The sequence below is a fragment of the Erpetoichthys calabaricus genome, chromosome 2, assembly GCF_900747795.2.
Source record: "Erpetoichthys calabaricus chromosome 2, fErpCal1.3, whole genome shotgun sequence".
NCBI lineage: Eukaryota > Metazoa > Chordata > Cladistia > Polypteriformes > Polypteridae > Erpetoichthys > Erpetoichthys calabaricus.
Window position 1 is genome coordinate 32,286,366 of NC_041395.2, and position 125,595 is coordinate 32,411,960.

At 40.2% G+C, this 125,595-nt stretch overlaps 1 protein-coding gene across 1 annotated transcript; it reads left to right on the forward strand.

The window, feature by feature from the left end:
• Nucleotides 1–13,389: 13,389 nt before the first annotated feature.
• On the forward strand, nt 13,390–75,153 carry LOC114645736 (FH1/FH2 domain-containing protein 3-like). The gene is made up of 9 exons (XM_028793562.2): nt 13,390–14,358; nt 26,562–26,720; nt 40,933–41,115; nt 41,614–41,733; nt 50,549–50,710; nt 54,904–55,094; nt 64,114–64,270; nt 68,095–68,245; nt 74,643–75,153. Exons 1-9 carry the CDS (start codon nt 13,846–13,848, stop codon nt 74,675–74,677), a joined length of 1,671 nt encoding a protein of 556 aa, XP_028649395.2. The 5' UTR covers nt 13,390–13,845; the 3' UTR covers nt 74,678–75,153.
• Nucleotides 75,154–125,595: the final 50,442 nt, after the last annotated feature.

Below are 125,595 nucleotides of genomic sequence, written 5' to 3' on the forward strand. Positions count from 1 at the left end.
AGACTGATATGTGAACAGAATACGTGCTTTAGGTTTTCATTGTTGTAAAGGTGTTGAATTCGATGAAGATTAAGTAGAAAAATGCATGATGACAAAATTGTGTGGCAAAACTTAGTGGACAACCATTATATGATGAACAAAGTGAAAACATGTGAGTTCATGAACAAAAAGACAGTAAAAAAACAGATGGCAATATGTCAATGTGTCACCATAAAATGGTATCACAGATGGTTTTACTCACAATGGACCAACTACTCCATAAGAAATCCATCTGAGCAGGTGGAAATGACACTAACGTCATACAGAAGGAGCTGTGCTCCAAGTGAAATGAGGAGGTGGTGCAACCTGCTGTAACACTGTGGCTGTCCAAAGTTGCCTTATTGGACTACTGCTACCTGACAGCTGGGTTCAGCTCATAGTCACTAAAGGAAAATCACATGAATGAAGAGAGAACAAGCAAGGTCTTCAAAAGAAACAAGACCAAGTGATCAAACAGGGGCCCAGGTGCTATGTGTGGACACTACCTGCTGCCTGCTGTACCATTACCAACTCTGAATTGTCTTACAAATGATCTTAGTCATAATGTAGTATTACTAAACATTGCAATCAACAGTACAACATGTCTTTAAGAAGAATCCATAGTTTCTAGAGAAACATCTCATGAACAAAGGCAGAACATGCAAATTCCAGCAACAAACAACAACAACATTTATTTCTATAGCACATTTTCATACAGATTATGTAGCTCAAAGTGCTTTACAAGATGAAGAAAGAAAAAAAAATAGAAAAATAAGATTAGGCAATACTAAGTAACAAAAAATAAAGTAAGGTCTGATGGCCAGAAGGACAGAAGAAACAAAAAAAAAAAAACTCCAGAGGGCTGGAGAAAAAAAAAAAACAAAATTTGCAGGGGTTCCAAGGCCATGAGACCACCCAGCCTCCACTGGGACAAAGAAGACCTTGCATTCGAATAACAGTTCATGTGTTACAAGAGGGTGCTGCTACCTGCTAGGCCAAGGAGCCATGTCATTTTCTAACCTACTTAAGCCAAACCAGGGTCGGGGGGTGTGGGGGGGGGGGGGGGAATTTGTCATCCCGTATGTGAAAGAAAAATTAACTGCTTGCAAGCTACTTAGGGTTAATAGCTGACAAAGCTGTTATGCTATAACAGTAGGTTCACTGGTCAACAAGCATTTTGCTACTGGGATTCTTTCATCTGTACTTTAACAAATTTCACTTGCTGACTCCAAACCGTTTTCGTCCAGCACGTCCCATTTTTTAGTTATGATGTTCCAGGTCTTGGACAACTAGGGTGACTGGACAGTAAAGGTGATGCATTTCAGCATTTAAGAAATAAGTTTGGTCTCAAGAAAAGTGAAGCCAAAATTAAGGAAGGTGTTTTTGTTGGCCCTGAAATCTGTGAACTGATACTTGACAAGGAGTTCAAAAGGAAACTGAAGCCAACTGAATCAGCACCCTCATTCGTGCGGGTTCTCCAGAATTTTCTTCACAGTCACAAAGCAGAGAATTATACTGAGCTTGTGGAGAACCTGCTGAAAGTATACGGGAGCCAGAATGTCACTGAAGGTGCATTTTTTTCATTCTCATCTCGACTTTTTTCCATCAAATCTAAGCGATGTCAGAGATGAGTATGGGGAAAGATTTCATCAAAATATAAAGGTGATGGAAAACTGATATCGGGAAAAATTCACTCCGAGCATGATGGGTGACTACTGTTGGTTCTTGCAAAGAGAGACGGATGTGCAGTACAAGCGCAAAACCGAGTGCCTCCAACATTTTTGGGCAAGCTGACCTCACTTTTATATTGAGGTAAATTGACATAAATATGCTTTAACGTGTCTCTGGTATCGTCTTCTGGTTTGTTTTCAGAATAAACACATCAAAACAATATTGGTGGGACATAGTCCAAACTCCAGATATCATGTTGATATATTATATTCAAGTGTCAAAACGTCAATGATGTGGATTTCAAAAACATGACATGTTGGGTTAATTCTGATTTCGTATATGAAGTCAGTGTAAAAAACTTAATAAAGAGATGCTCTGAAGTTCCCAGAAGCAAACAAAAAATATTTTTTTGTAGACTAGTGAGTATTGTCATAAGACGGTGCAGTAAGCTGACCCAAGGACAATTTCCAGTTTCTTTAAGAATGCGTCTGTTAGACACAGGAAAGATGATCTTTCCTTCTTTAGGAAAAAAAATAAGAACAGATGGCCCATTAGTGTAATAAAATAAAATGTTTAAGTAAATGATATTATGTTTTTTGATAAATAAGGGGAAGGGGGGAGGAAGAAGAAATTATAAAAAGCCAATTGAAAAATGGAACTTTGCTCTTCTGCCTTGCAACGTAGAATCCATGTACTCATCTGTGACTGAATAAGAATCTAATTGATTGAACTATTCCTCTCTTCCTCAGGGGGTTTCTTCCACAGTGTGGCATGCCGCTGGGGGTGGTACCCAGCCGGGACGCCCGAGAGGACAGGAGGAGGGCTTGCGTCTCCTCCAGACCATGAGGGGGCGACCACCCTGGTTGTTTTGGGGACTACGGGTGCAGGGCTTGGAAGCCCAACCCTGTAGGGGCCCATGGTCACCGCCAGGGGGCGCCCCAGTGCCTGGAGAGCCCTGGACCTCAGCACTTCTGCCATACCAGGAAGTGCTGGGGGGAAAAGGAGCAGGGACACCCGGATTGCTTCCGGGGACACAGCTGGCACTTCCACCACATTGGGATGTGTCGGTGGAAGATTGCCGGAGCACACCTGGAGCACATCCGGGGGAAGATAAAAGGGGCTGCCTCCCTTCATTCAGGGCTGGAGTCGGGTGGAAGAGGATGAGGTCTGGAAGGAGAGAGAAGGAGGCGGTCTGAAGGAAAGACATTTGTTGAGGGCCTGGACTGTGGTGATTGGTGGTGCAGCGCTGGGTTTTGTCCACTTTCATTTTGTAAATAAACGTGTGTTGGACTTTTAAAAGATGTCCGTCTGTCTGTGTTCAGGCTGCTTCCCACACACAGGTACAAGGCAGGAACAAACCCCGGACAGGGTGGCAGGCTATTGCAGGGTGAATACACACATGCACACACCCTCACACCCCAAGCACACATTTATCATTGCTAATTCACTTAACCTGCATGTCTTTGGACAGTGGGAGGAAACTGGAGCACCCGACAGAAACACACCGTGGCCTGCACACCTGGCTCCTGCTGCCCAAACCTGACACAGACAGACGCAGGTCACAAGTTCAACACATGTGTTTTTATTTATTTATTTTTTCTTTTTCCTCGTAGGAAACGCATTCCCCCTGTTTACCACCTGTACATCACAGTTCACAGCACCCAAAACACTGCACAAACACTCTTTTATTCTTTCTTTGTCTTCTCTCTCTTCACCTCCACTTCTCCTCCAGCAAGCTTTGTCCACCTCCTCCCGGCTCTGGCTCCTGGAGTAGTGGTGGCTGGCTCTTTTTATAGGGCACCCAGAAGTGCTCCAGGTGCTTGACGGCTTTCTTCCGGCAGCACTCCCACGTGTAGCGGAAGTTCTGCCACACAGTTCAATGGTACCTGCAGCACCTCCTGGTGGTGCCCACGGAACACAACATGGGTGCACCAAACTCCCATGAAGCCCTGTTGGAGTCTGAGACACTGCTGCAACCCAGGGTGGCTGCCATCTACGTATCGCTCCAGGGGAGTTAATGCTCTGAATTTGTTCTGTATATCGGTCCTTCCAGGTAAGGGCCCGCCACAACACTCAGACATGGAGAGAACCCAGGACACAAACCCTGGTTTCCTTACTGTGAGACAGCACTGCTACCAGTGTTGTGCATGAACAAGTTCAAAAGAGCGTGTTCAATGAACAAGCTCATTTTTCTAAGAACGGTGAACTTAATACAACATATTTGAACGTGAGCTAGTTCAGTTTTCTGTGACATTCTGGATCTGGTTTAGGTCCACAGTAAACGTTTTGCCTTACCATGTAATGTAAGGGTGGAGCCGAATCTGAATACGGTATTCAGATAAGCACAAATAGTGGATTTTTACGAATATTTATTTTATATGAATTTTCTGTCATTTATTTGTATTCGGGAAAAATAACGTAAAATCAAATAGGCACAGTCTGTGTCTGCCTGCTTGTGCTTGTGCTCGGTGACACAAGGATGCAGTGAAGCTCCGCTTTCGCTTTTAGGAAAACGTTGTACTTTGTGAGGCCACTTTATATGTTTCCTCATTGGACATGCAATATGTGGCGCAAATTTTGACCGGCAGCATAATAAGTTAGTTCCCACAGTCACCATTTGTGTCACACGGTTGGAAATAGAGCGGTAATTTATATGTATACTTCCATCTATTTAATTTCTTTTTTGACTGGGAGGATATTAGCAGGTGGCGCAATTGTAGCGCTGCTGCCTCGCAGTTAGGAGACCTGGGTTCACTTCCCGGGTCCTCCCTGCGTGGAGTTTGCATGTTCTCCCCGTGTCTGCGTGGGTTTCCTCCAAGCGCTCCGGTTTCCTGCCACAGTCCAAAGACATGCAGGTTAGGTGGATTGGCGATTCTAAATTGGCCCTAGTGTGTGCTTGGTGTGTGGGTGTGTTTGTGTGTGTCCTGCAGTGGGTTGGCACCCTGCCAGGATTGTTTCCTGCCTTGTGCCCTGTGTTGGCTGGGATTGGCTCCCGTGACCCTGTGTTCGGATTCAGCGAGTTAGAAAATGGATGGATGGAAGGATATTAGCATATATAGTTAAACGTGTTTGTTCCTCAGTATAACTCAATAAAATGTATTGTAAAAAAAATTTTTCATAATTATTGTATTTTATTCAAAAACACTGTCATTGCCTAATATAAGGCGTGCAAAATTGAAAAAATTAAATTCATGGATCATTTATTCTCACTCCTTTAAAAAATACAAAATGAACTGAACGTGAAGTGGTTCCAAATTGAAATGGTGAAGTATGAATGTGAATTTATTCATTTTAATCTGTGTGAACCGAACTTTGAGCTCGTTCTTGTGAAGTGTGAACTTGCACAACACAGACCGCTACTACTACCCCATTGTGCCGCCCAGCCCATATGCTAATCGAGAATTATTTCATAAATGATCTTATTCTCAAAGGATTACGTTGGTATTGACAGTCAACATGACAGCACCATGTGTTTAGACTGTGAGGAGCGTCCAGAGTCTCCAGAGGAAACCCATGTCAGTATAAGGTGATCATGCAAACGCCATACATTCATCCCAAACTGAATGGGGCCCAAGTTGTACAAGGCGACAATGTACTCTTGTTGTCTTAACACATTCTTTGTTTTATATAGTGCTTTTCCATAGTGAACAACATTCCATTGAAATTTACAAGTAAAGATTCATAGGATCAGTGTCTACAATTGATGTACAGGCATTTTTAGTGACTGACTCAGAGCCACTCAGTGGTTCAGAGGTGGCTGTTAAAACCTAAAACCTTAAAAATATCAAACTTCTGTCCAGTGTGGACCACCGGGGCGCGTACAGCCACCCTAACCCAACACAGACAGACGCAGCACACAATGCACTTTATTTCAATGGTTAAGCACATTTTCTTTGCTCCCACAGTACAGAACAACAAAGCACAGCACAGACAGTCCTTTCTGTCTTCTTCTTCTTCTTCCTGCTCTTCCTCCTCCTCCTCTCTTTCTATACTGCCTCCACTCCTGTCTCAGCAAGCTTTGTCCTCCACCTCCTGACTCTGGCTCCTCAAAAGGAGTGAGGCAGCTCCTTTTATTCAGTTGCCGGGAGTGCTCATTAGTATTACCTGGAATCACTCAGAGGTGTGGTGGAAGTCCACTGTACGGGTCTGCAGCTCCCCCTGGAGGCCCCCATTGAACTCGACAGGGCTGTACCAAACTTCAAGTTCCATCATGCCTTGCGGGAATCTGTGGTGTCACAGCCACCCAGGAGGGCTGCCCTCTAGCCCACTCTCACTCTCACCTAGGAGTATTGCACCCTCCACACATCCTTCTGCTGATACCAGCATAGGAAAGACATCCCCACCCATAATTACAACAGCACAAGTGAGCAGAGAGCTGAGGAGACTTCGTGCCAGCAAAGCAGCAGGTCCAGATGGAGTATCGCCACGACTGCTGAAGGTCTGTGCATCGGAGCTGGGGAGTCCTCTACAGCGCATCTTCAACCTGAGCCTGGAACAGGGGAGAGTCCCGAGGCTTTGGAAAACATCTTGTATCACCCCAGTCCCAAAGGTATCACATCCTAGTGAGCTGAATGACTTTCGGCCTGTTGTAATGAAGACCATGGAGAGGCTGCTGCTTCACCACCTTAGGCCACAGGTTTAACACACCCTTGACCCTCTGCAGTTTGCATATCAGGACAAGGTGGGAGCGGAGGATGCCATCATCTATATGCTACACCGATCCCTCTCTCACTTGGACAGAGGCAGTGGTGCTGTAAGAATTATGTTTCTAGACTTCTCTAGCGCCTTCAACACAATCCAACCTCTGCTCCTTAGGGTCAAGCTGACAGAGATGGGATTAGATTCATACCTAGTGGCATGGATCGTGGACTATCTTAAAGACAGACCTCAGTATGTGCGTCTTGGGAACTGCACGTCTGACATTGTGGTCAGCAACACAGGAGCGCCACAGGGGACTGTACTTTCTCCGGTCCTGTTCAGCCTATATACATCGGACTTCCAATACAACTCGGAGTCCTGCCATGTGCAAAAGTTCGTTGATGACACTGCTATCATGGGCTGCATCAGGAATAGGCTGGAGGAGGAGTATAGGGACCTAATCAATGACTTTGTTAATTGGTGAGACTCAAACCACCTACACCTGAACACCAGCAAAACCAAGGAGCTGGTGGTGGATTTTAGGAGGCCCAGACCCCTCATAGACCCAGTGATCATCAAAGGTGACTGTGTGCAGATGGTGCAGACCTATAAATATCTGGGAGTGCAGCTGGATGATAAATTAGACTGGACTGCCAATACTGATGCGCTGTGCAAGAAAGGACAGAGCCGGTTATACTTCCTTAGAAGGCTGGCATCCTTCAACATCTGTAATAAGATGCTGCAGATGTTCTATCAGACGGTTGTGGCGAGCGCCCTCTTCTACGCAGTGGTGTGCTGGGGAGGCAGCATTAAGAGGAAAGACGCCTCACGCCTGGACAAACTGGTGAGGAAGGCAGGCTCTATTGTTTGCATGGAGCTGGACAGTTTAACATCTGTGGCAGAGCGAAGAGCGCTCAGCAGGCTCCTATCAATTATGGAGAATCCACTGCATCCACTTAATAGTATCATCTCCAGACAGAAGAGCAGCTTCAGCGACAGACTGCTGTCACTGTCCTGCTCCACTGACAGATTGAGGAGATCGTTCCTCCCCCAAACTATGCGACTCTTTAATTCCACCCAGGGGGGTAAACGTTAACATTTAACATTATACATAGTTATTGTCTGTTTTTCACCTGCATTATTATCATTCTTTAATTTAATATTATTTATTGTATCAGTATGCTGCTGCTGGAGAATGTGAATTTCCCATTGGGATTAATAAAGTATCTATCTATCTATCTATCTATCTATCTATCTATCTATCTATCTATCTATCTATCTATCTATCTATCTATCTATCTATCTATCTATCTATCTATCTATCTATCTATCTATCTAGTGTCCCAGGGGAGGTAGTGCCTTGGAGATGCTCTTGAAAAAAGAACAAAAATGACATAAACCAGCTTAGAACAGGATAAGAAGATTGAGAACACCTGTGTCCAAGGATAGGACGCTAAAGGAACGATACCACAAAGAAAAGATGGCTCTGGTAGGCATGTAAAGAAACCAGCTGGACTGATGAATCAGCAGAAAGGCAACAAAAGGCTTTTGCTGTAAGCAAGGTCACACTGATGTAATGCGTGAAAGAAACATTAGCAAATTCAGACATTAGCAATAAATATAGAAGAATATATTAGAAATTAACTTTAGCATAGAAATTAAGGCAAACCAAGCATGCCAAGCCAATGATTAAATAAAGGCACATGCTATATTTCTTTTAAATCAAAGCTTAAGCTTCAGGCCACCATTATAAAAAGTTTGAAAGGAAATGACATAAGAAAGCCCAAAGATGGCAAGAGGAAGCCATCTGCCCAGCCTTAGACCAATCAAAAATAAGCAAAACAGAAACTAGAGAAACAATGGACAGTAAAACCAGGTGCAGAATGAGCTAATTGAACGAGGTCAAAGTGATAAGAAAATTATATATAAGTTTTGGGTTTTGAACTGTTCAGGGCTCAGCTCAATTTGGCCGTATTGGGTTGAGTCCTTGTTATTATTATGGTTATTTTATTGCAATAAAACTATAGACTCTGTATGCCTATCCTGAGACTCCTAATAGCCTTTATTTCAGATAAAAAGCCTTCTGATGATAATTTTTTTCGCCATGATACTCCTTCCATCCTGCTGGCATCCCAGCCAGCTAATGGTCGAGGCTGCCTGTCACACCAGTTAAACGTTATCAATAAATATAGCAGTGTAAGAGGAAATTAGAGAGCAGAGTGGAAACCCTTATAAAGAAAGGGAGATCATGCCAACTCCATACAGAAAGATTTCTTAAAAACTGAACTGAATTCAAGTTGCGCATAGTGGCAACTCTACCTGCTGTGCCATCCCAGAGTTATCAGATATGCCAATGGTGTGTCTTTGGAAGAAAATTGAGATCAGGAAGGCACAGCAGGAGTGGGCAGAATTCAAATTAGTGCACTCAGGTAGCATTTCTATTGTATCTGTAGCAATGATTCTGATATACAATATTAGATTTTAAAAACTCTTGCTGATGGGCTGGCACCGTGTCCATTGCTGTTTCATGACTTGTTCCCAATGCTGCAGGCTTCAGCCCCCCAATAACCCTGAGCTGGATTAAGCAGGCTTGAGAATGTCATACTAAAAATTATTGGAATCTTATCTTTTATTTCTGCTGGTGCAATCTCTTCATGCCTTTTAAAACAACACTATACAGAGTAATATTTGTATTTGCAGGCTATAAATTGAATCCACTAATTCCAGAATAAATTAATTGTATTTTGTCCCAGAACCTGGGCCATGCTTTACTTTGCTTACAGTGAAAATCTCTGAAATTACCTCAAGTCACTTCCTATTACCTCCCCAGGGTTCCCTCAGACAAGTCAAATTGCCAGTAGTTTTCCAATTTGCCATTTCCGCTCAGTAAGATCTAAGATATGGCGGCCCTGTGTGCTCATTACAGCCACACCTTTCCTCTGCACGTCTCCGTTTAGTTTAGCACGAGCTCCGTCCAGACTGTACTGTGTGAGTATTAAGGCCCAGGGTTTCCCTAAATTCATGTTGCCTGGATGGACAACTAGGCTCCACATCCCTAATAGATGAAGCATACATACTCTACATAACAACCTGAAACTCAATTAATCCAGTTTGGGGGTCTAATTCAGCTGGCCTCAAGGGAGGAAGTCCCCCAATCGAGGTGCCAGGGCCCCACACTTGATTTAGTTTAGAGTCACCAGTGTTCCCAAACCACATGTTTTGAGTGATGTGGGAGAAAACCCACCCGGGTAGATACACCCGCAACACAGACAACGACCAGAGTTGTGATTTGAACCCTCAAGATATGAATTAGCAGGATGAGTCCCCGACATATTATATAGCACACACACACTAAAGATTTTAATGAACGTGGCCATCTATCACAGGGCCCACTCATGCATGTACCCTCACACACTCAGTGCAGGGTCTGTTTAGTGTCACTACTTAAAATGTGATTTTCACGGAGTCATCATAACCCTTGATGTAGCCAGCAGCCATAACACCTGCACTTCAGAAGATGTCATCCACCTGAAACTAAGCATGTTCAGGCCCAGCCAGTACTTGGATGGGAGACCAACCAGGACAAAGTTTAGGTTGCTGCCGGAAGAGGTGTTGGTGAGGCCTGCAGGGGGCGCTTACCCTGTGGTCTCAATGTGGATCTCAGTGCAGTGATGGGAACACTGTGCTGTAAAAATGGGGCTGTCCTTCAGATGAAACATAAAACTGAAGTCTTGACTCTCTATGGTCACAAAAGATCTCTGGGTATCCTTCGTAAAGAGTAAGGTGTATCCTTATGTCCTTACTCAATTGCCCACCTTAGCCTGGTCATTCAGGGCCCATAAACATCCCATGTCTCTAATCGTCTCTCTCTCTCTCTTAGTCCTTCACCCACCTAACAGCTACAGTACATGGTGAGCATACTGGCACCAAAATGGCTGCCACATTAGTGGTGGTTGAAGTTGCTCCCCACTTACTGCATAAAGCGCTTTGAGTAGCTTGAAAAGCACTGTATACTGTAAATGTAAAGAATTATTATTATTCACAAATACACTGGACCTTATAAATCCAGTTTGCCACCTCGAGAAATGCCTACAGTGAAGATTTGCTCCTGTTCTTGCTCCACTTTGTACAATGATGGCAGCTGTGTGAACACGTCATTGACGGTGTGTGATCTTGACAAAAAATAATATTTCAATATTTTCAGGGATTTTGTCAAAAACAATGATATTCTGCATCCTTCAAAATTGTGTTTGTAAATGTCTTACATTGTACAGCTATGGGTTGCTCTTTTAAATAGGATATTAACTGTTGCTTATTAATGATATTAATAGAAACAACATACAGTATTTAGAGGAAGATTTTTTTAAATGATACTTACCTCATCCAGTCTGCAGTGGTGGCCGAGAAAAAATGATAATGTCATGTTTTTATGAAGAAATTAGATAGATAGATAGATAGATAGATAGATAGATAGATAGATAGATAGATAGATAGATAGATAGATAGATAGATAGATAGATAGATAGATAGATAGATAGATAGATAGATAGATAGATAGATAGATAGATAGATACTTTATTAATCCCAAGGGGAAATTCATACTCCAGCAGCAGCATACTGATAAAAAACAATATTAAATTAAAGAGTAATAAAAATGCAGGTATAACAGACAATAACTTTGAATAATGTTAACGTGAAACGTGTGAAAGGGTCTGGAGAAGCTGTGGAAAACGTTATGCTGCCTGTAACTTTGTTCAGCATGACCGATTTGGTGGTGGGTCAGTGTAGGTGTGGGGAGGCATATCAATGGAAGGACGCACAGGCCACCTCTACAGGCTAGACAACAGCACCTTAACTGCCATTAGGTATCAGGATGAAGTCCTTGGACCCATTGTCAACTTTTATGCTGGTGCAGTGGGTCCTGGGTTCCTCCTGGTGCAGGATAATGCCTGGTCTCATGTGTAGAGAGTATGCAGGCAGTTCAAAGAGGATGAAGGAATTGATAACCCTGACTGGCCCCCACGCTCGTCTGACCTAAATCCAATACAACACCTCTGGGACTTTATGTTTTGGTCCATCCGACGCCGCCAGGTTGCACCTCAGACTGTCCAGGAGCTCAGCGATGCCCTGGTCCAGATCTGGGAGGAGATCCCCCAGGACACCATTTGTCGTCTCATTAGGACGTTGCCAGGCATGCATACAAGCACATGGCACACCATACAAACTACTGACTACAATTTGGAGCTGCTGCAATGAAATTTCGGCAAAATGGACTAGCCTGCCTACCGCATCATTTTTTCACTTTGATTTTCAGGGTGTCTTTGAATTCAGCCCTCTATAGGTTGATAATTTTCATTTCCATCAAATGATGTGGCATCCTTTCATTCCTAACACATTACCTAGTCCATATCATTAGAGATATTGATATAGATGTTGTTGGTTAATGTGTTGTTAGATTAAGATTAATTGCTTTACCAATTGCAAAATATGATTGAAAACAGGCGGCACGGTGGCGCAGTGGGTAGCACTGCTGCCTCACAGTCGGGAGACCTGGGGACCTGGGTTCACTTCCCGGGTCCTCCCTGCGTGGAGTTTGCATGTTCTCTCCGTGTCTGCGTGGGTTTCCTCCAGGCGCTCCGGTTTCCTCCCACAGTCCAAAGACGTGCAGGTTAGGTGGCTTGACGATTCTAAATTGGCCCTAATGTGTGCTTGGTGTGTTTGTGTGTGTCCTGCGGTGGGTTGGCACCCTGCCTGGGATTGGTTCCTGCCTTGTGCCCTGTGTTGGCGGGGATTGGCTCCAGCAGACCCCCGTGACCCTGTGTTCGGATTCAGCGGGTTGGAAAATGGATGGATGGTCGATTGAAAATGTATTAGTTATTACAATTTTTCACTTGTGGCAATCGACTTTTGTCACCTATCCTACTACCCTTGCTGAATAAACAGACCTTTACCTGATGTTACTCGATTATGTGTACCTCTGTTGTAAGTCACTTTTGATAAAAGTGTCTGCCAAGAAAATATATGTATATGTAAACGTAAATATACAGAGTACAGTGTTATATTGAATATTAAATGAAGTTTACAGCTGTCTACACACCCTGAGTAGAATCATTCAATGACATAGACAGAACAGATATAATAAGATGCTGCAGATGTTCTATCAGACGGTTGTGGCTAGTGCCCTCTTCTACGTGGTTGTGTGCTGGGGAGGCAGCATAAAGAAGAGGGACGCCTCACGCCTGGACAAACTGGTGAGGAAGGCAGGCTTCATTGTAGGCACGGAGCTGGACAGTTTGACATCCGTGGCAGAGCAATGGTCGCTGAGCAGGCTCCTGTCAATCATGGAGAATCCACTTCATCCACTAAACAGTATCATCTCCAGACAGAGGAGTAGCTTCAGCGACAGACTGCTGTCACTGTCCTGCTCCACTGACAGACTCAGGAGATCATTCCTCCACCACACTATGCGACTCTTCAGTTCCACCCGGTGGGGTAAACATTAACATTTTACAAAGATATTGTCAGTTATACCTGCATTGTTATCGCTCTTTAATTTAATATTGTTCTTTATCAGTATGCTGCTGCTGGAGTATTTGAATTTCCCCTTGGGATTAATAAAGTATCTATCTATCTATCTATCTATCTATCTATCTATCTATCTATCTATCTATCTATCTATCTATCTATCTATCTATCTATCTATCTATCTATCTATATGGTAACTGGGCCTTAGAACTTTGAAGCCCAGAGACCACGATGCTAACCAATGCACAACACACAGTTGTAAGTTCAAGGTGAAGTCAATCTGAAAACAAAAGCCTAGAGGTGCATTTTTATAAGAGCTTCACCCACAGACCCAGTAGACATCCAAAGGATAGGAGCCATGCAGTTAACACATTCATGGAAATGGCCTCAGTACAGTGCAAGCAGTGAGATGAGACAACTTAATCTTTGCATCAAGTTTAAAGTGCCTCCTGGGACAGCATACTTAATGCGCCTGAGCGAGCAGAAAGAGATCGAGAGAGAGATAGGCCATCTGTGTCTGTGCCATGCCAAACACTTTCAGTTAGTAGCTGGGAAAGGGCAAAGCAGGACAAGACAGAGTGAGCTAAGATGAAGAGAAAGAAGTCCATTCTTCAAAGAGCATTCAAGAGAGCAGAGCAGGACTAAATGGGCAATGTGAGGTCCAGCCACCACCTCAGAGTTGTGGTAAACAATTTTCATTGATTGTCTTTACCCACTCAGACTTATTGAGCCAGAGGCTGAAGTTGGCAGGGAGTTTGGTTTCAATGGGATACCAGTTTGGAGAAGAAAAGAAAAGATAAGCTTTGATCTTTATTCATTTTATTTCACCTCTGTTAGCCAGAAGAGTGTATTATTACCTGATAAATTGTTGTACTAAGACTAAGTAAACAAAAATCTTTTTGTGCTCCACTGAGTGCACTTCCTTCTTGTTTGAAATAAAGTGAATAACGGGGAGATTGTTTTGGACTTTGTTCTGAAGTGCAGAGATAAGCAATGAAGCAAGGTGTTTGGAGACAACTGCGTTTAAGAAGGTTCGATTTCAGCACCTTGGACCACAGGGCTGATCTGGACCAGGCCTGGGATCTGCTTTTAAAAAACGTCCCCCAGCTTCAACTAAATGCCCTCGACTTCTCAGACCTTTGGGAAGATGAAAGTGTGGAGGTTGAGTCTGATGAAAGAAGCCTGGTGGGTTCCGCAGGGTGTGAAAAGCTGGAAGAGGTCGATGCTTCAACTCCACCATCTCCTCCTCCTCCTCCACCTCCTCCTCCACCTCTACCTGAGTCAGGAGCCTGTCCACTTCCAGGTCTTGACAACTGCACAGGACTTTCCACAAAGCAGTCAACGATCCGTCTTCACTGGAATGAACTCCTTTCTCTGCCATTGCTGCCCACAGTCAGCCACTTTGGGCAGCAGACAATCTGGGCCAGGTTGGAGCCAGTTAATGTAGACGCACACAAACTGGAATATTTCTTTAAGTCCAAACCGGGAGGACTTGGTGCCTTCAAGGTGAGTAGAAATTAATAGGCAGCTGAAGCGGACATTTTAATGTCCCCGTTGACACCCAATCTGGTTTACTCTGTGCAGTGCCTTGTGAACGTCCATATGGTCATTCATATTTTTACAAACCTGATTCATTAATTCAGTGCTATCAGGGTAGAGACTTTCACAGCAACATTGAGAACAAGGCTGATATGGTGCCAGTCCACTGCAAGCATTGTAATGGTGTATGCTGTAAATGGCACTGTATAAATGACTGATTAAATGATTGATTGATTGTTATGTGATAGATGGGCACCCATCTCACAACCCTGTACCTGAATTAGCAGGTTTTAAAAATGGATAGATAGATAGATAGATAGATAGATAGATAGATAGATAGATAGATAGATAGATAGATAGATAGATAGATAGATAGATAGATAGATAGATAGATAGATAGATAGATAGATAGATAGATAGATAGATGTTTAATTGAATGGCATTTTAGCACCTGACCTTGTATTGTAGTAGCCAGATCTATACAATGGAAAGGTGGGTTGATTGATTGATTGATTGATTGATTGATTGATTGATTGATTGATTGATTGATTGATTGATTGATTATTCCCCGGTTGTCTAACCCTGTGTTGGAATAGGTAAGTTTACAAAACTAAAAGAGTTGTGAATGGATGATGGATTGTTCAACTGATAGATTATTTGACTGGATGAAAAGATTTGTCTTTCTGCGAAGATTTATTTAATTAGTATATAACAGTACAAAATTTGTATGTGAGCGTCAGTAGGCTTTCCACCCTAGGAACCAAGTTACCTGAACTATTCAATAACATTTCAGTAATTATTTATCGCTTTGACGCTGATCTTTCTGATCATAAAATAGGTCATTAAGATAGCAATTGACAAGAAGAACTCATAATTAATTGCAGAATTACAATATTTGAGGGTTCCTCTAGAGTGCCTCTTTCTCTTGCTTGATTTGGCTCAAAAACTAATTAGCACATCATCATCTCATAACAGACTTAAGTTTCATGACTGTGACACACATCCATCGTTGAGATATCAGTGTTTTTGGTATCAAGGGACCCTAATATGTTGAGGTCCGTCGAAAACTGGAGATCAAAATTTTTGACGACTCTAATGCTTTCGCTCCTCCCCCATAGACGATAGGTTATGATGGTGGAGGGCATAAAGCAAAAATGTCCTGACGTATTCATTCACTAGGTACATTACCTACAGGTAACAGAATACATTTAAAATATTTGATATCTCTTGTCCTATGCATACCCTGAGCATTCTTCTTATTCTCAGTATCCTTGTGTCGGTCTTCTCCTGGCACTCTCTCTGTTGAGCACATTAACATAAAGCCTTCTTCTCAAACTCTGTCATTTTGGCGCCTTGCACGCTCCCTGTTTCCTTTTATATGTATTTGATATACAGTCATATGAAAAAGTTTGAGAACCCCTTTTAATTCTTTGGATTTTTGTTAATCATTGGCTGAGCTTTCAAAGTAGCAACTTCCTTTTGTATATGTATATGACATGCCTTATGGAAACAGTAGGATTCAGCAGTGACATAACATTTATTGGATTAACAGAAAATATGCAATATGCATCATAACAAAATTAGACAGGTGCATAAATGTGGGCACCCCAACAGAGATATGACATCAATACTTAGTTGATCCTCCTTTTGAAAATCTAACAGCCTCTAGACGCTGTCCTCCTATAGCCTTTGATGAGTGTCTGGATTCTGGATGGAGGTATTTTTGACCATTCCTCCATACAAAATCTCTCCAGTTCAGTTAAATTTGATGGCTGCTCAGCATGGACAGCCTGCTTTAAATCATCCCACAGATTTTCGATGATATTCAAGTCAGGGGACTGTGACGGCCATTCCGGAACATTGTACTTCTCCCTCTGCATGAATGCCTTTGTAGATTTCAAACTGTGTTTTGGGTCATTGTCTTGTTGGAATATCCAACCCCTGCGTAACTTCAACTTTGTGACTGTTGCTTGAACATTATCCTGAAGAATTTGTTGATACTGGGTTGAATTCATCTGACCCTCGACTTTAACAAGGGCCCCAGTACCTGAACTAGTCACACAGCCCCACAGCATGATGGAACCTCCACCACATTTGACAGTAGGTAGCAGGTATTTTTCTTGGAATGCGGTGTTCTTCTTCCGCCATGTAAAGCGCTTTTTGTTATGACCAAATAACTCAATTTTTGTCTCATCGGTCCAAAGCACTTTGTTCCAGAATGAATCTGGCTTGTCTAAATGAGCATTTGCATACAACAAGCAACTCTGTTTGTGGTATGAGTGCAGAAAGGGCTTCTTTCTCATCACCCTGCCATACAGATGTTCTTTGTGCAAATTGCGCTGAATTGTAGAACGATGTACAGATACACCATCTGCAGCAAGATGTTCTTGCAGGTCTTTGGAGGTGATCTGTGGGTTGTCTGTAACCATTCTCACAATCCTGCACATATGCTGCTCCTGTATTTTTCTTGGCCTGCCAGACCTGCTGGGTTTAATAGCAACTGTGCCTGTGGCCTTCCATTTCCTGATTCCATTCCTTACAGTTGAAACTGACAGTTTAAACCTCTGAGATAGCTTTTTTGTAGCCTTCCCCTAAACAATGAGACTGAACAATCTTTGTTTTCAGATCTTTTGAGAGTTGCTTTGAGGATCCCATGCTGTCACTGTTCAGATGAGAATTAAAGGGAAGCACAACTTACAATTGACCATCTTAAATACCTTTATATCTCATGATTGGACACACCTGTCTATGAAGTTCAAGGCGTAACGAGCTCATCCAACCAATTTGGTGTTGCAAGTAATCAGCATTGAGCAGTTACAGGCATTCAAATCAGCAAAATTACAAGGGGACCCACATTTGTGCACAGCCAGTTTTTCACATTTGATTTAATTTCATACAACTAAATACTGCTTCACTAAAAATCTTTGTTCAGAAAACACCCCAGTACTCAGATGTTCCTAGGAAATGAAAGACATATCACTGTTATCTTTTTTGTTGAAAGGAGAGTCAATTATTATGCAGGCTGAGAGGAGTTCCCAAACTTTTTCATATGACTGTATATACTGTACACTGATCAAAAAAACATAAAGGAACACTTAATCACCCCATTTTAACACCAAGTCAACTAAGCTTCAGGGATACCATTCTGTCCAGTTAGGAAGCATAAGCGACTGTGAATCAACTTCACCTGCTTTGGTGCAAATGAAAGAGACAACAGGTGTCCCGGAGAGGCAACAGCAAGACAACCCCCAGAAAGGGATGGTTTTGCAGATGGTGGGCATAGACAATTCCTCTCTCCTCTCTCTGGTGTGCATATTTCTGAGGTTGGCATGAGGGCCCAATGTCACTTAGTGGGACCTGTGCTCATAGCCCATCACTGTGCAGCACAAATGGTATTTGCTGCTCCGCCATTGGTGCCCCGTTCTCTTCACTGATGAGAGCAGGTACACACTGAGCACATGTGACAGATGTCAAAGAGTCTGGAGATATATTTTATGCAGTCTGCAGAATCATCTATCTACACCAGTTTGGTGGTGGGTCAGTGATATTCCGGGGAGGCCCACCTTGGAGGGTCGCACAGACCTCCACCTGCTAGGCAACAGTACCCTGACTGCTGTTAAATACTGAGAGAGCCCTCAGAGCCTTTGTCTGACCTTATGCTGGTGCAGTGGGCCCTGAGTTTCTCCTGGTGTAGGACAATGCCTGGCCTCATGAGGCCAGAGTGTGTAGGCAGTTCATGAATGACAAAGGCTTTGATGCCACTGACTGGCCCACACATTTTTCTGTACTCTGCACCTAACAATTTTGACCCTATAAACTTATAATCAACACACAATATGTTGCTGATATTGAGTGCAATGATTAGAAAAATTCAGTGCCTCAGCAAAACACTGAGGGAGACACTGAGCTTTAAATAGCAGTCCTCACATGGCTGTAATTAGCAGCCCACCTAAGCTTTGGTAACTACTGGGGGCCCATCCCGTTTGGAGATATTCTCAGGGGAAAAGACAGAAAAACAATCAACAAATGAAAAGGGGTGTTAGGAGAAAGGCAGCAGAATAGACAGAGCGAGGAGCTGAGCCCCAGCAGATGAGAACTGCGTATTAAAACACTTCTTACACAAGTGATTTATGTGTATTTTAGGGTCTGGGGCCATATGAGTCAATTTATGGAGATTATTTGTCATTTTGACATTTGACAAAGCTTATTTTTAGCACAGTTTTGTTTACACAATGTCACAGATATGACAATATAAAAGGGTGACAGCTTTATTGTGCCTTAGCCCTCAATGGATACACTCCTAAGGACACTTGGCTTATTTTTCAAGTAGACCCTAGCATTAGGTTTGTTTTCTGATTTCTGATATGTTTTACCCTCATCTTCTGATTAATGTCTTGAGTTTTGTGTTATGAAAATACTCATTTGTAAGGTTTTTCTGTGATGGTTTTCAGGAATATTTTGTATCTATCTGGGAGTTTCAAGTATAAGAAATTCAAATATGACCCCAATAAGTATTCAAAGCTGTTAAAATTATTTTGCACTGTTTCTGATGCCATTTTGTTTTAGTATAAGACATGGCTATTTTGTGAGTCCTGCTCTTAGGCCATTGGACATCCTTTCCTTATCTGAGTTTGTAGAGCTCATGACTTTTTTGCTTACAAAATTCTGGTTTTAGGTTTATGATCTATTTGCTCGTTTTTTTTTTTTTCATTTTTTTTTTACTAGGGGCCTTCTCCCCTCCCCCGGCCCGTGCTATGCCCCAGTCACTTTACGTCTCTGCCACTCGTTTTGTGAAGAGGGGGACTGCACGCACCCCAAGGAGACGCAATCGCTCTTTCAAAACTCCCTCTTAAACGGTGATACAATAGGAAACAAATACATTTTTTTTTATACCTCCTCTTTGCTCGATCAGCTGCTGCCATTCCGCATGATCTACATCTTGCGCGGTGCACTTCTGTCATATCACCTATGTCCATATATTCGATCTCTTTTGCTTTTACAGTTTCATCCGTATCGCATTGAATTTTGATTCCGTGTCTGGAATTACATTGTGACAGCGCAATGTATGAGTGAATATCGTTTCTTTCTCTCTACAAGAAATGTGTCTGACAATAGCATTCACAAAAATGAGAAATGATTTCTCTCGCAGGATTTCACTTTCACCAAACAACAAATCTTTTAATTTGCCTCTTCATTGATGGCAACACAAATTAGACAATCTACAAGTCTCCAACTTATAGATAGATAGATAGATAGATAGATAGATAGATAGATAGATAGATAGATAGATAGATAGATAGATAGATAGATAGATAGATAGATAGATAGATAGATAGATAGATAGATAGATAGTTTAAATCCAAACAATATATTCAATCTCTTTTCGCTGTTCCGTTTTTTTCACCAAGTAATAATTTCCGTTTGTTTGCGCTAATGCGATCTTTACTATCTTTTTTTGAGACTTTCGAATTTTCGTACTTCCATTATCTCAAACCTGTTCTGCATGTGTACTGTGCCAATGTTTTTGAATTCTTTACGACGTTCTACTTTGTCATCTACTGTTTGTTTTATTTCCGGCCCTTAGCGTGGTTAAATCTCTTGGCACAAAGACTTGTCTCGCGGGACACAAAACTGTCTCTCTGAGAAAGTCACGTCTTGTCTCCTTCCAACCTTCCAAGATTTTTTTTTATAATAGAGAGACTATAATTCTCACTAAATATTTTGGCTTAGATTAATGTTCTTTTTGATTTTCCAGCTTTGGTTATAAAGTCTCTTGTTCTGGTCCTTCTCCTACTAAAATTCTATCTGTAGCATAACACATTGCTTCTTGATAGCCTGATGAATTTTCAGTCCCTCAGTTTTGACCTTTTTCTGTTTCTGACTTGATTGGCTAAGAAATTACCTCTTAGTTTTCCTTTCTAGTGCCTCATAATAAACCTAGACACTCAACATGTCTCTTAACAAGCCTGAAAATGATCTGATCTCTTTGCTTGCCTGACAGAGTCCCATGATGCACTCATATGTGAAGTAATACTTATTAGTCTCCGCCCTAAGCTCCACCCCTTGTCCCACGTTTTAAATGAAGGCTGCATGTGCTCTCACCTTTATTTTTATGTTGTTCAATAGCAATGAATAAAAGCAGTCACTTCATAGAGGTTATGTCCTGATATTAAAGGCAAGCCACAGGAGCTAAAATGTTAGAGAAGACTGAATTAGGGAATTATGAGCTTTCTTCAAGGGCTTTCCAAACGCAGTGTCAGTAAGCAGGTTCAGATTAGCGCCGTAATTAGAATATGAGAACTGGGTGACAAAATGCAAAACAAGAGGTAAAAATCATAGTCAGAAAGCAAAACACGAAGTTTGAACTTCATCTTATATTCTTCACTATATATCTGTAGTCACAGTGAACGTTTTTAGAAGACACTTTGGTAGCATCATACACCCATATCCAACCTGACTTCCCACAGGTCCACCAGTAGCCATTGTTCCTGTAAATAACATAGACTGTCAGTGTCTACATCTTACAAACTGGTGGTGCTCATGAAAATAAAATGGTTTAGTAGCAAAAAAAAAAAAAAAATCAAAACAATAAAAAGTATGCCTGAAAATGTTCTTTAATTAATAAATGACTTAACTTGGCTGTGCAGTATTGACAATAGAAAGGGGTAGAGATCACGTCAATATGGTGCTGCTGGGCTCTGTCCTAGGCTTTGTTCCTGTCCCCATCCTTTCACTTGCTGCCTTCTTGTGTTCTGTCCCAGGGAAAAGGCAGCAAGGAAGAAACGCTTCAGACTAAGGGTGAAAGACTGAGAAAGAGGCAGACATTGACTATACTGTAACTAAGTAAAGGTCTGAGCAAAACCACTAACCAAACTTTGGTTACTGCTGGAAGAGGTGTTGGTGAGGCCAGCAAGAAACTATTTCTGAAGTGGTTGGAGCAAGTGATGAGGCTCCACCAGTTTCCCAGAAGGCAAATGTGAAAACACAGGGTGAGCTGAAGATGATGGATTCAGTTCAACTCTAATGGGCGAGTAGCTTTGGAAAGTCAGCCCCAATCATTTTAAAAGCTGTACAGACAGTCCTTTGGAGGAGTTTGCGATCCTGGCAAGTCAGTTTAGCAAACCACACCGTGATGTATCTGGTCATGATGCTTTCAATAGTGCAGTGGTAAAACTTCACTAATGTTTTGAATCATCCATCCATCCATTTTCCAACCCGCTGAATCCAAACACAGGGTCACGGGGGTCTGCTGGAGCCAATCCCAGCCAACACAGGGCAGGAACCAATCCCGGGCAGGGTGCCAAACCACCGCAGGACACACACAAACACCAAGCACATACTAGGGCCAATTTAGAATTGCCAATCCACCTAACCTGCATGTCTTTGGACTGTGGGAGGAAACCCATGCAGACACGGGGAGAACATGCAAACTCCACGCAGGGAGGACCCAGGAATTGAACCCGGGTCTCCTAACTGCGAGGCAGCAGCGCTACCACTGCGCCACTGTGCCGCCCTATGTTTTGATTCCTACTCTGAAATTCTTTAGCCTCCTAAGGAAACCGAGCCTTTACAGAGCATTTTTGAGAATGTTGGTGGTGTTAACAGACCACATAAGGCAGCTGGTGATCGAGACACACAGGAGCCTGAAGCTGCTAACTGTCTGGACAGGGGAGCCATTGATGTGGCGTAGAGTGCGACTTCATTTGTTCCTTCTGAAGTCACAACACATAACGTTTCAGTTTTGCAAAGTATTCACAAACTTGGACATCAAGGTCACCATGCCTCTATCCTAAATAGGGGCACAGTGATGATATCAGATGTACCATGGAATAGTGTCAGCAACCTACAAAACACTCATAGAAATAAACTAATCCTACACAAACAAGGAAACATGACCAAAAACTGTAAACTAAGTGGTGTGGTTGTGATTTAGTGAAATATTTTTATTTAAAAATCAGAAAATATTCAAAAGACTAAAAATTGTCCATCATGTGTGGTGGGCAGCCAGGGCCCTGGGAGAGACTGTGCACAGGACATTATCTCCTCCAGATCACTAAATGGCAGCCACCCTGGGTTGCTACAGCACCACGGTTTCCTACAAGGCTTCTTGGGAGATTGAATTCTATAACTTATCCTTATTGGATCTCGTGGGACCCACCGGGGATGCTGCAGGGACTGCAGAGTCCTGCTTCATTGGACTTCTGCCTCACCCAGAAGTGCTTCTGGACCATGCTAACGGACCACTGAAAGTACTCCAGGGTGCAGGATAAAAGAAGCCAGCTGTTTTCAATCCAGGAGCCAGAGTCGGGAGGGAGAAGATGAAGCTTGCCGGAGATGGAGGCAGAGAGAGATACAGAAGAGAGAAACAAAGAAGGCGCAAGAGTTGTATTGGTGCTTTATTTGTCCTTGTCTCTGTGGTGGGAAACACTTGCTGAGAAAGCATTTTACACAAAATAAAAGCTTTTATTTGTGCTGCATCTGTGTGTGTTAGGTGTTCAGGGAGCTGGAGCGCCCCCTTCAAGCCACATCTGTTACATTAATAACTTTTGAACAGTTAAGTGACTGGAGGAGATGGGTTAGTAAAAGTGAAATCTTGCCTTGAATTGTGATATAGTTTTGTACCTTTCTGCCTCTTCTATAGCAAGTGCCAGCTGGAACTTTTCTCACTCATCTAACAATACTTCACTACTTCTCCCGTGTTATCGTTTCCTGCCAAGAGAACTCTTGTGCACCAGTCAACCAACCAACTAACCACATAGATAGATAGATAGATAGATAGATAGATAGATAGATAGATAGATAGATAGATAGATAGATAGATAGATAGATAGATAGATAGATAGATAGATAGATAGATAGATAGATAGATAGATAGATAGATAGATATTGTCACAATACAGGGATGAGGCGTTTTTTTAATGAGAATGGTTCAAAGCCTATCCGTGTTCATTGATAAAAGTCAATCAGAATGTATTAAGTGTTGACCTTCATGCTGATTTAATGATGACTTCACAAATCGTGACCTGTTAAACTGCATCAACTAACAAAGTGCCACTACACAATGAAGTCACAAAATAGGAGCGTCTATGAGAAAACAAAATGGTTTCTGGGAAGATGCAAAATATTTTAACACCTTCAAATAATTGATTTAGGGTAAAAATGATTGCCAAAGTCAAGTTCTGCATGCTTCAAAACACCAGATGGACAAGAAACAGACAAGAAAATAAAAGCATAAAATGTAATAACAAAAATTTTAAAACAAGACAAGACTATGAAGAAATATGTCAGACAAAATTAAATAAATACACATATGAATAAAAGTACTGTGAAATGTGACAATAAATAAACAATAGCATCATGAAATTTAAGTATAATGTGTCACAACATATTTTTTGTTGCTTATTTCTTTATGTCTTGTGGCCAGCAGGCAGCATAGCAGCACCCCAAACCCCAGACACGATTGCACAACACCAAGGTGTAAATAATATTAATAAGGAATAAGTTTATTAATAAGGAAATGCCTCTTAACAAGCTTCTCTTCACAATATACCGTAGAACAGTCCACAATTTCTCTTCCATGTGTATTTCCCTCTTCCTTCCACTCTTCTCAACAAGCCTTGTCCTCCTCATCCCGACTCCAAAATATTAGGCCAAGTGAAGGGTTCTCTTTTACCTCCAGACCCAGGAGTACTTCTGGAGCTTAATCTATTGCATCCAGAGAGCACTTCCTGGCCAGGCAGGACCACCAGAGTCCTTGTGCCATCAGTATCTGATAGCTTCCTCTGGCGGCCCCCATAGAGTCCTGGCAGGGAAGGACTCCATGTTTCCTTGCAGGTGTCCATACTGGGGATCACCAGATAGAATGCTGCTACCCAGTGGGCAGGGGGATTCTCTACTCACCCACTGTCCTGACGTTCCAGGTACCCAAGCCCAGCCAGAGTATCCCTCCATGGTTGCTGGTTGCTGGGACACAAGCCCCGATGTGGCTGCGGCTACAGCGTCTTTCTGTGTCTATGTCTTGGCATAGAAGTGGAAGATCAATCCTCCTGAGCTGACCTTCCATTCCCATGGCCTCCTGGACATGCAAGGGAGTTGGGTCCATCCCGGCTGGGATGCCAGTTGGGCCCTCGCAGTATTTATTTAACTATTTCTTAATTGATTTATTTCAATGACACCACACAACATCAAATAAAGTAATAACATCAAACAAAGTTAACTCTGCAGACGATGTGGATGAAGACATCAGACAAGACAGCAGGTGTGGTCATATAGCAGCTTTATTTTCTCATCGTCACAGTGAGCAGAGTTTCAGAAAAGCAGGCAATCAATATTACTTGACAGCGTCAGGGCTCTTCTGAACCTCGTCTGTTGGGTGGGGCAAGTTTTTATACCCCTAGAATGCGTGATTTAATATCATTATGAAATGCAACAGTCGACACTTTATTATACATAATCCTTGAGCCCCTTCAACGCCCCTTGTGCAACTTGATTTCTTGGCCCCTTTGTTATGGCGTTCAAATGTAAACTAAGTGAAAACGTGATAAGACAGTCTCATGTGCGGAATGCTTAGACCTTGAGTCCTTTGGACAAATATTTTTCTGTTTGCTTAGCAAAGCATGTTTTTTTAAAGCTTACTTCTGCTTAACTTCTTAGACAAGGATTAGTACAAGGGAACGAAGAGAACATTCATCTTTCACAACGATTCACCAATAAAAACAGAGTACTTGCTAGAGCCCACCCTCTTAAGTCTGATGATTGACAGTTTTCATTTCAGTCATGTTGCTTGTGGTGTCACTTAAATAAACCAATTAAGGAATAATTAAATAAATTTCTCTAATATAATAAAAAAAACTTGGGTCGAGACGCGATCTTCTCGGAAAGACACTGACGTCCCATGAGACTAGACTTTACAACCTTTGGAAGCAAGGCCCGTGAGACGGTGACTTTTGCACGTCATGCCCTACTTACAAATAATTTAAAACAAGATCACAGACATCTAACCTCTCAGCTGTTGGAATGCTTTTGGCAGACAAACTTCATGTGCTCCCAGTGCTTAAAAATGTTTATACATTCTAGATGGCACATCAACGACTAAGCAAAGAAGAAAGAGCAGCGCGTCAAAAAGAGACACAAAAGTGCTGGAGAGAAAAGAAGGCAAAAAAGAATGCACAAAACAACAATAATAATCTATGTGCAAATTCAGAAAATAAGGAATGTAATAATCAGTCCGGACCAATTAGAATTGAAAACCTCATAGGTCCAATCAGGGTCAGAAATAAAAGACTTCATAAAGACGTTCAAAAATGTTGGAGCGATACACATGCAGAGCAGGTTAAAGATTATGAAAGTAGCAAAATTCGAAAGTATCAAAAAAAACGAAAGTAAAGATTGCATTAGCACAAACAAACGGAAATGATTACTCAATGTAATAACAGAACAGCAAAAAGAGATCGAATATATGGACATAGGTGATTTGTATGTCGATATTGTAAGGCTTTAAAGTTTAAGTCGGAGACTTGTAGATTGTCTAATTCGTGTTGCCATCAGGGAAAAGTAGTGTTGCCTCACAATGAAGAGGCGTATCCACGAGAATTAAAAGATTTGTTGTTTGGTGAAAGTGAAATCCACAAACACTACAGGCAAAATATCCGAATCTACAATAAACTTTTCACGATCACATCATTCAATGCTCAAAACGTAGATTAACACAATAATGGACCATACGCTATGAGGATCTGTGATCCCGCAACAACTAAAGCTAAGACAAGTTTAATTTCGAAGAAACCATAATTCAGTCAGGTGTATATTTATGATCCCGGAGAATCGATGCAGCATAGAAATGAAAGAGTATGTAACAATTTCCATGAAAATAACAATCTCTTTAAATTGCATATCCGGTTAAACAAACTCGGGGGTGGGCGAGTGAAGCGAGCAGGGGGCAGAGTCCCCTAGCAGATTAAGAAATAATCCTCAAAAAATATATTTTATAACACATTTAATTATTTATGTATTGTTCCATTTTTATTTATTTGTGTATTTATTTAATAATGTTGTCAAAAATATTCCTCCTTTGAAGACCATCAGTTCATTTTGTAGGTGGTTTATAAAATATATTTTTCTTATTTTCTTTGTGGATGTAAAATTGTTGATTTTTTTTTTTTTTTGAACAGAGCAAAGGTGGTGGTGGTGCACAGATGTTCCTGAATGTTTTGGACCTCAGAAGAAGCAATATCATCAACATCGCCCTGAGTTCATTACCAGCACCTCACATAATCCGAGAAGCTGTCCTTAAAATGGACGAGTGTGTTCTGGATAGAGAAGATATCCAGGTAAGCATTTTGATGCATAAACTGCTTTGAATGCCAAGTCAGTGCCCAGCAGCAAGTCTACCAGAAGGTGTTATACTTCTTAGTTTTTGCATTTACTCTTTTCATTTCTTATGAATTCTCTGTTATGTATTTTATTATTCTGTATATATTCTATTCTATTTTTTATTATTATGTCCTGGTCCCCATGTTTGCCTTTGCTCTTTCTGGTGTCCCAGCATTTTCTCCATGTGACCATTGATGACATGTTGTGTGAAGTCATCAGATATCCGCTATAAAATATTGGTGCCCAGAATCTCAGGTATCCCTCTTCAGATCAAAGAAATGTTAAGAAAATAATTCTTTACTTTTTCATTTTTTCCTTGTTCCAAATCTATGCATTACAGAAGATGTTTTATAATATGACCATCAAACATAAGTTTCAGTAAAATAAAAATAAAAGGTTTAAAATACAATCAATCCTGTCTCTCTCTCTCTCAATGGTCTGGAGCAAAAAAATGTCACATATCAAGCATTTGTTTCTTTATAAACAACATTTTTTTGGTGTAGTTTGTGGAGTATTTATAAGCTATTTAATGCCACTTTTTAGCAAGCAATATAAAACTGGCCATGAGAGAAGCAATCTGCTCTTAAACTAATGCCTGTAATTTTCAGCATCTGCCCTTGTAATTTGTTTCATAGCAAAGTAGACTCAAATAGGAAATTATTGGGAATCTGAGATGTTCTTGGGATAAAAACGATTTGACCTGTTCCGTAACCTGTTAATATTTCAGCCTGTATTACATGGCTGTGCAGAGCTGTAACTTTTAATGAACCATGTTCTGGGTTTTTAGAAATCCACCTCAGACACCTTCTCCAAACATCAGCAGATTTTAGATTTAAATTAGTTTTCTTTTTAGGAGGCATATTATTTGAAAATAAATTAAAAATGAAAATAGAAGTAGCAAAAAAACCCAGAATATGAATCGCTAGATCCAACAGGGTGTTCCCTCAATGAAAATGTTTAATTGTCGAAGTCCATGAGGGTGGCCCCGGGAGCAGGACAGAGGTGATGTATCCACTGCTTTTTAAGTGAGTCTATCTTTAGTTCCTCCCTAAACCTTCATGACAATCTGTTTGTAAATGTCCAAGATTTGAGACTGAAAATGTAGGAAAACAATGTGTAACGTAACAAGATTTCTCAAAGAAGCCAACCTTGAGCAGTAGACTGGGAGCAAAATCAAAGCAACCTAAACTGTGGCATTGACCAATAAATACAAATTTCAAGTAAATCAGTGGAACCATTCTCAAGTGATGCCCGGACATACAGACAGATATTCTTAACTTTATCTATATGGATTATCTACATATGATGTGTTTTCTGACGTTCCTTGTATTTTGTCTGTGGAACCTCAAGAGGTGGGACCGCCCTTAAAACACTGCTAAAGGACCACCCTCAGTCTTTAAATTCAGGCTGGGTTCAAGTCCTTTAGTGATTCTATCATTGTTGTTAGCGTTGTAAGAATTGCTTTTTTTGATTATTCTGGTTTATGGATTTCTTGTTTCTCTTTTTGGGATTACTGATTACTGGATTAGGTTGTGTTTCAACCATGGTTGGGGTTCAAATGTTTCTTTTATGTCTGTTGTGTTAGTTTCTGTATGTCAGAGCATCTTCTTTTATACAATACAATACAATTTATTTTTGTTTAGCTCAAAATCACACAAGAAGTGCCGCAATGAGCTTTAAGAGGGCCTGCCTCTTGACAGCCCCCCAGCCTTGACTCTCTAAGAAGACAAGGAAAAACTCCCAAAAAATACCTTGTAGGGAAAAAATGGAAGAAACCTCGGGAAAGGCAGTTCAAAGAGAGACCCCTTTCCAGGTAGGTTGGGTGTCAAAAAGAAGGGGGTCAATATAATACAATACACAGAACAGAATACAAGTAATCCTCAATACAGTATTAAAATAAAAATTTTACAAGTATGGACCAGAATTTAGCAGTAGATGATATCACATAATATGATTTGGATTTGTTTAGAGTCATGGAGACTCCAAACCATGCATTTTGTTTGTGGTCCACCTGCCCATCACCATAAAGGACAGCCTTCAGCCCTATTACGGCTGAGGAAAACCCACAATTCCTTGCAGTTCATTGAATACACTTGGTGGGTTGGTGATTTAGTGGCTTATTGTGCTTTTGTGTATTTCCTAGGATTTTTGACCATTTTCCATAGTGTCTGTGACCGCCATACTGGACTGTGTTTTGTGACTTTTTTTTCCTTGGATTGCCTTGTTAATTTGCGACAACTCCTACTTTGCCTTTTGTGCACTTCTGTACTTCATTGTTAAAGAGCATTTTCTGTAAAAATAAATCTTTTATTTATAAAGATTCAATGATTGCCCTTGTTGTGACTACCCGGGGTTTGACTGTTTTCCCCTCCTCTAGTGGAATTTTTTAAAGATTTTCTTTGGATCTATTGTACTTAGAAACTCTTTAATTCATAGTACAATATGGATTGCACTTGTTTACTTTGGATTACTTTTGTAAGCAAATCCTTTTGCTTTAATTTGCATTTTGCTAATTTGTGTTAGTTTTTGTGATTTTCAAATACATATCTTTATTTATCTTTGATCATATTTTCATTACAAGACAGAGTCTTTATATACTTATATACTTGTGAGACATTTTTGAGATGTCTTGGACTCTCTTGCTATTCTTGAATTTAAAAGCTAGTATCCCTATTGTGGGGCCTGTTGAGGATAAAACCTGCAGCTAGTAGTTAGGGGCTGGCTGGTTTGAGGTGAGGGTTTTTTTGGACAGGTCTGGCCGACCTTTGTAGCACTTTTTGAAGGCCTCAACCACTTTTTGTTATGGTGCTGACTCCCGTTAAGGACAAGAATTAAATATGTCTTCCTCTGGGCTCAAGACATTCAAGGGGGGACCCAAAAATAATGAGAAATTGTGTGATGCAATGCGGAGAAAACAACCCAAATTGTAGTGATCGGGAAAGTGGCTTCTGCATCACAACAACTCTCCCACCCACACTGCCTTGAGTGTGTGGCAGTTTCTCACGAAAAACGGGATGACAACAGTTTCCCACCCCCTCACTCCCTGGACCTTGCACCCTGCAATTTTTTTCTTATTTCCAAGAATGAAGAGGGACCTTAAAGGAAAGCATTTTCAGGATGTAGAGGAGGTCAAGAAGCACTGAAGGCTTTGCAAGATTTTCAGAACAGTTTTGAACGATGGAAAAAGCAATGGCCCAAGTGTATTGTGTCTCAGGGAGAGTACTTTGAGGGTGATTAAATTTTGGAACTGTTCTGAGAAATATACAATTTAAAAAAAAATTCTTGATATTTTTAGGTAACCCCTCATACACTAGACTTCATAGTTTTATATTATGGCAATAAATGTCTCCAAAATACTCAGCTGTTTCTGTGGTAACATACCAGTCATCCATTCAATCATTCATTAGTCCAGTTTCTTGACCTGGCCGGTACATACAGCCAAAGCTTACAATAGCAGAAATCGTTCTATTAAAGTCCTTGTGGCACTGCATGCTGTTAATGCTGTCATGTGCCAAAAAATTAGTAAATGGCTGTAAGGAAAGAATCAGCCCTCTCTTCAATTTCAGTTCATAACAAGAGGTGCTCTCTCATAAATGAATGATTTATAGTCACCCATCAACCTGTGACTGTGGCAAAACGCCAATGTAGAACGTTTGTATGAAAATGAGGAGACTACACAAAGTAGGCAGCCTAGCCAGGAATCTGACCGATGATCAAGTGCCATAAGCTGGCAAGATACTCTCCATGCCACTATGCTTACCTCTTAAAGTATGTCCTGAAATAAAATATGAAAATCCTTTGATGTATGAAACAGACTTAATAAAATACCACGTCCTAATAACCGTTGACAGGAGTAGATGATTATCTAACAGAAGAAAAAAGTAAGTAATAGGAAAGGCATACCATAGCAGAAATATATTCCAACTTTATGTGCAAAATTTAGCTTAATTAAATGAATGAATGCCAAAATTAAAGTGAAAGTATAACTGCAAATAAATCTGGCTATTTAAATGGGACATTCTTTTTCATAGGTATATTTTTGTCTGTAACACAGAAGTTTCAGTCTGATGCTGTAATGAAGTAAAAAATATGAACATATCTAGCACTTAGTATATGAGAAGATGCTAAAGTAAAGCTAAATTAAACTCAAACAGTGAAAAGCACTTTCATTTTTTTCTCTGGCGGCATGGTGGTGCAGTGGGTAGCGCTGCTGCCTCACAGTTAGGAGACCCAGGTTCGCTTCCCGGGTCGTCCCTGCGTGGAGTTTGCATGTTCTCCCCATGTCTGTGTGGGTTTCCTCCTGGTACTCTGGTTTCCTCCCACAGTCCAAAGACATGCAGGTTAGGTGCATTGGCGATCCTAAATTGTCCCTAGTGTGTGGATGTGTGTGCCCTGCGGTGGGCTGGTGCCCTGCCCAGGGTTTGTTTCCTGCCTTGCGCCCTGTGTTGGCTGGGATTGGCTCCAGCAGACCCCTGTGACCCTGTGTTAAGATATAGCAGGTTGGATGGATTTTTTTCTCTGAAAACTAGAAAACAATTTACAGTACAATTTAAGACACAGTAAAGCACTTCTTAAATTTCTATTTAATTAATTAACATTGATGACTAGATTAAATGAAGGCTCTAATAAGTTATGAAAGGCCTATATAAAATATATATTGTGGGTCATGATATCGTTCATGTCTTCTACAACTCTGTGATGGCCAGTGCAATTTTCTACACTGTAATGTGCTGGTTTGGTAACATCACTTCAAGGAAGCCCCACCAAATCAACAAGCTAATTAAAAGGGCAGGCTCAGGTATGGGACACACTCTGGACCCCCTGGAGGTCGTAGCAAAGTAGATAATTAAAACAAAACTGAGTATCATTATCAGCAATGCCACACATCCTCTTTCTGAAACTCTAACACTGACAACTTTCAACCAACAAAATTATTCAGCAAAAGTGTGTCAAGAAATGCTATGGGGGCTCCTTCATACCTATAGCAGTACTTCTACATAATGCATCACTGTGACTGTGACAGCCAAGTCAGAACTTTTTTTTTCTTTCTTTTTAATTTCTTTCTTTTTAAGTCATTCTGGTGTATGTTCAGAACATAGACACACTATCTATCTATCTATCTAAAGCACTATAAAAGAATTGTTAGAATGGAGAATGGACTGATTTGTCCATCAATAAAAGATGGATCACATTTATCCTTTGCTGTGCTATTATAATTTAATCTTATCAGTTACATCAGGCATGTCAAACACGCGGCCCGCAACAGAAATCTGTGCGGCCCGCATTACAGATCCTAGTTAGCACTGAACTTGTACAAAATGATTACTATCATCTGTGATTGAATCATTCTACATCTTCGGTCTTACTTATTGACTTTTCTTACTTCTGCCTTCTGACAAAAGCGTGTTTTCCCGTGGCATTACGGTACCGGAAACGTCATCTGCTGGTATAGCCACGAGCCTTGACCAAAGTTAATGAGCTGCAACGTCACAACTGAAGTGCAAGGTTGCAGCAGCGGGCAGCAGGGACGGCCTTAGGCATGTGCAAACTGTGCACCTGCACAGTGCCACCAAATCCCAGGTGCCGCCATGTCAATATATATCTATAATAATAAAAGGCAAAGCCCTCACTGACTGACTGACTCACTCACTCACTCACTAACTGACTCACTCATCACTAATTCTCCAACTTCCCGTGTAGGTGGAAGGCTGAAATTTGGCAGGCTCATTCCTTACAGCTTACTTACAAAAGTTAGGCAGGTTTCATTTCGAAATTCAAAGCGTAATGGTCATAACTGGAACATATTTTTTGTCCATACACTGTAATGGAGGAGGCGGAGTCACGTATCGCGTCATCACGCCTCCTACGTAATCACGTGAACTAAAAACAAGGAAGAGATTTACAGCACGAGTCACACGCGGGAACGAAGGTAAATGACGTTAATTTTTGACTGTCTTTTAATACTGTGTAAGCATACATATTAACACATGTGCAATTAAACGTGTGCATTTACGGGGTGATTTCTCAGGCTTAAAAGCTCACCTTTTATCAAACGCGGGAACAAAGGTAACTGACGTTGTTCACTGTCTTTTAATACTGTGTAACCATACATATTAACACATGTCCAATTAAACGTCTGCATTTACGGGGTGATTTCTCAGGCTTAAAAGCTCGCCTTTTACTAAAAAGGTAAATACAAAACTATTTTCAATCACTTTATTGAAACGCTCCCGTTAAGGATTGCAATAACATATTCGCAAGATAAAAGAACGAAGTAGGGGGAAATGGAGGAACAGCCGCAAACAGCGAAGAGCAAAAAATTAATTAAACAATTGAGAACGGAGCGAGTTAAGCATACAAGCATGTTCATAAGGGAAACAAAGCACGGTGTAAAATGTAAGTTTAAATTAAGTTTATAGAAACGCTCCCGCTGCAGATTGCAATAACATATTCGCGAGATAAAAGTTTAATGAGAAGACACGAGGTATAAACGAACCACACGCCGTGGCGCAACGTTAGGGGCAACAGTTTCAACCATTCTATGATCTGCTTCTCGCCACTGAAAGACGGCACATGGCGGATGTTAGCCGACTTGCTGACCGCAACGTTAGGGGCTTCAACTATGGCGCTGACGCCACATCTCAGTGCCAACACTTTGCAGACTGTACTTAAAAGACACGCCCTCCTCACTGGACAGTTAAAAACACCAATCAAACTAACGATGACATCAAGTATTACCCAATCAAAACTAGGAAAGGAGGCATCTTCATAAAATGCGTGTGGGATGATTTGCATGAGACGCTGCTTTAAAAAAAAAATGATAAAAAAATTACGGGATAAATCCCGTCCAGTATTGATTCAAAACGGGATGCGCAATTTCATTCTCAAACGCGGCACGATTCCGTATTTTAAAGGACGGGTGGCAACCCTACAGTGCCAGGTAACCACCCATACAATCAGATTGTGATTCAGACTAGGAATGCAATGAATGTAATTACCCCGATCTACATACAAGGCGAAAGTCTTGCAACATTCAAAGATGATGGTTTGGGATAAGTACACCATACAACATAAAAGAGCTTATGAAGCCTTGAACCGAAAAAAGCAAGATCTCAGAGATCGTAAAAAAAAAATAGGAGGTAATGTCGTTTTACTCGCTGTAGATTTTAGTCAAACATTACCAGTTATTCCACGAGGGAGACCAGCAGATGAACTCAACGCGTGTTTAAAATCCATGCTTCTCCCACGCTCTGTTATATGTCGCGTGTTCTCGGGTAGGTGCACCAAAAAATTTATACATTTAAGCATGTAATGGGCAAACAAAAAATGAGGTATACCCGAAGGCACTGCAGTAGTACTTAATGTAACTTTACTTCTTAAATGTTAATGTTTTACTGTTTAATAATTTATACGCTTCTTAAATGTTGTTCAAATTCTTTTATCAAAATACCACTGACAGCGCAATGCACGATAACATGGAGTGAATACACCATACGCATCCGCCCACGGCTGCCCTGCTGTGCGCAGATAGGAGTTGATTCTACAATAAAATAAAATAAAGATAAAAAGAGTAAAACAATCATCACCCATAAAGCGTGTGTGTGTGTATATATGTGTATATATATATGTTGATATGTGGATGTGTATATGTATATATATGTTTATATGTGTGTGTGTGTATTTTATATATATAAAACACAGCAAAACTCATAACAATGACAACACAATTACATTGACAATTATGTTACGTTATTTTTAAAATGTTTCCTTTTTTTTTCATAACCTCTTTAACACACTACTTCTCCGCTGCGAAGCGCGGGTATTTTGCTAGTTGAATATAAAACAGAAAGAGAAAATAATGACACAGCTGACGGCAATGTGGCTGAAAAACATTGTGTTTCTTGTTAATTAGTACGATGTATTTACAAATGTCACTAGAGTCGGAGCAGTAAGCTATATGTAGTATTATAATGTTCTGCCGTAATGAGAATATCATGGGCCGTCACTTGGTTTTCAAGTTACGGACACGCATATATAGTAGCGTGTCATGAGCACGAGGCGGCTATGCAGTGTCCGCAATGGATGTGGCCATCCGCCATGCATAAGATACCGTATTGACATTGCTAGGCGAAGGGGCCACCGATTCTTTCTCTGCCCAGAGCCGCCACGAGTCTAGAGCCACCCCTGCTAAGGCTACACTACTGACTGGGCTGCTGAGACTGGCCACTGGGCAGAACTGACCATCATGAGTTGTTTATTAACATATTTTTATGATTTAGAGTTTGTAAAATTATTGTAGGTCAGGTGGCTTTTTGCATATCGGCTTATTTTACAATATAAACTTTGAAGTAAACTTAGTAAAGTAAAATTTGATGTTTCGAGGATTTGTTTTCCAACTTGAATTACTGAGCAATGAATTCAGTGAGTATTTTCGTGATTTCAGATCACACAAATAGGGCATTGCGCTGTTCTCTTACAATGTTGAGAATGCGCCTGAGAAAATCCAAATGGAATTGATTGAAGTGCAGTCAGATTCTATTCTGAAGGCAAAATACAACGAAGTTGGTGTGCCAGGCTTGTATGCTTACCTGCCACCCTCGTATGTGCAGATCCGTAAGTTGGCATCGAGAGTACTGTCAATGTTCCGAAGCATTTACCTTTATGAACAATTGTTTTCATTAATGAAAGCTACCAAAACCCCACATTGCTCAAGACTTACCGTCAAGCACCTTTCATCCCTCATAAAAGTTGCAGCTGCACAAGATTTCAAGCCTGATATTGAAGAACTGGTTACTAACAAGAGATGTCAAGTGTCGGGACAAAAGAAATAAATCTCACACTGTAAGGCTCCTATATAAGCAATGAATATAATATAAAAAGGACCTAGCTAAGAGGCTAAGACTCTAATTCTACACTGTTGTATGGAGACTGTATGGAAATAAATTGCTTTTCTTTAAACTTTAAACTTTAAGCGTTACATTTTTTTAAGTTTTCAGTATTGGAAAGAAAGCTACAGTAACTTTGTATAATAGTATAATAGTATTTGTTACAGTGCCAGTCGAAGCGGCCCACCAATGCTAGTGAGTTTGACATGCCTGAGTTACATGACCAATGTGTATTGTGAATGTGTGAAAATGCAACAGTCATGATATTATTTTACTTTTAATACAAAGCTACAGTTAATGTGAGTGGGAGTCCGATTGGAAATAACTCACAATCGTATCATATTAATTAATTCTTTCTACCCCAATAACCATAAGTGCCAACAAAACAATAAGCTTAACTCCTGGCAATAATACGAAATCTAGGTCTAAGCTATCATATGTAACAATGCACCACCTTAACTTAAAACTACAAAATATCAACAAAGGTTCAGAAGAGATATTTTTATGACCAAACAGTGAACATTATGAGCTGGAATGTCAAAGGTCTCAATCACGAATTAAAGACAAAGAACATATTCTCTCATTTAACAGATTTACATGCCAAGACAGTATTTGTACAGAGACTCACTTAATAAGTAAGGATCAGTTTCGGTTGCAAAGGGAGTGGATTGGCCAAATTTTTCACTCCAGCTATACAAAGAAAACTAGGAATGTGGGAATCTTAATACACAGAAGTATTCCATTTGTAGCATCAGACGTAATATCTGATCCTGAAGGCAATATGTCATGATGTTGGGCAATTTATTTAATACTAAAGTGATTCTGATAAATATCTATGCACAATGATGGAGATTTAATCCAAAATGTATTTGCATCTATTCCTAATGTTAACATTCATAAAATTATAATGCCCAGAGACTTTAATTGTGTTTTAAATCCACACGTTGATAGTTCTTCAGCTACAGCAGAGATAACATCTGCAAAATGCTGTAAAATACTGCACAAATAATTGCACAATTTGTAAAGGATCAGAATTTATCAGACCCACGGAGGTTTTAAAATCCTAACTGAAGAGCATATGCTTTCTTCTCACAAGTTCCTCCAGAACTGATTATTTCTTCATAGCCAATCATTTTTTGCCCATTATAAAATATTGTAAGTATGACATTATTGTTATCTCCGACCGCAATCCTCTGATCATGGAGCTCAAATCACTATGTCCTACACACTCATCTCATAGCTGGCATCTTAACCACCTGTCATTAGCAGATCTACACAGAATTCATATCCAAGCAAACTAATTATTACCTGGAGACAAATGCATTCTTAGAGGCCTCAGCAGGAATACTATGAGAATCTCTGCAGGTATTTTTAAGAGGACAAATTATTTCATATCTCCTTCAAAAAACTAAATTGGAAACCAAGAAGGCATCAGAGTTAATCAGCAAAATTACTGGAATAGATCTAGAATACAGCAGGTCACCAAATGAGACACTTTATAGGAAAAGATGGGTTTTGCAATTAGAATGTAACCTCTTAATTACTAAAAAAAAATGCAACAGCTCATCCTTGAATTGTGACACCATAACTATGAACACAGAGAGAAGGCCAATAAGATTTTAGCTTAACAAATCCACAAGCTGGAAGAACACAATGCAATAACAGTAATTACCAACACATATGGAGATAAAGTCACAAAAATATAACCCACATATTTAGCGAGTACTGTAAGTCCTAATATTCGACTCAATTTAAAGAAGATAAGGCACAATCTAATAAGTTCTTTGACTCATTACAGATACCACAGCTAGATACTCTTAGTAATGTGGACCTGGATAAACTTCTGAGACTCTCAGAATTACTAGACGCTATATACTCAGTGCAAAGTGGGAAATAGCCAGCCCAGATGGCTATCCAGTGGAATTTTATACAAAATTTTCAAATGAGTTAGCTTCACTATCGTTAGCAAAATTTACAGAAGCTAAAGACAACAAAATTCAACATTAAACAAACAAATTTTGCCACGCATTAATTTCCATCCTTCCTAAGAAAAATAATAAGAAAAATAAGGACTTACTACAATGTGCATCATACAGACCAATCTCATTTCTGAATAATGATGTTAAGTTACTCTCCAGAGTTCTAGCTAGAAGGACTGAGAAAGTGCTTCCTTCTGTAATATCACAAGACCAAATCAGATTTATTAAAGGCAGGCACTTAGCTTCTAATTGTTTAATATAATATATTTAGCCATTAAATCTAAAACACCAGATATCTTATTATCTTTGGATGCAGAAAAAACTATTTGACATGGTTGAATTGAACTACCTTTTCACCACATTGTACAAATTTGGGTTTGACCCAAACATATGCGCCTGGATCAAACTACTTTATACTATATGTGGTAGACAGTAAGACTTTAGGGACTTTCAAAACTCGACTTGATGTTTTTTTGGAAGAAATAAGTGGATAGGACTGGCAAGCTTTGTTGGGATGAAAGGCCTGTTCTCGTCTAGATTGTTCTAATGTATTAGTCCAGAAGCCTCAGTTCACATTAACAACATTATTTTGGACTACTAGAATCTAGAACGTGGTACTTAAAAAGGATGCCCCCTGTCACCATTGCTCTTTGCAATCACCATTGAACCATTAGCTGTTTACTTTTGAAAAATGCATCAATGCATTGAGGTAAAGGGGACTTTTAGAGAAAGACTTGAACAGAAAACATCACTATATGCAGATGATATGGTACCGTATATATATCTGACCCACAAAATACTGTGCCAGCAGTCCTAAAAGCATGAGCAGATTTTCAAAACATATTTGGATCAAATTCAACGTCAATGTCAATTTATTTACAGTGCATCCAGAAAGTATTCACAGCGTATCACTTTTTCCACATTTTGTTATGTTACAGCCTTATTCCAAAATGGATTAAATTCATTTTTTTCCTCAGACTTCTGCACACAACACCCCATAATGACAACGTGAAAAAAGTTTACTTGAGGTTTTTGCAAATTTATTAAAAATAAAAAAACTGAGAAATCACATGTACATAAGTATTCATAGCCTTTGCTCAATACTTTGTCGATGCACCTTTGGCAGAAATTACAGCCTCAAGTCTTGTTGAATATGATGCCACAAGCTTGGCACACCTATCCTTGGCCAGTTTCGCCCATTCCTCTTTGCAGCACCTCTCAAGCTCCATCAGGTTGGATGGGAAGCGTCGGTGCACAGCCATTTTAAGATCTCTCCAGAGATGTTCAATCGGATTCAAGTCTGGGCTCTGGCTGGGCCACTCAAGGACATTTATAGAGTTGTCCTGAAACCACTCCTTTGATATCTTAGCTATGTGCTTAGGGTCGTTGTCCTGCTGAAAGATGAACCGTCGCCCCAGTCTGAGGTCAAGAACGCTCTGGAGCAGGTTTTCATCCAAGATGTCTCTGTACATTGCTGCAGTCATCTTTCCCTTTATCCTGACTAGTCTCCCAGTTCCTGCCGCTGAAAAACATCCCCTCAGCATGATACTGCCACCACCATGCTTCACTGTAGGGATGGTATTGGCCTGGTGATGAGCGGTGCCTGGTTTCCTCCAAACGTGTCGCCTGGCATTCACACCAAAGTATTCAATCTTTGTCTCATCAGACCAGAGAATTTTCTTTCTCATGGTTTGAGAGTCCTTCAGGTGCGTGTTGGCAAACTCCAGGTGGGCTGCCATATGCCTTTTACTAAGGATTGGCTTCCGTCTGGCCACTCTACCATACAGGCCTGATTGGTGGATTGCTGCAGAGATGGTTGTCCTTTTGGAAGGTTCTCCTCTCTCCACAGAGGACCTCTGGAGCTCTGACAGACTGACCATCGGGTTCTTGGTCACCTCCCTGACTAAGGCCCTTCTCCCCCGATCGCTCAGTTTAGATGGCCGGCCAGCTCTAGGAAGAGTCCTGGTGGTTTCGAACTTCTTCCACTTACGGATGATGGAGGCCACTGTGCTCATTGGGACCTTCAAAGCAGCAGAAATTTTTCTGTAACCTTCCCCAGACTTGTGCCTCGAGACAATCCTGTCTTGGAGGTCTACAGACAATTCCTTTGACTTAATGCTTGGTTTGTGTTCTGACATGAACTGTCAACTGTGGGACCTTTATAGGCAGGTGTGTGCCTTTCCAAATCATGTCCAACCAACTGAATTTACCATAGGTGGACTCCAATGAAGCTGCAGAAACATCTGAAGGATGATCAGGGGAAACAGGATGCACCTGAGCTCAATTTTGAGCTTCATGGCGAAGGCTGTGAATACTTATGTACATGTACTTTTTTTAAATACAGCAGGTTCTAATCAATAACATTTTAGAATAAACTTTGTAGCAGATAGAGGCTTTGTCCACCTCTTGAACCCTCAGGTACCACTCTGAACACCAGGTAAAAGTATAAATAGTATTTATTTTACTATTACGTGCACAAAGCACTCTCCACACCACACTACTCATATACTACAACAATTCTCTTTACAATAAACCAATCCTCCTCGCCCAGACACTTTGCCACCCTACCTCCCAGCTCAGCTCAGTGTACTGGGCTTCCCACAGTCCTTTTATATCCCCTGACCCGGAAGTGGTTCCTGGCCAAACCCACAGTTCCTTTTTCCTTCCGGGTCAGGGTAAACAGTCCTTTCTTCAGCCCGGGAGCACGTCGTTCCTTCCTTTCACGTGATGATGACGCACTCCCGGGTTATAGGGCATATAAGAGCCCACTAGCCCCCCTACAGCGACTCCCGGCGGCCCCCAAGGTATCCAGCAGGGCTGTTTATACAAACTACAAAGTCCATGAGGCCCTGCTGGAACTTGGGGCACCATCATGCTGTCCAGAGGGCTCCTCCTAGTGGCCTGGGGGTGGCGACCGGAGTCTGTAGCCGGTCGTCCATCACAACTTTTATATTTCGGGGAAAAGGATACTCGTCCTTCGTTGCTGCTTTTAAAGATTTGCTTTGTTGGTTGACTCTCCTCCTTTCTTTTGGGTGGTGGTTGAACTTTGTTTTATTAAGTCTGATTTGATTGTATGGATTGTTATTTGCTTTTTTTTTATAATACAAAAATCTATCTATCTATCTATCTATCTATCTATCTATCTATCTATCTATCTATCTATCTATCTATCTATCTATCTATCTATCTATCTATCTACATTCATTGTTCAACTCACAATGTAGAATTATTATATTAAGTTGCTATTCATTTTGAATACAATACTGAATTACAAATTGTTAAAAAATTGTTTCCTGTTCTTACAGAGAATGATGGTGCTCATACCCTCTGAAGAAGAGATGTCCTTGATCAAAGAGGCAAAGAAAAAGAATCCCAGCTTGCCCCTGGGCTCTGCTGAGCATTGTCTTCTAACCATGGGGTCTGTGCCTGACCTGCAGGAAAGACTTGATCTATGGACTTTCAAAATGGATTATGACAGCCTGGAGAGGGTGAGCCCACTTGACATACTTTCCATTTCTATCAATCTAATATATAGTGCCTTTCATATTGATCTATGTATATTATCTGTTTATTGTATATAACAGATAACATCAAATCAGCTGCAGGGAAATGTCAGTGCAAATAAAACAGTTTTATCTGAGTGGCATAGAAAGGCTTAGTGAACAGTAGGACAAGTGTTTAAATGCTCTTGGGAATTACACGGAAAAATAAAACTTGTTGGGTTTTAATTGTGATTCTCTTAACTAAGGAGAAATAGTTTTCACTAATGAATCAATCTCCTGGCCCTGACACCCACAAGAATCCTCACCAAAAAAGTGAATTTAATTGTGAAAAAGAATCTGACAATATTATCATGATGCTTTTATATATATATAGTACTTTAATTACTTTATTTTAAATTAAAGTCTATCTAAAAAGGGTCTGAGCAAAGGGTCTAAGCCATTTAGAATATTTCTAAAGATCATCTTATGTGTAATTTATTACAGGAGATAGCAGAGTCTTTGTTCAACCTTAAAATAGCCATGGAGCAGCTGGCAAGCAACAAGACTTTCCGGTTTATCTTAGCTACTGTTCTTGCAATAGGAAACTTTCTTAATGGCTGCAAGGTAAGTCTGTATTAGACTGCTGTCATCTGCCTTATCTTTGTGAATCCTTTTGTTCATTTTCTACAGGTCTATATATCTTAGCAATATGAGGCACAAGAAAGTGTTTAACCCCTTGCAGGACACTTTCATACACACAGCTTATCTGTTTAGAGGCAATTCAGTCAATCACATCTTTAATCTTTGGAGGTGAGAGGGCCAGAATGTCCAATGAAAATCTACACAGACACCGAAAGAACCTTCCAGATCCACCTATGCAATGAACTGAGCCATGTTTATGGAGTGGTGAGATCACATTGTTAATCAAGCTTTCCTCTAAAAGTGTAGTGTTAAAAATCTCTATGTCAACTATTTTAATATCTTTTCAATCAGATTGCAACATCAGTCATATTTGATAGGTCCCTAACAAACATTTTCAAACATGCAAAGTAAATAAGTATAAATAAAAATCAAAAGATAGATAATAAAATGAGTATCAAGAAAGAAAATAAAAAATCAGAAGTGGTCTCCCCTAGTCTTTCTCATATACTCAGGTATGGGGATAGATATTTGAGGAGTAAACCGCAAGACAGTGATTATATTTTTATATTATGTACATTAAAGAACCATCAACAACAAATCAAATTAAATTAATAATATATTGAACAATTATTATAAAAGTAAAGTTGAATAAATTGGACTCTGTAGCTGCTTGAATAAAAGGTAAAGTACTACTGTACTTCTGGTTAGCAGAAATAGCCCAAACGTTGATAGAAATCTACGTTTTGTACTTAATATTTGTATGCAAAATGTGGTTGACCTAAGTGAAAGCGTTATCGTGTTACATGCACACATACACAAAGTTATTGTGTTTACATATGTACACACACACAGACACACAGACTCAGGGATGTCTAAAACATCGAGATTCACCAAAATCTCGAAATCAAATTTTTGGAGGATTCCAATACTTTCCCTACACTTCATATATGAGAAAGTCAGGGAGGTCTAAAATGTCAAGATTCATCAAAATCTCGATATTTAATTTTTGGAGATTTCCAATACTTTCCCTATACTTTGTATACAAGAAAATAAAAATAAATGTTATTTAAAAATTAGGATAAAATAATCAACACAAACTAATTTGTTAAAAGAAAACAAAACAAATTACAAGGAAAAAGAAAACAGAACGAAAACAATTTACCTAACTAACATCGTGGATGGAGCCCTAGTACACTTTTCTAAATTTCAGATCAGATAAAATAATTCAGTTATTAATAGAAAACCTCTAAAAGAGATTCAGGGGTTTATGTTGACACAACTTTCTCATGATCTAAGCAATGAGGAGAATCAATTAAAAAAGACAAATATACAGTAAATGTGATGTTATATCATAAAAACTGGTGAGTATACAGTAAACTGAAGGACATTACGCTTAGACTACTGTATATAATGCACTAGTGAGATCTGGAGTACCGGATGAAAAATAGACATAGCAGCACCAGAAGCTGTGCAGAGGAGAGGAACCAAGTGCATACTAGGACTTCAGGACATGCCATATTTGTACAGAGTTAGAGACGTCAACCAGTTTAGAGCAGAGGTGACTGTGTGGGGAACACACAAATCTTGTACATGAAGACACCAGTGAAAATTAATGGGGAGAGCATTTAGGACTGAAACCAGGAAGCACTCTTTATGCAGAGAGTTGTGGGAATCTGGAACAACCTACAGAGTCATGTAGTAGAAGTAGAAACCTTGATGACCTTTAAGAAGAATTTGGATGAGATATTGGAACAGCTTAGCAATTAGTAAAACTAACGGGCTTGATGGACTGAATGGCCTCCTCTCATTTGTTAAATTCCTTATGTTCTTATTTGCCGTTAAATACTGCATGTTGTAATGATGATAATGATGATAATGATTATTATTATTATTAATTAATTATTCAGTAGAATAATGTGAAGCTGCAAGCATTAAAAGCAAAAGAAAACAAGATAAAAAAACAAATAAGAGGGAGTTGTACTGCTACTGTATAATTTAATCCTATGCTAGAATGAGATAAACCACAGTGTCCTGAAATCTTGGTTTGTAAAACAGCTGCTATTCTGCAGAAGAGACACTAAGCAGTTCCAAAGCAGGTAATGTTAAGGTGCATTTTCAAAAGACGCCTAAATGTGAGTAAATTGGGTGCAGTTAACACAAAAAAGGGAGATCATTCCACAGCTTTGGAGCAAGAACACAAAAGCACTATGGTCAGGCAGAGTCAGAATGGAGACTTCTCGAAAGGACATATGGAGAGTCTAAAGTCTGGAGATATTGAGGAGCAGAACCATCCAGAGAACTGTAGGTCAAGACAAGAGTTTTGAAATGGTGTCTCGCAGCAACAGATAGCTAGTGGGGAAACCGAAGCTGAGGAGTAGTAGGAATGAAATGAGGAACAAAGAACACCAGAGGAGCAGCTGGGAAGATTTGTGTAGCAGTAACAGATAGAGTACCCTGTGCTTACTGTTGCACTGTACTATTGTTAGTGTACACTGTATTACTTTTAAAAAGTTATTTTATTGATTTTATTAAAATCAAATAGCATTCCATACAAATAACTCAAGTTTTACAAATAAAAGATTCAAAACAAACACTGCTGCCTCACAATAAGGAGATCATGGGTTTGCTTCCCTGGACCTCCCTGAATAGAACGTGTTATATAAATATAAATTATTATTATTATGACCATAGCAGTAAGATAAATTCCAACAGAGGTCAGGCCAGTCAAAGAAGTTTTATAACTTCATTCATTTATAACTTCATTCATTTATTCATTCAATGAAAATGTTTGAACTTAACACTAATCATTCCCTTCTGGTGTTTTTCTTCTAAAGAGTTAAAAAAGTGCAGTTCATAGTAATCTTTTTCTTCTATATTTTAACTAAGAATGCTAAAGTGCTACATGCCTAAAGTGACATATGTAGCTTAAAGTCAAACTGCTGGATGGCAGGCACAATTTACCTAGAGCTAAATTTATCCAAGGTATGTGACATCTCGCAAAATGTGACTAAGCGTTTTTTGCGCCCACACATAGTTATAGACACACAGTCATACTGTCCAAAAACTGCCTACTTTCCTACTTCAAGGCTTATTACAGGATGATTCATTTTTTATTACACATTTTCATTTTCCTTCCTGCATTCCTAAAGATGTCCAAGTTAGTCTAGTGCTAAGCTGACCCCATTTGATTGTGAGTGTGGGTGTTTGACCTCTGACAGATAAGCATTCTGTCCAGAGCTGGTTCCAATATTCACCCGGGAGTATTAGCTCCACAAATGGACCAAGTTTAGACTGTGGAAGTGTCATTCCAATAACGATGCCGTCTCAAAGACAAAAGGGTGACAAAAGTAAACACAACAGCAACACACATCAAGACCGACACAAATGATAAGTTTATGCTTAGCTCGCATTAAAGGATTATTTTCTTCAGCATACAATCCAGGTTAATCACTGATGGGATAAAGTCTGCTTGACTATCAGCAGGATGGACGTTCATGTAGCCAGGTTAGGACGCTGTCTCCCTCTCACTCTCAGCTGAGGTGCTCTCAATACACAGGCCAGTGCAGTTAGAGCATACAGAAAAAGTCTGGTGGGCAGAATTACAATACAATACAATACAATTTATTTTTGTATAGCCCAAAATCACACAAGAAGTTACGCAATGGGCTTTAACAGGCCCTGCCTTTTGACAGCCCCCAAGCCTTGACTCTCTAAGAAGACAAGGAAAAACTCCCAAAAAAACCTTGTAGGGAACTAATGGAAGAAACCTTGGGAAAGGCAGTTCAAAGAGAGACCCCTTTCCCAGCTGCTCCAGTATATCTGGGGTCTAGTAGGAGTGAGGCTTAGGATAGAATTGTTATATAAAAAAAATAAAAAAATTTCAAACTAGGAAACTAGTCAGCCATAGAAATGCTTTCTCACAGATTTAAGCAGCACATGAATGAAAGCAAAGGAAAGCAATGCATAGCAAAATAAAGAAAATGAAAAGCAAACACTGTAACATCTCTCTATTATATTAAAAAATTCTGCAATGCAACAAGATCTTTTAGAAGATTTTTTCAAGTCCCGCGAGTTGAGACATTGGCCATGAGATTTTTTCGAGTCCCGCACTCCTCTCATCCATGTTCAGCCACACCCACAGTACTCTCACCTCTCGTTCCTGTGAATGCTTTTGACAGACACAGTTCTGCTCTCTCAGCTCTTATAAATTTTAACATTTTCCTCACTTTAAGTTCCCAATTAAAGAAGACATATTATATCCAAATCTTATTGAAGAATTTCACCACCAAGGGTTATCAACAGAAAAAATGAGTACACGGGCAATCCTAGCACCAAGAATCAATGAAGTCAAACGAATTAACACCAAAAATGTCAATTGGTTAAACAGCAAATTGTTTAAATGCATATCAATAGACTACGTTGAAACAATTGTTGGTGATCGTGCGGAAGATCGTGCAGAACTTACAATATCATGAAGAATATCTACAACCATTAAATACGTCCCGTCTTCCACCGCACGAATTACTGTAGAAAGAAGAATGTATCCAAGAAAGGTAATGTAGTACATCTTCCGCGGATAACATTACACAACAAAGGAGATCTTGATATGCCATTCATAATAAAATGTTAACAGTTTCCCATTAGAATAGCTTTTGCAAATACAATTAACAAACCTCAGAGCCAAAACACTCAAAAAATCATTTTATTTAATAGAGAGAAAGAAACGAAATTCAATCACGGGCAGTCATACATTGCCTTGTCACGATGAAAGTCCAAACACAGAATCAAAATTCAATGCGATATTGACGAAAATTTAATTCAAAAAATTGTTTTTACTGAAGTTGAAGTGTAAGTTTAAAAAATATTTGCATGTTAATTTCAAAGCCAAACAGAACAAAATCGTATTATGCAACAAAAAACTCTAACACAACATGAAACATAATTTACTTTCAAATTATTACGTTTTACTTTTTTTTAATATGGTTAATTACTTGCTGTAATGTAAAATAGTTCTATTATTCATATGTAACAATTCCCATGAAAATGAAAATCTGTTTAAATTGTACAACCGCATCCCCATATGCGAGAGGCAGAACCACAAAGAAGCTAGTGTGTAGAATAGGCAAGGGGGGTTGGCAAGCGAAGTGAGCAGGGGGCAAAGCCCCCTAGTGATATTAAAAATAATGAGCAGAAATAAAAAAGATATACAGTGCATTCATGAAATTTTTCAGCCTCTTTACTTTTTTTCACATTTTGTTATGTTGCAGCAATAAGCTAAAATAATTTAAATATTTAAATAATTATTTACGTGGTCAAGCAACATTCAACAACCCAGAATGACAAAGCAAAAAAAAGGATTTTAGACAATTTCACAAATTTATCCATAACTAGTTGTGATACCCATTTTTGATGGGTTGACAACTTAAATATTCAACTCACTCCAGTGTTAAAGTTTGCAGTGCACCATCTATTGGAATGTATTTTTTTATAATACATGTCCTAATAAAATACATTGCATTTTTCATTTCAACAGATGGCACATCACTATCATTTGTTATAATAAATTGCATCACTACTAATGTTTGTGGTACGCCATCTGCTGGAATGACAAATTTCTGTTATATGTCATTTGGTATCGGATTTGAAAAAGCAATGTTAATGTTTGTGAAGCACCACCTGTTGGAAAGACAGAAACATAGCAAACAGATGGACACACAGACATTTATCCTTTTATTAATGGAGACAAAAACTGAAATATAACATTCCCTCAAGTATTCATACCCTTAGCTGTGTCCCATTCTCTTGATCATCATTGAGATGTTTCTACACCTTGTTTGGTGTCCACCTGTGGTCAATTCAATTGATTCAACATGATTAAGAAAGGCACACACCAGTCCATGGAAAGTTTCACAGCCTTTTATGTGTTTCAGAACAAACACCAAGCCATGAGGTCAACAGAATGGCCCACAGAACTTAGACACAATTTTGTGTAGAGGCACAGATATTGGGAAGGCTGGATAAAATTTCCTGTAGCACTGAAAGTTCCCAATAGTAGAGCTGACTTCATCATTCTTAAATGGAAGAAGTTTGGAGCAACCCCAACCCTTCCTAGAGCTGGCCACCCAGCCAAACTGAGCAGATGTGGGAGAAGGGCTATGACAAGGGAGGTGACCAACAATGTGATGGTCACTTTAGCTGAGCTACAGAGAACCTGTGTGGAGATGGGAGAAGCTTTCAGAAGGACAGCCACCGCTGCAACACTCCACTGAGTGGTCAGACAAAAGCCTCTCCTCAGTAAAAGACAAGTAGAAGCCCACTTGGAGTTTTCAAAATGGAACCTAAAGCATGCTCAGACTGTGAGAAATAAAATTCTCTGGTGAAATGAAAACAAGATTAATGTTGTGTCTGGAGAAACACAGGCACTGCTCATCACATGGTGCAACACCATTGCGATGGTGAAACATGGTGGTGGCAGCATCATGCAGTGGTGTTGTTTTTCTGCAGCAGGGACTGAGAGACTAAACTGGGTTGAGTTAAAGCTGAACGGAGCAAAGTTGAGAGATATCTTTAATGAAAACCTGTTCCAAAGCGCTCTAGACCTCAGAATGAACCAAAGCTTCACCTTCCAACAGCACAATGACCCTAAGCACAAAGCAAAGACAACACACGACAGACTTAGGGACAATGCTGTGAATGTCCTTGAGTGGTCAAACCAGAGGTCAGACTTGAACCCAATCACACATTTCCGTAGACATCAGAAAACAGCTGTCCACTGGTGGTCTCCATCTGGCCTAACAGAATTTGAAAGAAGAATAGTAGAAAATCCGCAAATGCAGGTGTATGAGGCTTGCCGCATCAGACCCAAAAAGACCCAGGCCATAGTCACTGCCAGAGAGGCATCATCTAAGTAAAGGGTTTTGAGTACCTAAGTCAATGTGATATTTCAGTTGTTTATCTTAAACGTCTATGCATGGAAGTTTGTGTGTCTGTCCGGAAGTGAGAGGTGGAGTCGGGGTAAGGGCTCCACCTCCAAGGATACAGAAGCGAGGCGAGCACGTCAGCAAAATGAAACCTCTGAAGAAAGAGTCACTCACTTAGCGGCTGATACAAAAGCGAGGTGAGCACATTGGCAAAATGGTATCCCTTTTACTTTTCCTCCCGCTGCTAATAACCAAGCGATGCGAGCACGTCGGCAAAACGAAACCTCCGAAGAAAGACAACGTCGCTTAGCAGCTAATACACAAGCGAGGCGAGCACGTCGGTAAAACAAATCCTCCTAGGAGAGAGACGCCCAGAGTAGTTCCTTTCAATTAACTGACATCTCTACATTTCAATTTTTTTTCTGACAGTTTCAATAGTTTCTAGGACCCCAGGCTTTTTACAGCACGGGCTTACACAGCTAGTTTTTAATAAATACGGAAAAAGTTCTAAAACCTTGTTTTCGCTTTGTCATTCTGGGTTATCAAGTGTTGCTTGATAAGGGAAAAAATTAATTTAAATGACTTTAGCACACGGTTGCAATATAAGAAAATGTGAAAAAAGTAAAGGGGTCTGAAAACATCCTGAATCAGCTGTATATGGAGGAATTACATTTCATAAGCAGGTTATTTATATGAGTGCAAAGCTTATGTAAATGCCAAGATGAAAGTGACACACTGGATTTTAGTAAACTTTACTGCTGCCTACAGTTTCTGCTCTGCCCCAGACGCTGCTGGGAAAGTCTAAAGTACCCAGCAATCCTAAGCTGAGTTAAGGTGGTTGGAGAATGTTTTGTTATGTTACTTACAGTCTGTGTTACACACTGTATTATGTGTTAAGGTATGCATTATATGATGTGCTGTGGTATCTGATATGTGTTATGTGTTATGTATGTACTATTTTATGTGTTAAATATGTTATGTTATGGAAAAAGTGCTAAAGGTTATTTTCATACTGAAAAAAAGGAAGGTAGGTTAAAGACAAAGTTTCAACTGGTTAGCCTTCATCAAGTGTGCAACTGAAAAGGAAAGAGCAGGTAACAAACGTAGGAGGGGAGGAAGGAACTAAGTAGGTCAGATGAAAGGAGAAGATGAGCAGAGCGATTCAAAAGTTAGTTGGTCTGTAAGACCTGGAGAAATATGTGATCTCAGGCTGAGAATGACTTTACAGAAGCTTCTTCTATTTTTCTTTGAAAAGAGTCTTTAAAGCCATGAGAAAGAACACAAACAGAGAGATCAGTGTGTCTATGGTCAAGAGATGAGAAGAGTTTTGCAATAGACTTTGTAAGGTCTTTGATTTTAAATGCTCCCTGAAAACAGTCTGCTGGTCGGTCGTCTTCCAGTTTCACTTGTGTAGATGGCTGCACGCTTCCTTTAAGAAATGCAGTGAATAAGGTTTTTAGACTGGCAAGTGGCCCGTTGTTTAATATTGAATTTACTCAAAGGGATTAGATACAAGGGCGTAGTTAGTGACATATTTGCAAGTGCCCGATGAAGAATGTGGCTCTCCTCTGTTTAGTGAGCTGCAGACATAAAGTTTGTGTGGTTTAGGTGATTGATGATCCACTGTGGCAACCCCTAATGGGAGCAGCCGAAAGAAGAAGAAGAAAGTGATTGATGGAAGTAAATCTTGAGGGAGTTAGCAAAAAAAGACTCCTGCGGAAGCCTGAGTCTGACAAATTTGGAAATTTTGTTTGATGACCTGTGGAAATGATAAAGTAGATCAGTGGGATTTGGACACACTGATGCAGCCCTACTCTAACTCAATATGCTATGTTAGGTTAATGTATCTTGCATTCTATTATGATTATATTTTTCAGGCCAAAGGCTTTGAACTTGGCTACCTAGCTAAGCTTCCTCAGGTTCGAGACACGGTACACAGAAAGACTCTTCTCCACCACACCTGCTCCATTTTGCTGGATTTGTTCCCTCAGAGTACAGACCTTCATTCAGAGGTCACAGCGGTTACTAAATGTGCAAAGGTACAGTGTGGTCTTTCATGGCTTATGTGTATCCCTTTAGATAGGATTTTGCCAAATTATATTTTACTAGTAATTACTTGTATATTTTTGCTTAGGAGGAGGATGTTAAAAGCATGCACTGATACAGCACGTTACTGCACCCACCACATGACAAATAACTTAAGGGGATGACTGCATGTTTATTAGGGATTAATCTCTTCACTATACTGTACAAGCATACAGTATATCAATTTACTGAACCCATGTACCGTATATACTCATGGATAAGTTCTCCCATGGATAAGTCAGGACTTGATTTTATCGTATAATTTCTGGTATTTTATAATGTCGGTCGTATAAGTTGAATGCGGAAAACTCACTATTGCTATTGCTCTAAACATTATGATATGCTAACGCCCACCTGAGAGAGTAACCACGGAGCACACTGCCTTTTTTTCTATGTATTGTGCCTACGTGGCTACACGGTAATACCCAAACTACTCCGGGTAAACACTATGTGTTTTTTGTATCTCACACCCTCATACACCTTTATCACAAGAGCATCCCTTATCTACAATGGAGTGTTTGATCAGAAGAAAATATGAAGCTGGTTTTAAATTAAACATCATTGAAGCAGCGAAAGAAACTGGTAACTGCGTTGCTGCAACAAAATTCGATGTGTCTGAGAAACTGGTGTGAGATCGGAGAAGGCAAGAAGATGTAAAAAAAAAAAAAAAAGCGTTGCATTTTTGAACAGGCGTATAAGTCGGGTCTGATTTAATGATCGATTTTTTGGGTTTCAAGACCCAACTTATACATGAGTATATACTGTAATTCAAGTTTTTAGTTGCAGATGGAAGGTAAAATCGGGTGCCAGGCAGAAGCCAACCCTGGACAATATGCCAGAATGTTCCAAGGCACATCCACATTCACTCACACAGTGCTGGGTTAGACTCGACAATTATTTTTTTACTAGAGATCTTTATTTAAATACTAAATGAGAGTCAGACACCTGCAGAATTAATGAATTTATATTCTTCCACACAGGATCCAAACACCTTTTTTGTCAACAAAACACCTGAACAACTAAGCACCTTGCGTCAATGGCGACAGTTTTGTTGGAAAAGAAGGGCAATTTGCTTCACAGATTTTTTTACTATTCTGAGTTTTAATGCAAAATCAATTTACAGCAAATCATTTCACTTATTTCTACAAGTCCTGTATATCTCTATGTGATTTAGAACCACATATGAAAGTGGTCAATATCTTATTTGAAACGTTTTGATTCCATATGTTTTTTTTTTTTGCTGTTCACCCTTCCCTAAAAAGATCTGTGACAGATCAGGTCAGGTCAGGTCAGGCTGGGGAGCATGCACTGGTACAGTGCGCTGCCGTACCCACCACATGACAAAACAGTTTGGGATCTCTTTTACATAATCTGAATAGTGAGCCACGGTGACATTTCTCTGTACGTCATACGTGTGTGACTGTGTATGTAACTGTAGTGAAGTGAAATTTTGCATACAAGTTGATAAATATTTTGTATGTCTTTATTTGTAACTTAGACAAAGCAATGTAATATTAGTGTTACATTAGTGAGAAGCATTCATGTCGTCCCCCACCCCCAAACCCAACCCCCCCCCCCCCCCCCCCCATCCAGGGGGATTAAGTCAGGAAAGTGAATTTTACAACAGAGTTGGGGGAAATACCTCAAACAAGTTTGGTAAGTGTTTCCCTGAAGTCTGTCAACCCCACAGGAAAGTCAGGCTGCCCAACTGCCAAGCTTTACCTTAACATATGGTTTGGAGGGCAGGTGTGAAGATGTTCTATCCCCCCATTGGTCTGAAGTATGGCTGTTTGGAATTGGCTTGTATCAAAAGCCTTTAAGTATTATGACGCCCTATTGGCTGTAGGGGTTGGACAGAAAACCTATAGATTTGCTTGCTTTACCTCACCCTCTCTCTCTCTCTTACCAAACTGATGAAAGACCATCTCACACACCATCAAACTGAAAAGGACCAGACAATGAAGAGCACAGCTCGGCAGCCATATTCAGACAGGCAATGCGGCCTGTTCTGAAGAAAGCTGACCACAAATGATGCCTTAACTAGAGACATTTTAAGTAACTAACAAGTCTGTGTGCCGCCTGAAACTACACATCACCATTTATGTATGGTTGCCGATATTCAAATGTACTTTGCATATTGTTATTATTTATGAATACTAGAGGGCTTTGCCCCCTGCTTGCTTTGCTCGCCAACCCCCATTTTTGTTTTTCCGGATACACACTTTTAAGATTTTTTTTTTCTTTGAATTGTTGCTATTTCATTAGTTTCACTTTTATTTCAGAACTTCTGTAAAAACAATATTTGGACTCTTTCAAGTCCCAACGTGCTGAATCTTTTTAATGAGGTCAGTGAGACGTGTGTTTAATGACTTTGTACCATAATTCAGGATAGGTTTCAGCGCAGACAAAGCGATTGACATCATCAGCAGTTAATCATTTTTTTGCAAAGTAACCAATAAATGCATGTGAGGTAAAACACGTTTTTGAAATTCTCTGACTTAAACTTCAAAGCCTTACAATATTTACATACTTCTGACATATCACCTGTGTCCATATATTCGATCTCTATTCGCCTTTTCGTTATTTCTCTGAGTAATAATTTCTTTTTTTTGGCGCTAATGCGATGTTTACTTTCTTTGTTTTGACACTGTCGTTTTTTCTGCTTTCACATTCTGTATCTTGCTCTGCAAGTGTTTCGCTCGTTTTTTTTTTTGTGAGTCTTTTGAATTCCAGTTTTCATTATCTCTAACCTGCTCTGCATGTGTTTGGCCCCATTGTTTTTTAACCTTTTTATGACGTTTTACTTTGTTTTCTACTCTGTCTTTTATTTCTGACCTTGCTTTATCCTGCTTTTTTTTTTAATGACACCTTTATCGAGTAATAATTTCTGTTTGTTTGCGCTCCTGCAATATTTACTTTCTTTAGTTATACTTTCTAATTTTCCTACTTTCATATTCTTTAACTTTCTCCACATGTGTATTGCGCCAACTATTTTTTTTTTGAGCATTTCGAATTCCACTGCTTTCATAATCTCTAACCTGCTCTGCATGCGTATAGCGCCAATGTCCCAATTGGACATGCTTTTTTTTCAGTTCCACTTGTTCCGAGCTGATAATTACTTTCCTTATTTTCTGAATTTGCACCTAGATTATTCTTTTTCTTTTTTGTCTCTCCAACGATTTTGAGTCTCTTTTCTCCACGCTACTTTCTTCTTCGCTTTGTCGTCTACGTTTCATTTATAATGTATTGTCCTTATACGCTTTATATGCGCTGAGAGCCCAGGATCTGTGTGTGCTCAAAGCCAAAACACGAGTGAGTGTGTTGCTGGCTGCCCTTGCTCTTATTTGTTTGTAAGTAGGGCGTGTCTTGCAAGAATCTCATGTTCTATGTCATTGCGAGACGGTCAAGGGTCAATCTCTTGGCACAAAGTCTCATGTTTAAGGTCCCCGCGAGACACTCCATGGCCAATCTCTCTAGTCTCGCAGGTCTTTTAAGTGTCTTCCATGATTTTAACGTGAAGATCTTGTCTCATAGCCGTACTGTTTCTCTACGGAATTTTTTTTATAATAGAGAGATTATCAATAATACATTATTTAAAGTGTAACTTAACTCTTGCTTGTCTTTTACTACACCTAATTGCCTGAGGTTGTAGATGTAGAAGGGAATGTGGGGAGAAGTTATATGGTACAACACCTTATAAACAGTGGTAAGTCTGTGAGATTTAAAGCATTCTGACAAAGGCTACATAATAATAATACAAAAGGGGAAAGTAGAGTAAAATATTACTCTACCAAGACAAAACAGTAACAAATAAAGAAATCTTGACTCTTGGTGAATTTAGTGCTTATTGACTTAATCCACCCGATTACAGTTTTGGGATGCCCCTTGAAAGCCTTTCGCCATTTTGAAATAAATAAATAAATGCAATAAACATTTAGCTAAGCATGACACTGTCTATTTCTCATTCTTTTTAGTGGTACTAACTCTGTGTCCATCCTTATGCTGGTACTTGTAAAAATTAGACCCCTAATTTTTATTGTCACACATTGGATTATTTAATAAGATTTATTTCTTCATTAAACAGGAGTTCAAAGTTACTGGCAATATTGGAGAGTCAGTACAACTCTAAATGTAATTTCCGTTTCAGGTGGATTTTTCCCAGGTGTTGACAAACTTAGAGCAGTTAGAAGCTCGCTGCAAGGCTTCTGCTGGACAGCTAAAAGTTATCAGCAAAAGAGAAATGGAGTCAGCATTAAAGTGCAGACTGAAGAGCTTCATAAAAGACTCAGCACACCGAGTGAACATCCTGAGAGCTGTCTATCGTCGAGTCACCAACAGGTAAGTCATGTCAGACCATTCTTCGTCTAACCATTCCTTCTGCCTTCAAGCTCCAATGTAGGAGTGAAAAATTCAAGCTGCACATGAAAACAGCTGAGCAGAGGTCTGCCAAGTAAGCACTGAGGTGTCAAAGGGCCTGACCAAACAACCCGAAATCAGACTAGCAGTGCCAAACTCACACAAAAAAATATTAGTTGCAGATATTACAGAAAATTGGAAAAATATAATTATAACAAAGTTGAGTTTCCTATAAGTATTTTAACCATATGTTATGTGTGATACTGCCCAGTAAGTTTTGCACAATATCACCATCTGCTGAGGAATGGAGCACAGTGATCCACATGCCTTTAATTAATTAATTAATCTCATTTTTATAAGCACCTTTCTAGTATCTCAAAAAGCTGTACAAGGAGAGTTGGGAGCCACTTCATTCACCACCAATGTGTAGCTTGCACTTGGATTATGCTACTGCAACCATACTTACACAAGTACACTCAACACACATTAGCTATTAGGTGATGAAGGGGTAGGAGAAATAGCTAGCCAGTTAGGGACAGGGGATAATTTTTGGGCCAGAATGGACAAGGCTGTGGTGAGTAACTTTGCCAGGACATTGGGGTACATGCTACTGTATTCAAAAGATGCCCTGAGATCTTTAATGACCACAGAGAGTCAGGACCTCAGTAGTTTATTTTTTTCACTCTTCATTTGGCTTTATTGTCTTGTTTATAAGCTAAATAAGAATACATATACAGTGGAACCTCGGTTTGTGAGCATAATTCGTTCCGGAAACGTGCTCGTAGTCCAAAGCACTGATATATCAAAGCGAATTTCCCCATAAGAAATAATGGAAACTCAGATGATTCGTTCCACAACCCAAAACTATTCATATAAAAATGACTAATACAAAATATAAAGTAAAAATACATAAAACAAATTAACCTGCACTTACCTTTGAAAAGAATCATGGCTGGTGTGAGTGAGTTTCTAAACTCTTGTGGGATTCCACCCAACGGGACAACACGCGGAAGAGCGTCCCAAAGCAATCGCAGTCTCCCAGAGCTGTAGCAGTTCGCCGTAAAAGCGAATCCGAAAAGATTGTGGACATGCTATAAGCGCCTGCCATCAATGGGTGATACAAGGAGCAAGAAACATTATAAATGTGCAGGGCACAGTACTACTTGGCCATGACCCTGCCTGACTGCTGTGTCTGTGTATAAGAGAGTGGCAGATCCTGCTACAATAAATAACCGCGCTGTTGCAGTTTCAAGCTGAATAAAGCTGGTGTTACTAAAGTACTGAGACTCAGCTTCGTTTTTTGGGGTGCAAGACGGTGACTCGCACGTCACAGCACACACACACGCACACAGTCACAATGCTGTAGTAAACAGTATACGCTTGTACGGATGTTGACTATATGAATGAGGCACGCCGGCTCAGGCAGAGAATAGGAGACGATTGCGAGACAGAGAGAGAAAAACCATCAGCTCAGTTGTGATCACATGACACTCAGCAGACAAAGCGTATACATACTACTCGTACTGCAAGACCTCGCTCGTTTATCAAGTCAAAATTTATTAAAAATTTTAGCTTGTCTTGCAAAACACTCGTAAACCAAGTTACTCGCAAACCGAGGTTCAACTGTATATATATATATATGTATATATTGTGGTACCCAGAGGGGGGTGGTACCCAGCCAGGACGCCCGAGAAGACCGGAGGAGGGCTTGTGCCTCCTCCAGACCTCGAGGGGGCGACCACCCTGGGGGCCGCGGGTACAGAGCTGGGAAGCTCAACCCTGTAGGGGCCCGTGGTCACCGCTAGGGGGACCCCAATACCTGGAGGACCCTAGACCTCAGCACTTCCGCCACACCAGGAAGTGCTGGTGGGAAGAGGAACAGGGACACCCGGAGTGCTTCCGGGGAGACAGCCAGCACTTCCGCCACACTGGGGCGTGTCGGTGGGAGATTGCGGGGAACACACCTGGAGCACATCCGGGTGCTTATTTAAAGGGGCTGCCTCCCTTCAGAGGGGGACTTGAGTCGGGTGGAAGAGAGGACAAGGTCTCTGGAGGAGAGAAGGAGAGAAGGAGGTGGTCTGAAGACAGAAGGCATTGTGATAAGGCCGGGACTGTGGGGTATTGGGGCTTGTGAGCAGCTTTGTTTATAATGGAGCACCAAAATAAATGTGTGTGGGGTAAATCTAACATGTCTGCCTGTGTGTGTCCGGGTTGAGTTCCACAATATATATATATATATATATATATATATATATATATATATATATATATATATATATATATATATATATATATATATATATACTAATAAAAGGCAAAGCCCTCACTGACTCACTCATCACTAATTCTCCAACTTCCCATGTAGGTAGAAGGCTGAAATTTGGCAAGCTCATTCCTTACAGCTTACTTACAAAAGTTAAGCAGGTTTCATTTTGAAATTCTACGTGTAACGGTCATAACAGTCGATAACATCCGCCATGTTAAATAATAAAAGGCAAAGCCCTCACTGACTCACTCATCACTAACTCTCCAACTTCCCGTGTAGGTAGAAGGCTGAAATTTGGCAGACTCATTCCTTACTGCTTACTTACAAAAGTTAAGCAGGTTTCATTTTGAAATTCTACGCATAACGGTCATAACGATCGACAACGTCTGCCATGTTAAACTTTCATATTTATGGCCCCATCTTCACGAAATTTGGTAGGCGGCTTCCCTGCGCTAACCAAAACCAATGTACGTACTTATTTCAGAAGTTGTGAGAAAACAGTAAAAAGGAGGCATGTCAGACGTCGTCGTACATTTTCTGATGCAGCTAGACGGAAACAACTTCGTGACGCTGCCGCCAAATACTCGCAGAAAAATCCACAAGTTCATAGAGACACTGTCGCTAAATACTCGCAGGCAAATCCACAAGTTAATAGAGCTTCTGTTTCTAGGTACGATCCCAATAATGAAAAGCGACTCATACGAAAACAACAAAACAGTACACATTGGATCCATGGATGTTGACTATGAGTATTGTCAAGCTCAGAGGTGGAAATTCGAGTCTCCTGGTTTGTGCTGTAACGGTGGTAAAGTCTCTCTCACTCCTTTACATAAGCTTCCTGACCTTCTTGAGGGCCTGTTAAATGGCGAACATTCTCAAAGTGAGCATTTCTTGAACAACAGTCGAAAGTACAACAGCGCATTTCAAATGACGTCATTTGGTGCTAACCAAATCGTTGAGGGAAATTTTATGCCTTCATTTAAAGTCCAGGGATAAGTGTATCACTTGATTGGCAGTCTTTTACCTATGCCGACTGAGGAACACAAATTTTTGCAACTTTATTTCGTCCGGGACTATGAAAAGGAAGCACAAATGCGGTGTGCTAATAGGCCGTTCGTCGCTCTTGTCTCTTCATTCCCTTCCTTGCTTCGCCACGGTATTCACATCTCCCTGCTGATAACTGCAGCCTTTTTATTTAATCTACGGCTTCTCTGCTGTTTATTGTTCGTTTATTATGATTATAGTTATTGTGTAGGTATTTTAGACTTAGTTTACATTGTTCAGGTACGCATTTCCTTTATCGTTCCAACAGTACCCCCATTAACATGTCTATTGAGGTGATCACGATCGGTCAAACAACTGTCACTTACCGAGTGGTTTCCATGCCCGGAGATGGCAACTGCCTTTTCCATTCTCTATGTTACATATTGCACGGCCATATCAGGCTCACTCTTGATATCTGGAGGATGATTGTGTCTTATGTATTGAATGACTGGGACAGGTTCAAGGCATGGACTGATGACGGTACAGGAGATAATTATACTACACACGAGAACTATAAGAGTGAAATGCTTAAGCCCTTCACCTATGGTTATGCATGTGAGTTGATGGCTGCCGCTGAATTGTTCGGTTGTCGCTTTCAAGTGTACCGAAATGGCCAAATATTTTAAACCTTTGGACAACCGCCAATGCCTCTTAAACATCTTAGATTCACAGGTGACGATTTGAGTAGTGGACACTTTGATGTTTATGAATGTTTCAACTCTCAAAAGCTGGATGCAAAGTTATTGATGAAGCCGGTTGTATGCTTACAACGCTTGACAGATGCTGAATGTCACTTCAACACAACAAGTCCTGGAAATACTAACGTAATTGAAACAAACCATGAAACTCAAACCGATTATGACAGCAGCAATCGAAGCTCTGACAAAACAGTAAAAAGTAAAAAGGAGGCATGTCAGACGTCGTCGTACATTTTCTGATGCAGCTAGATGAAAACAACTTCGTAACGCTGCCGCCAAATACTCGCAGAAAAATCCACAAGTTAATAGACACGCTGTCGCTAAATACTCGCAGGCAAATCCACAAGTTCATAGAGATGCTGTCGTTAAATACTCACAGGTGAATCCACACGTTAATAGAGCTTCTGTTTCTAGGTACGATCCCAATAATGAAAAGCGGATCATATGAAAACAACAGGTTTGGCTAAGAAAAACTGATTGTGGATTTGCGTATGCTGCATGATTGTAACACTTACATCCAAGACTTCCACTCCGCAATCGACAGTATTTCAGATGAAGACAAAGACTTCAAAGTTGTCATTCAAGCTGACAAAAAACCATAAATGCACACAAAGGCAGGTTTAATAAACCTGCAGTACATCAAGTTGGTGTTGTCATCATTGGGCAAACGTTCGAGAATAGGGATATTGTCTTGAAAAGCAGAGACAATAAACTGCAACGCATTAAGGAAACCCACAAATCATATGATGCACTTCAATATCCCCTCATGTTCTGCTATGGTGAAGACGGCTATTCTTCACCTCAAGTTCATGCTGCCAGTAAGTTACCTTGCATTCCCGTTATACCTTCTGATCTCCCATTTCAATTCAAACGCCTCCAATTTCCAGTAAGGCTCTGCTTCGCAATGACAACTAATAATTCTCAGGGACAGACCCTACAAAAGGTTGGCATTGATTTGAGGCAAGATTGCTTTTCACATGGCCAACTATACGTTGCATGCTCAAGAATAATCTCAGTGCACAACTTGGTCATATTGCAACCGGAGGGCCGAACTGACAACGTGGTATACAAAGAGATCCTTAACAAATAATTATTGGTATATTTTCCCTCAGTTTAAAAAGGTTTACTTTTCTTCTTAATAAAAATTTTAAAGCAGTACTTTGCTGCTGCGAAGCGCGGTTATTTTGCTAATATATATATATGTGTATATATATATATATATATATATATATATATATATATATATATATATATATATATATATATATATATATATATATATGTGTGTGTACAGTGGAACCTTGGTTCACGAACGTCTCAGTACACGTACAAATCAGTTTACAACCAAAAAGTTTGCCAAACTTTTGCCTCGGTTCACAACCACACACTCGGTATACGAACAAGCCAGACTCCCTTTCGGTTTGTGCGCGCCGATGACTTCCGCACGTGTTGCGTTGTTCTTGGTCAGATGTGCATGCTTGCACGTACATGTGTGTTTTCGCTGTGAACTCTTTGTGCTCTATTTCATTTCCCTTCCGGTTCGTACACACCGATTACTGTATTTAAGCACGTGTTCAGCCTCTCCCTGTTCATTGTTCTCAGTCAGACGTGTGTTCTTTACCTGTGAACTCTTTGTGCTCTACAGTATTTCGTGTGCTTTTGCAGTTAACCGTGGCTTCTAAGCAAGTGAGGAGTGGTGAGAAGAAAGATTTGCAGAAAATTGAAATCGAAGTAAAGAAAGAAATTATTGAAAAGTGTGAGCGTGGCGTTCGTGTTACTGATCTTGCCACCAAGTACAAGAAGTCAAAATCTACGATTTTGACTATTCCAAAGCAGAAAGAATCTATTAAAGCAGCTGATGTTGCAAAAGGAGTTACAGCGTTAACCAGGCAGAGGCCTCAAGTGCTGGAAGAGGTGGAAAAACTGTTGCTAGTGTGGCTGAACGAGAAGCAACTTGCAGGGTATAGCGTAAGCGAGGCGATGTTATGTGAGAAAGCCAGGAAGATTCATGGCGATTTGCTGCAAAATTATCCTTCTACGAGTGGCAAAAGTGAGGAATTTAAAGCCAGTAGAGGATGGTTTGAAAAGTTTCGCAAGAGAAGTGGCATTAATAGTGTGGTAAGGCATGGAGAGGCTGCTAGTTCTGACGCTGAAGCTGCGAAAGAATTCGTGAAAAATTTCACAAAATTAGTGGAGGATGAAGGCTACATCTTGCAACAAGTCTTCAACTGCGAAGAAACCGGATTGTTCTCCACCCAGTTCCTCCTCACTTCATGCCAGAACTCGACTCATGCAAGGTTAGTTTTCTTGGTGGTTTATGGTTAGTTTTTGTATTACGGATTTTTCAAATGTTCATTTTTCGGTTCGTAGCGTGAATTGTTGCAATGTTACTTTTCTTTTTTCAAATGTTGATTTATTTACCTGTGCTTAAAACTCATTAAAAAAAGTTTACACAGCGATCGGGTTGTAATGCTATTAACGTGAACTCCTGCAATGTTACTTTCTTGGTTGCTTATGGTTGGCTTTTAAATAAAGTTCGGATTTGTTCAAATGTTCCATTTTCCCCCTGTGCTTAAAACTCATTTAAAAAGAGTGTTTACAGCGATCAGGTCATAAGGCTACAGTATAGCGCGAACTCTTGCAATGTTAGTTTTCTCTGTTGTTCAAGGTTTTCTCATTGTTATTCAATGTTTTTACATTTAGTTTACTATTACGCTGTGCATTCTATGGTTTAATTAACTATATTTGTGCATACAAACTTAAAAAAATTATATATTTACATACAGTTCATATGGTCTGGAACGTATTAATTGTATTTACATACAATCCTATGGGGGAAATTGCTTCGGTTCACGACCAAATCGGTTTACGACTAGAGTTTAGGAACGAATTATGGTCGTGAACTGAGGTTCCACTGTATGTATGTATGTGTGTGTATATATATATATATATACTGTATATATACAGTATATATATATATATATATATATATATATATATATATATATATATATATATATATATATATATATATATATATATACTATATCTTATTAAAAAACACACTTATATTAAGTTAAAAAGTATACTAAAAAGTAAAAAATAAGTCTCTCATACATCACTCTCCATATAAACGGTGGGCGCCTTTGCTAAGATTTTAAGAAGTGTTTTTTGAATGTCGATTGATAAAAAGCGTCCACGCTTTTATTTTACAAGTGATGTATGAGAGACTTATTTTTTACTTTTTAGTACACTTTTTAACTTAATATAAGTGATTTTTAAAAAGTATTTTATATATATATACATATATATATAATATTTTCTTTAGTCTTGGGTTTGTTTTAGTTCTATTCATTACTAACGCCATCTGTTGGTGAAATCTTGAACTATTCTTCGTATGAAAATTTCATTTCTTAATTAACATGGATTAATTGATCAATTAGTGAAACTGATTATTGATTCATGTATTGTCATCGGAAGTGAGTAAGTGTGCAAAATTTCAAGTCATTTGGACAATAGGAAGTGGGTTGAATATTGATTACATGATTTGTACAAGACAACAAACAGGTGAAGTTAATATAAAGAGTGGTAAAAAGTAGCATTCACCTTTTATCAGTTAGCCATGGATTTGGCTGCAGAAAACACGGGCAAGATATGACAGTGGTCTTTTGAGAGAAACGCATACACTCACCGGCCACTTTATTAGGCACATCTTGCTAGTACCAGGTTGGACCCCTCTTTTGCCTTCAGAGCTGCCATAATTCTAGCAAAGATTCAACAAAGTGCTGTAAATATTCCTCGGGTATTTTGGTCCATGTTGACATGATAGCATCACACAGTTGCTGCAGATTTATCAGATGCACATCCATGATGCACATTTCCAATTCTATCACATCCCAAATGTGCTGTGTTGGATTGAGATCTCGTGACTGTGGAGGCCATTTGAGTACAGTGAACTCATTGTCATGTTCAAGAAACCAGTTTGAGATGATTTGAGCTTTGTGACATGGTGCATTATCCTACTGAAAGTAGATATCAGAAGATGGGGACACAAGCCATGCAAAATCGGGAAACCAGATAAAATCCAATGTGCTTGTCATAACTAGTCAGTTTCCTGTTTCACTATCTTTTTCAGCAAACGTTCTTATATTGAAGAAATCAGAAGCAATGGCATGATGGAAAAAACAGGAGGAGGTGGGGTAGAGAAATGCAAAGAAAGGAGCAGTTAATAGTATGTGTGACTGTCAACCTTAGTTTTATGTCTCATTTGAGATTTGCCACCATTTTTACAGTACATTGTCCCTGTCATTGGGATCCACATTCAGACCACAGGGTTAGCACCCCCTGCTGACCTCATCAACACCTCTTACAACAGCAGCCCAAGCTTATCCTAGTTGGTCTCTCATCCAAGTGATGGCCAGATCCAAACATTCTTAGAGTCAGCTGAATTACCTGTGCAGGTGTTATGGCTTCTGGCAATGTGAAGACACCATTAGTAACTCATATGGGAGGAAAACTGAAGTGCCTGGAGAAAAAAAAACAGCTACGTGGTGATTGGGCACAGGATTTGAATACAAACTCCAAGAGCTGTGTAGTTGCAGTGCTAACTGCATATTGACTGTTTCCATTAGCTGTTAACCTAATTTATATTGGTGTACAAATAATTTGTTTACAAGAAGGGAATCTGAGGTTTGCATATTGTTCCTAAGGTACCTAATCCCACACTACAGGACTAATGATGTCAGCACCCTTAAAACTGAAAAATTATTGTATCCTGATTTCTTAATGGTTTGCTACTGAAACAAATCACCAGAATATTTCCATAGAACCTACGTATGTGTAAGTTTCAACAGAATCTGGCTGCAGACCTCTCTGTGGCTGCTCCAGACTCCTGTGATGTATGTTTTGGATCACATTTGACAGTCTGGAATGGGTTCTGGTCGTTTCATTTCTATTGCTGTACCATAATCCTGTCCTTTCCTTTGCTCTCCAGGTTCCATTCATTCCTACTGTTCCTAGGCTATCCGAAATCAACCGTGAGAGAACTCCATGCTGAGACGTTCTGCAAAATTGTCAGTGATTTTGCTTTGGAGTACAGGACTGCTCGGGCACACATTATCCAGCTCAGGGAGAAACAGAATGAAAAACAGGTATGAGCAGAGAGGTGCAAGCAGATTTGAGCCTTGCTCTTGTAGTTTATCCAAAATATGAAGAATTGACCTATGTAAAAAATATGTTGTATGCCTACAGTGTATTACATATGGGATGTTGAGTAGGAGAAACTGCTGCGTATGTCAAAGTGTTGTAGGGCACTGGATCACCTAGTCAAGATGTCAGTCCATTGTAGCGATCATCAATGTACAAACCTACACTGACTCATACAGGCTCAGCTTAGATAGATAGATAGATAGATAGATAGATAGATAGATAGATAGATAGATAGATAGATAGATAGATAGATAGACAGACAGACAGACAGACAGACAGACAGACAGACAGACAGACAGACAGACAGACAGACAGACAGACAGACAGACAGACAGACAGATAGATAGATAGATAGATAGATAGATAGATAGATAGATAGATAGATAGATAGATAGATAGATAGATAGATAGATAGATAGATAGAACAACATTAGAAAGTTAGAGATTTCCCAGAGAGAACATTTCTAACTTCAAAGAATCCATCAAGTTTAGATGGAGAAGACTCTCAAGTGGTCTTTATTTCTAAAAGGACTAAACAGTCTGTGTTATTATTAGTCTCTGCTTTTGTTGCTTCTCTTGTATTTTTGTATACATGATAAACCACAGATTCACTGTACTTAAGTAAGCCAATGTCTATCAATGGACCACACTTGGAATTTGAACAGAGATCAATGAGTTGCTAGTCCACAGCGCTGCCTGCTGTGCCACTATGTTAGAGTTAGCCTAATTGTTAGCAGAGATGAAATTGTAATACTTATCACACATTGCCTATGACATGCATGGGAATAAGGTGTGAAAAAATATGCCATTTGAAAAAATCATGAGCATCCTTGATGAGTTAATCTTATTAAAAGAAAGAAAGAAAGAAAGAAAGAAAGAAAGAAAGAAAGAAAGAAAGAAAGAAAGAAAGAAAGAAAGAAAGAAAGAAAGAAAGAAAGAAAGAATAGCATCTGATGTTATTTCTTGAGTTTAAATCTATAGTTTCTACATCTCTGTTGTCACATTTTGGATAGATAGATAGATAGATAGATAGATAGATAGATAGATAGATAGATAGATAGATAGATAGATAGATAGATAGATAGATAGATAGATAGATAGATAGATAGATAGATAGATAGATAGATAGATAGATAGATAGATAGATAGAACAACATTAGAAAGTTAGAGATTTCCCAGAGAGAACATTTCTAACTTCAAAGAATCCATCAAGTTTAGATGGAGAAGACTCTCAAGTGGTCTTTATTTCTAAAAGGACTAAACAGTCTGTGTTATTATTAGTCTCTGCTTTTGTTGCTTCTCTTGTATTTTTGTATACATGATAAACCACAGATTCACTGTACTTAAGTAAGCCAATGTCTATCAATGGACCACACTTGGAATTTGAACAGAGATCAATGAGTTGCTAGTCCACAGCGCTGCCTGCTGTGCCACTATGTTAGAGTTAGCCTAATTGTTAGCAGAGATGAAATTGTAATACTTATCACACATTGCCTATGACATGCATGGGAATAAGGTGTGAAAAAATATGCCATTTGAAAAAATCATGAGCATCCTTGATGAGTTAATCTTATTAAAAGAAAGAAAGAAAGAAAGAAAGAAAGAAAGAAAGAAAGAAAGAAAGAAAGAAAGAAAGAAAGAAAGAAAGAAAGAAAGAAAGAAAGAAAGAATAGCATCTGATGTTATTTCTTGAGTTTAAATCTATAGTTTCTACATCTCTGTTGTCACATTTTGGATAGATAGATAGATAGATAGATAGATAGATAGATAGATAGATAGATAGATAGATAGATAGATAGATAGATAGATAGATAGATAGATAGATAGATAGATAGACCTGCCGAGTTATATCATAAGCTTACATTTAAAGGCATTACCATGTGGGTAGAGCAGGTCCAAGTTTATGTTGTCAACAAACGGAACATGCTGATAGAAGCTTGTTCCTTCCAAAGTTCTCCTGGTTGAAGTCATCTTGATTCTAGGGTAAGAATGATTCATCATTAGAGTGTTAGTAACAGAGTGAATCATTTCTATTGCTGAGTTAATAACCATTAATCAGGATGATGTACATTATTTCCCAAGGTGGTAATTCAGACAAATTCCATTAGAATTTCATTGTCTTGGTTACACATTATAATTCTAATTGTAACATGCTCACTTTTTTACCATTGAGATTTGAAAGTCCATCCAACTTATTTAAAAGCAATTAAATATTCCTCATTATATGGAGGCAGGCCATATCTAAAACCTTTTTTTACATTAATTTTCTCTTCACTAATGACCTTCACCCCTTCCATCCTCGGATGAGCTGCTCCTCTGATAAGGTGTAGCAGAGCTTCTTAGGTGCTAAATGATTGCAGTGTTACCAGCTGAGTACAGCAATATGTAATATATATCCCACTTTATATTCCTCAAAGTCCCATTACATTCTCAGAAGTTATAGATGTAAGGCAGCCTTCAGATCCTCTGAGCTCATCCTGTGACATCTCCCAAAAACCAGTTGAGACAAGTCAAAGCTCAAGTTTATGATGACAGCAACATATCTTCAATTCAAAAAATCCATATAAATAAGTTTATAGTGACAAGCAAGGTGACAAATCAAATACAATCTCAACATTAAATTGTTAAGTAAAATTGTTAAATAAAAAAAGTTAAGCAAAAATATGAATAAAAAGAGCTGCTGCTTGATGACACATATTCTGGAGGATCTTCAGGTTTGCATTGCTATGGCTCTTGCTGGTATGGCATGGGACTTGGGGCAAGGCGGAGGGGTGGGTGGATGATGAATACTATTTGGGTTTGTTATTTCTTATATAGTCATATTGATTGTTTTTTTTATATTAATAAACAACAGAGAAAAGTATGATCACCTGCAGTGTTATCCAGGTTATATAACAGGCAAAAAGGAGAATAGTCATTAAAGACTTTATACTCATGTCACTAATAACCTGAATTAGCAGACGATGAATCTGTCCTGTTTTTAAGCTGATAATCTTCAACTTGGATGCATTCAGCTCTCTTTTCTACAGTTCTGTACAGTTTCAGGAGGTAGGTTCAAATGCAACATCCATCCATCCATTATCCAACCCGCTGAATCCAAACACAGGGGTCTGCTGGAGCCAATCCCAGCCAACACAGGGCACAAGGCAGGAAACAAACCCAGGCAGGGTGCCAACCCACCGCAGGACACACACAAACACACCCACACACCAAGCACACACTAGGGCCAATTTAGAATCGCCAATCCACCTAACCTGCATGTCTTTGGACTGTGGGAGGAAACCGGAGCGCCCGGAGGAAACCCACGCAGACACGGGGAGAACATGCAAACTCCACGCAGGGAGGACCCGGGAAGCGAACCTGGGTCCCCAGGTCTCCCAACTGTGAGGCAGCAGTGCTACCCACTGCGCCACCGTGCCGCCCGGTTCAAATGCAACATCCTGCTGCTTAATTCTTCTGCTGATGTCTGACTACTGGTTTAGGCAAAGTGAAGCTGGCTACACAGACTTGTAAAGAACTAATGCATATGGGAAACTGTCGTGTGCCTGATGCTTCTGGGATTAAGTGAATGTGATAATATTATGCTATGTTGTTAGCATTTCATTGATTTACTGTTGTAATTATTAATTAAGAAAGTTTTCTGTACTTTGATACAGATCTGGATGAGGCCCCATCCCCTCACAAACCTAGGTGTGAATAAGAAGGTCTGGAAAATGAACAAATCAAAAAATGAACCCTTGCATTCTTTAATGTTCTCTTCTGACAGGGCTCATGTGCAAGTCCAGTATGTCAAAGAAATGAATCTTCTGATGAACTCAAGCAGCATGAATGCATGAAGGAGATTCTCAGCACCCCAGAGATGACTCGACGTCTGGACAATTCTCTGCCAAGGCCTCGTTACAAGAAAGATGGCAAAGGTGAGCTTTTCTTCTTTGATTTCCAAATTCTATTGTCGTCTCATCCTTCTTGATTAGACCAGTACTCCTTTCTGTTGTATTTTTGCACTTTTTTTTTTTTTATCTTCTTGCTTTGAAATAGTGCAGAGGTTAGTATGCTGAGAGGGGTTTATTCATGTTTTTTATTTTTTTTTTTTGTTCACAATGGGCCTCCAATTTTCATCCCACTGTGGTGTAGCAGGTCCACAGCTCAAGTCAAAAGGGCCATTTTTTAAATAAATAATCACCGCACTCGCGGCTTAGAGAGGGGGCATGGTAGTGTCACGGAGCGGTTCCCGCGTGATTCGTGATGCAGACGGTCCTCACGTAAGTGCACAGGTTGAGGAGTCATCCGCATCCGTAATTGGCGATGGGAGCTGCTAATTGTCACATCTCATCCACGTCCCCGTAATAAATAGAAGCGCGAGGTGGCTAAGGGGGAAAAAAAAAAGGAAAAGAAAAAATGGACGGAGGTTATGAGTGAGGAAGGTGGCAGGAAGCAGCGAGGAGAAAGCCGGTACGTGAGTGAGCGAATGCTGGACAGTGAGCCCTCGTGGGGTGTTTTGGCCAACACCCCGTGAGCAGTTGATAGTGGTCGCTCCTGCTGAGCATTTTAAGAAGCGGGAGTGACCAAAAGAAGGATGGCTCATCGTAAAAGGCCAAGAAGGCAGTGGGAGTCGGGACTTGGGACGTGAAAGTCCCACTGTGAGTGCCCTGGTCGCTGGGGAGCCCAAGTTGCGATTTAGTGAAGCCTACTGGAGCCAGGGATCGGTGAGGCAAACAGACCAGCAGGAGAAGGCAGAGAGAAGGTCAGCTGCAGGTAGGGTGGCTCCCCTGGTGCATAGCCTGGACAGGAGAAGCAGGGGAGTCACCAGTAGAAGAAAGGCACCGGGTAGATTTTAAAAGACAGCTTCCAGCCGTTGTTTTAACCTCGTTGTTTTTAAAGAATTTTTTTCCTAATGAATTTTAACCTCCACCCTTTCACTTGTTTTAATGGATTATTTATTTAATGACTTGTTTGTGAAGCACTGCACTTTGTTTTTTGTTTGTTAATTTTAAATAAAAGCACTTTGCACTTTTTGCACCATCCCCTTGCTTTGTTGTGCCTCACTGTCTAGCTCATCAGTGGCATTACTGACGGTGTCGGGTTTCAATGGCTCCCAGAAGCTGGATGGGAGCATGGAGTGAACCCGCATCGTCACACCCACATCCCAAAGGATGTTGGGTTAACCCGCCCATGGACATGCCTTGCAATGGACTGGCATTCCATCCAGTGTTGGTTCCTGCCTTGTTTCTGAGTTATGCCCTGGCTTCATTAACTCTGAATTGTATTGAGCAATGCTATGTTATGCTTTGAAATGTTCGCAATTGCTTTGTGAAGAACCCTGTGATGTTGTGCTCTATGAAGATTTATATAACAAGGATGCCCAAAGGGGCGGCACGGTGGCGCAGTGGGTAGCGCTGCTGCCTCGCAGTTGGGACACCTGGGGACCTGGGTTCAATTCCCGGGTCCTCCCTGCGTGGAGTTTGCATGTTCTCCCCGTGTCTGCGTGGGTTTCCTCCGGGCGCTCCGGTTTCCTCCCACAGTCCAAAGACATGCAGGTTAGGTGGATTGGCAATTCTAAATTGGCCCTAGTGTGTGCTTGGTGTATGGGTGTGTTTGTGTGTGTGTCCTGCGGTGGGTTGGCACCCTGCCCAGGATTGGTTCCTGCCTTGTGCCCTGTGTTGGCTGGGATTGGCTCCAGCGGACCCCCGTGACCCTGTGTTCGGATTCAGAGGGTTGGAAAATGGATGGATGGAGGATGCCTAAAGTCTAACCTTGGAGAGCTTTATTGGTACACAGTAAAACCAATTATAGTTTATGGCTCATCATAGATATGTGCAGTGCGTCTTTTCTTAAAAAGTGACATGCTGCATATTTTCCAAATCAAGATGCACAAAACCACACAGGAACCCAACCCTTACCATTAGCTAGCACCTACCCTTTCCTGTTTCTGATTCCTGTAGGTGAGACTGATAAATTTCATTGCTCGCAATATTGTGGAGGAATGTACTGAGTATTGTTTCTGTCCCCACACATATTTAGGATTGCGATTAAGATTGCCATTGTAAATGGCAAAGTGTGCATCGTACTGCCAGAACAACTACAATGCATGTGTCATGGTGCAGTGAAATGTGTACATGTGAAATGAAATGAGCCCGCTGATATATAGAGGACTTTATTTAAACACTAAATGAAAAGCACATATGGAATTGGCACAGGTAAACACTTCCAGACAGCGACTACAAACCTTTCTCTCAGTTTTTCTGTGAATTCAAATTTATGTAAATTGCTGGCTCAACATAAACTGTTATTTTTGTGTCATGTGCATCTCATTGGTAGCCTCCTTAGAGTTATGTCTACTTTCAGGAAAACAAATCAAAAACATTAATAAAATATCAACATAAGTGCAGTATGAAAGGCATGTCTGCTGTTCACTTATGAACTGCTGCAAATTTAGTATGCTCCCTTTGTGTGATATATTTTGAAACTGTCGCCAATTCACAGTTCAATGTTGCAATCGAGACAGTAGACATGTTTTTCTTTACATACTTTTCTTATAATATTTTTTGTGTTGCTTGAGCATGAGGAGATAGAACGTACGTGCCTGTTCCGCATGCTTGTTGCAGCCCTTGGGTTATGTGTAAGGTACCACAGCGCAAGGCTTAGTGACTTCCACATCTTCCCTAACATGAACATTGACAGTTGTTGCTTTGTGAACAGTGCTTAGGGGGCTGATGTTTTCCTTGTCTTTCTACTTAATCAAATTAATTTTTCCTTTTTGCCACACACCTACTTGCAAGATGATGAACGTTCAGGCAACCACATTCACCAGGTATATCTCAGATTGTTTCACTATCCTTGTCAACGTCTGATGACCAATTCACATTGTGATCACTGCCACTCAATTCAAGTCATGGTTCAGTTTCAGTTTGTTCTAAGACTGACATTGTAGCTTCTCATTTACACATCATTTTGTTTTGGTTGAAGGCTCCATCCCACTCATGAATATCAATTAGTTATCTTAGAGTGGCAAAATGTATAAAAATATTCATTGTTTTGCAGCATGATGTTATTTCATTCACTATACGGCAAAAGAATGCTGCCCTAACAGTTTTTTTGCCTTAAAACTTTAAAATGGATCATTGCACATCACCCCAAATCTCACTCTGGAATAACCAGAATCTCACTCTGAAATAACCGGAATTAAACAGAATTAACACTCAGGCATAATGCCAAGGAGGCTAATTGACAGCCGTTTAAGACAATAATAAATGATTAAGCTAGAGACTGCAGCTTTTGATGTCCAAAACTTGGCTTCTGTTATATTGTAGTTAGTAAGCTATGTGACATGGCAGTCTGTATTTTTTATACAAAAACAAATAATAAACATATTTTGTTTATAAAAAAATAAGTACCAATTAGATCTACTCAAACGTTACTGTCATAATGTAGACTGATTTTAGTTTTTTCTAACTTCTATACAATGTTTTTATGGTTTCATTTCTCACTGGTAAGTTTTTTTGATGAAAAATCCATTTAATGTACAGTAAGGTCTTCATATTCGCAGGGGTTACGTGTCAATACCACTCGCAAAAACTGAAATCTGTGACTATTCTGATTCTCACTGAAACATGCAATTTTAAATATTTTTCACTACAACAAATACAACTAGTATATTTAAAAGAAATAAACAAGATCTTTAATGCTTTGTAAAGGAGATTCAGATTCGTAATTAATAGATACCTTTATAATAATTTTGAATGGTTTATAAGTTTACATATTCATATACATGTTCCATCCATCCATTTTCCAACCCGCTGAATCTGAACACAGGGTCAAGAGGGTCTGCTGGAGCCAATCCCAGCCAACACAGGGCACAAGGCAGGAACCAATCCCGGGCAGGGTGCCAACCCACCGCAGGTCATATACATTTTGCAAAACAAAAAATAATTAAAAATTAAATTTAACTTGACTTTTACATTTTCTCAATTAAATTTAACTGTTACATATATTCAATTTACAGGATCAGTTGTAGCTGAGATTTGCGATTGCAGGGTTGGGGTATTTTTATGTTGCAGCAACACTGTAATAGGAAGTTGACGTTTCCTTTTTTCTAAATCATTCAACAAAGCTGAGTAGGGTGTTAAAATATCTTCAAGATTCTACTTGAATTTCATTGCTTGAATTATCCAGCCACCCATTATCCAACCCGCTATATCCTAACTACAGGGTCATGGGGGTCTGCTGGAGCCAATCCCAGCTAACACAGGGCGCAAGGCAGGAAACAAACCCTGGGAAGGGCACCAGCCCATCGCAGGGCTTGCTTGAATTACGTTTTTGTTAAATTTCTAGCAGAAATCTGCAAAGTGTTCTGCATCACGTAACATCATGGCTAAGTATTTCCAACCTGAGCTCCTTCACATATGCTTGTTCAAGGACAGAGGAAGTGACATGTTCTGTGAATACTCAAATCTGCAAATACAGATCCCACAAATACAGAGACATGACACTAGATAAATTATTTTAGCATCTTTTCTGATGCCATTTTCTTTTTCATGGATTCTGCCATTTTGTGGAATTGTGGCCGTGGTGCAGTGACTCATTGCTAGGGGATACAGTCTGCGACTTACTAGTACGAGAGTTTGAAGGTTGTCGCTATTCATTTCCTGATATTCAAGATTACGGATAAACTCCTTCAAAACTTTGAGCATGATTATTTTTGGTTAGTATTTCCTGGTACAAGAACTATAGTTTCATAATTTGACTTTTTTTTAGTATTATGTTGGGCTTTGACTATAGTGTGTTTTACAACTCTTGCCTGTTTATGTTGACTACATTTTAACCTCTGATCTGTTCCCACTTAAAAACCTGTCATTTTCGTCTGTGGCAGTACAGTTAGAGGACAACACATTAGAAAACATCTTGAAAACAATATGCATGTTTAACAAACTGAAATAAGGAGGGATGGAATGTTAAAAGCCTTAAGGTTCTAAAATGTCATACAAAATTACATATGGGTCAAATGAAGCTGGACCTATTCACCAACAGCAGTAATGTGGATATAAAGTATTAGTTCAAGTTACTATTAAATCTTTTTGAACTTGTGCACCTACTTGATTGACTGATTGGAGGCCAAGGACTGTAGAAAAACAATAAAATAGACAGATGAGATCCTAAGAAGGTGAGCTACACAGCATCAGTAAAACTGGCTAAAGAAAACATCTGCTCAACTCTGAGCTTACAACAGTGCTTTAGTAAAATCAGATAAAGAAATGAGAGACTTGACGACTTTCCTTTCAGCACTTATTTACAAATGGACTTTCTTAAGTTGCTCTTGCAGAACATTAACCTTTTGAACATTAAAGGAAACAAGCTACAGTAAGTGCACTTATTTTGCTTGTAAATACCTTAACAGATGGACTGGCATCACAACTGGGATGGAGAGTGATGTCCTTCCTGGCCAGGAGGCCATATTGGACAGACCACATAGATGGAGATGCAACCCAGCCAGGAGGGCTCCCAGTTCCTTTCTCAGTTGGGGCAAAATTATAATGGAAGGACTGGGAGAATCGGGATGACTGGAGCATAAGTGCATCCCACAATACAGTTGGTAGAAGTGCTCCTCTTGCATGGTCCCAATTTGGACACCTGTAGGGTTCCATGGGACCTATAGTTTGGAAGCACAGCCATGTCTGTCTGGGTTTTTGTGAGCTACATGAGGGCCCTGCCAGCAGAAGACATCTCTACTTTGCAGAGCTTCCACATATCCTGGAAGTGGTTCTGCCAGGCAATGTCATGGCATCAGAAGAACTCCTCGGTCCAATATAAGAGGAGCCACCATATCATGTTCCTTGAGGAGTGGAACAAGAGGGAATGGACATTATATTATCTTTGGTTATGTTATAAAAGAACGTACTGTGTAAATAATAAAAGAACTTTATTTGAACCCGTAAATGTGTCTGGTCTAACGAGATCGGGGCTTACTGGCGCCCTCTTGTGGTTATAGGAGTTTTATTTCCATTTTATTGAGAGGAAACATATGCAAGGTTACAACTTACTGGGTTACATGAACCTGATTTCCACTGAAGCTAGTGTCCTCTACTGGAAACAATTAAGAAACTGGGTCAGAACAAAAACACACAGCCGCCATGACTGACCACATTGATCTTCCCTCCTATATGAAAAAAAAGATTAAATGATTGGTTTTTGGTGAGATTTAATTTCTAATAAGTCATTTTGGTTCATAGTTAAATATTAAAAATGAGAGGAGGTCTCACACAATGGTTTTCATGATAGGTTGATACAAATCTAATCAACAATTTATTTTGTTAACAGGTCCCACTCCCCAGAAAATCCAGCGGCCAATGTAAAAAAATAAAAGAAAAGGCATCTGTAATACGGATGGCACTGATGAACACCCTTTAATAAATATTGGAGGCACTGGACAAGTTTTTAAATATGGCTACCTAAAGATTTTTGTGGATCTGAATCATCAACACTTTTAAAGAGTTCAAACCATCCTACTGTTTTATTTGTGGTTGTCAATATTGTTCACTTGTAGTGTATATGTAAGTTATTCACCCCTTTGGATTCCCTCATGTGTTATTATTTTACAGAACTCAAATGTATTTAGAGGGAATTTAATGCCACTGATCAACATGTCAAAGAAAAATAAAACCCTACAGATCCTTCCAAATTGATTATAAACAGAAAATGATTGATCATTAAGTATTCAGTATGCCCCCCATCCCCGAATATTCAGAAAGTCAATATTAAACGAAGATGTCCATGTCACATTACACAACTTCTAGTCATTGAGTATGTTAGACTTGCAGACTGCAGTTGATTTACAAGAGGTAAACCATTACATCTAGAAGGATCAGCCCAAGACGGTTATGGTAGAAACAGTTACCTTAAATATAAATTGATTAATAATCAGCCCAAAGAACCAGGCAGGAGGAAGCTTGTCCATTGCATCTCTTATTTCTCTTCATGAAGAGCTATAGACTCTGTCACAGCAGACTGTGATGGAATGGCCCCAAAGTAAAAACAGAGAGCTATATTTATAGATAACTTAATTTACATAAAAGTGCTGAATTAATGCTGACATTTGCTCTGATTGGTTCATTGGCTTGTACCACCTGAATATTTACTCTGATTGGCTTAAAGACCCAAGGAGTTTCCAGCTTAGACCATCAACCAGCCAATATACACCAAAATAAAAGTTTAATTTCTATTACAATCTTGGTCCTTACAATACTTTTCGATACTTTTTGAGTTCTTTTGTGCGTGACATCTGTCAGGTCCTACTGGGCACATGATAGTCAGCCAACTTCTTGAATCATCACTCAGAGTCGTCTTGTTTTTTGTTGTTCACTTGACCTTTATCTAGTTTACTGATATGCTTGAACTAGTTTCTGACATTTATTAACCTTTTTATAATACTTGTAAGATTGATGCTATATTTTAATGTGGAAAGCATACCAAAACACTTAATGCATAATAATTATATTACCCCTCAATGACTATGTGACTCCTTAGTCTTAGTCCGCACAAGATAGAAGCTGAAAGTCTGAAATATAATGAGAGGCAAGAGCTCCAGTGGCAAGTTATACAAAGGTAGGGAGGTAAGGAAGGAGTATTTAATTGTGGTTCTCCATGTGCAAGAGGACCAGCCAACCCACATGATAAAAAGAGAGCCATTTGTGTGTCTAGGTAGGACCACAGATGTTCTAGCATTTCTTATTTTTCCATCTATTTTATATAATTGAGTCCATCTGTTTTTATCTACATCTGTTTATAAATCAGGTCTTTCATTTACCTTACTATCCTTGGTGTTCACTCTGACTGAGCGCTCTTTACTAGCCACTTAGTGTTCAGATACACAAATCTGAGACTTATTGCTGTGTCACATTAGATAAGTTTTAAAAACATTTTGAATCAAAGCCTTCATTTACGTAAACTTAGCAGATTGGAGGCAGTTGGTGGGGCTCTCCTGTGAAGGTTCACTTGCCTAAAGTGGCATGCCAAGCAACTCACTCCAACTATTCTGTGACTTTCTGCGATATCAATCAAACATACTTTGATTTTTGTCTCAAGTTGAAGGGGTGGGTTCTGTGTGTATGCAACAGACAACGACCAATGAGAGCTCACTTGGAGTTACAATGCATATAATGCAGCTATGAGAAATAAATAACATGAATATTTTGACCTACTAAACAACAGACAGGCTTGTCTGTCTGATGCCTTATGTTTTATGAAACATGGCAGAATGGAAAAAAGAAGAAATTGCAGAGATTGAAGCTGAACTCACCATTCCTGGAAAGCATCTGTACAGCACCAGCTCCATCAGGCAGAAAAAGGGATGAGCTTGATTTATATTTGTGAAACTGTGACGTAAAGTCATCAAAATCGTGGAATTTGTCATGTCCTGTGATATTCTAGCCATGTAATCTTATATACGTAAACAATGAGGTCAGCAACTGCAGTTTTCACGTTTGACATCCCCTGTGGCTAGAATTTGTGAAATCTGCCACTAGCTTAAATAGTGCATTTTCTGTATCTTCTATGTGTAGGCTTATTCCTAATACTGTATTTTTTCAAGTGTTAAATGTAATGTTTGTTTAAATCTTGTTAACCATGTAATGGAACTTGTGATGATGTACGCACTTCATGGTGCTATATAAAATAAAGAAGGACTGATTTCTTGATTGGAGTGTGTGATGTAGTGTTTAAGGCCTTGGACTCCGATCTCCAAGGATGAGGGTGGTTGATTTCATACGCGGTTGTGAGTGTGGCGATCATCAAGAGGATACCTCCATTCCACCACCGTTGTCGATTTCACTTGTGGCTGCAAGCACTCCGATCTCCAAGGGGACTCTCTCTTCAGTGTCATTTATGAATTGGGGGAATTTGTACCTAACATTGCTTTGGAACAACATGTCACCCTCAAGCCGGGCCTGTTCCTATTGTATTACCTTTTTAGTGAGTACCACTTGATGTTTTTATTCTGTTTGGCATCATATTAAACCGATTGTAGAATTTCTGTCTAATGCAATACTATCCATGTTTGGACAAGCTTAATCCATTTAGGGCCTTCCCAGTAGCACTGGACATGATAGCATTGGAACTGACTGTCCTCAACAAGTCAAAATTAACCTCCTTTTTTGGGATGTGGAAGGAGATCTTGAGTACATAAGAAAAAAATCAAAAGTTTGGACAGAAAGAGGATATTCAGCCAAATATTGTTTTTCAATCTACAGTCAACTTAAAAAATAATAATAATCAATAAATTACTTTCTGTGTGAATAAGTACTTTCCAACATTTACATAAAATTTACCATAAACAGAATTCCCAGCTAAATCCCTTCATGTCATACCATATTGCCTTTCAATTGTTGCCTGATGATGGGTAGGAGCATGCGTTCTACTGTACCCACCACATAGCAAACCACCTGGATTGGGACCCAAGTGCAGCAGGTGACACCTCAGCACCACACTGGAACTGTGTGAGGTTTTTTATGGTGGCTAAAGTTTGTCTGTTAAACTAAAAATATTTCATTTCTTCCATCTCTCCTTGTACAGTAGCTCTTATCCTGTTCTTCAGGAATTAGTTTACTTGTTCTTCTCCGGATCTTCTCTAGTGCTGCTGTATGTGTTATGAACAGACCTGCAAACAGTATTTCAGGTAAATACTATTACCACAATTCAAGTGTGTTGTATAGCTAAAGCATAACCTCCCTTTGTGTGCTCCCTACACGTTAATAATAATAATTCATTACATTTATATAGCGCTTTTCTCAGTACTCAAAGCGCTATCCACACAGGGAGAAACCGGAAAGCGAACCCACAATCTTCCACAGTCTCCTTACTGCAAAGCAGCGGCACTACCACTGCGCCACCTGTGTTAATTTATATAAGCTAACATCTTATTAGTCTTAATCACTTTCTGTCTGGATATGAATGGTGATGAATCCACTCCTAGGTGCTTCTCATAAGGTGTGCCAAGTTTCAAACCAAATGTATAAAAATACCTATAAGTTTCATGTCTAACATATAAAACCTTATATTTCCTTAGATTATATTTAATCTGCTTCATACCTGGCCACACCTAAATTCTGTCCAGAAAATTCTACTTATAAAAATTCACACAGGTTTTGGGAAAATATGCCAACTTCACATAGGCAATGTTGTTTTTAGGATAATTTTTAACATTATTTTCCAGTATTAAACATCATGATATCTACAGCATTAGCATTTTGAACATAAAAATGAATAAGTGTGAATTTTTTAAAGATAGATGTTATTGCTAAAAATGTCATCTTAAGTAAAAAGATTCTGTTTGGCTGTTAATTTTGGGAAATGCAGAAAGGGGACAGAAACTCTGAAAATCTGAAATGTGTCAGGCATTCCCACATAAACTGGCAGACACACTGACACTGCGCACCCAAGTATGTGGGAGTATCTCACCTCGGAGTACTGCACCCTCCACCCATCCTTCTGCTGATACCAGCATAGGAGAGACATCTCCACCCACAATTACAGCAGCGCAGGTGAACAGAGAGCTGAAGAGACTTCGTGCCAGCAAAGCAGCGGGTCCAGATGGAGTATCGCCACGACTGCTGAAGGTCTGTGCGTCGGAGCTGGGGAGTCCTCTACAGCGCATCTTCAACCTGAGCTTGGAACAGGGGAGAGTCCCGAGGCTTTGGAAAACATCTTGCATTACCCAGGTCCCAAAGGTATCACGTCCTAGTGGGCTGAACGACTTCTGGCCTGTCACTCTGACATCACATGTGATGAAGACCATGGAGAGGCTGCTGCTTCACCACCTGAGGCCACAGGTCCAACACGCCCTTGACCCTCTGCAGTTCGCATACCAGGAGAAGGTGGGAGCGGAGGATGCCATCATCTATATGCTACACCGATCCCTCTCCCACTTGGACAAAGGCAGTGGTGCTGTAAGAATTATGTTTCTGGACTTCTCTAGTGCCTTCAACACCATCCAACCTCTGCTCCTTAGGGACAAGCTGACAGAGATGGGAGTAGATTCATACCTATTGGCATGGATCGTGGACTATCTTAAAGACAGACCTCAGTATGTGCGTCTTGGGAACTGCACGTCTGACATTGTGGTCAGCAACACAGGAGCACCACAGGGGACTGTACTTTCTCCGGTCCTGTTCAGCCTATATACATCGGACTTCCAATACAACTCGGAGTCCTGCCATGTGCAAAAGTTCGCTGACAACACTGCTATCGTGGGCTGCATCAGGAGTGGGCAGGAGGAGGAGTATGGGAACCTCATCAAGGACTTTGTTAAATGGTGCGACTCAAACCACCTACACCTGAACACCAGCAAAACCAAGGAGCTGGTGGTGGATTTTAGGTGGCCCAGACCCCTCTTGCACCCCGTGATCGTCAAAGGTGACTGTGTGCAGAGGGTGCAGACCTATAAATACCTGGGACTGCAGCTGGATGATAAATTGGACTGAACTGACAATACTGATTCTCTGTGCAAGAGAGGACAGAGTCGACTATACTTCCTTAGAAGGCTGGCGTCTTTCAACATCTGCAATAAGATGCTGCAGATGTTCTATCAGACGGTTGTGGCGAGCGCCCTCTTCTATGCTGTGGTGTGCTGGGGAGGCAGCATTAAGAAGAAGGATGCCTCACGCCTGGACAAACTGGTGAGGAAGTCAGGCTGTATTGTACGCACGGAGCTGGACAGTTTGACATCTGTGGCAGAGAGACGGGCACTGAGCAGGCTCCTATCAATTATGGAGAATCCACTGCATCCACTAAATAGTATCATCTCCAGACAGAGGAGCAGCTTCAGTGACAGACTGCTGTCACTGTCCTGCTCCACAGACAAACTGAGGAGATTGTTCCTCCCCTAAACTATGCGACTATTCAATTCCACCCGGGGGGGTGGGTGGGGTTTTAAACGTTAATATTATTCAAAGTTATTGTCTGTTTTTACCTGCATTTTTATTACTTTTTAATTTAATATTGTTTTTTTGTATCAGTATGCTGCTGCTGGAGTATGTGATTTTCCCCTTTGGATTAATAAAGTATCTATCTATCTGTTCTGGTTCTAATTGTTTTTGCAAACCTTTGTAATCCTAATATAAAAATCCTAATGCTACTGCTGCAAGCAGGAAGCCATGTGACAGGAGGCAGGAAGTAGGAAGTGAGTGCAGCAGCAGTAAGCATGGTGTGTTTATTACCTCTGTGTTTGTACTCTCAAACAATCCTTCGCCATCCTGCTTAGTTAGCCCTTGTGAAGGCATTCCCTGTAAGTTCTCTTTTTTCTAGTTTTATAGTCTTTGTTTAAGTAACTGGTTAAGGAGTGTCAAAGTAAATGTTGTATTTCATTACATAAATTTACTGAGCCTTTGGCTGTTAAGCTCTTAGTTATAAATGCTGCTGTATTTACTCTATGTTACTTATACAAGTACTTATTAGTGTTTGTTTGTATTTGTATTTACAGTTTCACACCATTTTTGTAATTAAACATTCTCTACATCACTTCGTGGTTCCGGGAATTATTGCATGAAGGTGTTTAGCTTGCTGGATAATTGAACAGGAGATTCAGTGAGGCCAGTACAGTGAAAAGGGAGACCTACAAGCAAGATTGTTCAGTGGCTCTGACTCCATTGTCTTATAAGGCATATTAAGGCAGAAATAACAGCGCAGTAATTTGCTCAAGAATTGCTAGAGGAGTTACAGTTACTACATTATCCAGTTGTCTATGTAAAATGGAGCTTCAAGAATTGGAAGTTAGATCTGTTGCTTGTCGTTCGACTAAATCTTCTGCTGTTTCAAATGTCAGCGTAGCAGCAGCCAAAGCACGTGCTAAGGCAGAAGCTGCCCAAGCTAGAGCTGCCTTTTCAAAGAAGGAGATTGAACTTAGAATGGAAAAGGCCCGTCTAGAAGCCACGTTAGATGCTCTGGAGAAAGAGAGAGAGGCAGAGGCTGCGCTGGCTGAAGCAGCTGTGATGGAGGCTGCAGTTGCAAACTTAGAGGCCGCAGAAATTGAACTCGGATCCCAGTTACTGCCAGCACAGAGCCCACAGCAGCGTACTGAACAGTATGTAAATGAGCATAGCGGCAGGCATTCATTCAGGGAAGGATGTTTGAATAATGGCCCCATTCCGGACATGTGTGTCCTCAACCTGGTAGCAGATGAAAATATAGCCAGAGAAGAAGCAAGCTATCTGGCATCAGGTCATCCTGCAGATACCACTGTACACAATAAAGAGTCTCCTTTAAGGCAAAGGAGCCATCCTACCCTTTTAAGTAATCAGCCAAGCAGTGCTCGGAGCCTGCCTGTGCTAACACCTTGCCCCAGTCGTTATAACCACCACATGGATGAAACTGCTGGACACTCTCGTGACCATGCCTCATCAGATTTAGCAAGGTATCTGGTACGAAGCCAACTGATATCATCCGGACTAAATAAGTTTGATGACCGGCCCGAGAATTATTTGGCGTGGAAATTCACATTCCTTAATGCCATAGAGACATTGGGTCTTACAGCGGGAGAAGAGATAGATTTATTGATTAAATGGCTTGGGACAGAATCTGCAGAACATGCGCGTCGCATCAAGTCAGCGAATGTGCGGAACTTGTCTATTGGGCTGCAGCGCATTTGGGAGAGATTGGAGGAGATTTATGGGTCACCAGAAGCCATAGAAAGTGCTCTGCTTGCAAAACTGGACAATTTTCCTAAAATATTACTAAAAGAACACCAAAAGCTTAGGGAACTGAGTGATTTACTGTCTGAGGTTGAGGCTGCAAAACGAGATGGTTTTTTAGCAGGGCTTTCCTACTTGGACACTGCTAGAGGTGTTAACCCAATAGTAGAAAAGCTCCCATATGCGCTTCAGGAGAAGTGGATGATGCAGGGCTCCCGCTATAAGCAAGAACACAAGGTCAGCTTTCCCCCCATTTTCCTTCTTTTTGCAGTTCATACGCGGTGAAGCTAAAGCACGTAATGACCCCAGCTTTACTCTCCCCTCCTCCACTGTTAACCCAAACAAGAGAGAGAGATTCGTCGAGAGTCACAGTAATGCCCGTAAGCCAGTGTCTGTACACAAAACAGATATTACTCCCTGTTCCAATTCCCCAGCCAATGATGACCCAGATAGACAATGTCCAGTTCATCGCAAACCTCACCCCCTGAGAAAGTGCAGAGGCTTTAGAGAGATGCCCCTCGATGAACGGAAAAGAATATTAAAAACACATAACATCTGTTTCAAATGCTGCGCATCAACCAAACATGTTGCCAGATGTTGTGAAACAAGTGTCAAATGTTCTGAATGTGAGAGTGACAGGCATTCAGCTGCCCTCCATCCAGGCCCAGCTCCTTGGCTGTCCAAGTCCCCTTCTCCCCTCGCACAGCATGGCGGGGAGAAGAAAGAAGCAGCAGATGACGCTATTACGTCCAAATGCACTGAGGTGTGTGGTGAAGGCTTTAGTGGGAAATCCTGTGCAAAAATATGCCTTGTGAATGTTTATCCAGCCAGTGACCGCAGCAAAAGCAGGAGGATGTATGCCATGCTGGATGACCAAAGCAATAGGTCCCTAGCTCGGCCAGATTTTTTTGACATTTTCAACATAGATGGACCTTCAGCTGCATATACATTGAAAACCTGCTCTGGAATAGCTGAGACTACTGGCAGGCGAGCGGTTGGTTATATCATAGAGTCATTAGATGAAAAAGTAAGTCTTCCTTTGCCCACACTCCTAGAATGCTATATGATCCCTGACAACAGGGATGAAATTCCTACTCCAGAAGCTGCTCACAATCACCATCACCTCAAGGCAATCGCCAATGAAATACCACCTCGTGATAGAGAAGCAGCAATTCTGCTGTTGCTGGGAAGGGACATGTTAAGGGTGCATAAAGTCCGTAAGCAGATCAATGGGCCCCATGATGCAGCATATGCCCAAAAATTGGACTTGGGCTGGGTAATAATTGGTGATGTGTGCCTGGGTGGTACACACAGGCCTTCAGAGATCACTAGCATGAAAACTTACATCCTGGATAATGGCAGGCCAAGTCTCTTTCACCCATGCGAGAGCCATATGATGGTCAAAGAGAGGTTCATCCCTTCTGAGCAGCACCAACTCTTCTGCCGCATTCCCAGTGAAAGCCATCTGACTGGAGCAAATGGGGAGAAACTTGGACAATCGGTTTTCTACCAAACAAAAAGTGATCACAAACTTGCACCTTCTATGGAAGATCTTTTGTTTCTCAAAACTATGTTGAATGAATTCTTCCAAGACTCCAGCAACAGCTGGGTGGCCCCACTTCCTTTTCGCAAAGCACGTAGGCAATTGCCTAATAATCGTGTATATGCTATGAATCGTTTTAGATCTCTAAGCCGCACCCTTGAGAAACATCCAGAGATGAAAGCTCATTTTCTAGAATTCATGAAAAGGATGTTGGATAGCTGTCATGCAGAGCTTGCGCCTCCGGTTCAAGAAGGTAAGGAGTACTGGTATTTGCCCTTCTTCGGAGTGTACCACACACAAAAGCCCACCCAAATACGTGTGGTTTTTGATTCTAGTGCTCAATTTGAAGGGGTTTCCCTTAACAATGTGCTGCTCTCTGGGCCAGACTTGAATAATAGCCTGTTGGGTATCCTTATAAGATTTAGGAAGAACCCCGTTGCACTTACTGCTGACATTCAGCAAATGTTTCATTGTTTTCTAGTGCGAGAAGATTGTAGGGATGTTTTGCGCTTTCTATGGTATGAGGACAGTGACCAGGACAAAAGGGTTGTTGACCATAGAATGAGGGTGCATGTTTTTGGTAATAGTCCCTCACCTGCTGTGGCCATTTATGGTCTGAGGCGAGTTGCACAAGAAGGAGAAAAAGAGTATGGCAGTGATGTGTGCCGCTTTATTCAAAGAGACTTTTATATGGATGATGCTTTAAAGTCTGTCCCCACTGTGGAGGAAGCAATTGATCTCCTTAAGAGAACGCAGGAAATGTTAGCAGCTTCAAATCTTAGGCTCCACAAAGTGGCCTCTAACAAAGCTGAGGTGATGGATGCGTTCTTAAAGGAAGATCGAGCTAAGGATCTACAAAATCTTGACTTGTTTTGTGGATGACCTACCTGATCAGCGAAGTCTTGGGGTAAGATGGAATATTATGTCAGACATTTTTACATTTTATGCACCTGAAACTGACAGACCATATACCCGCAGAGGAGTACTCTCCACGGTCAATAGTCTTTTTGACCCGCTGGGTTTCCTGGCACCAGTGACTATCCGGGGGCGCTTACTACTTAGAGAACTCTCGAGACACAGCAGTGATTGGGACACCAACCTTCCAGAAAGCATGCATGAACAATGGGTGCAATGGCAGAGTTCGCTGCAGTGCCTCAGAGGCATTCAAATACCCCGTATATATTCTGCTATTCCATCTTCTAATGCCCTGCACATTGAGCTGTGCATTTTTTCAGATGCCTCTGTTAATGCCATTGCTGCTGTGGCTTATCTCAAATTTCTAAGCCATGACAAGCAAATAGCTGTGGGCTTTGTCCTCGGCAAGGCAAGACTTGCCCCCCGACCTGAACTTACAGTGCCCAGGCTGGAGCTATGTGCTGCGGTGCTAGCTGTGGAGATTGCGGAAGTCGTCAGTGAGGAAATAGATCTCCAGCTAAACTCCACTAGTTTTTTATACAGATAGTAAGTGGTTTTGGGTTATATTCACAATCAATCCAGACGCTTTAGTGTCTATGTAAATAATCGGGTGCAACGAATCCGGCAGTCTTCTAAACCTGAACAGTGGCATTATGTGCCAACAGATCAAAATCCTGCTGATCATGGTTCACGCTCCATTTCAGCCTCCAAGCTTTCCAGTTCAACATGGATTACTGGACCTCACTTCCTTCGCCTTCCACTAAAGAAAATTCCAGAAGAACAAAATAAATTTGACCTCATCAACCCAGAAAGTGATGTAGATATCCGACCTGAAGTGAACTCTTTGTCCACTTATGCCTCTGAGAGTCACTTAAGCTCAAAACGGTGGGAACGCATGATTGGAGTGGTACGACACATATTAGACTCCATGCTGTTGCAGTCTGGTCGTGTACGACTTACTCATGAAGTTTTAACAACGCTAATGGCAGAGGTCATCACCATAATTAATGCACGTCCCCTGGTACCTGTTTCGTCTGATCCTGAACATCCTAATGTCCTAACACCTTCCATGCTGCTCACCCAAAAAATAGGCACGCCTTTTCTGTCTCAAAGTAACTTTGGTACAGGTGAGATGTTGAGACACCAATGGAAGCGTGTCCAATACCTCGCTGAGGAATTCTGGAGCAGGTGGAGAACGGAATATCTCAGCACTCTGCAGACACGACAGAAATGGCAAAATAAAAGGCCTGACATCAAAGAAGGTGATGTTGTCCTTCTGAAGGAAAAGCAAGTCAGGAGGAATGAGTGGCCTATGGGAATAATAATGAAGGCTGTTCCTAGCAAAGATGGATTAATAAGGAAGGTCGAGATAAAGATAGTTCAGCAAGGAGCAACAAAAATCCTTTACAGGCCTATTTCAGAACTGGTTTTTCTTTTATCACCAGATTAAAGTATTTGGCTCAGTTTTTGGTGGTATCTTAAAGATACCAGACGGGGAGTGTTCTGGTTCTAATTGTTTTTGCAAACCTTTGTAATCCTAATATAAAAATCCTAATGCTACTGCTGCAAGCAGGAAGCCATGTGACAGGAGGCAGGAAGTAGGAAGTGAGTGCAGCAGCAGTAAGCATGGTGTGTTTATTACCTCTGTGTTTGTACTCTCAAACAATCCTTCGCCATCCTGCTTAGTTAGCCCTTGTGAAGGCATTCCCTGTAAGTTCTCTTTTTTCTAGTTTTATAGTCTTTGTTTAAGTAACTGGTTAAGGAGTGTCAAAGTAAATGTTGTATTTCATTACATAAATTTACTGAGCCTTTGGCTGTTAAGCTCTTAGTTATAAATGCTGCTGTATTTACTCTATGTTACTTATACAAGTACTTATTAGTGTTTGTTTGTATTTGTATTTACAGTTTCACACCATTTTTGTAATTAAACATTCTCTACATCACTTCGTGGTTCCGGGAATTATTGCATGAAGGTGTTTAGCTTGCTGGATAATTGAACAGGAGATTCAGTGAGGCCAGTACACTATCTATCTATCTATCTATCTACCCACCCACCCACCCACCCACCCACCCACCCAAGCATTTTCTGGACTCGGTGTATAGTGTGAGAGCCTAGCCTAAAAATATGAAACTAGCCTCGCTCAATATATACCAGATTAAACTTGATTACCAACCTACCTGAACAACATTAGAAAGTGAGACAGAGATTTCCCAGACAGAATATTTCTAACTTCACAGAATCCATCAAGCTTAGATGGAGAAGACTCTCAAGTGGTCTTCATTTCTAAAAAGACTAAACAGTCTGTGTTTTTATTAGGCTCTGCCTTTGTTGCTTCTGTTGTATTTTTGTATGCACGATAAACCACAGATTCACTGTACTTAAATAAGCCAAAGTCTATCAATGCACCACACTTGGAATCTGAACAGAGATCGGCGAACTGCTAGTCCACAGCACTGGCTGCTGTGCCACTATTTAGAGTTAGCCTAATTGTTAGCAGAGATGAAATTGTAATACTTATATATCACACATTGCCTGTGACATGCATGGGAATAAGGTGTGAAAAAATATGCCATTTGAAAAAATCCTGAACACCCTTGATGAGTTAATCTTATTAATAGAAAGAAAGAAAGAAAGAAAGAAAGAAAGAAAGAAAGAAAGAAAGAAAGAAAGAAAGAGTTTTAAATATACCTTTTATTAAACATTCAACAATCAATACAAAAATCCACAAACCAACAAAAAATAGAACATCCTATGTAACCTAGTAATGAGTAATTTGTTGTAGATTCATAATAAGTAATTCACAAAACAAAAACACACTCCTCATTATCAAGTTTACAAATTGCATTCACTGCACACCACTTTTCTATAAATGTTTGCAAATTGTGGGTCATCCTATAAAACTTGAAATCTAATAAAATTCATATTTTTAATTGTGCTTTAAAGAACCGCACCAAGTCAGACTCCCCGTCACTCTTAATTTTTTCCTTCCTGGTGATATAAATGGCAAGCTTAGCCTGGCCCAATAAAAAATTTGATAATCTACTAACATTCTTTTTAGCTCTCACATTAGCACAACCATATATAAAAACCTGATTGGTAAAATAAACACCCAAAACCTTAAAAACACTGCCAAGTACAGATAAAAGAGGTTGAATCCTAAAACAGTAAAGAAAACAGTGAAAAACAGTCTCTCTCTGTTGGCAAAAAGGACACATCTCTGAGATGTTGGAGTTAAGTAAAGACAAAAAAGAGTTAACTGCCACAATCCCATGAACAATTCTCCATTGCAGATCGCCAGTTCTCTTATTCAATGGTGGACTGTACAGACTTTCCCAAATGGGGCCGACACCCTCCACCCCTCCCAGTTTATCCCTCCAGGGTGTATCCGGGTATCTGCATAGTTGGGACTGGTATCGAGCCTGGACACACACTTTATAAAGCTCCTTCCCTTCCGCAGAGTCAAAAGGAAGATATTTAGTTCTTCTCCTGTTGTTTTCCTCCATCGTGTTCTCATTGGCATTAATTAACAAATTTGGAAATGCAGACAAAGGCTCTGGATAATCTGTAGCTTTGAAAAAGTCTTTCAAGAAATCCTTAGCTGTTGAAGGTATATTCAAAAAGATCTGCTGCAAAAATCTTTCTGCTGTGCGCACAGAGCTCAGTCCTAAAGCTGCAGCCACCGTCTCTGGGCTCAGCCAACTGAGTAGCTGTGGTTGAATCAAATTTTTAATTTGTAGAATACCAGCCCTGATCAGGCGTTGTTTCAGAGATGTTGACTCTACTGCCATGGTAGAGACAATTGGCAACTCTAAACTTCAATATAAATTCAACGATTTTTCCTCTAACCGACAGTTCAACTGTTGCCAGATTCTTAATAAACTCCGGTAAAAGTCTGACACATTACCAATGGGGAAGGAATCACTGTCCATTAAGAAAAGTGCTCGGTCCAATTTCAGGTTGCCAACTTGGCGCAGGAGAGCACATGCTAGTGGCTTCCAAGACACAGCCATATGACCATAGAGCAGTTTTTGCAGAGTTTGTAGTCTGAACGCATTTTTCCTGCTACAGATGTCCACCAGTCCTTGTCCTCCTGCACTCCTGGGCTAGTACAAAACACCTTGATACAGCCAATGCTTCCCATTCCAAAAAAAACTAATCAACTCCCTTTGCACTTCAGTAATCAGTTCTGGTGGGGGTTCCAGGCATGCCAACCTGTGCCACAGAGCAGATGCAACAAGGTTGTTTATGATTAGCGTCCTTCCTCTATATGACAGTTGGGGAAGTAGCCATCTCCAGCGTTGTAAACAGTTTCTGACCTTTTCCGCAACGCCTTCCCAGTTCTTAATGTCACTGTTTATGCCTCCCAGATGTAATCCCAGGTATTTAATTCCATCTCTTGTCCATTTCAGTCCAGATGGCAATGAAGGAAAAGGACCCATCCAGTTACCCAATAGTACTGCAGAGCTCTTGGTCCAATTTACTTTAGCTGATGACACCTTTTGGAACTCATCCAGCACGGATACCAGCCCATCCACATCTTGTTGTTTTGCAACTAATACTACGAGATCATCTGCATATGCTGAGACCTTCAAAGGCACTGAACACTCAGGGACAGTCAGTCCACCCACCACTTTCCTTAATTTGATCAGCAGGGGTTCTATAGCCAGGGCATACAACATGCCAGACAAGGAGCAACCCTGTCTAATCCCTCTATCTACTTTGAAAGGAGCGCTCAGTCCACCATTGATTTTCAGTACACCCTGAATGTCACTATAGAGCACCTGAACCATGGAAACAAAGCAGGGAGGGAAACCAAATCCCATTAGTATTCGCCAAAGGTATTGATGCTCCACCCGATCAAAAGCCTTCTCCTGGTCCAAGGAAATTAGACCACCGCGTAATCCAAATAGTTTACAGATGTCAAATGTATCCCTGATAAAAAAGATGTTATCATATATGGACCTGTTTGGCACACAGTAAGTCTGATAAGGGTGAATGACATGCCCCAACACCTCCTTCATTCTTGTAGCCAACACTTTAGAAAACATTTTATAGTCAGTACAAAGCAAGGCTACTGGCCTCCAGTTCTTAATATTACAGAGATCACCTTTTTTTGGAATGAGGGCAACAACAGCTCTTCTACAGCTCAAGGGGAGGAGACCTTTATCTAAGCACTCTTGAAGAACCGCAAGTAGGTCTGGTCCGATGAACTCCCAAAACAACCTGTAGAATTCGACAGTAAATCCATCAATACCTGGAGCTTTCCCAGTGTTTAAACTTGCCAATGCCCGTGAGAGTTCTTCAAGGGTAAGCCCTCTCTGTAAAGCTGGTAACTCCTCCTCTGGCACCTGCGGCAGCCCCTTAGTAAAACCCGAACAAGCAGTGTCCTGTTCCACCAGCTCAGATGAGAAAAGTTTAGAATAAAAATCAACAGCAAATGCCCTAATTTGAGAAGAGCTTGTCATCTCACTTCCAGAGGGGTCACGCAAACAATGAATCATTCTGCTTTGGCCCTGTTTTCTTTCCAGTCCAAAAAAGTACTTGGTTGGAGCATCACACTCAGTTTCTGCTTGAAAACGGGCTCTAACCAAAGCACCTTGGACTTTATAATCAGTCAGTTGTGCGAGGGCAGCCTTTCTCACTTTCAACATGTCCAGGTCCTCACTGCCCTTAGAGGAGTCAAATTCCTGCTGGAGTGCTGTTATCTCTTCCTCCAGTTCTTTCATAGAATCATTCAAACTCCTTGTGACATTCAGAGTATACTGCTGACAAAACTGGCGAATCTGCACTTTACCAACATCCCACCACTGACCCAGAGAAGAGAACTGACATATCCTTTCCCGCCACTGTGTCCAAAAGTACCTAAAACAATTTTTAAAATGGGAGTCCTGACATAAAAGCTCATTAAAATGCCAATGAGAGCTTTTTGACTTTAAAGATGACATAAGAACATTGCAGGTAACTAATGCATGATCTGAAAGACTTGTAGGCACAATGACACATGAATTAAAACGGTTAAGATGATGGTTAAAAGTATAAAACCGATCAAGCCTGGCAAGTGAAAGAGTGCCACCTCGCACCTGTGCCCACGTGTACTGCCTGTCTCCCTCATTCAGGGCCCTCCACACATCCTTCAATTCATATCGCTCAATGAGCGCTTTCAGCTCTCTGGCAGATCGCGGGTGGGGTTCTGCATGGTTTCTGTCCAATGCGTCAGTAAGGGTGCAGTTAAAATCCCCACCTAAAAACACACATTCATCCGGGTCACACTCTGCTAAAGTACTCTCAAGACATTTAAAAAATCGCACTCTTTCACTGCCAATTGTTGCAGCATAAACGTTAATAAAAACCAACCGGCTGTTGTCCACTTCAACCTTTACTTTAAGCAGCCGCGCTTTTATCACTTCGTAGGCAGACACCGATGCCGGACACATTTGTTTAGATATACCAATGGCAACACCAGCGCTACGTGTAGACCCGTGACTAAAAAACACATCTCCTCCCCAGCATTTCTGCCACTCAATTTCAAGAGCAGTTTCGCTGTGCGTCTCCTGCAGGTAAGCCACTGTCAGATGCTTCCCTCTCAGGAAGTCGCACACTTTCGCTATCTTGAGAGGGCTTTTACAACCGGCAACATTAAGACTCCCAATTTTAAAATCGTACATTGGTAAAATAAATAATGGAACCAAAACAAATGTTATAAAACCATTAAGTAATATAAAAAATGTTGATTCTTTAGCCATTATTAACAAGTTGTTAAATTAGCAGAGGTACGTAATTTTCTTAAAATACTTCTAAGCCTCCACCCCTCCTTGTCTGAAAAAACTTCAGTGCCCGATCTTTGCTTCATTAACCGTTTAACGGAGGAAATAAATAATTTAACATCTGGAAAAAAGTTCTGTACATCCACTCTTTTCCCCTTTGTTTCAATCAGAAAGGCTCTAATTCTGTAGAATCCATATCCTTCTGTGGTGTCCTGACTACTTTCTGACACAACAGAGGAATCAGTTATATAACCGTCCTCCCCACAATCTGAAACCGAGGACGCTTCCGTGTCAACCGCAGCTGCAGTCTCCTCAAAGCTTCTTTTTTTAGAAGCAACTTGCTCATCTGCCCCACTGTGTCTTTTAACAGCCTTTGGTGTTTTGAAAGTACTGTCGGAGCCGACACACTCCATGTCCATATCGCCCCATATGCTTGTGACCACCGATTCTGTAGCAGAGTCCGATACCTCCAAGACACCCGACTCATTAGCAGCGTTTCCAGACTCTAATACAGGGGTGTCCTGATTTCCATTATCCTCATTTAATTTGGGATCAGCATTAAGCGAATCGCTGATCAATTGGACCAACTCAGTCTGATCGCTAGCAGCGTCTTCATTCTGAACAACAGCGATCCCGCCGCTACTTTCTGCCGCGTTATTAACTGCAGACGCCTTCTCTGCCGAATCTGTCTCATCCCCAGGGCGGTCGGGGTTCTCATCTATGGTCAGTTGTTTGCCTGATTTTGCAGCTTTAACAACATCTTTGCAATCTCTTGCTACATGACCAGCTTTGCCACATTTAAAGCATTTCATCGGTTCCGAGGTGACAAAGAAAACGTATTCGTAACCGTCCACTCGGAATCTCAACGCTACATTTAACTCATCCGCTGTATTTTTTAAAATCATTAAAACTTGCCTCCCTTGTGAATTTCCCATTGGGATTAATAAAGTATCTATCTATCTATCTATCTATCTATCTATCTATCTATCTATCTATCTATCTATCTATCTATCTATCTATCTATCTATCTATCTATCTATCTATCTATCTATCTATTAATTATATAGTGCCTTTCATATCTATCTATCTATCTATCTATCTATCTATCTATCTATCTATCTATCTATCTATCTATCTATCTATCTATCTATCTATCTATCTATCTATCTATCTATCAAAAGACATCACATGCTTCAACTGGGGTGCTTTACATCCTAAAGGTATACATTTAATCTGTGAGATTAACTGTCCATAGCGAGATAGCTCTCTTTCAAGGGTCTCGTTAGATAGAAAAGGAGGTACATTAGATAGGGTAATCTTTTTTGCCGGAGTTGTAAGAGGCATTACGGGAGTTAAAGTGTCTTTTATAACAACTCCATTTTCTACCAGTCTATGGACAAAATCCGTTGTAGCAACAAACACAACCACCGCACTGCTCATTCTTGAGGCTGAATGAACATTGTCACAGCCTATTACATTCCCTACAGCCAATACACATTCTTCCAGAGAACAGGTCGCTTCTGGCATTAGCTTTACTCCATGTTGTCGGGTGAGTTTTTCGAAATCACCGTTCCGAAAACGGACCCCTCCTGAGGAGGCCATTCTGGCCTTCCTCAGAATAAACCACTCCAACCAAAAGATTAACAGTCAGAGACAGAATAACAATTAAGAACAAAAAAGCAGGAAAAAAAACAGTAAAATCACAAACCTTCAAACACTCCCGCTCTCACTCTCACTTTCTCACAGAGCTCCGCCCACTCACCACTCTCGCGAGAGAAAGAAAGAAAGAAAGAAAGAAAGAAAGAAAGAAAGAAAGAAAGAAAGAAAGAAAGAAAGAAAGAAAGAAAGAAAGAATAGCATCTGATGTTATTTCTTGAGTTTGATAAAGTTTTAAAATCTATAGTTTCTACATCTCTGTTCACACATTTTGAATAGATAGATAGATAGATAGATAGATAGATAGATAGATAGATAGATAGATAGATAGATAGATAGATAGAGTCAGAACCTCGGTTCACGACCATAATTCGTTCCAAAACTCTGGTCGTAAACTGATTTGGTCGTGAACCGAAGCAATTTCCCCCATAGGATTGTCTGTTGTCATACATGGCTGGGGGTCAGACCCAGCCGGGACGCCTGGAAGGACTAGGTGGTGGCATATTTTTCCTCCGAGCCATGAGGGGGCAACCGCCCTGGAGTAGAAGAGGCCCACGGAAGGAGAGCAGGGACGCTCAAGACCGTTGGGGCCTCTGGTCACCGCCAGGGGGCGCCCCGAGCCTCATGGAGCCTGGGACTTATTTACTTCCGCTACACCAATAGAGCACGATCCTTCCAGGGTCACCCGGAGTGCTTCTGGGTGCTCTCCTGATGCTTCCGCCACACCAGGACGTGACGTCATGGAGAGCAGCTGGAGCTCACCTGGGTGAGGATAAGAGGGCTGCCTCCCTCCAATCAAGGAGCTGGAGTCAGGAGCAGGAGCAGGACGAAGCTCCTGGAGAGAGTGTACAGGTGGCCCAGGGACAAGGCGAGAGAAGGCCCAGGAGAAGGGAAACTGGGGCTAGATGCATTGTGGGACTTGTGTGGGAATGACTTGTGTGTTGTGTGGAAGACAAATAAAGGTATTATGGATAAAGATGTGGTCTCCGACTGGTGGTGTCCAGGCAATTATCACACTGTAAATACAATTAATCCGTTCCAGACCGTACGAACTGTATGTAAATACATATATTTTTTTATTTTTAAGCACAAATATAGTTAATTATACCATAGAATGCACAGCGTAATAGTAAACTAAATGTAAAAACATTGAATAACACTGAAAAAACCTTGAACTACAGAGAAAACTAACACTGCAATAGTTTGCGCTATAGCGCTAGGAACCGCTTGCTAAAAACACATTTTTTTAATGAGTTTTAAGCACAGGGGAAAAAATGAATATTTGAAAAATCCATAATTTAATAAACCACCAAGAAAAGTAACATTGCAACAATGCAGGCTACGAACTGATCGCTGTAAACAGAACTGAAAACAAAAACAAGCCTTCTCTACCTTATGCCTCTGTCGCACGCACCTGTGTGTGTGTGTGTCTCTCTAGCGTGCTCCTGTGTGTGTGTGCATCTGTCTCGCTCTCTCTCGCGCTGCCTGTGTGTGTGCGCGGGTCTCTCTCTCGCGTGCATCTGTGTGTGTGCGCATCTGTCTCTCTCACACTGCCTGTGTGTGTGTGTGTATGTGTGTCGCGCTCTCTCACTCTCTCTCTTGCTCGCTGCACAGGAAATGCACAGGGAAAGACTGAACATGTACAAACCGAAAGGGAACCTGGCTTGTTCGTATTCCGAGTGTGTGGTCGTGAACAGATGCAAAGTTTGGCAAACTTTTTGGTCGTAAACCGATTTGTACGTGTACCGAGACGTTCGTGAACCAAGGTTCCACTGTAGATAGACAGATTGAATTTTATTTGTCCCAGGGGAAATTTGGCTTTTTACAGAAGAGGCCACAAGAGGGCACCAAAGAGCACCAAACCCCAATTATGAATGTTTAGACAAGTCCCGAGTATAAACCAAAGATTTTATTTTAAACAAAATAACTCCAAACAGTAAACTCAAGCACTAAAGCAATTCTTCTTCTTTCTCCACTGCTGCTCCTCCAAGGCGAGTGTTGCTTATCTCATCTCCAGGCTCCGACTTTCCTAGACAAGGCAGAGTGGCCTCTTTTATTGGAGTCCAACATCCGGTGCCAGGGCTTCACCCATTGGAAGCACTTCTGGGCCATACAGAAGTCCTCAAGAATCAGAAGTGTAACTCCATGCAGCACCACCTAGCTGCAACCACAGTCCCCCTGCACACCCTGACTACAATTCCCAGCATTCCCTGCGGGCATCCAAATAGGTATAATAGACCAGGGGTGCTGCCAACTAGCATCTGGGGGAAGACAATTTGCTAAATATACTGCCTTCTGCTTTTCTTCCATAATATCGGTGTCCTGTTCGGGAAGGATTCCACATCAATTGTGGTTGGGACACTGGTCCTCATGTGTCATCCTCCACAATAGGTAGATAAATAAATAAATAGAAACACACACACGCACACTTTGATCTGAACACACACAGGAATGACTGTAAAGCAAGAAAATTTCAAAAAAAGCAAAGTTCTGGCTTGGCTGTCACAGTTCCAGTGAGGCATTATGCAGACGTATTGTCGTTGGTATAAAGAAGCCCCCACACTATTTCTTGACACATTTTTGCTGAATAAATCATTAGCTGACAGTTCACAGTGTTAGTGTGTCAGAGAGGGGATGTGCAGCATTTTTCATAATGGCACTCAGATTTGTTTAAATTCTGTCCCTCACTAAGACTTCCAGGGGGTCCAGAGTGTGTCCTATATTTGAGCTTGCCCTTTTAATTAGCTTGTTGATTTTGTGGGATTCTTTTGAAGTAATGTTACCAGCCCAACACACCACAGAAAATGACACTGGCCATCAAAGAGTTATGGAAGCTGTGGAGGATGTCACATCCCACATACAAAGAACAAAGTCTCCTGAGGAAAAAGATCCTGCTCTGCCATTTCTTCTACAGTTCCTCTGTGTTCCAAGACCAGTCCAACCAGTCATTAATGTGGATCCCCAATGTCTACATTCACTCCTTGAATAGTGACCGGACACAGATGCTCTTTGGTGCAGTGAAAGTCAAGAAGCAGTTTCTTGGTTTTGCTGATGTTAAGATGGAGACAATTCTCTTTGCACCAAGAAACAAACTTCCCCACCTGATTCCTCTGCTCTGCCTCATCCCTTTTATCAATATACCCCATAAGTGCTGAATCCTCTGAGAATTTGTGCAAGTGACATGACCTGGTGTTATATTTATAGTTGGAGGTGTACAGAATGAAGAGAAGAGGAGACAGGACTATTCCCTGTGGTGCTCAAGTGCTTCTTGCATCCATATCAGAGACACAGTCCTCGAGTCTCTCGACAGATAGTCCATTACCCAGGACACCATAGGGTCATCCACTTGCATATCTCTGAGTTTACCACTTAACAGGAATGGCTGAATGGTATTGAAGGGCGCTGGAGAAACCAAAACACATAATCCTCACAGCACTGCCAGCCTTGTCCAGATGAGAATAAGCCTTGTGGAGCAGATGGATAATTGCATCCTCCACTCCAATCTTTGTCTGATAGGCAAACTGCAGTGGTCCAGGTGGTCTAACCACAAGAGGACTCATATAGTCCAGGACCAGTCTCTCAAAGGTCTTTATGATGTGAGATGTGCTGCTGGTTTGTAGTCATTAGATGAAGAGGTGCCTGTCTTTTTTGAAACAGCAGCAATGCAGGATTTTTTTCCACAGCAGTGGCACTTGCTGAAGACTTAGGGGCAGATTGAACAGGTGACAGAGGCCACCACAAAGTTGGTCTACACAGGCCTTAAGAACTCGAGGACTGACTGGTCTCGCAGCTTTTCCTGTGTGTAGTTTTCTCGGTTGTCTCCTTACTTGGTCTTCAGTTATGGACAGTCCTCACTAAAGGTCAGAGATGGACTTGTCACTGGCCATTCCAGTTGATGTGGTAGGAGTTGTTGTAGTTGTAGAAATGGTGTAAGGAGACTGGCCATTGGAAAAAGGTGGAAGTGGGAGAGAAAATCTATTAAAAACTGCTTTAGGCCATTAGCTTTGTCCACATCCTTTTCTAAGTATCTGAGTCCTGGATTGCTTCAGTCCAGTACTTGTACCCAGTCCATTCCAGACGTCCTTCATGTTATTCTGAGTGAGTCTGTTTTCTATTTTATTTTTGTAAGCTTCCTTTCCTTCATTCAGCTGTTTCTGTAGCACACGCTGTACGTCCTTCAGAGCCTCTTTGTCACCAGATTTGAATGCCCACTTTCTCTCATTTGTGAGACCATTCAGCCTTGCTTATTACAAACATTCAGTACATTACTAATGTGCTTTTATATTTTCAAATAAAACAAACAAACATAACATTACTAAGTGACACTGGAAACAGAATGAACTGCACTCCTCCCAGAAAACAGTAGAAAATAAAAGACAGCAGAGCCAAATGCTCCCCCTGGTGGCTTGAATGGGCGCAGTCATAATAATTGCACTTTCTGTTCGAAGCTCTGTTTCAGCCAAGCCTCTTAGATTTGTCACATAATGATTGACATAGGGGCGGCACAATGGCACAGTGGGTAGCGCTGCTGCCTCGCAGTTAGGAGACCTGGGTTCGCTTTCCGGGACCTCCCTGCGTGGAGTTTGCATTTTCTCCCTGTGTCTGTGCGGGTGTCCTCCGGGTACTTCGGGTTTCCTCCCACAGTCCAAAGACATGCAGGTTAGGTGCATTGGTGATTCTAAATTGTCCCTAGGGTGTGCTTAGTGAGTGTGTGTGCACCCTGCGGAGGGCTGGCGCCATGCCTGGGGTTTGTTTCCTGCCTTGCGCCCTGTGTTGGCTGGGATTGGCTCCAGCAGACCCCGTGACCCTGTAGTTAGGATATAGCGGGTTGGATATAATGGATGGATGGATGATTGACATAAATGAAATACCGCCTACCTGCACATGGAAGACTGGACATCAGCTGCATAGTACTTTATTTTATTATTTCATTTATTAATTGTTTCTTCAGTTAATTTAGTTCTTTAGTTAATTGCTTCTTGTTACTTATTATTAGTTTTATAAAAACACTATATAAATAAAAAGCTGCACAGTATTTTAAAGAAACAAATTCACATTACAACTTGAAGACCAGTCACCAAATTAAATGCATACATTTTTTGGGTCTAGATTCAGGATCCATCTCTCTATATATATAAAATCCAACATCTGTCTGTCTATTTGTATGCCTGTCCGCTTTTCACAAGAGAACTACTTAACAGATTTAGATCGTTTCTTTTTCTATAATTTGCTTGAACATTGCTGTTGATTTGGGATTTCTCTCATCACGCTAAGTATCATAATTCACTTGTGGTTCCGATTTATTTTAATCCAAGAGTGACACAGCGGACCGAGGGGAGGGGAGTGGGACCCTCCTCACTCACACGCCAGCCTCAGGATGTATCTTACATTCACTTTGCTAGCGAATGAGAGAACTACTTAAAAGATTTAAATCTGTTTTTTTTTAGAACTTGCTTGAACATTCCGGTTGATTTTACGACTTCTCTCATTGGACTAAGAATCACAGTTCGCTTGTGATTTATATAGCGATATATTCGCAGTAATCCGAGACAGAGGCTGCGGGCCGAGGGGAGGGGGAAGCGTGACGTCAGCAGTGGGGAGTCAGTCTGCCTCTGTGTTTAGGAGCGTAACTTGCCTCCACTTAGCTAGCGATACCCTTTTTGTTTATTGATTTTCAAAGTTTGTCCTATTTAATTACAGTACTACGCAGGTGGAGCCGCAGGGGGACAGCTAGTTATTTATATAGTAATATTAATATTAGTAGTAGTGGCAATAGTAGTGGTAGTTATATTGTCACAAGTAAAGAGCACAGTAAAAGTCTTAATTCCAATATGAACAACTGCCACTCACTATGACCAAGAATGCATTAAAATACTGTAAGTCTGCGAATAAAGGAAAACAGAGGACAATAAAGGATTAGACACCATTCTGGTTCCACATTTAATTTGAAAAACTGAAATGGAAACAAAAATAGAGGTTCAAGGAAATAGATGTCTCTCATTCTGTGTGCTTTATATCTGGAAAAACAGTTTTCTCTGTCATGGAGTTCCTTTGACTAGGTAAGCATGGGCACAGGTTTCTGGTGATTTCACTCTTTAAACTGCTCCAAGGGTGGAAGAGGCAAGACATCCAGGGCTGTACTGCAGTTGAAAATTATCATCCACCCTGGGACTTGTCCCGTGGTCTGCAGGGAAGACAGTAGAGGACGTCAGCAATCGCTTTGCCCTGACACTATGGGTGGTCATTTTACTTTGTTAGAGCTATCCAGATGGTCCCCAAGTGCTTGCATGTGACAAGACAGAATTACATTTTTTTAATTAAAGACACAAATTATGTTATCTGTTCTATTGCGTCATCATGCTCTCATTACCTGACAGTATTTAGTGTGGTTGCCTCACAATTCTAGGAGATATTTGTTACCCAACTAGGTCACCATCCATGTGGAGCTTGCATGTTCTCCCCATGTCTATGTGGGTTCCTGTCCTTGTATTCTGTTTTTCCTCGCAGTGATTAATGTATTAAATTAATTAGTGACTCTAAGTTTAACTTTATGAATAAGAGTTTATGGCTGTAGTCCCATGATGGGCCTGCTCCCCATCCATACCTGATTCACAACCTGTACCTGATGCCTCATTACAGGCTCTGGCCCACATAAACGTGCAGTAGTAGTAGTGTATGCTTAAATGGCTAAGTACAGGTTTGTACTGTATAATTATTCAAGCATGTTTCCGGGTAAACAGACTATTTTTTTGTTCAGGAAGAGGGGAGATGTTGTTCAATTATATAGTGCCTTTTATTTCTATCTGTCTAGCTACCTATCTATCTATCAATTACGTGTCTCTCATATCTGTCCATTAATCTAATATATAGCACTTTTCATAACTATCTATCTATTATACAATGCTGTTCATATCTATGCATTACAGTATATATGGTAAGTTAAAAAGACAAATCTCTAGAAAAGTTTGTCTTGACCATCAAACTTTCTTTTTAAAATTTTAGCATCATTATAAAAGGCTAGTGAGGCACAGCCATGGTCAAAATATTGTAAAACAAGAGACTGATTAGAATGATAAATTTGAAGTAATAGATAGATAGATAGATAGATAGATAGATAGATAGATAGATAGATAGATAGATAGATAGATAGATAGATAGATAGATAGATAGATAGATAGATAGATAGATAGATAGATAGATAGATAGATAGATAGATAGATAGATAGAACAACAACATTTATTTATATAGCACATTTTCATACAAATAATGTAGCTCAAAGTGCTTTACATGATGAAAAAAAGAGAAAAAAAGAAAAGTAAGGATTAAAATAAGATAACACTAATTAACATAGAATAAGAGTAAGGTCCGATGGTCAGGGATGACAGAAAAAACAAAAAAACTACAGATGACTGGAGAAAAAAAAATCAAATCTGCAGGGGTTCCAGGCCATGAGACCGCCCAGCCCCTCTGGGCATTCTACCTAACATAAATGAACAGTCCTCTATTTAGGGTTCTCATGGAAGGACTTAATGATGATGATCATGCAGACTTCTGGCTTTTAATCCATCAATGTAGGAACATCACAGTGCTTTGATTAGGTGGTGGTGGCGCAGTTCGCCACCACAGAAAACCGGGAAAAGAAACAGAAGAGAAAGTAGGGGTTAGTATGTATTTTAGAGCCACCATGAATAGTTATGATAATTAATTGCATATACAGAGCATCAGGATTAAACTAAATTGAAGTTATGAGAAGGCCATGTTAAGGTAATGTGTTTTTAGCAGTTTTTTAAAGTGCTCCACTGTATTAGCCTGGCGAATTCCTACTGGCAGGCTATTCCAGATTTTAGGTGCATAACAGCAGAAGGCCGCCTCACCACTTCTTTTAAGTTTTACTCTTGGAATTCTAAGGAGACACTCAGTTGAGGATCTGAGGTTACGATTTGGAATATAAGGTGTCAGACATTCCGATATATAAGATGGAGCGAGATTATTTAAGGCTTTGTAAACCATAAGCAGAATTTTAAAGTCAATCCTGAATGAAACAGGCAACTAGTGTAGTGACATCAAAACTGGAGAAATGTGCTCGGATTTTCTTTTCCTAGTTAGGATTCTAGCAGCTGCGTTCTGCACTCGTTGCAAATGATTTATGTCTTATTTGGGTAGTCCTGAGAGGAGTGCGTTACAGTAATCTAGTTAACTGAAAACAAAAGCGTGAACTAATTTCTCAGCATCTTTCAATGTTATAAGTGGTCTAACTTTTGCTATGTTTCGCAAGTGAAAAAATGCTGTCCTAGTGATCTGATTAATATGCGATTTAAAATTCAGGTTACAGTCAACAGTTACCCCTAAATTCTTTACTTCCGTCTTGACTTTTAATCCTAATGCATCCAGTTTATTTCTAATAACCTCATTATATCCATTATTGTCAATCACTAAAATTTATGTTTTCTCTTTATTTAGCTTGAGAAAATTACTATTCATCCATTTAGAAAAACAAGTAAGACATTGTGTTAGTGAAACAACAGAGTCGCGGTCGTCAGACACTATTGATAAATACAGCTGCGTATCATCAGCATAGCTGTGGTAGCTCACGTTGTGCCCTGAGATAATCTGACCTAACAGAAGCATGTAGATCGAAAAGAGCAGTGGACCCAGGATAGAGCCTTGTGGAACACCATATAGGATATCATGTGTCTTTGAGTTGTAATTACCACAAATAACAAAGAATTTTCTACTTACCAGGTAGGATTCAAACCAATTTAACACCCTGCCAGAGAGGCCCACCCATCGACTAAGAGCGATTTCTAAGAATATTGTGATCAATTGTGTCAAATGCGGCACTCAGATCTAAGAGGATGAGAAGAAATAAATGGCCTCTGTCTGCATTTACCTGCAAGTCATTTACTACTTTAACAAGTGCAGTTTCTGTACTGTGATTTGTTCTAAAAACCGACTGAAACTTATCAAGAATAGCATGTTTATTGAGGTGGTCATTTAGCTGCATAATGACTTTCTTCTCTAAAATTTTACTTAAGAAAGGCAGGTTAGAAATGGGTCTAAAATTTTGAAAAGCAGAGGAGTCAAGATTATTTTTCTTGAGCAGGGGTTTAACTACAGCAGTCTTAAGATAGTCTTGGCAAGACCCCGTATCTAATGACGAGTTTACAATGTCAAGAATATTATCAATTAGCACGCCCGATACTTCTTTGAAAAAACCTGTTGGTATTGGGTCAAGGACGCAAGTGGAGGGTCTCAGTTGAGAAATTATTTTATGTAAATCAAGTAAATCTGTCCTGGTGAAAGAATTTAATTTGTTTATAACGGAGTACTGGGGCTTAGGAGGATCCACAGTGTTGGGGAGATATACTATATTATTTCTAATATCATTAATTTTTTTGATTGAAAAATACAGCAATAGCCTCACAAGTTTCACTGGAAGTATTCTGGAGGCATTCCTTTAAGTTACCTGAGTTTAGCAGACGATCAATCATAGAGAATAAGACTCTGGGATTACTAGCATTGTTATTTATAATCTTAGAGATATAGCAGCGCCTCTCAAGACAGACTGTGTTATTGTATTCTGTTATCTTAACCTTTAATATCTCATAGTGGATGGTTAGTTTAGTTTTCCTCCATTTACGCTCAGCTCTACGGTATGTTCTCTTTAAATCAGACACTTTTTGGGTCTTCCATGGTATAACAATGCTAGAAGATTTTTTAACTCTCTTTTCAGGTGCAACTATGTCAACAGCAGCTCTCACCTTAGTATTAAATCTTTTCACCTTACTATTTACATTCTCCTCGCTATTATAGTTGGCACTATAAACAGACTGGCTGCTTAGAATGTTTGTAAGTTTTAAAGCTGCTGATGAGTCAAAGAAGCATTTTTTTTAACAATATGCTTCTCATGAATGTTTTCTATTAATATTTCTATATTAAAAAGTAGAAGAGACCCGTATCAATGACCTGCCTTACATCAACTTTTAGTCCTTTAGTAATCACTAAATCTAACGTATGACCTGCTTTATGTGTAGGCTGATTAACGAGCTGTCTCAAATCAAAAGAGTCCAGGAGGTTCATGAATTCTTTTACTTTTGGGTCACACTGATTATCGATATGAAAGTTAAAGTCACCGACTATTAGAAGTGTGTCATAGTTCGTAATTATGATTGACAACAAGTCTGAGAATTCCTCAAAGTAAGACGCATTAAATTTAACAGGTCTATACACAGATAATACTAGAAAGTGAGAATCTCCATGAATAACAATGGCTAGATACTCAAAGGACTTGAATTTACCAAAACTGACATCTTTACACTTTAACTTTAGATAGATAGTGTAACAGTAGGGGGCGCTATTGCTCCCTTGAACCCTCAGGTACCACGCCAACCACCAGGTAAAAGTATAATACTTCTTATTTTTATTATAATACAGTGCACTAAGCACCCTCCACTCCACACTACTCATACAATAACTAATCAATACTATTAATACACAATCCTCCTCTCCCAGACACTTAGCAACCCTTTCTCACAGCTCAGCTCAGTGTTCTGGTCTCTCTCAGTCCTTTATATAGCCCGTGACCCAGAAGTGTTTCTCTCTCTCTGTCCATGTGACCGTGAACACTTCTGGGTCAGATTAAAGTTCCTTTTCTTCAACCCGGAAGCACATCGTTTCTACTGTTCATGTGACCAGGACGTACTTCCAGGTTATAGGGCACATAACACTCCCCAAGCCTCCCTACAGCAGCTCCTGGTGGTCCCCATGGTATCCAGCAGGGCTGTTTATAAAAACTACAAGGTCCATAAGACCCTCCTGGAATTCGGGGAACCTCCATGCTGCTAGGAGGGCTCCATCTGGTGGCTTGGAGTTGTGGGCCGGAATATTTGGCCAGCCATCCATCACAATAGATAGATAGATAGATAGATAGATAGATAGATAGATAGATAGATAGATAGATAGATAGATAGATAGATAGATAGATAGATAGATAGATAGATAGATAGATAGATAGATAGATAGATAGATAGATAGATAGATAGATAGAGTTTTAAAATTTCATCTCTGCTAACAATTAGGCTAACTCTAAATAGTGGCACAGCAGACAGCGCTGTGGACTAGCAGTTCGCCGATCTCTGTTCAGATTCCAAGTGTGGTTGGTGCATTGATAGACTTTGGCTTATTTAAGTACAGTGAATCTGTGGTTTATCGTGCATACAAAAATACAACAGAAGCAACAAAGGCAGAGCCTAATAAAAACACAGACTGTTTAGTCTTTTTAGAAATGAAGACCACTTGAGAGTCTTCTCCATCTAAGCTTGATGGATTCTGTAAAGTTAGAAATATTCTCTCTGGGAAATCTCTGTCTCACTTTCTAATGTTGTTCAGGTAGGTTGGTAATCAAGTTTAATCTGGTATATATTGAGCGAGGCTAGTTTCATATTTTTAGGCTAGGCTCTCACACTATACACCAAGTCCAGAAAATGCTTGGATAGATAGATAGATAGATAGATAGATAGATAGATAGATAGATAGATAGATAGATAGATAGATAGATAGATAGATAGATAGATAGATAGATAGATAGATAGATAGATAGATAGATAGATAGATAGATTGGAATTAACACCTGCATTTTCCTAACAATAATTATGCTTACAAACAAAGTTACACTTAATCCATCCAGGTCTTCAAAGTTCTCAAAGGCTTCACTAAACTTCACCTACCAGAATTTTTCTAGGTAAAAAGTAAACTGTGTACTTGAGGACACCTACTGGGAAATATGTGGAAGTGCATTTAAAACAAGGCTGGGAAGTGTTTATTAGCCCAAAGTGTGTTGTTATTCTCAGACAAAGTGCTGGGTCATGCAGTAGAAGCATAAACCTGGACATACTGGGCCATCTTAATTATTAATTAAACAAACAAGCTTAATAGACTGAGTGGTCCTCTCTTGCCTGGGAAACTTTGCATGTTCTTTTATTTGCAGAAGTCCTTCCTTTATATTGCTACATCTAATGCATGTAGCCATCTTTTATAATATGTCACAATTCACTTGGCACAGGTGTTACATGCTTAGCAAGCATAAAGCACATAGCAACCCTCAAATAATAAAAACACATGAAAAAGCGAATAATTAATGAAGCAAAAATGGAGCTCTCTTTGTGCAATCCTTACATAAGGATGAGATGAAAGCTTCAGCTGAAGGGCAAACTTAAATGAAGTAGCAGATTTTTTATTCAAAGCTGATTTGTGAACAATGATGGAGTCTATTAATGAGAAAATAGGAAATTGTGTGTGGGTAGACTTAAAATCTCTAATGAATAAATGCAAAGAAATCTGACAATAAGCTTTTAAGTTATACTTTTGTCAGATTAAATGTTACAGTACATAAAACTAGAAGAGGGAAAATTCATTTTCATTACCTCATGTACTTTTCAGGGATAAACTTTACAGCCAGGCAGAAAATAAAAAAGCTTTACAATGTAATGAGTAAGTCTCTCCTAGTCACTTACCCTTCATTGGTTCACTTCAGTCATTTTTGACTCCCCCTTAATCCTGTTTCAGGTTCCCAGGGAGTTAAAGACTAAGTAGACACAAACTAACAGTAGCTGGGTCGCTATTATACTGAGGGCACATTCATTCATCTGGAGCCAATTTAAAGTCATCAATTACCTTAAAGGATAAGTTTGGTATTTTTCAAGTTGAAGTTATTAATTCAGTATTATTTTATATAGTAAAATTGCCATATGAAATTGCATTTTTAAATGAAACATTTGAGAATTCTTTTAAAAATAACCAGCCTGCTCTTGTGCTTTATAAGAGAGCTAATGGGTACCAGTGTCCTAATGTGAAAAAGCATTAAAACTTTAGAACATTAGAATATTAAAACAATCTAGTTGAGAACGGACCATTCACCCTAACAAAGCTCACCAGTCCTATCCACTTAATTCGTCTGAAATAACATCAGGTCAGGTTTTGAAGGTCCCAAAACTCCTACTGTCTACTACACTGTTTGGTAGCTTATTTCATGTGTCTATGGTTAAACTTCTTAACGTTTGTATGAAACTTACCCTACCAAGTTTCCAACTGTGTCCCTCTGTTCTTGATGAACTCATTTTAAAGTCACTGTCTCGATCCACTGTACTAATTTCCTTCAGAATTTTAAACACTTCAATTATGTCTCCTCTTAATATTCTTTTGCTTAAACTGTATAGGCTCAGCTCCTTTAATCTTTCCTCATAACTCAACCCCTGTAGCCCTGGAATCAGCCTGGTTTGGTCTTCTCTGGACATTTTCTAGTGCTGCTATGTCCTTTTTGTAGCCTGGAGACCAAAACTGCACCCAGTACTCCAGATGAGGCCTCACCAGTGTGTTATAAAGGTTGAGCAGAACCTCCTGTGACTTGTACTCCACACATCAAGGCGCTATATAACCTGACATTCTGTTAGCCCTCTTAACAGCTCCTGAACACTGTCTGGCAGTTGATAGTGTTCTGTCCATTACAACACCTAAATCTTTCTCATAAGGTGTACTCTTGATTTTCAGACCTCCCATTGTGTTTTCAACCCTAACATTTTTACTTCCTATGTGTAGTAGTTTACATTTACTTACATTACATTTAATTGCCACAAATCTGCCAAAGCCTACATGCTGTCCAAGTCCCTCTGTAATGTTATTTATATTCCTATCCAAGTCATTTATATATATTGAAAATAGAAGCTGCCCTAGCACTGACCCCTGTGGGACACCACTCTTCAGCATCACCAAATTCAAAAACAGTTCCTCACACCATAACTCTCTGCTTCCTGTGTTTAAGTCAATTCTGCCATTATTTACACAGTACCCTCCAGTTTAAATTTAACAGTCCCTCACAAGCTACTCCATTGTAATATACATTCACATCTATGGACTGTGAAAGGGGGCCCCTAACACTGCCCTCTGAAATTAGTTAAATTGTTGTGTCTGCTTACTTTAAACGGGGATGACTTCTCGCTCTTCAAAATTCTTTACATGAACATACACATCTAAAGACTTAAAGGGGGACCACATACAACTGACAAAAATACAAAAAGAAATACTATAAGGGAGCAATATAAACGAATGAAATAATAATGATAATAATAAATACTCACATTTTACATTATTCGCACTGTTTACCGATTTCAATGTAAAAGCATAAAGTTTCCTGTAAAACGATTTTTTTACCATGAGCAAAAGCCAAGGTAAGTCACTAGGAAAAACAGAAAATGATTGCATGCAGGATTGCATTACTCATGTGCAATTATAGATATTTAGAAGGTTAGCCTGCCTAACCTGCCCGGGATTGGTTCCTGCCTTGTGCCCTGTGTTGGCTGGGATTGGCTCCAGCAGACCCCCATGACCCTGTGTTCGGATTCAGCGGGTTGGAAAATGGATGGATGGATGGATAGAAGGTTAGCTCCAGTGGCTTAACATCTCTTATATATATTTCTCTTCTGGTTCGTCCTGCTTCCTCTTCAAAAGCGGTCCTGCCCACATGCAGCCAACATGGCATTTCTCGATTGCTATTCGTCCTCTTCCAAACCCTTCCCCACGCTGCCTGAGGCTCCTCTTCAAAACTGGTCCCGTCCACACGCAGCCGACACGGCATTTCTCGATTCCTATTCCTGCTCTTCCAAACCCTTCTCTATGCTGCCTGAGGCCTCACATACACCCCACGCTGCTTTTCTCGATTCCTATTCCTCCTTTGGACTACCGCGTTCACCGCTTCTTTCTCATGACCCCATTGGTGTCACATCACCACCTTATATCTAGCCTGACCACGTGACCTTTCACTTCAGCCATGTGAAAGTCTGGGAGTCTTTTCCGTAGCCTGCTACAGGAAGGTAGTCTGTCGGCCATTGGCATTGGTTTCGCTCCTTGCTATTCGTTTTGCTCCTTCCTATTTTCGTTATACTGCGACGGTTGTTTCCTAATCCTTTGTTATAAAATGAATGACAGTATCCCTAATTTCTGCCAAATACTGCCTGTTATCTTCAGCGGTTCTCGAGCCCTCACCGTTGCCTCTTCCATCAACAAACACAGGCTGTGGAACGAAATGTAAGTCCTAAAACTCACAAAAAATATGAGAGCTCTCGAAAGTGAAACTCAATTTGTTCAATGGCTTTTTTAAGTTCGGGAAGGTAAAACTAGAGACACGGCAGAACTACCTTCTCAATGTTTACCACAACAACAAGACCCAGTTGCTCAACTTTATGGTGATACTAATTTCTCGACTGTGACTCCCCAAGAACTTGCTACAAGACCAGTACTAAACGTCACAAACGACGATTCTCTACATATTAACAACAAAGTTCTTGATCTTATACAGGGTGAAAAAGTGACCTTCAAGAGTGTAAATACAGTAGTCAGTGACAATCCTAATGATCAACTAATGTACCCACAGGAGTTTTTACACACCCTCACACCAACTGGCATGCCTCCCCACTAGGGTTGTCACCCGTCCTTTAAAATACGGAATCGTCCCGTATTTGAGAATGAAATTGCGTGTCCCGTTTTGAATCAAAACCCGTCCCGTATTTTTTTTATCATTTTTTTTAAAGCAGCGTCTCATGCAAATCATTCCACACGCATTTTATGAAGATGCCTCCTTTCCTACTTTTGATTGGGTAATACGGGATGTGGCTCCCGCTGCAGTATGCGTCCCTTATTTTTTTGTATTAAAAGTGGTAACCCTACTCCCCACATCCTTCATCTGAAGCTGGGAGCTGTAGTTATGCTCCTCTGAAATATTATGCCATCAAAAGGTCTTTTCAATGGAGCAAGACTCATCGTTACCCGAATACATACAAATATTATTGAGTGCAAACTGATCGCTATCCAAAATTCTGAAACAATCTTCATTCACAGAATCTCTCTCCTTCCTTCCGACACCAATCTCCCTTTTAAATTTAAACGCACACAATACCCATCCAGACTCGCCTTCTCCATGACTATCAACAAGTCCCAAGGACAAACGTTTGCAAAGATTTGCATTAATCTACAACAACCAGTCTTCAGCCACGGTCAGTTGTACATGGCTTTTTCTAGGGTTAGATCTCTCGACTCATTATCTGTCGTCTCCACCAAAACACCTATTCACAATTCCATCTTTCAAGAAGTATTTATTTCATCTTGATTTCTGAATTTCTTTCTCACCCTTTTCCATTCCTATTGTTACAGTGCCGTAAGCTACGGCATGCATTGGCTAGTTATTATTATTATTATAACCTGTTATTTGACCAACACCAAGGCAATGTACAAGTTGTGAGATACAATTGGTTACATTTCTGTTGTTTTTCCAATTGCAGCAGAGAAAAGTGAAGTGACTTTTCTGGCTCATGGTGGCATAAGTGTCAGTAGAATGATTTGAAGTCCTACATCCACAGTCTTAACCACTGGTTTACGGAAATTTTGCCTCTCACATTTCTCCCCCAACATTTCGCTCCAGCACATTTCGCTTCCATGATATTTCTCCCCCACCCCTGTAACTTCTAATACCCACACCCAGACGTTTTGAGTGTTGGAAGTTTCTATAAAAAATAAAGTGAATAATCGTTCTCAGCGTTCAAAACTGACTTTCCTAATTTAAACATTTTTGTAGCAAAATGATAAAAAAGTTGGCAATAGTGCATCACTTAAATGAAACGCCCTGTAAACATATATACAGTACATTTTTATTTCGATTAAACAAATCCAAATGATTTTATAAAAATGAATATTAAATGCCGTTGTGAAAAAACATACGTGAAATACAATTATGTACTAAATTAATATCTTTGTAATCTTAATGTTCACAAAAAATAATTTCCATTTATAAAGTTATTGATTAGAACTCAAAGTTGTATGCAATTCCTCTAAGGTAATCAAATACTGTACATTTCTACCATAGTGAATTTTTATAAAGTTGGTTTTTGGTTTAGTCATGATGCAAAAATAACGCTTTCAGTGAGAAAGTAATACATGATACGGTGAGTGGTGACGCAACATTTTTGATATTGGCTGTCTTGCGAGGTGTTGATTCTTCAACATGGCCACGCACCAACGATAATCAGGTGGCGAAAACCGTAAATGCACATCTTAAAACGGCCGTAGTGCTGGCAAAAAAAAACCCGTGAAATCCAGTACAATCATACAATCAAGTACAATACTCACCTTTTATGGAGGCAATCACGCATACTATTTTTAGTGGAACATGTTGATCTGTGAGTTGCACAAGAACACTTTCAATGTTGGGTAAGGGTTATAAAATTTTTAATTGCAATTATAGATATGTACATAAATACCGGGTCAAAATATAATGGTGGTGAAAATTACCGGGGGCTGTGTGCTGGGGCAAAATGTGAGGGGAGAAATGTGGGGGGCGAAATGTGGGGGGCAACTTATCCAGATGCTGTATCGGTTATGTCAAGGGAGAAACAGACTCTCTCTCCCAGGCATCTCTATACAAACCGCCCATACTAGGATTCAGACTCTGGAGCTTTGTGGCACAAGTGCTAACCACTGCACCACTGTGTCATCACCTGCAATTAACTTTTCTTTGACTAAGCTCCCCAACAGTGACACACTGGAATATGCTGATTCATTAAAAATGCTCCTAGAAAACTATTTCAAGCATTTACTCCTTCGCTAATTATACCAGGCCGATCATAGATCACTTAACACCTCATCACTAATCAAGAAAGCCCAGCAGAGACTACACTTCCTGACGCGGCTGAAACGAGCAAGTCTTCCCCCTTCCATCCTCACCATGTTCTACAGAGGCACCATTGAGAGTGTTCTGACCAGCTGCATCACTGTCTGGTATGGCAACTGCAACATGTCCGACTGCAAGCGCCCGCAAAGGATAGTGAAGACAGCAGAGAACATTATTGGGGTGCATCTCCCTTCACTACAGGACATATTTTACAAACACAGTGTCCGCAAGGCCTGCAGTATTGTGCAGGACCCCTTACACCCCTCACATGAACTTTTCACACTTCTGCCATTCAAGAGTAGATACTGTAGCATCAGAGCCAGATCTGCCAGGCTGCAGGATAGTTTTTACCCCCAAGCTGCCAGACTCCTTAACACCTTGCTGCCCCCTGGGATCTTCCACAAGGCCTCAACAACAGAACTTTTATACATGCGAGCCACTGTCCTGCAAAGAAGGAAAAGAACTGAAAATCTCATACTGACCTTTAAGGATTTTGACACTCTTGTTATCCTTCTGCTGTGAAACATTCTGACCCGTCATTGTTTACACATCTTAAACAACTATTATTATACACTGATCATTTCTGTATTATCTATATCTATTATTTATTATTTATTTATTATATTACATATTACATATACATATTACATATCTTACACATCAATATTGCTGCTACTTCTTTGTCTTGTCTTTGCACAATGTCTTGTCTTGTTTGTGCTTTAATTTTAAATTAACATTTTTAATTCTATTTTTAATTTATTATTTGCAAATCATGTTGTTACACTGTGGACCCTGAGCCTCGCAACTTCGTCTATCTGTATACTTGTATATGGTTGAGATGACAATAAAGTTCACTTTGACGTTGACCTTTGACTTTGAGATGTATTTATAGTGCTAATCGAGGTTTACTTTGGAGTTTCACAAATCATCTGCTCAAGAGCAATCCAATAATTATGCTTTTTCTTGATAAAATTTGTTCTTCTACAAAATTAATTACTTGCATTGCATTGTATTTGTTTCTTGGTTTGTATTATTAGCCGAGTGGTGGTTCTGTGGTGAAGAATCTGCACTGGTACCTCGAAAGTTGCCAATTCAAGTCCCGTTCCAGCTAAAAGGGATCCTATTCCATTGGCAAGGCCCTTAACCTGAAAATTTCAGGTTCACCAGGGGTGCTGCACAATGGCTGAGCCTGCACTCTGACCCTCAAAGGTTATGTCAAAAGACCATTTCCCCTCAGGGATTAATACAGTGTACCAAATTAAAAAAAAAGATCTGGTAGAGTTAAGGGTTACAGTGACCCCTGCTGTCCATAAGATAGTACTTATTACAATGGCTCACACACCTATTTCAGCATCAGTTGTATAATATGTAATGAGGGGAAATGTGTATGAAAAAACTGGGGGCCTGCAGGTCAGACATAAAAGGTAGAGAAAACAGTCAACCATTGTTTAAGTTTGGAAAATAAATATGTCAGTGATAACTGCCTTAAGTGATTTACACTGATCTGCTTTTAATTTTGTGATAAACCGGTTGCATTTCTGGATATTTAAGTTATTTTAGAAAGATTGCTTCTCGCCAATGCAGCCAACAGCTGCTTTTGCTATTTTCAGGGTTATTGCTGCTCTGTCCTGCATTAGTTCCTGCCTTACACCCTGTGCTCTTAAGCCGGACCCCTGCTGCTCATATTTCTGAACTGGGTCAGTGGGGCAGAAAGTGGATGGGCAGATATTAAGGTTGCATGTTGATGCAGTGATGAAAATCATTTATATAGAAACTTTCATATTTACAGGGCCATTAAAAAGTATTCACACACCCCCTTGGAAGTTTTCAGGTTATTGTTGTACAAAGTTGAGTCACAGTGGATTTAATTTGGCTTCTTTGTGACTGAAGAACTGAAAAAGACTCTTCAATGTCTAATTAAAAACAGATCTCTGCAAAGTGTACTAAATTAATTGAATGTATATAACCTTAAATAATACTTAAAACAAAATAATAATAATATAATAATAATAATGAAATAATACTTATGATCACTTAAGAACCCCCCCCCCTTTAATATGGCATACCTAAATTGTCACTGGTGCAGCTAATTACTTTTAGAAGTCAAAGAATTAGTTTGGTGGAGGTCAGCTGTCTGAAGTTTTTATTGATTTTCGTAAAAATGAACCTTATCTTGCAGTGCCAACTTGTGGTGAATCAATATGGTGGCCTAACTTGAACAACAAAGACAAAAGAACACTCCAAGCAAATCCATGAAAAGCACAAGTAAGGGGTGTCACACACGTGCGATTAGGAGGCAGATAAAGGGCTTGAGTAACCGTAATACTACATCAGACCAGGGGGTGGCGGAGTGTGCTGACTGTCTCTCTCAGTCTCTTACAGACCATTTCTGGGAAATCCTGCCAGGTTCCAGCACTTCTGATGACGTCACTTCCAGTCCTGACACACCTGATGACGGCACTTCTGGTCCTGAAGACATCACTTCTGGTTCCAGCATAGATGACATAATTTCCTCTACTAGCCCTTAAAAACTGCCATCTTACCTCCACATATTCAGTTCTGTTTTGGACTCAGCCTTGTAAACAACTCACTCTTTACAAAGCTTTTGCAGCCAGGATCATATTTTAAGGGTGGCTGTCCCAAGCCTTGGTGATTGTCTGGAGTCTTTTGTGACAGGGGATGAAGACAATAAAAATCCAAGTCACCGAATATCCTTTGGAGCCCAGTGTGGTCTGGGTGAGGAACTGACAAACAACCCAGATGAAATGTTGGGGTGCCAATCTGGCCATCCCCATTTACTTCCAAGTCTTTAAAGTGAAAACAAAGAGAAAGAGCACTTGATGGCACAATCCGTAACCAAAAAACAAAAGTCAGCCTTTCTGGAGCCCTAAAATTCACTTTTCTTTCTTGGCTCTTGGTCTGGCTAAGGAGCTCTGTCTCACAGGCTGTCAACAAAAGACATCCTTTTCTGGTTGGCTTGGAATTTATGGGCCGGAATCTGGAAGGGAGTGGTAGTCGCTTGCACAAACTGGGCATCTTTTTGGTATTGTGGAGGAAAATGGAGAATATATAATTAGTACCAGTGTCCCCTCTTGTCCTGGACAGGGGTATTACATACTTTGGAGAAGCCCTGAAGGACATGCGTGAAACCAGCTACTGTATATCAATCATTACGAAATGGTATGAGTATGGCACAGCTATGAATATGGATAAAGCAGGCCTTCCACAAAAAATGAAGAAGACTAGTGAGGATGGCCACAAAGAGACCTATTGAAGCTAAAGTGACTGAGATTAAAGAAATTGTGCAGACAGCAGCTGTTGCCAAGTCTGTCACTAGGTGCAGCTTTATGGTAATCTGGAAAAAAAGCTACTGTTATCAAAAACGCATATGACATGTTGGCTAGAGTTTGCATACAGGTGTATCAGACACTCTAAAGGCAGGTGGAAAATCAATTGTCTGATGAGACCAAAATTTACCTTTTTGACCATCAAACTAAACACCAAATCACACTGCAGATGTTAAAAACACATCATTCCCACCATGAAGCACTGTGGTAGCAACATCATGCTTTGGGGATGCTTCTCTGCAGCAGGCCCTGGAAGACTTGTCAGGGTAAAATGAATGCAGCAAAACACAGGATAATCCAGGAGGAAAACCTTGATACAGTCTGCAAGAAACCTGCGCTTCAATGAGAAGATTTGTTTTCCAGAGTAAATGTTGTACTGGATGGACTGGCATCCCAATTGGGGTTGGGTATGGGCTTCTACCCGGCCAGAAGGCTACAATGGATGGATAACAGGAATAGATATGAAAGTAGGGTTTATCAAGTAATGGATGAACAATCTGTCCCCCAGTATGAGAGGTAGCAGTACTCTCCTGGCTGGAAATCAGTTTCAACACCCGCTGGATTGCCTGGGAGGTATAGTGCAGTACGGCAACCCTGTCGGGATCCTTGAATGCCACAGAGGGCAGCTGTGAGGAACAAACCTCCCTATTTCTGGTAGTTTCCGTATGACCAGGGGGTATGTCCAGCAGGCAATACCAAGGCACCATAAGTACTTCAGAGTCCAAGATAAAAGAGTACTATCTCACTGCATTGAGCGGTCACAGACGGAAGGAAGGTGGATGACACTTACAGAGAAGACAAAGGGAGATGGATGTGCTTTATTGATTACACTGCACAACAAATTTTTGAAAAGTCTTGCTTCCTAAAAAGGTTTGCTGATTGTGATTGGTAACTACTGGGTATGCACAAATATAGTTTTGGTTTTACTGCATCACGTAGGAACTCTGAGAAATAGACATTTAAATGTTTACTGACAATAATGTATTTAGTCACGTTTATGTTTCGCATAACCTATTAAATTCAACAGAATTAAAAGTGCTTTGCTCCTTATTTTCTTTTGTATTCAATGTCTGGTGCATCACGTTGCAGCGTCCAACAGTAGTCAGCAAGCATTGATGGATTCCAGTTGCCCTGGTATTGTTTGTCCTGGTGAAACCTTTCACCGTGTTTGTCACTAACAGCACCGAGATTTGCGGGGAAGAAGTCCAAGTGTGAGTGGAAGAAATGAATCTTGAGTGACATGTGGCACTTCATTGTCTTGTATGCTTTGAGAAGTTTGTCTACCAGCTGAATTTAGTTTGGGGCTCTATAATTGCCCAGAAAATTGTTAACAATGTCTTTGAAGGCTTTCCAGGCAATTTTTTCCGGCCCAACAAACAGATCTTCAAACCGCTTGTCACTCATAACACGTCTGATCTGAGGGCCAACAAAAATGCTCTCTTTGATCTTGGCGTCAGTTATTCTTGGTAACATCTGTCTTAAATAACAAAACCTTCAACTTCCTTGTTCAGTGCTTTCACGAAATTCTTCATGAGTCCCAGTTTTATGTGAAGAGGAGGCTAAAATATCTTTGCCTGGTTGACAAGCAATTTATGTGCCACATTTTTCTGTCCTGGAACTAACTTTTTATGGAGTGGCCAGTTCTGTCGAGAATAGTGCGACTCTTTGGCATGGCCATCCCTTTCACAGATGAAACAGTATAGTGGAACCTCGGTTCACGAACGTCTCGGTAGACGTTCAAATCGGTTTACGACCAAAAAGTTCACCAAACTTTTGCCTCGGTTCACAACCACACACTCGGTATACGAACAAGCCAGTTTCCCTTTCAGTTTGTACATGTTCAGTCTCTCCCTGTGCATTTCCTGTGCAGTAAGCAAGAGAGAGCGAGAGAGCGCGACACACACACATACACACACGCACAGGCAGCACGAGAGAGACGCGCACACACACAGGCAGCGCAAGAAAGAGAGACACACACACAGGCAGCGAGAGAGAGAGAGATGGACACATAAGGTAGGAAGGCAGTTAAAGAAAGCACTGGACTTGATTTTGTTTTCACTTCTGTTTACAGCGATCGGTTCGTAGCGTGCATTGTTGCTATGTTACTTTTCTTGATGGTTTATTAAATTACGGATTTTTTCAAATGTTCATTTTTTTCCCTGTGCTTAAAACTCATTAAAAAAAGTGTTTTTAGCCAGCAGTTGGTCGCGCTATAGCGCGAACTATTGTAGTGTTAGTTTTCTCTGTTATTCATGGTTTTCTCAGTGTTATTCAATGTTTTTACATTTAGTTTACTACTACGCTGTGTATTCTATGGTATAATTAACTATATTTGTGCTTAATAACTTAGTATAAAAATAAAAATATTTACATACAGTTCATATGGTCTGGAACAGATTAATTGTATTTACATACAATCCTATGGGAGAAATTGCTTTGGTTCACGACCAAATCGGTTTACGACCAGAGTTTTGGAACGAATTATGGTCATGAACCGAGGTTCCACTGTACTTTTTATAGCTGAGCTGCAGTCCTAGTAACAGAGCAACGACTTTAAGATCTCCACAGATATTCCAGTTGTATCTGTGTTATCAGATGTGGATTGCCTGATGAGCACAGTTCAAAATCCGGGTCAATGTCGCTGTTAGTACCCTGCATTGCAGTTTCTTCATCTGGTTTGTCTAAGGTGCAATCTTCTGGTGGTTTCGGAATTGGAAGACTGTCGCCATGTTGCTCGGGTCTCATTGCTGAAGGCAGATTAGGATATTCAATTGACTTCTTGTTTTTGGCAGAGAAACCAGACACATTAGTCAAGCAGAAGTAACAGCCTGTAGCATGGTCTTTCTGTTCTCGCTATATCATTGGAACAGCAAACAACATCGTCTATCGAGTGCCTCTGAGCCAAGCACTCAGACTGACAGCACATGTCACACAGCAAATGTGAGGCGCCCAATTCCTTGTCTTGATCACCAATTTTGCAGCTGAAATACAGATGATACGCTTTCTTCACAAGAGCAGTCATCCAGCATCTCTGAGGCACAAGTGTATATTTGCCACAGATATAGCAAAATGTATCACGGCTGTAACGACATTGACGAGACATATCGCCTGACACCAAAACGTCTATAGCAGGGGTGTCGAACTCCAGTCCTGGAGGGCCGCAGTGGCTGCAGGTTTTCATTCTAGCCATCTTCTTCATTAGTGGCCAGTTTTTGCTGCTAATTAACTTCTTTTGCCTTTGTTTTAATTAACTTGACTTAGACCCCTTAGTTCATCTTTTTCCTTAATGAGGAGCCAAACAATAATGAGACATAAAACAAGCCGACACATCACCGGCTAACCACATTATTTGAGCACAAAGAAAGGTGAAGGTCTCAGTAAGGCTGATCACCAAAACATCTTGATGGTGTTCTTAGAAAAAAAAAGAAAATCAACAATTTTGGAAATGTCTACTGTGGCAGAATGAGAGCAGCAACAAGCTGTGGAATTAAGTAATTGGTTTAATTAACAGCAAGAATTGGCTTCTCATTAAGGAACTGGTTGGAGTGAAATTGGCAGGAGTTTGAAGCCCCAGTTTAGCTGGTCATCTGTTGGCTCGTTTCACATCTCATTACTGTTTGGCTGCCATTTAATGAAGAAGTAAATCAATTCAGGGGACTGAATCCTTAAAAACAGGGCTATTAAAATGAAGGGAAAACAAGTTAATTAGCAGTCAAAACTGGTCACTGATTAGGAAAATGGTTAGAATGAAAACCAGCAGCCACTGTGGCCCTCCAGGCCCGGAGTTAGATAGATAGATAGATAACACCTGTGGTCTATAGCATCAAGCTTACTTACTGTTATATTGCTACAGATACTATACTTTACTATACTGGTACTATACATACACATTGACTATCTATATTAACCAAATGAGCAGGATTGGTGTATGCAAGCCACCTTTATAGCATGCTGAGACAGTGTCAAGCTCATTCAGACCTGCCCAGGATGTCAACTTCCACAGAACAGCTTTCAACCATGCCTGATTCCATGCCTGGACATGCCCAGGCTGCACAAACCGTTGTTGATAAGTCACTTACGAGAGCGAAAATGTTTGGATACAAATATAAGAAAAAATCATGACAAAACTGAAGATTTCTCTGACATGGTATGTGATGGGTAAATTTTGATGCGATATTTGTGATCAAAATCTATAAGAAACACCCAACAGTGTTCAAGAAGCTAAAACTTTGTTGTGCAGTGTTATTTGTATGATAGTGGACTTATTTCCTACTGTAGCAAGGTGTTATCTTTATATATAACCTTCATTTGGATCTTGATCTTTGTTTTTCCGCGAATTCCACGCATGCGTAGACCACCTTCCAGTTTAGTACGTTGTTGTTACTCACGGATGTCAACAATGTGCCGGAATAACGAAAGGGGTGGTGGACAGTGTTACGCTGGTTAGCTCCTGAGGCCTGGTTAAAGAATGAGATTGCCGAAGATAAAAGGTATGTGCCTACGTAACATATGAATGAAAGAAAGACAGTGGGTAAAATGAATGACAACGTAACAGCACGTTCCGGAAATTATTATTGTTACGTTGTAGCCGGCGAGTGCTGCGCGTCTCACAGTTGTACCCTGGCTTGCTCACATGTCAGTGAAGTGATCCCTATTTTTGCTTTAAAGAGCCTGGATACCTATGTTTCCCCTTTTATGACCATTGCTCTGTGCATATTGCCTTACTCTTTGGATTGCCACAAAGCAACCTGCGAGATTGGAGAAAGGTTGAGAAGAGATTGTGAGAGGAAATGACAGCGTTGTGAAAACGAGACGGACTGTGAATGGAGAGAAGCAGAAATGCTCCTACACCACCACATAATTACTATTCGGACAGTGATTCCGAGTAGGCTGTTCCTATTGAATCAATGTCCAAGGGTTTTGTTTTGTAATTTTGTTTCCCTTATAAAAAAATCATAATGCTGTGCGACAAAGGGCCCAGTTCACGACTGGCAGCCGCGTTTAAACAGGGAGCCCTTCACAGACAACTTTAACATGTGCGATGTAGTTGGGCACACATGGCTAGTTATATAATAAATAACATTTTGATTTATCTAGAAATTGAAAGTGACCGAGTTGTGTCTGATGTCTGGACTCTGGAGCACCCCCTGGTGGTCATATCAGCAATACATTAACCTCAAGCATAAAGGCAAAAATACATAGCAATTTATTGCTTTAAAACAACAATGTGAATATCCAGCAGTAGACTAGTCAGAGTCGTGATCACAATCCAACTGAGAATTTGCGACTGGGCTTGACAAAGGCTGTTCACTCACGATCCCCATGCAGGGCACAGTTTCAGCAGCTTTGCAAAGAAGAATGGGAGAAAATGGCAGAGTTCAAGGGTACAAAGCTGATAGACAAAGAGACCTGTGCATACAGACTCAACTCTGTCATCTATCTATCTATCTATCTATCTATCTATCTATCTATCTATCTATCTATCTATCTATCTATCTATCTATCTATCTATCTATCTATCTATACCCAGATACCACTAAGCTGCAGTGCCCCACCACCCTGCAAAAAGCAAGTGAAAACTTCATTGTTCTTAATTTTCTTATTTGTTCTTTTAAGAGGGGACAAGGGATGTAGATTCTACATTGAAATGTATTTCTGTTTACTAAAAACATATAAATATACAATTTTCTGAAGCTTAATAAAGAAGGATGATTGGTTGGTTGGATGGAGGAAAGATGGATGGATGGGGAATCTTTTCTACTGTATGTCTCCTGAGTCTTGATTTTATTTCTCAGATGTTGTTATGAATGGAGTTTGCACATATCCACATATACAGCATTTTTTAAAATCCTTAGGCTTATCTTATAAATCCAGCTGAGTATCATCAGTATAACAGTATGGGGCCAGGTACTTGGCTGGCCTATATATGTATGTGATTATCCTTCCCTAAAGCAGATCACTCTTTTTTTAGTGTCTTCTTTTGTCTTGATGAACATTTTAGGTCTGTAAGAGCCAAACACGACTTCCTGCTCTCAAATGACCTACATCCAGAGATGATCAAAATAAACCTGCAAAAATGAATATGATAACATGGACACTAGCAAGAGCTCATAAAAAATCTATTGAAAATCAGTTTATGGATGTTATAAGTGTTTAACACTGCTACCTCATGGATCCAGCGTCATGAGTTCAAATCCAGTATGGCGCCTTTGTGCATTTAGATTGTCTCCCACAAGTTTTTGTCCTGCATGCCAGAAACATGGGTTGGTTCCTACCTTGTACCCAAAGCGACTGGAATATACTCAAATCCACACAAATCAGAAATGGCTTAAGTGAATTTAAGAATCTTATTTTATGTTATGTAAACTCATACATTATCATATCAGATCAAAGTGAACATAATCTACCCCAGAATAATGTGGTGCATACGTGTTTGTTTTTTTTTTGCAACTAACTTGACAATCAACAGCTCACTTTACTTTGAGACTGTGATGGAGTCCCTTGCCTTTTTTGTTTCTAATTCTACATTAAAATGAACATCTTCTTCTTCTCCTTTTGGCTGCTCCCTTTTAGGGGTTGCCACAGTGGATCATCTTTTTCCATATCTTTCTGTTCTCTGCATCTTGCTCTGTTACACCCATCACCTGCATGTCCTTTCTCACCACATCCATAAACCTCCTCTTAGGCCTTCCTCTTTTCCTCTTGCCTGGCAGTTCTATCCTTAACATCTGTTTCCCAATATACTCAGCATCTCTCCTCTGCACATGTCCAAACAAACGCAATCTCGCTTCTCTGACTCCCAACCGTCCAACTTGAGCTGACCCTATAATGTCCTCATTTCTAATCCTATCCATCCTCGTCACACCCAGTGAAAATCTTAGCATCTTTAACTCTGCTACCTCCAGCTCTGTCTCCTGCTTTCTGGTCAGTGCCACCATCTCCAACCCATATAACATAGCTGGTCTCACTACCGTCCTGTAGACCTTCCCTTTCACTCTTGCTCATACCCGTCTGTCAACAAATCACTCCTGACACTCTTCTCCACTCAATCCATCTTGCCTGCACTCACTTTTTCATTTCTCTTCCACAATCCCCATTACTCTGTACTGTTGATCCCAAGTATTTAAACTCATCCACCTTCACCAATTCTACTTCCTGCATCCTCAACATTCCTCTGACCTCCCTCTCATTTACACACATGTATTCTGTCTTGTTCCTACTGACCTTCATTCCTCTCCTCTCCAGAGCATATCTCCACCTCTCCAGGGTCTCCTCAACCTGCTTCCTACTCATCTGTCAACCTGTCCATCACCATTGCAAATAAGAAAGGGCTCAGCGCCGATCCCTCATGTAATCCCACCTCCACCTTGAATGCATCCTTCACTCCTACCGCAGACCTCACCACTGTCACACTTCCCTCGTACATATCCTGTACAACTCTTACATACTTCTCTGCCACTTCTGACTTCTTCATACAATACCACAACTCCTCTTGAGGCACCCTGTTATATGCTTTCTCCAGGTCCACAAAGACGCAATGCAACTCCTTCTGGGCTTCTCTATACTTCTCCATCAACATCCTCAGAGCAAACATCGCATCTGTGGTGCTCTTTCTTGGCATGAAATCATACTGCTGCTCACTAACCATCACATCCCTTCTTTACCTAGCTTCCACTACTCTTTCCCATAACTTCATGCTGTGGCTCATCAATTTTATCTCCCTGTAGTTACTACTGTCCTGCACATCCCCCTTATTCTTAAATATTGGCACCAATATCCTTGTTCTCCACTCCTCAGGCATCCTCTCACTTTCCAAGATTTCATTAAACAATCTGGTTAAAAACTCCCCTGTCATCCCTCCTAAACACCTCCATCATTCCACAGGTATGTCATCTGGACCAACAGCCTTTCCGTTTTTCATCCTCTTCATAGCTATCTTTACTTCCTCCTTGCTAATCCATGACAACAGGAATTTCATTGATTCATTTATTTTGGAAACAGTATATTTATGCACAAAAAAATGTAGTTTTGTTTAGGTTCAAGGTGAGGTGATGTTGTTGATATGGCAACAGTAAGCCAGACTGTTCATCTCCTGAAGGTACACAGTGACATTGTTATTTTTAATGTGATTGATGACTGTGGTGTCATCAGCAAATTTCATTATATGATTAGTCTTTTGTCTGGATGTACTGTCATAAGTGAATAGTAAGTACGGCCTTGTCCTCAGACAGCAACCTTATGTAGCTCCAGAGTTCAGCATCAGTGTTGATGATATTTTGTTGCCAACCCTACCTACTTGACTTCAACCTGTTAAAAAGTCGAGTATCCAGTTGCAGATGGAATTCGGCAGTTCCAACAGTTTGTACTGAGTTTGTAATGTACTTCTACGTTGTGAAGGCTAAAGTCTACCCCAGCAGTCACAAATACATTGCAGGAGCCAAGGCTCAATGAAGTGCTAATTCTTTCCAGAACACACATACACACATACGTACCTGGAGCCAATTTAGAATCATCAGATAAAATTTAGACTGTTCATTTGTTTTATCTTTCAGTAAGTTTAAGACATGCTAAGTTGCTGCACCTTTAGTTTAAGATATTTTAACTCAAAAACAGGTCTGAAACTCAAGGACAGTCCTGAAATTAAACTGTTCATTAATTTGCATATAAATCTATATGGCTATATTTTGTCAGATGATGACAATGTATCACAATGATCTGAGGCCAACTGAAACAGACAATGCACAATTTAGTTGATTTTTTGTGACATATAAGGTGCATTAACTTGCATGTTTCATTGGTCATCTGCAAAAAAGGGAGAGATATTATTAGTTAGATAAACTAATATTTATGTTCGAAAAGTCTGCATGCAAACATAAAAATTCTAGTATGGCTCTGCCAGAATTTTCATTCCAATATACACCTGTACTCTGCAATATTCTTGTGGATTGTGTAATATATCTGTAATGTGTATCATGTATTTAATACCATGTATGCACTGTGTTTCTTCTTATTATTACAGTGCACTATGTTGTGTTGATTGTGCAGGCTCAGGGTTGCAAGACATCCCAATCTGGGCTGTTCTGTCCCGAGTTCAACACAAAAATCCTGAGTCCCGCATTCTGTGAAGGTCCCGACTGAACAAAAATTGTATGCATAAAAGAAATCTCAATTCAATTTTTATACTGAACATCTAGTTAAAGAGGCTTGCTAAATTTTTGTAGGCAGCCTGGTGTACCACTTTTTATGAATAAAATTTGTAACTGTCAGCTGAGTGTTTAAATTATTTGTGTTTGTGTATGTCACGTGCTCTTGTCCTTGTATGTTTCTCAAGCTCATCATGGCTGCCTTTGCTCATGTGTAAGTGAAAGTGAAATGATACTGATAAAGACTTTTCGACTAGCAAAGTAGGTCGTATCTGCATATCTGCATTCTGTTTACAGATATTGTGTCATATTACATGAAAAATGTGTAACAAGTTATATCAAACGTACCCATACCTAAATTTTGAATCAAAAAGAAATGATAAGTGTGGATATATATATATATATATATATATATATTATATATATATATATATATATATATATATATAAACATGCAAAAAGTTTACTGTATATTCAAATTTGTTAGTTTAGTAGATAGATAGATAGATAGATAGATAGATAGATACTATGCACTGAAATATTGCATTACTACTCGTACTAAGTGCTTGTGTAAGTAAAATAAGCAAAAATCAAGACTTTTTAATGTCACTATGATGATAAACATTATTTTTTTCATTTCATATAAAAGGTATCTAAAAATTTATTTTAAAAAATAAAATATTTTAGCATGTAAAAAACTTTTCATCCTGATAGATGAGTAATTCCGAAGATGAAAATATATTCCACCAAAGAAAATGACAACTTCATTAACATCTTTTTTGGTCGCTTGAAATGGTGGCTGTCCCTATCTGTGATTTTGGAAGTCTGACAACCCTGCACAGGCACCTTTTTAACTGCAATTTTCCTTTTCGTTTACTTTACATTTAGTACAAACATTGTTATTTGCTAATGGCAGCAAAGGCTTTTTGTGAATAGAATTATACCAAAAACACATTGATTGAATTTCAGCTCTGTTCTGTTTAGTTTATTACACATGCACTTATTGTCAATAGAATATTATTATTTTTATAAATGTTACACTAGGAATTCTTTATGTGAGCACGCAAAACTGTGAAATGAAGTCTAAAATGGGGACTTTTGTCAAGCCGTTATTCTGGCTAGTGCTACAAACATGTCAACTGTGGTCATTCTGCTAGACCTCTCATCTCCCTTTGGCAATGTCAATGATCAGACCCTCCTTGCCACTCTCTTTAACCTTAGCATCAATGGGATTGTCCTCAGCTGGTTTGAGGCTTTTCTCTTGGCTGGATTCTCTTTATACGCCTCTTTACTCTATCATCCCGTCTCATGGTCTCTCATATAATGTACTGTGCCAGTAACAGAGAGCCATACATTTCGTTTCCTCCAGAGGATCACATGGCATCAGCTAAAATTTCTGCAGGTCTCACTGATATTGCAATCTAGATGAAGGAGCACCATCCAGTTCAATCTGGCAAAGACAGACTTTCTTGTAATTCGAGCTTATTTGATTGGATTTGATTGTCATTTCCTCCAGAGGTCCATATGGCATCAGCTAGGATCTCTACAGGTCTCACTGATATTGCAACCTAGATGATGGAGCACCATCCAGTTCAATCTGACAAAGATAGACTTTCTTGTTACCCGAGCTTATTTGATCGGATATGATTTGATATTTTACCATTGATTCAGCCCTCTGTTTAGCCCGACTTATTACAATACAATACATGCCAAGTCTGTATGCAGTCTTGGGGTGGTAATCAATGACCAGCTGTCCTTCCCAGATCATGTTGCAATAGTCTCTTGGTCTTACAGATACTGTATACTCTATACAATATATTCGCAAGATATGACTGCATCTGATGTAGTATGCAGCACAACGCCCAGTCCAGGCTTTGGTCTTGTCACGTCTGGACAATGGCAACTCTAATAGCAGGAGTACCTACTGTATATATGTCACCAAGCCATTGCAGATGATTCAAAGTGCAGTGGCACGACTGGTGCTCAAATAGCTGAGGAGAGCACATCACAGGCCTGCTGTTGAATGGCGTCTGTTGATGCCACATCTGCATGTCTTCAAATCTCAAATGAGACTTTTCTTCACGAAGGAACAAACTGCCCTCTACCTTTCAAAACATTGACTCCGTTAATGTTTTAATTTGAGTTTGAAGACTCTCTTGTTTGGTGAATTTCTGTCTAACGGGAGGTTGAGGTTTTGTAACGAAGTAAGTTTAATTAGCATGTATTTTATTTGGAGCTCTTCATTTTGAATAAAAGCGTCTCCAAAGAAGAAACTTTAGATGGAACTTGCTGCAAAGAGACGTTTCATTGACATCTTTCTATCCGAAACAATCTCCTTATAAATGTTTTCATTCCAATATCACGTTATTTTTACACAATTTTTACCATCGCAAAACCACTCGGAAAAGACAAAAACTGCTAACTTCTACACAATATAAAGGCGGCTCCTGCCTCCTAGCCCATTAGCTTTGTTAAGCTTCTCTCAATATATCAATCTGAATGTATGTAC

Bases quoted from the DNA above. Each gene is read 5' to 3' on its own strand.
- LOC114645736 (XM_028793562.2), top strand. From the start codon at position 13,846: ATGAAGCAAGGTGTTTGGAGACAACTGCGTTTAAGAAGGTTCGATTTC. The intron at 14,359-26,561 runs GTGAGTAGAAAT...TTTTTTGAACAG, and splicing joins GAGGACTTGGTGCCTTCAAG to AGCAAAGGTGGTGGTGGTGC. The intron at 64,271-68,094 runs GTATGAGCAGAG...CTCTTCTGACAG, and splicing joins AGAAACAGAATGAAAAACAG to GGCTCATGTGCAAGTCCAGT.